At 40.6% G+C, this 137,894-nt stretch overlaps 2 protein-coding genes across 5 annotated transcripts; both read left to right on the top strand.

Annotated features, from left to right (window-relative positions):
- The first annotated feature begins 24,672 nt into the window (after positions 1–24,672).
- Positions 24,673–43,383, top strand: ZNF367 (zinc finger protein 367). Its single transcript, XM_049894905.1, has 5 exons — positions 24,673–25,514; positions 34,334–34,484; positions 37,115–37,234; positions 38,141–38,279; positions 40,909–43,383. Exons 1-5 carry the CDS (start codon positions 25,119–25,121, stop codon positions 41,132–41,134), a joined length of 1,032 nt encoding a protein of 343 aa, XP_049750862.1. The 5' UTR covers positions 24,673–25,118; the 3' UTR covers positions 41,135–43,383.
- A 5,612-nt stretch (positions 43,384–48,995) lies between these two features.
- SLC35D2 (solute carrier family 35 member D2) lies at positions 48,996–131,592 on the top strand. 4 transcript variants are annotated; one of them, XM_049894909.1, is made up of 13 exons: positions 49,138–49,227; positions 53,922–54,112; positions 76,522–76,555; positions 82,301–82,387; positions 90,719–90,786; positions 101,179–101,250; positions 102,371–102,439; positions 107,013–107,115; positions 108,826–108,918; positions 113,794–113,861; positions 127,553–127,631; positions 129,685–129,767; positions 130,842–131,591. In XM_049894909.1, the coding sequence occupies exons 2-13, from the start codon at positions 54,096–54,098 to the stop codon at positions 130,942–130,944; spliced, it is 876 nt and encodes a 291-aa protein (XP_049750866.1). In that variant the 5' UTR covers positions 49,138–49,227; positions 53,922–54,095; the 3' UTR covers positions 130,945–131,591. The 4 variants fall into 4 exon arrangements, with proteins under 4 accessions (XP_049750863.1, XP_049750864.1, XP_049750866.1 ...); XM_049894910.1 differs by lacking the exon at positions 53,922–54,112 and adding an exon at positions 56,747–56,908 and having other exon boundaries at positions 49,158–49,227; XM_049894906.1 differs by lacking the exon at positions 53,922–54,112 and having other exon boundaries at positions 48,996–49,227; positions 130,842–131,592.
- Positions 131,593–137,894: the final 6,302 nt, after the last annotated feature.

Here is a 137,894-nt window from a genome sequence, read left to right as displayed (position 1 = left end):
AGGTCCAGCAGCTAACTCCTGAATAAAATATACAGACACACAATCAGGATCGTCACACCTAACTCCCAAGGACAAATATCAATTCTCTGAAGCTGTGCAGTAAACTCATGAGGGAGAAGAGAAGCATTTATGTGCTGATTCATAATTTACAAGTCACTTTTTTAAAAATAATTTTTATTGTGCTTTAAGTGAAAGTTTACAAATCAAGTCAGCCTGTCACATATAAGTTTATATATACCTTATTACATACTCCCACTTATTCTCCCCCTAATGAGTCAGTCTGCTCCCTTCTTCCAGTCTCTCCTTTCATGACCTTTTTGCCAGTTTCTAACCCTCTCTACCCACCTATCTCCCCTCCAGATAGGAGATGCCAACACAGTCTCAAGTGACCACCTGATACAAGTAGCTCACTCTTTATCAGCATCTCTCTCCAACCCATTGTCCAGTCCTTTCCATGTCTGATGAGTTGTCTTTGAGAATGTTTCCTGTCCTGGGCCAACAGAAGGTCTGGGGGCCATGACCACCAGGATTCCTCTAGTCTCAGTCAGACCATTAAGTATGGTCTTTTTGAGACTTTGGGGTCTGCATCCCACTCTTCTCCTGCTCCCTCAGGGGTTCTCTGTTGTGCTCCCTGTCAGGGCAGTCATCGGTTGTGGCCAGGCACCATCTAGTTCTTTTGGTCTCAGGATGATGTAAGTCTCTGGTTCATGTGGACCTTTCTGTCTCTTGGGCTCATAGTTATCGTGTGACCTTGGTGTTCTTCATTCTCCTTTGATCCAGGTGGGTTGAGACCAATTGATGCATCTTAGATGGCTGCTTGTTAGCATTTAAGACCCCAGACGCCACATTTCAAAGTGGGATGCAGAATGTTTTCATAATAGAAATATTTTGCCAATTGAGTTAGAAGTCCCCTTAAGCCATAGTCCTCAAACCCCCGCCCTTTCTCCGCTGACCTTTGAAGCATTCAGTTTATCCCGGAAACTTCTTTGCTTTTGGTCCAGTCCAGTTGATCTGACCTTCCCTGTATTGAGTATTGTCCTTCCTTTCACCTAAAGTAGTTCTTATCTACTGACTAATTAGTAAATAACCCTCTCCCCCCGATAACCACAAAAGAATGTGTTCTTCTCAGTTTATACTATTTCTCAAGATCTTATAATAGTGGTCTTATACAATATTTGTCCTTTTGCATCTGACTAATTTCACTCAGCATAATGCCTTCCAGGTTCCTCCATGTTATGAAATGTTTCACAGATTCATCACTGTTCTTTATCGATGAGTAGTATTCCATCATGTGAATATACCATAATTTATTTAACCGTTCATCCATCGATGGACACCTTGGTTGCTTCCAGCTTTTTGCTATTGTAAACAGAGCTGCAATAAACATGGGTGTGCATATATCTGTTCGTGTAAAGGCTCTTATTTCTGTAGGGTATATTCCGAGGAGTGGGATTTCTGGGTTGTATGGTAGTTCTATTTCTAACTCTTTAAGATAACGCCAGATAGATTTCCAAAGTGGTTGTACCATTTTACATTCCCACCAGCAGCGTATAAGAGTTCCAATCTCTCCGCAGCCTCTCCAACATTTATTATTTTGTGTTTTTTGGATTCATGCCAGCCTTGTTGGAGTGAGATGGAACCTCATCGTAGTTTTAATTTGCATTTCTCTAATGGCTAATGATCGAGAGCATTTTCTCATGTATCTGTTAGCTGCCTGAATATCTTCTTTAGTGAAGTGTGTGTTCATATCCCTTGCCCATTTTTTGATTGGGTTGTTTGTCTTTTTGTGGTTGAGTTTTAACAGAATCATATAGATTTTAGAGGTCAGGCACTGGTCAGAGATGTCATAGCTGAAAATTTTTTCCCAATCTGTAGGTGGTCTTTTTACTCTTTTGGTGAAGTCCTTAGATGAGCATAGGTGTTTGATTTTTAGGGGCTCCCAGTTATCTGGTTTTTCTTCGTCATTTTGGTAATGTTTTGTATTCTGTTTATGCCTTGTATTAGGGCTCCTAAGGTTGTCCCTATTTTTTCTTCCATGATCTTTATCGTTTTAGTCTTTATGTTTAGGTCTTTGATCCACTTGGAGTTAGTTTTTGTGCATGGTGTGAGGTATGGGTCCTGTTTCATTTTTTTTGCAAATGGATATCCAGTTATGCCAGCACCATTTGTTAAGTAGACTATCTTTTCCCCAATTAACTGACACTGGTCCTTTGTCAAATATCAGCTGCTCATGTGTGGATGGATTTATATCTGGGTTCTCAATTCTGTTCCATTGGTCTATGTGTCTGTTGTTGTACCAGTACCAGGCTGTTTTGACTACTGTGGCTGTATAATAGGTTCTGAAATCAGGTAGAGTGAGGCCTCCCACTTTCTTCTTCTTTTTCAGTAATGCTTTACTTATGCGGGGCTTCTTTCCCTTCCATATGAAGTTGGTGATTTGTTTCTTCATCACATTAAAAAATGCCATTGGAATTTGGATCGGAAAGGCATTGTATGTATAGATGGCTTTTGGTAGAACAGACATTTTTACTATGTTAAGTCTTCCTATCCATGAGCAAGGTATGTTTTTCCACTTATGTAGGTCCTTTTTAGTTGCTTGCACTAGTACTTTGTAGTTTTCTTTGTATAGGTCTTTTACATCTTTGGTAAGATTTATTCCTAAGTATTTTATCTTCTTGGGGGCTACTGTGAATGGTAAAAGGATGAGGGCAGGGTTTAACTGATATCAGGTCACAAGGTAGTCTCTAGCCCTCCACCCACCTGTAGCCACACCTTTTGAAGTTCAAATTTAGTAATCCTGGCTTGACAACTTTGGATGCAAGGATTAATTTTGGTCAGGAATTTCATTACAGTGACTACTTGATTTCACGGTAGAAAATCTTAAAATCAAAATAAGATGTCTGTTAGTAATTTTCTCTTTGATTTGACATTTAATAATTTATATGCTTACAAATAGAGGATGAAATCACCATTTCCCCATCTCCCTAGACATTGTAGGACCTTGGCCAATAATTTAATCAAGAATTTACAAGCACTGATTTCATAGCCTCAGCTAGGTCTAATGTAGCTAAGGAAGCAGCCAGTAAAAGGTAGAGTTTGTGGGCTAGTAATAGGATTTCTTTGTTTTCATAGAAGACCTAAGAGGTCATAGTCTGCAAGCAGTGATGGAGAAGGGAGGATGAGAGAAAGGAACAAATTCTGCTTATATTCTAAGGTGCCTTAAAAATGTACTAGACAGATTCCATTGATCAAGAAGTGACTCATATTGATTTGGTGATTTCCTCTTTGATGTTCTTTTTGTTGATGTAGAGGAATCCAAGTGGTTTTTGTATGTGACTCTGCCAAACTCTTCTATTAGTTTCAGTAGTCTTCTGGAGGATTCCTTAGGGTTTTCTGTGTATAAGATCATGTCATCTGCAAATAGAGATCATTTTACTTCCTCTTTGCCAATCCAGATGTTCTTTATTTCTTTGTCTAGCCTCATTGCTCTGGCTAGGACCTCTAGCACAATGATGAATAAGAGCGGTGATAAAGGGCTTCCTTTTCTGGTTCCTGTTCTCAAGGGAAATGCTTTCAGGCTCTTTCCATTTAGGGTGATGTTGGCTGTTGGCTTTGTATAAAAAAAAAATGCCATTTATTATGTTGAGGAATTTTCCTTCAATTCCTATTTTGGTGAGAGTTTTTATCATGAATGGATGTTGAACTTTGTCAAATGCCTTTTCTGCATCAACTGATAAGATCATGTGGTTTTTGTCTTTTGTTTTATTTATACGGTGGATTACATTAATGGTTTTTCTAATATTAAACCAGCCTTGCATACCTGGTATAAATCCCACTTGGTCATGGTGGATTATTTTTTTGATATGTTGTTGAATTCTATTGGCTAGATTTTGTTGAGGATTTTTGCATCTATGTTCATGAAGGATATAGGTCTGTAATTTTCTTTTTTTGTGGTGTCTTTACCTGGTTTTGGTATCAGGGATATGCTGGCTTCATAGAATGAGTTGGGTAGTATTCCGTCATTTTGTATGCTTTGAAATACCTTTAGTAGTAGTGGTGTTAACTCTTCTCTGAAAGTTTGGCAGAACTCTGCAGTGAAGCTGTCTGGGCCAGGGCTTTTTTTTGGTTCGGAGTTTTTTGATTACCTTTTCAATCTCTTTTTGTTATGGGTCTATTTAGTTGTTCTACTTCTGATTGTGTTAGTTTAGGCAGGTAGTGTTTTTCTAGGAATTCATCCATTTCTTCTAGGTTTGCAAATTTGTTAGAGTACAATTTTTCGTAATAATCTGATATGTTTCTTTTAATTTCAGTTGGGTCCATTGTTGCGTGGATCATCTCGTTTCTTATTCGGGTTATTTGTTTCCTTTCCTGTATTTCTTTAGTCAGTCTGGCCAATGGTTTATCAATTTTGTTAATTTTTTCAAAGAACCAGCTTTTGGCTTTGTTAATTCTCTCAATTGTTTTTCTGTTCTCTAATTCATTTAGTTCAGCTCTAATTTTTATTATTTGTTTTCTTCGGGTGCCTGATGGATTCTTTTGTTGCTCAGTTTCTATTTGTTCAAGTTGTAGGGACAGTTCTCTGATTTTGGCTCTTTCTTCTTTATGTATGTGTGCATTTATCGATATAAATTGACCTCTGAGCACTGCTTTTGCTGTGTCCCAGAGGTTTTGATAGAAAGTATTTTCATTCTCGTTGCATTCTATGAATTTCTTTTTTCCCTCCTTAATGTCTTCTATAACCCAGTCTTTTTTCAGCAGGGTATTGTTCAGTTTCCAAGTATTTGATTTCTTTTCCCTAATTTTTCTGTTGTTGATTTCCACTTTTATGGCCTTGTGGTCTGGGAAGATGCTTTGTAATATTTCAATGTTTTGGATTCTGCAAAGGTTTGTTTTATGACCTAATATGTGGTCTATTCTAGAGAATGTTGCATGTGCGCTAGAAAAAAAAGTATACTTTGTAGCTGTTGGGTGGAGTGTTCTGTATAAGTCTATGAGGTCAAGTTGGTTGATCGTAGCAATTAGGTCTTCCGTGTCTCTATTGAGCTACTTGCTGGAAGTCCTGTCCTTCTCTGAAAGTGGTGTGTTGAAGTCTCCTACTATACTTGTGGAGATGTCTATGTCACTTTTCAGTTCTGTTAAAGTTTGTTTTATGTATCTTGCAGCCTTGTCATTGGGTGCATAAATATTTAATATGGTTATATCTTCCTGGTCAATTGTCCCTTTAATCATTATGTAGTGTCCTTCTTTATCCTTTGTGGTGGATTTAACTTTAAAGTCTATTTTGTCAGAAATTAATATTGCTACTCCTGCTCTTTTTTGCTTGTTGTTTGCTTGATATGTTTTTTTTCCATCCTTTGAGTTTTAGTTTGTTTGTGTCTTTAAGTCTAAGGTGTGTCTCTTGTAGGCAGCATATAGACGGATCGTGTTTCTGTATCCAGTCTGAGGCTCTGTTTTTTTATTGGTGCATTTAGTCCATTTACATTCAGCATAATTATAGATAAGTATGTGTTTAGTGCTGTCATTTTGATGCCTTTTTATGTGTGTTGTTGACAATTTCATTTTTCCCCTTACTTTTTTGTGCTGAGACATTTTTCTTTGTAAATTGTGTGTTCCTCATTTTCATAGTATTTGACTTTATGTTTGGTGAGTCATTATGTTTTTCTTGGTTTTTATTTTGAGTTGTGGTGTTGTTATACCTCTTTGCGGTTACCTTAATATTTACACCTATTTTTCTAAGTAAAAACCTAACTTGTATTGTCCTATATCGTCTTGTTTCCCTCTCCATGTGGCAGTTCTATGCCTCCTGTATTTAGTCCCTCTTTTTTATTATTGTGATCTTTTACATATTGACATCAATGATTCCCTGTTTTGAGCATTTTTTTTTCTTTTTAAAATTAATCTTAATTTGTTTTTGTGATTTCCTTATTTGAGTTGATATCAGGATGTTCTGTTCTGTGACCTTGTGTTGTGCTGGTATCTGATATTATTGATTTTCTGACCAATTTCCTTTAGTATTTCTTGTAGCTTTGGTTTGGTTTTTGCAAATTCTCTAAGCTTGTGTTTATCTGTAAATGTTTTAATTTCACCTTCATATTTGAGAGTGAGTTTTGCTGGATATATGATCCTTGGCTGGCAGTTTTTCTCCTTCACTGCTCTATATATGTCATCCCATTGCCTTCTTGACTGTATGGTTTCTGCTGAGTAGTCTGAACTTATTCTTATTGATTCTCCTTTGTAGGAGACCTTTCTTTTATCCCTGGCTGCTTTTAAAATTTTCTCTTTATCTTTGGTTTTGGCAAGTTTGATGATAACATGTCTTGGTGATTTTCTTTTTGGATCAATCTTATATGGGGTTCGATGAGTATCTTGGATAGATACCTTTTCTTCTTTCATGATGTCAGGGAAGTTTTCTGCCAACAGATCTTCAACTATTCACTCTGTATTTTCTGTTATCCCTCCCTCTTCTGGGACTCCAATCACATGCAAGTTATTCTTCTTGATAGAGTCCCACATGATTCTTAGGGTTTCTTCATTTTTTTTAATTGTTTTATCTGATTTTTTTCAGCTATATTGGTGTCAACTCCCTTGTCCTCCAGGTCCCCCACTCTGCATTCCAATTGCTCGATTCTGCTCCTCTGACTTCCTATTGAGTTGTCTAATTCTGTAATTTTACTGTTAATTTTTTGGATTTCTGATTGCTGTCTCTCTATGGATTCTTGCAGCTTATTAATTTTTCCACTGTGTTTTTGAATAATCTTTTTGATTTCTTCAACTACTTTATCAGTGTGTTCTTTGACTTTTTCTGTAGATTGCCTTATTTCACTTATGAGGTCATCCCTGATGTCTTGAAGGATTCTGCAAATTAGTTTTTTATATTCTGCATCTGGCAATTCCAGGATTGTATCTTCATTTGGGAAAGATTTTGATTCTTTAGTTTGCGGAGTTGTAGAAGCAATCATGGTCTGCTTCTTTATGTGGTTTGATATCGACTGCTGTCTCTGAGCCATCTATAAGATATTGTAGTGATTTATTTTATATTTGCTCACTGAGTCTTATCTTGTTTTGTTTTCTTTCAATATATGTAGATGGGCTACTAGATTGCTCTATCTTGATTGTTGTAGCCCTTGAATCACTTATGTCCTATTACCAGCTGGTTTGGGCTGTTACCAGATATATAAGCCTAAGAGTCTGTTCACTATTCTTGAGTAGAATCTGATTTGGGGTCATCAAGTGTGTGGTGTAGACTGTCACCTATCCACCTACAGGAGTAGTGGTGATAGTTGTGTGCACCAGATTCTAGTAGCAGCAGGGGGTCACATTCCAGGGGGGTCAGGATGCTGACAGGCTTCCCCCAAGTGCCAGTGAGGTAGGTGTGTCTCTATTCCTAAAGCCCATTGGTTGGTGGGGTCTGCAGCTGTACTTTAGGCACGCAATGCAAGTACCTCTACAGATTGCTAGGTGTCACCATCCTTAGACTCTTAGGACAGGAGGCTAGGTGGTCTAGGGGTAAATGGTAAAAGGGTGAGGGCAGGGTCCAATCAATCATGTTAAGATTAGCCAATGATTGATCTTCTATTCTCCTTCCTTGTGTCTTTATAAACTTCATTGTAACCAGCAAACTTTGAGCCATTTGCTTTTTCAGGGATCAAAATTATCCCCCTGGTGCTGCAGTGGTTAAGAGCTTGGCTGCTAACCAAAAGGTCAGCAGTTCGAATCCACCAGCTGCTCCTTGGAAACCCTATGGGACAGTTCTACTCTGTCATATAGGGTCACTATGAGTTGGGATCAACTTGATGGCAATGGGTTTGGTTTTTTGGCTTTTATATGCATACAGAATGTTTCAGTCCTATTTATTAAGCAATCCACAGATATGGTTACCAATTGCCAGCAAGTTGATTTTGACTCATGGAGACCTTGTGTGTGTCTGAGTGGGACCAAGCTCTATAGAGTTTTCAATGACTGATTTTTTTTGTAAGTAGATCTGCAGGTCTTTCTTCCGAAGGGCATCCATGTGGACTCAAACCTCCAATCTTTTGGTTTGCAGCTAAGTTCATTGACTGCATCACCCAGGGTCTCTGGTTGAATGACAAATTCCAAATATCACAACAAAGCCCATTTATAAAACAATGCTAATTTCATTTGCTAACCATGGTAAGAAGAACCATGAGAGAACCTCGGAGCTTTGGTATTATCTTCAAGAGGAGAAGACAAAGTCAGAATTTATTAAGAATTAGAAGTTTGATTTAAGGTGGGTCTTTCAATGTGGAACTTGATTAGGATTGGGCAACAGTTTAGGAATGGTGGGAACACAAAGATTTTGAGACAGGGATTCAAAGAATCTTAGGGATACAAAATGTCTGTTGATGTCTGCCTTTGAAGAGTTGGTGGGTCTTTTAGGAAGTTCCTGTAATGAACAATTAAGTCTTTGTCTGGAAAAGAAACTCCAGGAAAAGTAAAGCCATGCTAATGAAGACAGTAGAATAGCAAAATCATGTTAATGTAGAAAATAAGCTCTGTGTGTGTGTGTGTGTGTGTGTGTGTGTGTGTGTGTGTGTCTGTAGGGGGTAAAACAGTTTCAGTTCTTAGTGTCCAGGCTGGGGTGTGTGTGTGTGGCTTCAGTTCTTAGACCCTTTTCAATCTTTCCAGGTGAATTAGATGAAGTAATTTTAGCTGCTATAACGGATAAATCCCCAAATGTATGATGGCACCAATGAAAGAAGTCTATTTTTCACTCAAGTGAAGTCCAAAAGAAGTGTTACTGGTTAATGGGTAATGACCCAGAAGAAAGACCCGGGCTCCTTAGAGACTGAGCCCACTATTTCTTAACACAGTTGACCTCAAATTTGAGCATGCCTCAGAATCACCTCGAAGACTTACTGAGGCACAGATTGTTGGGTCCCACACCCAGGTTTCTGATTCTGTAGGTCTGGGGTGGGGTCTCATAATTTCCATTTCTATCAAGTTCCCAGGAGTCCCTGGGTGCTCAGCTGGTAGTCAAAAGTTGATGGTTCAAGTCCACCCAGAGGCACTTCAAAAGAAAGGCCTCCTAAGGGGGCAGAGTAGTCATACACTTCCTGTGGCCCTTCTCACAACAAAGACCTGAAAAAACAAGTGAATTGATTATGTATATGACAGCCTAGGGACTTGGAACATCAAAGGCAAATTTAAGAAACTGGAGTGAGTGGCAGGGGGAGGGAGAGATGGTGTAGAAGCAGCGAGGAGTTGCTGGACTTGAGTTGGTGGGAACCGGCACCACTCATCCCCAACCCCCTGATGTGACTGTGGTGGGGCTGGTGGTAGTGTTTGGGATGCAGTTACTTCAGTGAAAGAAGGCAAGTGAAGTGGTGCAGCCCTGACCCCCTTGTGTGTCCATGACAGGGATGGCAGTAGGATTTGGATGTGATGACTTCAGCGAAAGAAGGTGAGTGAAGTGGTGCAGCCCTGATCCTCTGGCACGACTGTGATGGGGTTGAGCCGGGGCAGAGAATCTACACATGCCTCCAGAATCAGTGAAAAAACAGCACTCTCGGCACGAGATAAGTGATTTCGTCTAATTTACCATGCAGATCTAATAGCTCCTTCTTTTGTAAGAATGCTCTCCCATCTATCTTATCCCTCCTCCCTCTGCCCTGAGCCAGCTTCAGTGACAGTCGATTTCCCTGGGTCTGAGATAGGTCCTGCTGTGCTCCCTGAACCATTCTCCAGGCCTTGGAGAAGGAACAAATTAACAAACTGGGGAAAAATAATCTGCTGGATCCCTTAATCTGGGAATTTAGAGAAAAGTGGCTCCTGTCCAGGCACAAGTGGTCCACAGAATATGAATGTCTTTCACCCGTGCATGGATCCAGGTGGCCCCATTTTAGCAGTTATGATCTTGTTACATTGCAAGGGCTTATGTGCCTAAGATCTGACTTTAACTGTTTTAGCTTTGCAGTGGAGAGGTGGGTTTTTGATGTTTGATACTGCTCTGCCTATTAAACAGGGTCCTCACCTACCCACATCAGGGGCCTGAGGACTGGTGGCTCCACCCATGCCACCTAGCCATCCATGGCAGGGGCCCAAGGATAAGTGGTACCTCCCAGTCCTTACAGTTAAAAGCCTTGGGTGCCTATGGTATAGCTACAGATCCCACCCACCTGTGTACTCCAGAGAACAGGGATGCACCTTCCTCACAGACACGTGGGGGAAGGTTGTCAGCTCCCTGCCTTGCTCAGAGTGTGGCCCTCTGCTGCAGCCAGAAACCTGTGCATACATCAATTGCCACTGCTCCTCTAAGATCATAGGTGAGAGCCTGCACCACACACTAGGTGACTGACTACCTGGACACCTGAGCTGAATCTATACAAGAATAATGAATGGACTCCTAAGCTCAGATACCTGATAACAACTCTAGCCATCTGGTGACAGGACATTAGTGCTTCAAAGGCTCCAGTGATCAAGTTAGCTCACTTGAGTAGCCTATTTGGGTATATCAAAACAAAACAAGAAGCTAGGGCACAGCAAGAAAACATAAAAGAAATTAATACAATAACTTATAGATGGCTTGGAGACAACTTATAGATTGCTTGGAGACAACAGTCAATATCAAATGACATAAAGAAGTGGACCATAATTGTTTCAACAAACTCTCAAAAGAAAGAATCAAGGAATCTTCTGGATGAAAACAAATTTCTGGAATTACCAATGTAGAATACAAAAGACTAATATACAGGGGGGCGGGGCCAAGACGGCTAACTAACCAGAAGCTTCAGCTGATCCCTCTCACAACAAAGACCCAAAAAAACAAGTCAATGATTATATATATGACAAGCTAGAAACCCTGAACATTAAAGGCCAAATTAAGGAATTAGTATGAGTGAGGGGGGAGGGAGAGACAGTGCAGAAGCGGCGATGAGCTGCTGAGCCTGTGCACTGCCTCAGTTCCAATTACTTGGTGCCATTCTTTTCCGTGACTGTGGTGGAGCTGATGGTAGTTCCCTGAGACATGACAGCTTCAGTGAAAGAAGGCAAGCAGAGTGGTGCACCCCTAACCCTGTGGTGTGTCTACAACCAGGCTGGCTGTGGCATTTAGGAAGCAGCCGCTTCAGCAAAAGAAGGCAACTGAAGTGCCAGCACCACGACCACCTGGTGTGATGGCTGCAGGACTGGTGGTGGAGTTTAGGACACAGCTGCTTCAGCGAAAGAAGGCAAATATGAGTGGGACGAAGCCCTGTCCCCCTGGGGCAATCTCGGTGGAAACCCAGCAAGCACACACAGACTACACATGCCTCTGGAATCTGAGATAAAACAATGCTGTCGACACAAGATAAGTGATTTTCCCTAATAACTCCTTCTTTTGAAAGAACTCGCTCCTATCTATCTGATCCCTCCCCATTCTGCCCCAGCCATCTTCATTAACAGTTGATTTCCCTGGGCCTGAGATAGAACCTGCCACACTCCACGAGCCATTTTCCTGACCTGGGAAAAGGAACAAATTAACAAACAGGGGTAAAAATACTCTGCAGTCTTCCCTAATCTGGAAACTCAGAGATGAAGCCACTCCCGTCCAGGAATAAGTGATCCACAGATTTTGTCTCTCACACCTACATAGATCCAGGTGGCTATTATATTGCAGGGGCAAATCTGTTTGAGGTCTGACTGTAACTGTTTCAGCTGTGCAGTGGATAGGCAGGTTTTGGAGTTCTGATACAGCTCGGCCTATAAACAGGGCCTACACCTACCTGCAGCAGGGGCCTGAGGACTGGAGGCTCTATCCACACCACCTAGCTACTCATGAAACAATAGTGGTGCCTACCAGTTATTACAGGTATAAACGTTGGTTGCCCAAGGTACAGCTGCAGAGCCTACCCACAAGAGTGCTCTAAAGAACAGAGATGCTCCTTCCTCACTGACACTTGGGGAAGGCTGCCAGCCCCCTGCCTTCCTCAGAGAGTGACCCCCTGCTGCTACCAGAAACCAGTGCATACACCCATCACCACTGCTCCTCTAAGATAGTAGGTGAGAGCCTACACCACACACTAGGTGACTGACTATCACGACACCTGAGCTGAATCAATACAAGAATAGTCAATGGACTCCTAGGCTTATATACCAAGTAACAGCTGTAGCCATCTGGTAATAGGATATTAGTTCTTCAAAGGCTCCAATAACCAAGTTAGCTCACTCTGGTAGCCTATTTGGCTGTATTGAAACAAAACAAAGCAAGAAACTGGGACACAGTGAGCAAACATAAAATAATACAATAACTTATAGATGGCTTGGAGGCAACAGTTGATACCAAATCACAAAAAGAAGCAGACCGTGACTGCTTCAACAAACTCCCAAAACTGAGAATCAAGGACCCTCCTGGATGAAGATGTATTTCTGGAATTACCAGATGTTGAATACAAAAAGATTAATATAAAGAACTCTTCAACACATCAGGAATGATATCAGGAATGACATCAGGAACAAGATCAGGCAATATACAGAAAAAGCCAAGTAATACACAGATAAAGCAGTTGAAGAAATTAAAAAGATTACTCAAGAACATAAAGAAAAATTTAATAAACTGCAAGAACCCATAGAGAGACAGCATTCAGAAATTCAGAAGATTAACAATAAAACTACAGAATTAGACAACTCAATAGAAAGTCAGGGGAGCAGAAATGAGGAACTGGAATGCAGAATTTGTAAGACTGGAGATAAATCACTTGGCACCAATATATTTGAAGAAAAATCAGGTAAAAGAATTAAAAAAAAAATGAAGAAACACTAAGAATCAAGTGGGACTCTACCAAGAATAATAACTTGGGAGTGACTGGAATACCAGAACAAGAAGGGATAACAGAAAATACAGAGAGAATTGTTGAGGATTTGTTGGCAGAAAACTTCCCTGATATCATGAAAGATGAAAGGATATCTATCTGAGATGCTCATCAAACTACATACAAGGTAGATCCCAAAAGAAAGTCACCAAGACATCATCAAACTTGCCAAAACCGGAGATAAAGATAAAATTTTAAGAACAGCCAGAGATAAGCAAAAAGTCATCTACAAAGGAGAATCAATAAAAAAAAGTTTGGACTACTAGGCAGAAAATATGCAGGCAAGAAAGCAATGGGATGATGTATATAAAGCATTGAAGAAGAAAAATTACCACCCAAGAATCATATATCCAGCAAAACTGTCTCTCAAATATGAAGGAGAAATTAAGGCATTTACCGATAAACAGAAACTTAGGGAATTTGCAAAAACCAAGCCAAAACTACAAGAAATACTAAAGGGAATTCTCTGGACAGAAAATCAATGATATCAGATATGAACCCATCACTAGAATACAGAACAGAGCATCCAGATATCAACTCAGATATGGAAATCATAAAAATAAATGAAGATTAAAAGATGTTCAAAACAGGGAATAATGATGTCATAATGCAAAAGATTTTTTAATGTAAAAGATGGCAATAATCAATAAAGAGGGACTAAATAAAGTAGGCATACATCTTCCATATGGAGAAGAAATCAATGCGATATAAGAAGATACAAGGTAGGTTTATACTTAGAAAAATAGGGGTAAATATCAAGGTAACCACAAAGAAGGCTAACAATCCTACACTTCAAAATAACAAACAAGATAAACATAAAGACTCCGCAAAAACAAATTCAACCACAAGGAAAAAGAGGAACACACAATTTCAAAGAAAACTCCTCAGCACAAAAAAGTAAGTGGAAAAATGAAACTGTCAACAACACACATAAAAAGGCATCAAAATGACAGCACTGAACTCATACGTATTTATAATCATGCTGAATGTAAATGGGCTAAATGCACCAATAAAGAGACAAAGAGTTGCAGAATGGATAAAAAAAAAAAAAACTATGATCTGGCTATATGCTGCCTAAAGAGAGGCACATTAGACTTAAAGACACAAACAAACTAAAATTCGAAGGATGGAAAAAAATATATCAAGTAAACAACAATCAAAAAAGAGCAGGAGTGGCTATACTAATTTCTGACAAAATAGACTTCAAACATAAATCTACCACAAAGGATAAGGAAGGACACTATACAATGATTTAAAAAAAAATGATTAAAGAGGCAATAAACTAGCAGGATATTGCCATATTAAATATTTATGCACTCAATGACAGGGCTTCAAGATACGTAAAATGAGCTCTAACAGCACTGAAAAGTGAGATAAACAGCTCCACAATAATAGTAGGAGACTTTAACACAACACTTTCAGTGAAGGACAGGACATCCAGAAAAAAGGTCAATAAAGACCCGGAAGAGCTAAATGCCAAAATTAACCAACTTGACCTCATAGACATATACAGAACACTCCACCCAACAGCAGCCGAGTATACTTTCTTTTCCAATGCACATGGAACATTCTCTAGAATAACAGAATCCAAAACATTGAAATATTACAAAGCATCTTCTCTGACCATAATGCCATAAAAGTAGAAGCCAACAACAGAAAAAGCAGGGAAAAGAAATCAAACACTGGAAACTGAACAATACCCTGCTCAAAAAAGACTGGGTTATAGAAGACCTCAAGGATGGAATAAAGAAATTCATAGAATCCAATGAGAATGAAAATACTTCCTATCAGAACCTTTGGGACACAGAAAAAGCAGTGCTCAGAGATCAACTTATATCAGTAAATGCACACATACAAAAACAAGAAAGGGCTAAAGTCAAAGAATTATCCCATAACTTGAACAAATAGAAAGAGAGCAGAAAAGAAATGTTCAGGCACCAGAAGAAAGCAAATAATAAAAATTAGAGCAGAATTAAATGAAATAAAAAACATAAAAAAAAAAATTGATAGAGTTAACAAGACCAAAAGCTGGTTCTTTGAAAAGATTAACAAAATTGGTAAGCCATTGGTCAAACTGACAAAAGAAAAACAGGAGAGGAAGCAAATAACACGAATAAGAAACGAGATGGGTGATATTACAACAGACCCAACTGGAATTAAAAGAATCATAAGAGAGTACTATGAAAAATTGTACTCTAAAAAATTTGAAAACCTAGAGGAAATGGACAAATTTCTAGAAACACACTGCCTACCTAAACTAACACAGAGACAGAACAACTAAATAAACCTATAACAAAAGAAGAAATAGGAAAAGTAATTTAAAAAAAAAAAAAAAAAAAACTCCCAAAAAGGAAAGGCCCTGACAGCTTCGCTGGAGAATTCTGCCAAATTTTCAGAGAAGAGTTAACACCACTACTACTAAAGTATTTCAGAGCATAAAAAGGATGGAATACTTCCAAACTCATTCTATGAAGCCAGCATAACCTTAATACCAAAACCAGGTAAAGACTCCACAAAAAAAGAAAACTACAGGCCAATATCCCTCATGAATTTAGACGCAAAATTCTCAACAAAATTCTAGCCAATAGAATTCAACAACATATCAAAAAAACAATTCACCATGATCAAGTGGGATTTTTACCAGGTATGCAGGGATAGTTCAACATTAGAAAAACAATCAGTGTAATCCATCACACAAATAAAACAAAAGACAAGAACCACATGATCTAATCAATTGTTACAGAAAAGCCTTTTGACAAAGTCCAACACCCATTCATGATAAAAACTCTCAGCAAAACAGGAATAGAAGGAAAATTCCTTAACATTATAAAGGGCATTTATACAAAGCCAAAATCCAACATCGTCCTAAATGGAGAGAGATTGAAACCATTCCCATTGAGAACAGGAACCAGACCACTTTTATTCAACATTGTGCTGGAGGTCCCAGCCAGAGCTATAAGGCTAGATAAAGAAATAAAGGGCATCCAAATTGGCCAAGGAAGAAGTAAAAGTATCTCTATTTGCAGATGACATGATCTTATACACAGAAAAACCTAAAGCATTCACAAGAAAACTACTGAAACTAATAGAAGAGTTCAGCAGAATATCAAGACAAAGATAAACATACAAAAATCAGTTGGATTCCTCTACATCAACAAAGACAGCGATGAAAGGAAATCACCAAATCAATGCCATTTACAATAGCTCCTAAGAAGATAAAGTACTTAGGAATAAATCTAACCAGAGATGTAAAAGACCTACACACACACACGAAAAAAACTGTAAGACACTACCGCAAGAAACCAAAAGAAACCTTTATAAGGGGAAAAACATACCTTGCTCGTGGATAGGAAGACTCAACATTGTAAAAATATCTATTCTGCCCAGTGTGATCTATAGATACAATGCAATCCTGATCCAAATACTGGTGACATTTTTAATGAGATGGAGAAACAAATCACCAACTTCATATGGAAGGGAAAGAGACCCCGGAGAAGTAAAGCATTACTGAAAAAGAAGAACAAAGTGGGAGGCCTCACACTACCTGATTTTAGAACATGTTATACCGCCACAGTAGCCAAAACAGCCTGGTTCTGGTACTACAACAGATACATAGACCAAAGGAACAGAATTGAGAATCCAGATGTAAAAAAAGAAGAACAAAGTGGGAGGCCTCACACTACCTGATTTTAGAACATGTTATACCGCCACAGTAGCCAAAACAGCCTGGTTCTGGTACTAAAACAGATACATAGACCAAAGGAACAGAATTGAGAATCCAGACGTAAATCTATCCACATATGAGCAACTGATATTTGACAAAGGCCCAAAGTCTGTTAAATGGGGAAAAGACAGTCTTTTTAACAAACGGTGCTGGCATAACTGGATATCCATCTGCAAAAAAAAATGAAACAAAATCCATACCTCACACCATGCACAAAAACCAACTCAAAATGGATCAAAGACCTAAATATATAATCCAAAATGATAAAGTTCATGGAAGAAAAAATAGGGACAACGTTAGGAGCCCTAATACATGCCATAAACAGTATACAAAACATTATAAAAAATGTAGAAGAAACACTAGATAACTGGGAGCTCCTAAAAGTCAAACACTTATGCTCATCCAAAGACTTTGCCAAAAGAGTAAAAAGATTACCTACAGACTGGGAAAAAGTTTTTAGGTATGACGTCTCCAATCAGTGGCTGATCTCTAAAATCTACGTGTTACTGCAAAAACTCAACAACAAAAAGACAAATAATCTAATTAAGAAATGGGCAAAGGATATGAACAGACACTTCACTAAAGATGACATTCTGGTAGCTAACAGATACATGAGGGAATGCTCACAATTATTAGCCCTTAGAGAAATGCAAATCAAAACTACAATGAGATTCCATCTCACTCCAACAAGGCTGGCATTAATCCAAAAAACACAAAAAAATTAATGTTGGAGAGGTTGTGGAGAGACTGGAACACTTATACACTACTGGTGGGAATGTAAAATGGTACAACCACTTTGGAAATCATTTTGGCGCTTCCTTAAAAAGCTAGAAATAGAGCTACCATATGATCCAGCAGTCCCTCTCCTTGGAATAGATCCTAGAGAAGTAAGAGCCTTTACACAAACAGATACATGCACACCCATGTTCATTGCAGCACTGTTTACAATAGCAAAAAGATGCAAGCAACCAAGGTGCCCATCAATGGACGGAAGGATAAATAAATTATAGTATATTCACACAATGGAATACTACGCATCAATAAAGAACAACGATGACTCTGTAAAACATTTCATAACATGGAGGAACCTGGAAGGCGTTACGCTGAGTGAAATTAGTCAGCTGCAAAACGACAAATATTGTATGAGACCACTACTATAAGAACTCAAAAAATAGTTAAAGCAGAGAAGAAAATATTCTTTGATGGTTGCCAGAGGAGGTAGGGAGAGGTGGATCAGGAGAGGTCAGCACAACTGGACTATACCAAAAGCAAAGAAGTCTCCTGAATAAACAGAATGCTTTGAAGGCCAGAGTAGCAGGGGCGGGAGATTGGGGACCAAGGTTTCAGGGGACATCTAGGTCAATTGGCATAATAAAAACTATTAAAAAAAATTCTGCATTCCATTTGGAGAGTGGCATCTGGGGTCTTAAATGCTAGCGAGCGGCCATCTAAGATGCGACAATTGGACACAGCCCATCTGGAGCAAAGGAGAATGAAGATCACCAAAAACACAAGGTAAGTATGAGCCCAAGAGTCAGAATGGGCCACATAAATCAAAGACTACATTAGCCTGAGACCAGAAGAACTAAATGGTGCCCAGCTACAACTGATGACTGCCATGACAGGGAGCACAACTGTGAATCCCTGAAGCAGCAGGAGAGCAGTGGGATGTAGACCCCAAATTCTCATAAAGAGACCAGACTTAATGGTCTGACTGAGACCAGAGGAACCCTGTAGGTCATGGTCCCCGGACCTTCTGCTAGCCAAAGACAGGAACCATTGTCGAAGCCAACTCTTCAGACAGGGACTGGCCTGGACTATAAGACAGAAAATGATACTGGTGAGGAGTGGGCTTCTTGGATCAAGTAGACACATGAGACTATCTGGCTAGCTCCTGTCTGGAGGGGAGATGTGAAGGCCAAGGAGGACAGAAGCTGGGTGAATGGACAGAGAAACACAGGGTGGAGAGAAGGCATGTGGTGTCTCACTAGGGGGAGTGCAACTAGGAGTATATAGCAAGGTGTATATAAGGTTTTGTATGATGGACTGACTTGATTTGTAAACTTTCACTTAAAGCAGAATAAAAACTATATATATACAGAACTCTTCAAGAGATCAGGCAAAATGTAGAACAAGCCAAGGACTGCACAGATAAAGCAGTTGAGGAAATTAAGAAGAGTATTCAAGAGCATAATGAAAAATTTAATAGGCTGTAAGAATCCACAGAGAGACAGCAATCAGAAATTCAGAAGATTAACAATAAAATTTCAGAATCAGACAACTCAGTAGAAACTTGGCAGAGCAGAATTGAGGAAATGGAAGTCAGAATTCTTGAGACTGGTGATAAAACTCTTGGCAAGAATCTATTTGAAGAAAAATCAGATAAAAGAATTAAAAAAAAAATGAAGAAACCCTAAGGATCATATGGGACTCTATGCAGAGAAATAACCTATGAGTGATTGGAGTATCAGAACAGGGAGGGAAAACAGAAAATAGAGAGAGAGTTGTTGAAGATTTGTTGGCAGAAAACTTCCCTGATATCGTGAAAGATGAGACTATATCTATCCAAGATGCTCATTGAACCTCATACAAGGTAGATCCCAAAAGAAGTCACCAAGACATATTATAATCAAACTTGCCAAAACCAAGAGAAAATTTTGAGAGGCTAAGGATAAACAAAAAGTCACCTACGAAGGAGAGTCAATAAGAATAGGCTCTGACTACTCAGCCAAAACCATGCAGGCAAGAAGGCAATGTGGTGACATATACAAAGCCTTGAAGGAAAAAAATTGCCAGCCAGGAATAATATTCAGCGAAACCGTCTCTCAAATATGAAGGTGAAATTAGGACATTTCCAGATAAACAGAAGTTTAGGGAATTTGTGAAAACCAAACCAAAACTCCTGGAAATACTAAAGGGAGTTCTCTGGTTAGAAAATTGATAACATCAGATAACAACCCAAAACTAGAATACAGGACAGAGAAACCAGGTATCAACCCTGACAGGGAAATCACAAAAAATAAATCAAGATGAAAAAAAAAGCTCAAAGCAGGGAAACAGTGATGTCATTATGTAGAAGATGACAACATTAACTCAATAAAGGGGGACTAAATAAAGTAGTCAGAAACCCTGGTGGTGTAGTGGTTAAGAGCTACAGCTGCTAACCAAAACTTTGGCAGTTCAAATCTACCAAGTGCTCCTTGGAAACTTTATGGAGTAGTTCTACTCTGTCCTATAGGGTCACTATGAGTTGGAATTGACTTGATCGCAATGGGTTTGGTTTTTTGGTTTTAAATAAAATAGTCATAGGCCTTTCATATGGAGTGGAAGTCAAGGTGATATAGGGAGGTAAGAGTTTTGTTTAAACTTAGAAAAATAGGCATAAATAATAAGGTAACCACAAAGGAGACTAACAATCGTACACATCAAAAGAAAGGCCTTGTGATCTACTTTAAAAAAAAACCACCCATTTAAAACCCTAGGAAGCACAGTTCTACTCTGACACCCCTGCGGTCACCTGAGTTGGAATCCACCCACTGGCAACTGGTTTTGTTTGGTTTGTATCAAGTTCCCAGGTGATGCTGTTGATGCTATTCCCTGATAATCTTTAAGAGCCAGGGCCCTAAGGCCAAGGCTTCATCTTTTGGATGTTCAGTATCTGAGAGGGTGATGGGGAGTGAGGAAGGAGATAGGCCACCTGTTTTTTAATCTCTTGGGCCTGAAAGTGCCACATATCACTTCACAAATTTCATTGACAATAATTTGTCACATGGTTCTACCTAGATACATCGAGGGTTAAGAAATGCATTCCCGGGACAGAAAAGGACCCCTTTTAGAAAATGAACTTTTAATGAACAGCTGCTCACCTCTCCTAATTTCACTGTATTTCTGCTAGCTCTTTGTACATTTGAAACTAGCTAGAGACTAAGGTTGTTAAAATAAGGAGGCAGATTGCAGGTGTAAAGTTTTGACTGTAACACAAAAAGTGCAGAGATTCAGGCTTTGACTTATGTAAATAAACTTGATATCTTAACTGCTTTCAGGGAATTCACCCCGTGAATGCCTGGACTTAACTCACTTCCTCTTAGCTAGATGGGCAATGTTTACATTCAAAAGGCTTCAGATTTACAGCTAATTATATCTTCACTCTTTCCTAACTACATGTTCAACTTTGCATATCAAGGACTCCAATTAGGTTTGCCTAAGCCTGCAATCCATCCCCCATGTCTCACTTTAGAAATATTAGTTAAATTGTATCAGGAATAAAAGATTTGTTAGGCAGAAATTCATGTTAAGAAAGTTTGTTGTTTGACAGCCCGTTGTAAATTTCTTCCTTCCCCTGCACCCTCTTTTTTATGAAACTATTTGCCTTTGTTTACTCTGCCTCTTAACTATGCCACTGTTCTCACTGCAAGGCAGAACACATGTGGCAGTCTGTTTGAATGCCATGTTTCCCCATTTCACAAAAGGAAATTATTCCTTCAATAAAATTTTGTTTTAATTTCTAAAGGAGCGTTGGTCTAGTGTTTACACTAGGACATGAGAAAAAATACTTACAGCATGTAATCCACATTCTTGGTTTATTGTTAAGTGGAAAATACACAGCTTACAAAAAAGGATGTACTTTTTTGTATTCTCAGTACTGTCCATAACTTGTCTTCCCTTTTCCTGAGAATTGTCCTTCAGATCACAAAGACCCCAGCCCACGTTTTGTACTAGTGGATTGTGTTCCTGATTGGACAAAGAGTGGACCCAAGCTGGACCAATAAAATTTTGTCTCTTAGAAGTTTGAAATTGAGATTTGGAGGTGCTGGCTCGTGTCTGCTGATGACTCCAACACAGCATTAATAACTCAGGAACTGAGTCTATGATTGGGTACATCTTTAGTCATTTGCATGGAGAAGCAAAGAAGTGTTTCTACAGAGAGAAAAGAATGAAGCACATCTATATAGACAGAGGAGTCCTGGGCGGTGCAAACGGTTAATGTGCTCAGCTGCTAACCGAAAGAGCGGAGGTGCGAGTTCACCCAGAGGCACCTTGGAAAACCTGGTGATCTACTTCTGAAAAAGCAGCCACTAAAAACCATGTGGAGCACAATTCTACTGTGATGCACATGGGGTCTCTATGAGTGGGAATTGGCTCCATGGGAACTGTATTTATAGAGAGGTCAGAAATCCTGTGTCCCCAGAGGCTTCCGGTTGACCAGTTTCAGGTTCTAATGATGATGTTGGGGTCCATGAGATATCTCTGATTCCTTCTACTAATTCTACCTTTGTTGTCTAACCTGATCTGACTGGCCTACTCTTACTTGCAACCCAAGTTAGATCTCCTATTTGAAACCAAAAGAGCTAATTCTAAGAAAAGTAGCAACACCATCGTTGCCGATGATAACCAAGTATCATTATGAGGTACCTGGGCATTTGTGGCAGTAGATATGGAAAACTGATTGCCAAAGTGTTTCCTGATTCTCTTGAATTGATGAAACTGTCATGGGCAAGGTCCGTGGAATATATTTTGAGGAAAGCTTTTTTGGATGAAAAACGTGTCTGGTCTGTGCAGATATTTTCCTGTGGTCCATTAGTCCTCTGAACTAATCTTTCCCTTGTATCTTCAGTTTTTTTCATTGTTTCTTGCTCCCTAAGTAAAAGGTACTTTAAAAAGACAGCTTGGAGTATATATCTTTATCAGAAGGAGCATATATTTTTAAAAGGTGGGAAGACTACTATAATAATATAGTAAATATCCTGAAATAGGTTATAGTATGTTCTTTAGAGTTGGTATACACTGTGGGCTGTTGGCAGTATCTGGGGCAGAACAGAGAGACCAGGAATACGATCCACACACTTCAGGCAGCTTCCTAGTTGCATTAAAAATGAACCAAACAAGCAAAGATCTTGCGTGACCCCACTCTGCTCCTGGAATCACCCTCTGCCCACTTCACACATTCCTGGCATGTCTTTCACTCTCCTGTGGCAGAGAGCAAGTGATGTTGCCAGGTTACTGTTGATGAAGAGGCATTTTTAGAAGCAGGAGTCAGTGTCCTGTGCTGTGGATGATTCATCTTGCACTCTGGGCATGTTGTGAATGTTAAACAGTATCTGTTGGTTGGTGCTTAATCTGCTGGATCTTGCTCAACCCCTAATTTGGGTGTTCAGGATAGATATATTACTTTTTTCCATCTCACTGTCTTTTAACTATAAAATAGATGCATTACATTTCCCTTCCAACTGGCTCAGAGGTATATTGTAAAATCATTTCATATTGAATTGTAAAAACAAAATGTTTCATGTATTAAGTGAAATGAGAGCTGAACTTTGAACTTTTCAGATGGACTATATTAAAACATCAAGTTGGATATGCCGCTAAAACTTAACAAATTTGGAAAATGACAAGTGGGAAATGAGAAATGTGGGCAACAGGAGTGGTCCATTTTTCAGCCTCTTCCTGCTTTTTCTCAGCAGACTTGCAAAAGTGTAATCCAGAGATAATTTTCAGGGCCATCTTTCCAAAAGCCATTATTTGTTGCTATTTATCGAGTTATATGACCTTGGTCAGGCCTCGCATTTACTCATTTGCAAAATGGGGAGTAATAATATCTACCTCACAAAATCATTAACAGGAGCGGAATGTGAGTGAAGCATCCAGCTGGCTTACATATGCTATTATCATAGTAGGACCCCAGGAAATGGTAGCTATAGATACTGTTTGTGAGTATGTATTTACTTATTTAAAAGATACAATCACTTGGTCTAAAGTTTAAAAGGTACACATATGTTGTATTTTTTGAAATCTTCTGACTTCTGTTCCACAGCCACATAATCACCCTCCTTGAAGTCAACTTATGTATTAGTAACCTATGTATTGATTTCTTACGTATCTTGCCAGAGGTTTTTTGCATATTTAAAAGCAAAAATGCATATTCATATTCTTTCCCTGCCTTTTTTTTTTTTTTTTTTTTTTTTACCGTGAATGGAATCATACTGTTCTGAGTTTTGCTTTTTTTTTTTTCACTTAAAATATATCTTGGTGATTGTTCTTTATCACTACGTACATCGAGTTTCCTTTTTTTTTTTTAAACAATTGTGGCTTTATGTCTGTGTGTTATGCAGGTGTTTCTAATTTAATTTTCAATTTCAATCTTAACTGCTGGATATTTATTCATCCAATAAAAATACATTGAGCGTCCACTATGAGGCAACTTAGGCCCTGGGAATACAACAAAGAACAGAACAGACAGTCCTTTCACGTTCTATGAATGTTAGGCTGGACATTCTATTTTGCTTCGTCCTCAGCTGTGTGCTTTCCGGGGTCTCGTGGAGGCCCTGGCTGGGCTGCCGGTCACGCTCGACTCGCCGGATGCTCCCAGCCCCCTGGTACGAAGAGGGCCGGCTCACGGAGGCTGGAACGGCTCCTCGGCGTCCTGACACCGGGATGAAGGGGCCGACCCAGGACAGCTGGGGCCGGTCCGGAGAGGAGGCGCCGCTCGCGGACTCGGAACAGCCAGGGGCGGGGGTAAATGCGGTCTTACAGGCGACGTTGGGGGATCGGTTCGGCTTGTGAGAGCGGGGACGCGCCTGCGTTCGTGTCCCCTCCGCACAGCGAGCAGCACGCGGAGACTTCGGAGATCACTTTTTTTAGCTGCCCCACTTCACAAAGAAGGGGAAACCGATGCCCAGGTTGGCGATGGCCAGGACTATGCCGCGGGGCCCACCACCTCAGCCCTTTAAACTCTCAGCGCGCGGGAACCGCAGACCAACAGCCATAGGCGGGCGGGGCCAGCGGGGCGGGGCCGAGCGGGGCGCGCGCCACAGCAGACCAACGACAGCCCCTCCTGCCCCGCCCCCTCACCGAAGACTCTCCAGTCAGCACGCCTCTTAGGCTAGCCCCCGCCCCCGCGCCTCTCAGACCCCGAACAAATAGAGCAGAGGGTGGGCGGGGCCTCTGGCGGGTGTGTCTGGGTGAATGCCTACGTCGCGCGCTCGCCTAAAGTTTCGAACGCAGTTGGCCCTCGAGGCAGAAAAAAATATAAGAGCGGCAACCAATAGTATGGCAGAAGGGACCCGCGCGCAGGCCCGACTCCGCCCCGCTGCGCTAGAAAGAAATCCAGGCCCGGCCATTGGCTCGCGCGACTTGTCAGTCGTCGCTGCGGCCAGCAGGCAGGGGCCTCGCGGTGATTGGTTCCGCCCAGGCGCGAAATGTAACGCGGGAAAAGCAGGAGCAGGGACCGCGGCGGCAGGTTGTTATTTTCTGGGGTTCGGCGCAGAGCCTCCTGTTTTCCCGTCACCGCAAGGGCCAGGCCGCCGGCTGTTTCCCGCCGCTGCAGCCTGCGTTAGGGAGTACAAAGAGCGGAGGGCGGGCTTGACCGGGGGTTGGGGTCCGGCCCTGCCCGCTCGGTGCCGGCTGAGCCGCTCCGCTGAACTCCTTTGGTGGCCGCTGCGCAGGATTCCGGGAAACGCCCGCCAGCCATGAGCCGGCGGGACTGAAAGCCGGCGACTCAAGCGTAGCGCGGGCGAAAGGAGCAAGGGGCCAGACTCGGACTCGGGGAGTGCGGCCCCGGGGCCGCCGGAGCTGCGGATCAGGGCGGGGCGATGATCCGGGGCGTGGAGTCGGCGATGGCGGACAACCCGCCGCAGCCGCCGCCCGTCGTCTTCTGCCACGACTCCCCGAAGCGGGTCCTTGTGTCAGTCATCAGGACGACCCCGATCAAGCCCTCGTGCGGCAGCGGAGGGGAGCCGGAGCCGCCGCCGCCGCTCATCCCCACTAGCCCTGGCTTCAGCGACTTCATGGTGTACCCGTGGCGCTGGGGCGAGAATGCGCACAACGTGACGCTCAGCCCCGGGGCTTCGGGGAGCGCCGCCTCGGCCACCTCGCCGGCCGCCGCTGCCGAGCACCCCGGAGTTCGGGGCCGGGGCGCGCCCCCGCCCGCCGCCTCGGGGGGTGAGGATGAGGAGGAAGCGAGCAGCCCTGACAGCAACCACCTCAAGGTGAGTGGCGCGGGCGGGGCGGGGCGCAGCGCAGCGCGGGGCAGCCGAGGGCCCGTTAACGGCGCGGCCCGGGAGCCGGCAGCGCCTCGGACGCGGCGGGCGGGCGGGGCGGGGCCAAGTTTAAAACGCGAGGTAGCTCTGGCCGCTGGAGGGGGCGGTGGCGACTGACAGGGCGCTGACGTCACTGCCGCGCGCCAAAAAACGGGGCCCCCGCGTGGGGAGGGCGGGGCGGTGGTCACGTGGCTCGGCCGCAGGGCAGGGGTAGAGACCCGAGACGTCTGCCCAGCAGGTGCAGCGGGTGGGAGCGCAGCCTGGGGAGGGTGAGGAGACCGGGTCAGTGGTCGCAGCAAGCCGCTCTGCCGACCGCTGGGTCCTCTCCGATCAGAGAAGGAGGGAAGGGGCTGCGGGCCTTGAGCCTGTTCACTAGATGCGGGAAGGGGAGGGTGGTGCCCAGTTTTTGCCCCATCACAGCAGATTCCTGCCGGCCCTGCCAGAAGATACTCTGCAGAGAGAGTCTAGGAGCAAGAAGGGACTTCGGGAATCTTCCCCAACGCAAGTTCGACCCTCTCCACCTCTCGTTCATCATCACCATACTACTTGCTCGGTGCTGAGAGCACACAATGGAACGAACGGGGCGGTTTTGCCAGTAACCTTCAATTGCTCCCAGTCTCAGACTGTTTAGACCTGGGAAGATGTGATGACCTGGTTCAAACCTATGTTTTACAGATCAGGTAGCTGAGGCATAGAGGGATTAGTGAAGGGACCCCCCCCCCCGCCCAAGATCACATAGCTAGGTAGTGAGAGAACTGCAACTGTCGTCGGAGTATTTGTGGCTTCTAGTCCTGCTCTAAGGAGCCTTGGTGGCGCAAAGGTTAAGCGTACTGCTCCTAACTAGCGGTTTTGCAGGAAAAAGACCTGGCAGATCTCTCCATGCTCCCGTAAAGATTACAGCCAACATAACCCTATGGGGCAGTCCTGCTCTGTCACACAGGGTCGCTATGAGTCCAGTCGACCGAACAACACCTAACAACAGTTCCGCAGTATGTGTTCTGGTGGCCTCTCTGCTGACTTACACTTAGTGCTATTGACTCTAGGCTCCAGGAGGGCCGGGACCATCTATTTGGTAGTAGACTATTCGATTTTAATACCTTATACTTTGTAAATGCAAGGTGCTCGATAACGTTTGTGAAATGAATGAATGGTGCTAATATAAGGTTAGTATCCAGATTCCATTTGTTAAGCGGGCAGATTGGCAGTTTACTGAACATATATAAATCAACTAGTGGTAAGCACATTTATATTGGCAAATATAAATTGGAAACAAGTTTAGGTCATCATTTTACTTGTAGCAAAGACGTTGAAACTTGTTTGGACTCTGAGGAAGTTGATACACTTTGTTACTAATGACATTGTTACTAAAGAACTAAGTTGGAAAACTATGACACCCTTCAACTCTTGAAAGAGCATCTCAGTAAAAACTAAAAGAACAAGCAGTAGAAGTGTTTGTTTTTTTTTTAATTAAAAAAATTTTTTTAATTGTGTTTTAAGAGAAAGTTTACAATTCAACTCAGTTTCTCATACAAAAATTTATACACACATTTTTATGTGACCCTAGTTGCTCTCCCTGCAATGTGACAGCACACTCCTCCTCTCCACCCTGTATTTCCCTTGTCCATTCAGCCAGCTCCTGTCTCCATCTGCCTTCTCATCTTGCCTCTGGACAGGAGCTGCCCATTTAGTCTCATGTATCAACTTGAGCCAAGAAGCACACTCTTAATGAGTATGATTTCATGTCCTATAGTCCAGACTAATCTTTGTCTGAAGAGTTGACTTTGGGAATGTTTTTAGTTCTGGGTTAACAGACAGTCCAGGGGCCATGTCTTCTGGGATCCCTCCAGTCTCAATCAGACTATCAAGTCTAGTCTTTTTACTAGAATTTGAGTTCTGCACCCCACTTTTCTCCTGCTCCATCAAGGACTCTCTGTTGTGTTCCCTGTCAGAGTGGTCATTGGTTGTAGCTGGCCACCATCTAGTTCTTCCAGTCTCAGGCTGATGGAGTCTCTGGTTTATGTAGCCCTTTCTGTCTCTTGGGCTCGTATTTTCCTTATGTCTTTGGTCTTCTTCATTCTCCTTTGCTCCAGGTGGGTTGAGACCAACTGAAGCATATTAGATGGCCACTTGCTAGCTTTTAAGACCCCAGACACCACTTATCAAAGTGGGATGCAGAACACTTTCTTAAACTTTATTATGCCGGATAACGTAGATATTCCCTGAAACCATGGTCTCCAGACCCCCACCCCTGCAACTTTGTCCGTTGGAGTGTTTGGTTGTGTTCAGGAAAATTCTTAGCTTTTGGTTTAGTCCAGTTGTGCTGAGTTACCCTGTATTGCGGGTTGTCCTTCCCTTCACCTAAAATAATTCTTGTCTACTATCTAGTTAGTGAATACCCCTCTCCTTCCCTGCCCACCCTTGTAACCATCAAAGAATGTCTTCTTCTGTGTTTGAAACTCTTTTTGAGTTGGTCACGGTAGAAGTATTTGTAAGGGTACTGAGTAAGCTAGTGAAGAGAACAATTGCTGTTAGCTGGATCTAGGGTATCCCCTGTCAAGACAGATAGGTATCCTAGGTATTTTTCTGTGTAAACATCCTTATCAGTTTTAGCCCTTTTACGTATATGTACACACACATTAGATTATATTATATAGGTGAGCATATATGCGCAAGTACTTATAGAAGATTTTGCATTTATGATTTGATTCTTAATTATAACTTCATATAATTTTGGGTTGTCTGAGAAGATTAATCTTAGCATGTTGTTGTTAGGTGCTGTTGAGTTGATTTTGACTCATAGTGACCCTGTGTGACAGAGTAGAGTTGCTCCATGGGGTTTTCTGGGCTGTAATCTTTATGGGAGCAGATCGGCAGGTCTTCTGCAGAGTGGCTGGGTGGATTGAAACAGCCAGGTGAAATCTGTAGGTAGGTTCTTTTTGACCTAAAACATACTTGTCTTCACACAAATCTTTTACAGAAGTTGCTAGCACAGTGCACGGGTTTGAATTTTATTATCACTTTCCACCTCTTTTCAGAAGTAAAATCTAACTGAAGTTACGAAGAACATGTGAACGTGAAAAGGCCGTTTTATATTTCTTTTTCTCCTCCCCACACAGTCGTTCATGTTGTAGGTGTTCCGTAAATTTGATGAGTTGATTTTAATTTTTTCTTTTATCGAAAAAGCAATCCAAATAACAGCTTCAAAAATTCATTCATTTTGTTTCTCCACCTTTAAGGGGAAAGGTAAGGAAGCTACCTAGTTTGATTTATGGTCAGTACACTGGATTAAAGGTAGAGACTCCCAGGCCCTTTTACTTTGCTTTGTTTCTCTGAAGCACTTGTAGCTTTTTACCTCCACATGCATCGTGGATGAATCATGGTCACTGAGTCTGATTACTTTTTGGGAAGATAGGAGACAAGTTTATAATACTGCCAGTGCCGGTGACATCTTCTCATTCTCTCAATATGTTTCCTCCAGTGGCCGGTTAGGGGCACTAACAGCTGTGGTTTGGAGAACATTTGTGTTCATTTACTATCTGTTCGTTGCCACTGCTCCCAGGGGGGGTGTTAACATCTGTGCTCTGCATACCAGTGTCAGCTTTCTCTTGCTCTCATGTCTGTTCCAACCCAACGCTGCCTCCCCTGCCAGTGGGGAGAATATCTGTCGTTTACCAGCTGATTTTGGCCCCTCATCACAAGACTATTGGGGTGTACTTACATGCTAATAAATACTTCACTTAGGTTTAGGTTTTTTTTCCGGGGGAGAAGGGAAGTTCTAGCTTTGTTCTGTCATAGGATTTTCCAGGCCTCCCCACCTTGAGCCCTTGTGCTCTCTCCTCTCTGACTGCTGTCCTAAGGTGACTTCTCCACTGTAGGCCCATGTGATCTGGCAGCTCTCTGCATAGCCTCACATACCACTCACCCTTCACGACCGGCCGGCTACATATCCCGGTTCCCCCTTCTAGTGGCTGAACACTTCAAACATAGTAACTTTTGCTCACCACCATGCTAACATAGTAACCGCCACTTATTGCCTGGCACCTAGTAATGTTGGCAGTACAGTGGCAGGCTCTTTGGTGAGTGTTTTGAATTCTTTAATTTAATCCTTGTTTACCTGATGAGGAAGGAGGAATAAAAGAGGCCCCAGGGCTAAGTTTAGTTAAGATTATATGGTAAATGGTAAAAGTGATTACAACCTTCCAGCATCCTTGCTTTTAATCCATACACCATCTTCTGTATATACCACGTGTGAATTGACTTTAGGGGTTTGTTGTTGTTTTTTAACATGAAGCTGATATAAGCAGACTTAGGAAATACACACCGTTAGTACCCTACCTTATGTATCAGCTGAGATGCCTTATAAGAGCACACGTAGTACAATAGATAAATCAAAATAAGGCTTGGAAAGTTGTGAAGATAGGTCTAGTTTGGGGAGTGGGGTTAGGAAGCAGATATTCAACCCACAGGAAATTTGGATCTCAAGCAGAATAAATGTGTAAAGGGAAGATAGATGATCAATGGTCTTTTCCCATTTTCGTGTCAAGGTACACACACCTTCTTCTGAGACCTATTTTTCTTTTCATTCAAGGTTGTATTTGTGCATTTTCTTTGAATTTTATTTGTATAAAAATGTGTCAAGGACGTTTAGGTTTTTTAGTCATCAAATGAATACCCAGTTACTATAACTTTTTCTAAAGCATAGGTAAATGTGTACATGATTTTAAGCAGCTTGAGAAATGAGCCAAATTTTATTGAAGAACTTTTTTAGTTATTCACATTGTGAACTCAAAATACTTATCGTGAAATATTTAAGAAAACACTTTCAAAATCACTAATTACGTTCTGGAGGTACCGAGGCTGTGTTCTCAAGACTACACTAACTCAAGCATGGAGAACTTTTTGGCAAACTGAATAACTTTGCTTCTTACTTTATAGCAGTTGACACATGATAGCAATAAGATATTTTAGAATGTCTTGTTAATATCGCTTTTTCTTGTGAATCCTCAAGCAGTCTTGACGAGATTTGTCCCTTAGGCTCAGATGTACTTGTTTGGTGATGAGCTAACACTCTGTAACAGTCATAATGTACCTACAGCCATGGTGTTCTTTGTTTTTGTTAAGGCCAAAAGGAAAAGGATACTCTTTAACACTGCTTATTTTTATATGTATTGTTAAAAGATGTTTTTTATTCTTTATTCATTTATTCCTCCAGGGCATTAGATGATTACTTGCCTTGTCTTGTTTTCTCAGTCAAAAGAATGCGCTTTGTGAGGCCTTACCTATATATGGCCAGGATGTTGTATTTTGTTTATTTTTCAGCCCTCCATTTCTTATTTAGAAAATGTAAATATGTTGCTTGAGCTGAAATGAGGTCTTAGAGTTGCTGAGAGGCAGCCAAATGACTGACTTTTTATGTCTCCCTCACCATTAGACATACTTGTTAATATTTTTGTTTACCAGAAGCAGAGAGAAAATCTCAGTGGCTTATAACATCATTGCACAAGTTGTATGTCCTGGGAGGGTTGGCTGCAGGTGCGCTCTTTATCCTTTTCCTTATAGGACCCAGGCTGAAGGAGCATTCCTTACCTGGACATGTGGGTCCCAAGGCAGGGAGAAAAGAGAGAAGAGGAACCATGTGATGGCTTCAAAGCTTTTGCTCAGAAGTTGCACACATCACTTCTATTCACATTTATTGGCCAAAGCAAGTCATGTTGCCAAGTCAGCCTCATTGTGACACACACAGAGAGACGAATAATGAAAATTTTTTTTTAAGTTGTGCTTTAAGTGAAAGTTTACAGTTCATTTTCTCATGCAAAAATTTATACACACATTATTTTGTGACCCTAGTTAATCTTCCTATATTGTAACAGCACATTCATTTTCACCCTGGATTTCCCTTGTCCGTTCAACCAGCTCCCACCCTTTTCTGCCTTCTCATCTCACCTCCGGACAGGAGCTGCCCATTTAGTCTCATGTATCTACTAGAACTAAGACGCACACTCTTCACCCGTATCATTTTATGTCTTGTAGTCCAGTCTAATCTTTGTCTGAAGAGTTGGCTTTGGGAATGGTTTTAGTTTTGGGCTAACAGAGTCCGGGGGCCATGTCTTCCGGGAGAGGGACATGAATATTTTCATAATAATAAAATCTGCCACAGTGCCTTCTCACATGCTTAATAAAAAAAATTAACAATATTTGCAAGATGTAAGAATTTACTATGAACATAAAATTACTGTTTTAGTCATTAATATCTTAAGGTTTTCCTGTTTAATACATGACTGATACCTAAAGACTAAATGAAAATAAGAACTTCATTACATTTTTAAAACTTTCTATAGGCCTTTAGGATAAAATTAGTAAATAAGTTTACATCTAATTTGGCTTCACAGTACAAGATTGACGTCAGGTCATTAACTTGCATTAGAAAGAGATTTCAATATCTATGACTTTTAGAAACATGATTTATCCTGTAAGAAAACTCAGCTCGTAGGGATTAAGATTTTCCTTCAAAGTGATAATGTAAAGGGAATTTTGCTGTAGCTTATTATGACCCTTAAAGCTTTCAGGTGAATGTTTTTAAGTCTTTGGAAGGATTTCAGCTTTCAGAAGGATTTAGGTCTTTGTATTGAAATTGAGGATGTGGCCCCAACCTCTTTCACCTAGGCATTGATCCTGCCTTCTGAACCGAGGAAGTGGCTGCCCCATTTTCCCCAGATCCATGGTGGCAGTCTTGCTGACTTCTGAAAAGCTCCCAGGATCATTGTTTCCTTTTCTTGAAGGATAACAGATGTTTGCAGCCAAGTAGTTTCATCAGTTTCCTGCCCGTAGAATTCACTGGACAGCTTTCCTCCATTTTGTCCTGTCTCTGTCCCCTTTAGTCTATGCTGCAGTGTTTCTGCTGCGATGATTGACTGGATCCATAGTCCACCTTCCTGATCTCTTTAGCAAATGATTGTCTAGCCACATCCTTGTTGTTCTTCCCAGAGCATGTTTTCTCAGTTTTTACAGCATGGATAGGCTGAGCTTTCTCCAAATCTTTAAGCTCTGGCTCCTTTTTGCTTAATAATTCGCTCCTGAATTTATCTCTTTCCTCTTATTATAAGCAGCAAGGAGAAACCAGACTGTCTCTTCAAGATTTTACTTAGAAATTAACTTAGCTAAATATCCAAGTACATCACTTATAAGTTCTACTTTCCACAAACTACACGAACATAATTCAGCCAAGCTCTTCCCTGCGTTATAACAAGGATCACCTTCCCTCCACTGTGTAATAACATGTGTATCATTTCCTTTTAAGGCCTCCCCAGAAGCACATTTAACACTCACATTTCTGGCAACAGCCTATTCATGAGGATGGAAGCTTTCCCTACAGCTTTTCTTCTTTCTGAGCCTCACCAGAATCACCTTTAATGTCCATAGTTCTGCCAACAGTCTTTGCAAGGCAATCTAGGCTTTTACTGTCATGCACCTGAAAACTCTTCCAGCCTCTACCTATTACCTAATTCCAAAGTCATTTCCATATTTTTAAGTATGTTACAAGAGCATCTCACTTCCTGGAACAAACTCTGTCTTAGCTTGCTAGGGCTGTCGTAATACAAAGAAGGTGGCTTTAAAGAACAGAAACTTATTGTCTCACAGTTCTGGAGGGTAGGAGTGTGAATTCAGGGTGTCAGCAAGGCCACGTCTCTGTGTCTGCCCTAGGGGAAGGCCCTTCCTTGTCTCTTCAAGTTTCTGGTAGCCCCAGGCATTTCTTGGCATTCGTTGGCTTTTAGATTTATCTTCACATGGCATCTGTTTTCCCCTGGTGTCACTCTGTTTCTGACCTCACCTTTTGTAAGTCACCACTTACATAGAACCAGGACACATCCTACTCTGACATGACCTTGTTAACTGACAACATCTTCAGAGAAAGACCTTATTTCCAAACAATGTCACATTGGCTGGTATGGCTTAGCCAGGCCGTATACCACTCCGCCTTAGGCTTTACTTCTTTCTTGTGCTGAGTGTAAAGATCAGCCCAAAGTGAACACTTAGGGTCTTAGGTATTTTCTGAATGTGCTTTCCACCCTGGGCATCATGTGTGTGGCTTTCTAAATCCTGGGGTATATGTGGGCACTTGTCAGTGCCTGAATTTCTCAGAGAAATTCTCCCTCCAGCTTTTCTTCCCAGGCTTTCAGCGTGCCTTATGTTTGCCTCAAATCTTTGGCTCCAGGTGGAAGCAAATTGTTCATTAGCCTTAAGAAGTTTTCAAGGAATGCATGTGTGTAGGTACTTTTTCACCGTGGGTGAGTTCCAAGTTAAGGGAAAACAAAGACAAGTGCCTTGTGTTAGTCCTTCTCGCAGTCCTAAGACAGGCCAAAACAGACAAACACAATTTTTTCAGAATAAGGTCTGCTCTGCTCCCTTTGCATCCAGGGACCAGGGTCTCTCACTGGGTCCATGGGCTGCTGTCTTCAAGACTGCTGGAATGGGGAGTGGGACAGGGAAGTGAAAATGCTGCAAAGCTTTCCTAACTGGATTTCAGTTGCCTTTTTCTTGTTTCAGTGTTCAGCTGGTTGCTGTAAATGTTTGACTATTTTCCAGAGTTCTGACAAAGTTGATTCTGAGTTTTTGCGCAATTTTTCAGTGGTTTTGTGGAAGGATGGGCCCTTGGAGCTACCTACTCTGCCATTTTTGCTGAGGTCACTCAAGAAAGATTAAAAAAAAATTTTTCTTTCTAATGATATCTTGCTTTAATGACTTTTAATGTTTGTAAAAATTGTTAACAGGATGGAATCCGACGTGGGAGACCCAGAGCAGATACTGTCCGGGATTTAATAAATGAAGGAGAGCATTCTTCCAGCAGAATTCGTTGTAACATCTGTAATAGGGTCTTTCCACGGGAGAAATCACTCCAGGCCCACAAAAGGACTCATACAGGTAAGTTGAACAAATTTTAGAGAAGGCCAGAAGCAACATTTTACTAAGAGCTGATTTGATGTTTGGGCCTGTAAATTTTTTAGTTGCTGTACATTTCCTTTACCACCATTGGTTGTGAAGCTTTAAAAAGCAGGCACTGTGAAGCAGTTTCTTTTTTGGGGATAGGAGTTCTGAACATTGATACCATGGGACTTCTGAAGTTAACGTGGTAATTAATGGGTATGTCACAGCCATGGAGCCCTGGTGATGTAGTGGTTAAGCATTTGGCTGCTAACCAAAAGGTTGGCAGTTCGAATCCACCACCCACTCCTTGGAAACCCTATGGGGCAGTCCTCTGTCCTTTAGGATTGTTATGAGTCAGAATCGACTTGAGGGCAGTGGGTTTGGTTTTTGTGGGTATTTTTTGGTTCCACCCATGCTATTGCTAAATTTAGTTCCATCCTTCTACTTCCTGAATTTTGTTTGATATGCTTTTAATGTTATGTAATTGTTAAAGCTCATTTGTAGGTCAAATACTAAAACAGTAATTGTTAAGTTTTTAATAGAATGTCTAGAGTCTTCAGTGTATCATCCAAGTGTTTGACCTAGTCATCAAATTTATGGTGAGCTATGATTTTTCAGAATTAAATGTATTGTAGGCATTTATGCCAAGGTTATCATATACCTTGTATATAGAAATCATACTGGCATTTTAAGTACCATATAGAGAGCCAAAAAATAAGTTACAGAGGGCCATCGTTCTCTTCATAGAGAAAGTTGGTCCCAGAAGAAGGAACCTATGGCTCATCGAGTCATTTCCAGGTGAGGGAACAGAGGCCCCAAAAAACCTATTACCACTGTCTTATACCTACTCCTACCCTCAGCCTAGAGCTATGCTGGTAGCTGGTATATGGGCAGTTCCTGGGTTATGAACGTCCAACGTAAAAGTACAACCCGTAATTCAGAACCAACCCCGTAAAGCCTATAATATTAAAAATTCACGGTACCTACAATGGTTCGTAAAAACAAAGGGGTGCTACTTTGCGATGCACATCAAAACGTTTTTATTATCGCTGTTAAAGATGTCTTAGTGTATCTGGAAAAGTTTGTTGAGTGGTTTTTATACATAGAAAGGTGCACTGTACACGACAGGCTAAGGCACACATTTGACTAACTGACCTTAGATACGAACCTGTCCCTAACTGTTCTAACATACGTACAAATTCAACTTAAAGACAGACTTAGGAACTGATCTTGTTTGTAATCCAGGGGTTGCCTATAGTAGCCACTAGTACAAACTGAGATGGGCTGTAAATATACTTAGTATAAAAAAAATAAAAGAGTAAACAATCTCAGTAATTTTTAATTTTGATTACATGTTGAAATGATAATATTTTAGATACAGTAAGTTAAATAGAATATATTAAAATTAATTTTTTTTTTTTAACATGGGTACTATAAGGAGGCTTGTATTTCTAGTGGACAGTACTGGTCTAGAAGTTGGGCTTGAAAATCAGTCCCCTATTTTTTTCCATTATCGTCATGGTCATCACTGGTTTTTTCTGTTCCTTTCGGGGTTTTGAAAAGATATTCTGATGATATGGTAGAATATAGTTTTCTTAGCGGAATCCCTGAAAATCGGCAGTTTTAGTTTTGAATCATTATACGCTTAGGTGGCTACAGGTTTTGACTTTAGGTACTATTTAGTAAAACTATTACTTAATGAAATATCCAGTTTTGAGAATTTTTATATATTTTTCAGCCTAACTACTTTGATGTGCCCCAAATAACTGGTACACAGGCCATAGAACACTTGTTGCCAGCATAGATAAGACTGTATGGCATAATGAAAAGAGCCCCAAATCCCAGTCCTGGATCTAAAGTTTACCCACTGTGTGACCTTCAGCAGTGTCACCCAATAGTACTTCCAGGCCTCAGCCTCTACGCTCTGTACCAGGGAATTGAGTGTAATAGGATTTGGGCTGGCTTAGGGGATCGATGGGGGAGTCCTGGTGGCGCAGTGGTTAAGAGCTCGGCTGCTAACTAAAAGGTCAGCAGCTGGAATCCACCAGCCGCTCCTTGGAAGCCCTGTGGGCAGTTGTACTCTGTCCTATAGGGTCGCTGTGAGTCGAAATTGATTTCACGACAGTGGGTCAGGGGATCGATTGGTGTGACAAAAGCAGAGTTCTGTGCCAGCTCCTCCCGAAGCACCCTGCAGAGGGAGAGACCAGAGGCCAGCTGGGAGCCTGTAAGAGGGTGCATTTCAGGTGGGGGGCTGCCAGTCTTCACCAGGGGCGTTGGCAGTAGGAAAGCAGGGGTGGGAGACATTTCAAAGAGTCAGCAAGAGCTAGTGATTTGGATTATGGGGGATAAAAAAACGGGACAAACCCAAGAGAATAACTTTAAGAATTTGATCCTGAAATAAAAGCTCCAGGCCTGAAGCAAATAGCCTTGGGCTTCTAAGCTGAGAGCTGTCTGACATCATCCAAACGCTCTTGTTAGCATTTCACCTCCCGGTTCTGCAGAGGCCGTGACGGGTGTTTCATTGTTGTATGGGTCATGACCTATATAAAGATTGGTTGTCTTTTTCTCCCCCCTTCCTCTTTTCACCTTATTCTCTCAGAAATAATATACAACATCTATCTACACAGGTGAGAGACCATATATGTGTGACTACCCAGACTGTGGAAAAGCCTTTGTTCAAAGCGGGCAGCTCAAAACACATCAGCGTCTTCACACCGGAGAGAAACCTTTCGTTTGTTCAGAAAATGGTATGGTGTTTGAAGTTAAGTTTATGGAATAACTGGTTGTGAATTAAAAGTTAAAATACCTTTGCTTGTATTTTTAGGGGGAGGGGTTTTCAGTTTCATAAAACATACAAGCTTTCTTCCTTGTTAATTATAACCTATGTTGACCGACTTTTAAATACAGTATTAAGATGAAAGTCTTAAAGGGCAAATAAGAATACTATATTCAGCTGTAGGCAACAGAAAAAGTCTGCAAAAGTAATACAGCCATTAGGGCAGGCTTTTACTTTGGTTTTAAACATTTTGACTCTTAAATTGAAGTAAGCACGTTACTGTCTAAATTTTCAGTAAAGAGTGGGGAAAATTTTAAGATCCTCCCACTGTTGCTGCTAATATTTTCTTACCTGTTGTTTTTCTTATGAACATTTTTACATAGTTATATTTGAAATTAAGTACAGTTGTATCCAGTTGCTCTGTCGTTTTCTTGATTATTGTTTAAAATTTATCAGAAATGCCCATGAACTATTCCATCTAGTGATTTTGCTTAAGTGTGTACACAACGATTGCCTCAGTGCTGGATGCAGGATATTTAATTTGTTCATCTTTTGGGATATTTCCTTGTGATGGATTCCAATAAAAGAATTACTGGGTCAGAGATCTTGAACCTTTTTATGATTCTTGTTACACTTCCCAGAGGTGTTAGACACGTTTACATTGCCATGACCAAGTCAGGAAAGACCCGTCTCACCGTCCCCGCATTAGCATTAGTGATAATACTGTTTTTAAGGGTTTCTTCCCCTTCAAATTGTAGAATGCCAAACCTCACTGTCTTAATTTACTTTTCTTAGATACCAGAGAAACCAAGCATTTTTCCATGTCTGTTTGTTGGATGTCCAGATTCTGATAAGTGTTTCCCTCTGTGTTTTGAAGGCTGCCTGAGCAGATTCACCCATGCGAACCGCCACTGTCCGAAGCACCCCTACGCCAGGCTGAAGCGAGAGGAGCTCACAGACACACTCAGTAAGCACCAGGCTGCGGACAACAAGGCTGCTGCGGAGTGGTTGGCAAAGTAAGGCACCCTGCGTTTAGGCCCCTGGGAAAGCCTGTGGTGAGGGCTTGGTCTTACAGTAGGGACATACCCATTTCTCTCATTTGAAAGAAGTTGCCTTAATCTGCATTTTATAAAATAATTTGAAATGGCGCTTTATCTTAAACCACAGGATTGTTAGGAGTGGTGTCAGGACCTGTGTGATAGAAGACAACCATCTGAGAATACCTAGTATGAGTTCCTAGACCGGAATTTATTTTAAAAGACTGCATTTTCCCCTTATATCGATATGTACCTTTTTTGTAACATTATTTTTAAAGAACGCTTTATGTATAGTGTGTTTCATTTGTCATTACTGCAACCTCTTCATTTTCTTTATGTTAGATTAGATGCGTGCTGATTATAACAGAGCTAGAGATTAGACATTCTTCTGAAGTAAAGCTCCCAAAAGCACCAATTTAATTTTTTTAATGTGCAACAAGTAGGCCAGTGCCAAAAAATATCTTCTACAGATTTTTTTTTAAGGATTCACTGCTGTGTATATAAGCCAACAATGTCTGGTCATGCCACTCCTAGCTTCATTGGCTTCCTCTGCACTTGGGATAAAGTCTCAAATCTCTAACTGTGCTGCAGTAGCTCCGCCCACCTCTGGGAACACCACCGCCTCCAGCCACACTGGGCTTCTCACTGGTTTCAACACCCTGTCACTGCAGCACCAGGGCATTCGTGCATACTGCCCCCTGCCTGCAATGCTTCGGTTCCCTTCGTTTAGCCACTCTTTGCTCACCCTTCAGGTCTCCCTGAGGCTGAACATCACTTCAGGAAGGCCTTCCCTGACCTGCTTTCCACCCCCAAAAACAAAGGTTAGACCCACTTAATAGATGAGTTTATAACACGCTGTGTTTTCCCTTTTGGAACATCCACCACACACTTTTGTTCGGTGTCTCTCTGCCCTGCTCGAACATATGCTCCACGAGGGCAGGTGTTCTATTTGGCCTGTTTTCTGCTGTGTCCTCAGGGCCTAGCACAGATTACGGCCTTGATAAATACTTGAATGAGTAAACTTATTTGGATAAAATACATAATAACCAGATAATGGAATCTGAACTATGACTTGATTATTTAGGCCAGGGACAATTTAAGCTACAGAAGTTCTCCACTTGGATGGAATGTTCCATGGGCATATTAAACTAAATATCTCCATCACTGCTGACCCTGCTAAACTTACCTTTTGCCATTCTCCTTTTCTAGTTGTCCTTTAAGGCATACTGAATGATTTGCATTTCTTTGTTTATGCTTCAATGGGTATTTCCAAATTTTCCAGTCTGAGTATTTTGGATTTCCCGAAATCTGGAGGTTGTATCATCATTTTTTATGTGTAATTTTCTAATAGCCTGATTGAAGTATAATGGACATACAATAAATTGCACATATTTAAAGTATACAATTTGATACATTTGACGTATGTATACATCTGTGAAACCATCACCACAGTCAAGATAGTAAACACGTCCATCACTTCTGAAAGCTGTCTCACGCTGCCTTGTAATCCATCCCTCCAACCCCTTCCAGCCTTCTCCCCCAGCAACCACTGATCTGCTTTCTGTCTCTAAAAATGGGTTTGCATTTTCCAGAGTTCTATACAGAGTCAGACAGTATGTACTCGTATTTGGCTTTTTTCACTCAGTTATTTTGAGATTCATTTGTACTGTGGAATGTATCAACAGTTGAGTAGTATTCCACGATATACCTCGTCTTGTTTACTCATTCACCTGTTGACGGGCAGTTGTTGTTTTGGGCTATTAAAAATGAAACTACTGTGTATGAGACTTAGTGTGGACTTTTTTTTAAATGTAATGATACTTACGCCACTTAAATTGACATTTCATTAGTTACCAAAGGAAACCCTGGTGGCATAGTGGTTAAGAGCTGTGGCTGCTAACCAAAAGGTTGGCAGTTCGAATCCACCAGCCACTCCTTGGAAACCTTATGGGGCAGCTGTACTCTGTCCTTTAGGTTTGCTGTGAGTCAGAATTGACTCGACGGCAATGGGTTTGGTTTTTGGTTTTTCAGTGACCAAAAGGGTTGAACACTTGGATTTTCTCCTGAATCATGGCTGTGTAATGGTGGTGTTCTTATATTTTTGAATAAACTTTGTGTTGCAGACGGTAATAACCTTTGTCATAGTTTGCGGGTTTAAATTTTTACATAGTTAACTCTTTTCTTTCTTTTAATGCTTTAGTCCTCAGTCGTTTGAAAGTCATCATCTCTCTGTTGATAAGATAAATAGGTTTCTAATTACTATTTTTTCCTACTCTTTCCATGTTTTACTCTAGTCCGTTTCATATCTTGTCTTCAAGGCCACTATAGTTGAGTGGCCAAAGCACGCGGTTAGAGAATCGAGTGTGAGACCCAGAACTGTCAGGTTTTGATGATGGGAACCAGAGCAAGTCCCTTCCCTTCTTGGAACTTCAGTTTTTTTTCTTTCTGGAATTGGGAAGTGCGTGTGATATATGTGAAATCACTTTGTAACTTTATAAACTAAGACATAAAATAATACTGTGATGTAGAGGTTTTTCTTTTTTTGAGATAAGTAAACATTGGTGAATTTATGTTTACCGTATGGCTAACGCGTACGCATTTCGTATAGGTATTGGGAGACGAGAGAGCAGAGGACCCCCACCTTGAAAGGCAAGCTCGCTCAGAAGGCTGACCAGGAGCAGCAGGACCCTCTGGAGTATCTTCAGTCTGACGAGGATGATGACGAGGAGAAGAGCGGGGCCCAGCGCCGGCTGCAGGAGCAGCGGGAGCGCCTGCACGGAGCCCTGGCCCTCATCGAGCTCGCCAACCTGACAGGGGCGCCCCTTCGCCAGTAGCCACAACACTGACTCTTCACTGTACAAAAGTACTGCCCGTCGTACTTAAAAAGTAGATCTTTGGGCATAAGCTAAGCACCTTATTTGCTTGTCATAGGCTGCTATTCTGTAGAAATTGATGAAGAATGTCATTGCCCCAGAATATGGGGTGAGAGAGAATTGCACTTTTTTTTTATATGGTAATGGATTTGATGTAAAGTTTAAAATATTTTGTAAATATGGGACTGCACAGTACAGGGTAGAAGACGATATATTGTGGGAAGCTAGATTTTGCAAGTTTAATGCATTCATTGGAAGCAGTTCTCACAGAAAGCACTTTCCGAGTAAGACACTTGTGTGAAAAAAACAGGATGGTACACATAGCCAAAGAACGTGAAATAGATTATTTATAAGATCATTTTTAGCAATGTATAATAGTATGTTTAACAATACTGTAAACACTGAAGCAAACAAGAAAGTATATGTGTGTAAGAGATATATTTTTAAATTGCAAAATAGTGTGCCCAGTGAGGCTAGAAAATGGAAGCTGACTATTTTGGAAGAAGTTCTAAGATGCTATGGACTTGGGAGAAAATAGATATTTGAGGATCTTGGTCGAAGATGCACAGTAGCTCAGAATTTTTAAAATTGGAATAAAATCAGTCTTATTCTATCTGTTTGGGGCTTTACAACTCACCGTGATGTTTAGGTTTGAAAAGCACTTGTCATCCCTAGCATGTTAACTTGGGAACTTTTGCACATTTCGTATTTCTGATTTGCTGAAATTGAGTGATTAATCTTGCAAAGTCTAGGTAACATGGGATTTGGTAATTTTTAAAAATATGTATTATGGGCCCTGTAATGAGATTTGGCACTTGGATTTTTATTATGAAATGGGACGTCTACAGGGTTGTTTTGTATTGAACTGTTTTTAGATCTTTTGTTAGCAAACACTAAATTGTAATTGTACTGCTTGTTTAGAATTATTAGCAAGTGGAAGCCTCCGTATTTATATTTTCAGTGCGGAAAGCCACCTTCTTGCTTACTTCAGAATAACATGCCAAGCTATTTTGTGTTCACTAAATTTAGCTGTCAGTTAAACACTGCAGAAAATATTAGCTACTCAAATAAGTAGGCTTCTGGATGAGTGTTAACTGCAAGTGTGTTAACTCGTGTGGTGGTTTTAAACCATTTTCCCAAATAGATGAAGTTATTAAACATCACCTTTTATGTATGTACTGAAGCATGGGCAGAAAAATCCAGAGCTGAGCAGCCCGCCTCCTTCATGTAGGTATAAGCCTCCATCAGTTTAGCTTTTGTTTTAGGCAGAAACTAAATACCATGCATAGCATGGTAATTTATAGATTGCTTAATCGGAATAAACCTCAAAATAGTAGAGGGAAATATGGGGCCTTCAGTGCCTTGTTTTCCTTTTTGAATTGAAGTGTTATCTTACAGATGTAGCTTAAACATTATCTAGAATGTAGGCTTCTTTATTCAAAAATCCTAACGTGTTGCAGTACATAGATAGTTTAAACATGTAGCCATGGGGAAGGGGAGGTATGTAAATGTCTTGAAAAGAAAAGTAGTGGAAGTGTGAAAGAAACTACAGCAACAAATAATGTGTATGATGAGGACATACTTTAAAAATGTAATTCCTCTGTACAATAAATTACAAATCTTGAGGGATTTTTTTTTTTTTTTTGGTAATAAGAGAATTTATATTTGTAATGGTCGAAGAATTTCGTTTGTCATCTGGTATATAGAAATTTACCTTGGAGCACTTAAAAGCATGGTAAGAGAGACTGTAACATCTGAGTGTCTGTTTAGGCTTCAACATTTCTTCTAGGATTTTCCCTCTCAAATATGATTTAGATGAATCTAAAAAAAGAGAAAAGCAACACTTATCAGCCTTAGGAGATGTAAAATTTGATAAATTTACTTAAAGAAGGAAGGGCAGTAAGAATTTGAAAAAATACAAATAACTTACCAGTTCATAGGTAATAAAACTTAAGGCCTTCAAAAGTCAGGAGTTTGTTTGTTTGTTCGTTTCTCCAGTCAGCTTTTGGCCAGCCGTAATAGTTAGATTTGCAAACATATTTTATTTGTGTAATTGGAACAGTTTAAGAAATTATCACAACGATTCACTAAGGAAACATTTAAAATGTTCTTTTGATATAAGCTATATACTTGGACAAAATATATTGGCATCCAAAATTTGAGGTGTGTTAAGACTGCTTTTTGTTTTAGAAATGTGGTTTACATTCAGATTTTTGAAGTGTTTTATGCTTCATATGGCTAAGTTGTAGTTTGGCAGAGTTAACAGCATTAAGAATAAACATGCTGTAATTTTAAGAGATGCTTTGAATAAAAGTTTATTTTAATTTAAAGTTTAAAGCGCATAGTCATTCTTGAACCTTTTATAGTTTGTTTTTCTTATCAAAAATATAATAATCATGGTACAAGAAAAAATTAAGAAATAGAAAAGCCACCTACAGCTCTATATTTTTTCATCGTTATTGTTTTGGTGCATTTTATATTTCCTTCCAGTCTTACCCCGACATCTTTTTTGCATCATCACAGCCATAGTGTGAAATGCTTTTTTCTTGCTTTAAAATTATGTCTTTTAGGATTATAGATATTTATTTAACGTCCCTGTGTGGTTCATTATTACAGTGTGTGGATAAGTATTAAACCATTAGCTCTATCAGGCCTTAAATTAAGGTAACAAAGAACTGGGATTTCATTTCATTTATATACAGGGTGTGTTGAACCTTGGGGTCACCTTCCCAAGAATCCACTCAGAACCTTCTCCAAGTCAAGCCAAGTGGCTTCCCCCCCGCCCCCAAATCAGTTATTCTCTTTATTTGTGGTAAAATATATATAAAATTTGCCACTTTAACCATTTTTAAGTGTACAATTCAGTGACATTCTATTTACAATGTTGTGCAACCATGACCACTATTTGTTTCCAAAACTTTTTCATCACCCTAAGCAGAAACTCTGTACCTATTAAGCATTAACTCCCTGTTCCTCCCTTCCCCCAACCCATGGTAACCATTAACCCACTTTCTGTTTCTATGCTTTTGCCTGTTCTAGGTATTTTTTCAGTTATTCTTGGTAGATCTTTAGTAGTGTACTTGCAACGGCAAGGTTCAGCCTGTTGAGACTATGTGAAAGAATTCACAAGCAGCTAACTGGTGTAAGTTGTAATTAAATAAGGTCCAGGCAGTACATATAAGAGCAAATTAAATGCTAATGTGACTAAGACCATCATTAAAAGTGTCTTCAGAATACTGTTTTGCAGTCAAAATGTATTGAGACTCACTAGAAACTTAATTCATCTTTTTGAGAAAATTAGCCAAAATTATTTAAAAGTTCAAATTTTTCTTTTGATTTGTTCAAATATTATCATTCAAATATTTAAATGGCTTCATTACCTATTTAAAACAGGGTCTTGTTTGTTTTCTTTCTTGTTTTGGGTAATTTGAGCTCTTCTGTCTTGCGTTTTCAGTGCTAGCTGTTTTTCAAAAGTTCTGCTTTAGTTCTAGTCAGGGTTAAAATTTTTTCTCAGTGTTTAGTCTCTAACTTGCTCAGTCCCTACAACAGGAAAACAATTGTCTCAGGCATTGATGCAGTGTGGCTCAAACTTCTATTTAACTTGAAATTTTTAGCTTTTCTAAAAAGCTAAAAATTTCAGTTTTTTTTTTTCTTTTTTAAAGTTAATTATTTGGAATGAAAATGTGGGACAATTACATGAAGAGATGCTAGAGCAAGATGACTCTGGTGAGAATAGGCAGTTCTGGGAGGCTCCCCTTCAATTCACATCGACTACAAAGACGGATGTCTAATTGCTATCCAGGCCTCATAGGAATCGGCCCTCAGGTGAGGGGGAACCTACCGTAAAGCACCCAAAGGAAAGAAAAGCCCTGAGACTTTACAGCTGTCTTAAGGCCAGCCATTCCACTCCTAGGTATTTCCCCAAGAGAAGCGAATACACATGTCCACACAAAGACTTGTACACAAATGCTTACAGCAGTGTTTTTCATAATAGCCCCAAACTGGAAACAGCATGTCCATCAACTGGTAAATGGATAAACAAATTGTAATACTACTCACGGATTAAGAGGAACAAACTACTGGAACTCAAAATGACTCGGGTGAATCTCAATACACTGAGAGGAAGGAGCCTTAAAAGAGTACATATTCATTTATATGAATTGCTAACGAAGAATCTCACATGAAATTCTAGAAATCTAACCACCATGGGTCCGTCAGTTTGTCCTACAGTGCTGGCTTACTTGTTGCTGTGATGCTAGAAGCTGTGCCAGCGGTATTTCAAATACCAGCAGGGTCACCCATGGTGGACAGGTTTCAGTGGAGCTTCCAGACTAAGACAGACAAGGAAGAAGGACCTGGTGGTTTAATTCTGAAAAAAAAAAAAAAAAAAAATGGCCAGTGAAAACCTTAAGAATAGCAGTGGAACATTGTCTGGTGTAGTGTTGGAAGATGAGCCCCCCAGGTTGGAAGGCACTCAAAAGACAATGGAGAAAAGCTGCCTCCTCAAAGTAGAGTCGACCTTAATGACGTGGGTGGAATCAAGCTTTTGGGACTTTGATTTGCTGAGGTGGCATGACTCAAAATGGAAGAAACAACTGTAAACATCCATTAATAACCTGAGCATGGAATGTGCAAAGTATGAATCTAGGAAAATTGGAAGTTGTCAAAAATGAAGTGCAACACATAAAGATCGATACCGTAGGCATCAGTGAGCTGAAAGGGACTGGTATGGGCCATTTTGAATCAGACAATCATATGGTCTACTACGCCAGGAATGATAAATTGAAGAGGAATGGTGTCACATTCATCGTCAAAACATTTCAAGGTTTATCCTGAAATACAACTCTGTCAGTAATAGGATAATATCCATACACCTACAAGGAAGACCAGTTAATATGACTATTATTCAAATTTGTGCACCAACTGCTAAGGCCAAAGATGAAGTAACTGAAGATTTTTACCAACTTCTGCAGTCTAAAATTGATCAAACACGCAATCGAGATGCATTGATAATTACTGGTGATTGGAATGCAGAAAAAAATTGGAAATGAAGAAGGATTGGTAGTTGGAAAATATGGCCTTGGCAGTAGAAAAAACACTGGAGATCGCATTATAGAATTGTGCAAGACCAATGACATTCATTGCAAATACTTTTTTTCAACAACATAAATGGTGACCAAACAAGTGGACCTCGCCGGATGGAAAACAAAGGAATCAAATCAACTACGTCTATGGAAAGAGACAATAGAAAACTCAATATCATCAGTCAGAAGAAGGCCAGGTGCAGACTTTGGAACAAACCCTCAACTGCACATATATGAGTTGAAGTTGAAGAAAATTAAAACAAGTCCATGAGAGCCAAAATACCACCTGAACTTGGAGACCATCTCAAGAATAGATTTAACACTTTAACCAATAACCGCGGAAGCCCAGACAAGTTGTGGGATGATACCAAGGATATAGTACATGAAGTAAGCAAAAGGTCGTTAAAAAGAAAGAAAAGACCAAAATGGATGTCAGAAGAGACTCTGAAACTTGCTCTTGAACATACAGTAGCTAAAGCGAAAGGAAGAAATGATGAAATAAAAGAGCTGAACGGAAGATTTCAAAGGGCAGCTCAAGAAGACAAAGTAAAGTGCAATGACATGTGCAAAGACCTGGAGTTAGAAAACCAAAAGGGAAGAACATGCTCAGCATTTCCCAAGCTGAAAGAATTGAAGAAAAAATTCAAGCCTGGGGCTGCAATTTTGCAGGATTCTACGGACAAAATTTTGAACTACACGGGAAGCATCAAAAGAAGATGGAAAGAATACACAGTCACTGTACTCAAAGAATTGGTCAACGTTCAACCATTTCAGGAGGTAGCATATGATCAAGAACAGATGGTACTGAAGAAAGAAGTCCAAGCTGCACTCAAGGCATTGGCAAAAAACAAGGCTGTAGGAATTGACGGAATACCAATTGAGATGTTTCAACAAATTGATGCAGCACTGGAGGCGCTCACCTGTCTATGCCAAGAAATTTGGGAGACAGCTACCTGGCCAACCTACTGGAGGAGGTCCGTACTTGTGGCCATTCCAAGAGAACGCAGAAATTATTGAACAATATCATTAATATCACACACAATAAAATTTTGCTGAAGAGAATTCAAAAATGGCTGCAGCAGTACATCAACAGGGAGCAGCCAGAAATTCAAGCAGGACGCAGAACAAGGGATAACACTGCTGAAGTCACATGGATCCTGGCTGAAAGCAGAGAATACCAGAAAGATGTTTACCTGTGTTTTATGGACTATGCAAAGGCATTTGACTGTGTGGATCATAACAAATTATGGATAACATGGTGAAGAAAGCGAATTCCAGAACACTTAGTTGCACTCATGTGGAACCTGTAATAGACCGAGAGACAGTCATTTGAACAGAGCAAGGGAATACTGTATAGTTTAAAATCAGGAAAGATGTTTTTCAGGGTTCCATCCTTTCACTATACTTATTCAATTTGTATGCTAAACAAATAATCTGAGAAACTGGACTATGTGAAGAAAAACAAGACGCCAGGATTAGAGAAAGACTCATTAACAACCTGCCATATGCAGACGACATAACCTTGCTTGCTGAAACCAAAGAGGTCTTGAAGCATTTACTGATGAAGATCAAAGACTATATAGCCTTCAGCATGGATTACACCTCAACATAAAGAAAACAAAAATCCTCGTAACTGGACCAATAAACAACATCATTTTAAATTTAGTTTTACTTGGATCCACAATCAACACCCATGGAAGAAGCAGTCAAAAAAAAAATCAAATGATTTATTGCATTGGGCAAATCTGCCGCAAAAGACCTCTTTAAAATGTTGAAAAGCAAAGATGTCACTTTAAAGACTAAGGTGCACCCGACCCAAGCCATTGCCTCCTATGCAGGCTAAAGCTGGTCAATGAATAAGGAAGACCCAAGAAGAACCGGCACATTTGAATTATGGCGTTGGCAAAGACTGTTGAATATACCATGGAATGCCAGAAGAACCAACAAATCCGTCTTGGAGGAAGCACAGTTAGAATGCTCCTTAGAAGTGAGGATGAGGAGACTTCCTCTCACATACTCTGGGCATGTTATCAGGACAGATCAGTCCCTGGAGAACGACCTCATGCTTGGTAGAGGGTCAGTGAAAAAGAGGAAGATCCTCGTCCAGACAGATTGACACCGTGGCTGCCAACAATGGGCTCAAGCATAACAACGATTTTGAGGATAGTGCAGGACAGGGCAGTGTTTCGTTTTGTTGTACATAGGGTTGCTACGAGTTGGAACCAACTTAAGGGCACTTAAGAACAACAACCTATGCTAACAGAAATCAGAATGAGATGAGAGTATTGACGTCAAAGGGACACAGGGCAGTTTTGGGGCTGATGAAAATGTCCCATGCTTTGACTGAGGTGGTTACACAGTGTATACATTTGTCAAAATCTGGACGCATAAAACTTGCATTTTATTGTATGTAAATTATACCTTAAAACAAAACAAAAAATATTATGGGGGGGAGGAGCAGAAAGTAGGGCTTTTTTTTTTTTTAATTCTTCCAAACCCTTTTCTTCTCTCCGTTTAGACTAGAGTCAGAAAAAAAAAAGAGGTGCTTAAATCCATGTAAATTTGAGGATAAACTCCGGGAACACAGGATCCGGGCAGTTTCTATCGCTCTCCGGAGCCGACCGTTTTGGGGTGCTCGCAGGGGGCGGGCTGGATCTGGGGTTCGCGCTGTGGCTCTTCCTGTTTCTGCCGCGCCCTCTTCCCCGGCTGGCCGGCCGGGGGCGGAGACGGAACTGGGGCCCGGGCCGGAGCCGGGCCAGTTTGCGGCGCAACCGGCGGCGGCGGGTCCGCGCACCGCCCCCGGGACATGACGGCGGGCGGCCAGGCCGAGGGCGCGGGAGCGGGCGCGGACCCGAACCCCATCTCCTCGCCGCTGCCCTCCCGGCTGGCCAAGCTGCTGTCGGCGCTCTTCTACGGGACCTGCTCCTTCCTCATCGTGCTGGTCAACAAGGCGCTGCTGACCTCGTACGGGTGAGGCGGGTCGAGGGGACCGGGCGGGGGTGTCTGCGCCGAGCGTCCGGCTGCGCGCGGCCACCTGTCCCGGGACCTCCCGACCTGTAGGCGCCGCGCTCCCAGGCCCGGGCTGGCCAGGAGCGGTGGAGGCGCCCCAGGGCTGGCGGAGCGCGGGTTGCCCTTGCCCTCTGTGCGTTTCGGCCGCGCCCAAGTCAGATGGCGTGTGGGGACAGAGAGTGAGGAGGTCTACACTGCAAGCTTCGGTGCCAGCGTGCCTGGCTGCGTGCTCTGCACATTTACCACGTCCTCAGAAAGGGTCGGAGCCTTCACAGCTTTCTCAAAGTAGAATCTCACTCAAAAAAGTAGTCCACCCCTTGGTGACCATGGACACTCACTCCGGCAGAATACCTTGCAGGGGCTGCCTGGGGAGCTACACCCAAATGCTTTAAAGTACACGGGTGAGCTAAAAGTGTGTTGTAAAAAGGAATAATTCTTTATACAACTGTGGATGTTCAACACTCAGATTAGTTTTAAATTAGTACTGGTTACAAAGACTGTTGGTACCATTCATTCTCTAGTTACCTGCGTATTCACGGATAACAGAAGTTCATATGATGTTCTTGTTTGCATTAGTGTGAAGTAAACCATCAAATTTGTGGTTTTTGAAGCTATTTCTAAGAACTAGAAAATCCTGTTGAATGCTGCTAGATTGTAGCAACGTGGAAAGAGCTGGGCGTTTAGACCCAGCCCCACATTTAGTAGCTGTGAGGCCTTGGGGCCAGTCCTATAGCCAGCAATTTCTCATATACAAAAGCTGGATAATAACGACTGTGTTAATTATCCAGTTGCCTTGAAGTTGATCCTGACTCATGGCAACCCCCCCGTGTGTCAGAGCAGAAAGGTGTTCCATAGAGTTTTCAGTCACTGATTTTTCAGTAGATCTCCAGGTACCTCCAGGTGGACTCGAACCTCTAACCTTCTAGTTAGCAGCAGACAGTTTGCATCACCCAGGGACTCCACTGTGTTAATTACCTGTGTTAATTTCATGCCAGTCAATGAGCTATCCTAAGTGAGGGCTCTTTGTAAACTATACTGTGCCACGAGAATGTAAAACCAGAATTTTAGAGTCCAAAGAGGCCTCAGAGACCATCATAAGCCTTCTTATTTTATACTTGAGAAAACTGAGACCCACAGGAATGCGACTGGCTATATATCCACTGTCTACACAGATATTTACTGAGCACCTACTATGTGCCAAGCCCATTCCAGGCACCAGAGACCCTGCTTTAGAGATTTCATTTCAGTAGTGGACACAGAAAATGAACAAATGGGTTCATGAATCAGCAAGGTAATTTCAGATATGATATGAGAGTGCCTGGGGGTGGAATGGGAGTTTGTTTAGACTGAGCGATCAGTGCTAGAGCGTTCCAGGCAGAAGGGAGAAGCCACTGCAGACGGGCTGCAGTGAGTCTGGCCGGCTGGAGAAGCAAGAGAGAAAGTCAGTGTGGCTGGAACTGAATGAGCAAGATTGAGAAGGGGAGGTGACGAGGACAGGGAGGTAGGCAGGGATCTGATCCTTCAGTCGTTCAACAATATTTATTAAGCACCTGTTATGTGTCAGGCACTGTTCTAGGAATTGGGACACAGACATGAAGAAAATAGATCAAAATTCATACCCTCATGGGAGCTTACATCCTACTAGGCCAATAAATAAACTAGTAAAATTTTTGTTATCTCAGATGGCAGCTAAATGCTCTGGAGAAAAAATTAAGGCAAGAATGGGAGCCAGTGGTGTGAGAGTGGAAATGTCTGCAGGCTTAGGTAGCGAGATTGGGTCTTGTCAAGGAGGCGACACATGAGCGAAGACATGAATGAGCAGGCTGTGCAGGAGATGAGGGAAGAACATTCCAGGTACAGAAGAGTAAAGAGTTCGAGTGGGATAGTACTTGATGGAGTCTGAGATCAATAGGTTGCCAGTTTGTGTCAGGTCTTGAGGGCCACTGTGAGGGCCCTGGTATCTGCTGAGGGAGATGGGAGCCACTGGAAGGTTTCAAGCAAAACAGTGACATAATTTAATTGCTTGTGTTGAGTGTAGATGTTGAGGTCCCTGCGTGGCGCAAATGGTTTTCTCTCGGCTACTAACCTAGAGGTTGGCGAGTTGAACCCACACAGCGGCATTGCAGAAGAAAGGCCTGGCAATCTGCTTCTGTAAAGATTACAGCCAAGAAAACGCTATGAAGCAGTTCTATTTGGTGACACGTGGAGTCGCCATGAGTCAGAATTGACTTGATGGCAACGGATTTTTTTTTTTTTTTTGCTTTGAGGGTGGAAACAGGGAGACTATGATAAATAAATACTGTAGTTTTAATTTTAGGCTAAATGCAGTTGAAAGTGCCTTGGGAGGTTTTAAGCATGGGGAATCACATGACATAGTTTATGTGATTAAAAAGATTGCTTTGGCTGTTTGGCGGATGGAGAGCTGATTGCATTAGGAGCAGGGTGAGAAGCAAGGCAACTATTGCAGTTTTCCAGGTAAGAGACGACTGGCTTGGACTTGGGCAGGAAGGTGGCAGGGAATATGGAGAGAGTGGGGAGACTTGGGATTTTTTTTGTGAGCCTATGGTTGCTTATATTGTTTAAAAGGAATTTAAAAGCATAGCTGTGTACGTGCTGGTGGCCATAGGAAACATACACCCTGCCTCAAAGAAATCAGAGTGAACATATACCTAAACCTGGAGGAAGAAAGAAGACTTTAAAAGCTTCAAAAAAAAAAAACAAAAAACAAGGGCATCTTGTTAATGGGCTTGGGAATGTCCAGTAGTTAAACGAAGGTTGAAGATGAGTCTCCCCTTTCTGCACTTGAGTGAATAGTCTGCTGACTGGCCATGGTGGTCGATGCCTCCAGAAACATGTGTCTTCCTGCAGTAAACACTGGTTAAGTGCTTAGTAGACAAAAGGCAACGTCTAGCCAGGAAGAATTACTATGTGAGACATCTCACACTTTAGCCTTTCCATCTTTAAAATTTTGAGCTCCATGATTAAAGGAGGCAATCCTCCAAACCTTTCTGAGGCAAAAACCCTTATAACCCTTAGAAGTAAACATTTCACGTTTCCGTAATGTAATATGCAGTTGGAGAACTCTGATCAAATAACATTGTCCGTTCTCTATGTTTGAAGATCCAAAAGCTTTAGAAGCACATTTTTGAGGGGAGGAGGGCTGGGTTGATTTGGTTACAACAATAAACCACAGAAATCGGATCCAAGCGTTAGTGTTGAGGACAGAAGGTTTCTTGTAGGATAGAAGGAAGGACCTTTAAATAATTACCTAATCCACGGGGTCATGGGAATGTAGCCCAGGGGGTGTTTTTTCTCTTTCATTTTGAGCAGTTTCTGGCTGGGGTACAAAACTGATGGATGGTCTTAGTTATTGTTAGTTTTAGTTCATTATAATGTTAGATTGGTCCCTGAGTGGTGCGAACAGTTCATGCACTTGACTATTAACTGAAAGGTTAGAGGTTTAAGCCCACCCAGAGATGCCTTGGATGAAAGACCTGGTGATCTGCTTCTGAAAAATCAGCCATTTGAAGACCTTATAGAGACGTACATGGGTTTGCCATGAGTTGGAGTCAGTGCTAGGCTTATCTGGTTGGATGGAGAGGCCTTTGAAGGGTGTTAACTGTCAGTCCCTGCTGGGTGGGGTGAGAGGAAAAATGAGCTCATCTAAGAATTTGTGGTTGGTTGGCAACACTAGTGGTTCTTTCAGTTGTATAGGTTGTAAGTCATCTGGAGTCTTTTTGTTTTTTTTTTTGCATTGTACTACTACATGGCATGAAGGAATTTACTAATGATAAAACCAAAAACCAAACCGTTTGCTGTTGAATCAGTCCCAACTCATGGCAGCCCCATGTGTTACAGAGTAGAACTGCTCTATAGGGTTTTCTTATGGAGGCGGATTGCCAGGCCTTTCTTCTGCAGTGCGCCTGGGTGGTTTCGAATTATCAACTTTTTTTTTTATGTTAGTAGACAAGTGCAAACCGTTTACACCACCCAGAGACCTTTACTAATGATATGTCATGAAAACAACGAACTTAGTTGTTTCCAGTTCTACAAATACTTGCTCAGCACATGCTGTGTGTGTTTACTTCTTTGTGGGTCCTAGGGCCTTGAAATCATTTTAAAGTGGTGGTTCCAAACCTGCCAGGTAATCCGAATCACTTGGAAAGGTTTTTATAAAAACTACTTAGTCAAAGCCTCCAGTAGTGGGAATTGTAAGACGTATTAGACAACAAGAACAACTCCTATTTTTGTCTTAAGGAGCCCTGGTGGCTCAATGGTTGAGTGCTCAGCTGCTAACTGAAAGGTTAGTGTTTGGATCCCACCCAGCGGCTCTGCAGGAGAAAGACCTGGCAAATCTGTTTCCAGAAAAATCACAGCCTAGAAAATGCTCTGGGGCAGTTCTATACTACCTGGTATTTTCTTCTGTCATATGAGGTTGCTATGAGTCAGAATCGACTTGATGGCCCCAACAACAATATTGTCCTCTTACTTTAATGAAAACCTGGCTTGTTCTGGAAAATGCTGCTCCCCGCATCCCACGTCAGATGGAGCTGAGTCTTATTCTGCTAGTCTGGACCAGGAGGTGGAGTTGGGTCCTCTTAGCTAACCCCGCTTGAGCTCTACTGAGCCTTGAATTTCGCACTTCCTTTCCTCAGCTTGGAGTCCCTGGTGGTGCAAACAGTTAACGTGCTTGACTGCTAGCTGAAAGCTTGGAGGCTCAAGTCTACCTAGAGGTGCCTCAGAAGAAAGGCCTGGTCATCTACTTCCAAAACATCAGCCGTTGAAAACTCCATGGAGCACAGTTCTACTCTGACACGAATGGGGTCACCATGAACCAGAGTCAACTGTACGGCAACTGGTTTGGTTTTGGCTTTCCTCAGGGCACTGGCCTGAGCACTTGCTGATTTCTTTATTGAAGAGTCTCTCCACCCTGACTTGCATCTGCCTTCTGGGTGACTTCACTGTCCCCATGCCTGAACCATGTACACCCTGGCCTCTTCTCTGACCTCATCTCCAGTGAACTCTTCTTCACCCCAGGTCCCACGTCCTGTGGTTGCTCCCAGGACTCTGTCATCACGAGTCTCCACACAGGACATCTACTCTGACCACTGCCTCCCCTCCTCCTAGCTCATTTTTTTGTCACATCCACTCCTCCCAGTCCAGCTGAGAGTTGCTCTCGAATGTACATGTGACCCCTTTCCGCCTCTCAGCTTGGCCCAGCCTTATTAGCATCACCTCAGCCTGTGGTGAGCCCTACTACCACTTCCTTCCTTCAGACATGAGCAGCTCTGAATGTTCTGAGAGAAAAACCACATCTGGACTGGCTGGCTGGACTTTAAATTTAGGATCACAATCTTCAACAGGTATACTCTCCTACCTGGTATTTTCTTCTAGAGGCATGTTTTTCTTGTCTCAGAGACGACTGTTGCACACTTTCTTCTTCATCCCAAAACCTCCCACTCCCCTTCCCCCACTTTCCTTCTCAACTGATTCTTTATTGAGAAAATTGTTATTGTTAGTTGCCATCCAGTCAGCTCCGACTCAGGTTGACCTTATGTGTAACAGGGTGAAATGTTGCCTGGTCCTGTGCCTTCATCATGATCCTTGCTATGTTTCGGTCTGTTGTCAATCCATCTCACTGAGGGTTTCCCTTGTTTTCCCTGCCTGATGTCTTTTTCTAGCAACTAGTCTTTCCTGATAATGTGTCTGAAGTAAGTGAGCCCAGCTATCACCATCCTTGCTTCTCAGGGGGCATTCTGGTTGACCTTCTAAGACTCATTTGTTCGTTTTCTGGCAGTCCACAGTAAATTCAACATTCTTTGCCAACACCACAATTTGAATGCATCAATTCTGTCTTCCTTTTTCCTTGTCCAGCTTTCGAATACATATGAGATGTTGGGTCGGGGCATCTTAGTCATCAAAGTGACATCATTGTTCTTTAAAACTGTAAAGAGATCTTTTGCAGCAGATTTGCCCAATGCAATATATTTTTTGATTTCTTGACTGCTGCTTCCATGAACATTGATTGCTGTAGAAACCATCAAATGATCCCACCCCCCCATCTCCCTCTTGCTGGAATGAAATGAGTATTTTTGCCCCTGTGGACTGTCAAGTGCTCCACTTGTGTCTGGGGCACATTCCTCTCAGTTCCCTCCATTCTGCCTCAGTGACCTCTCTTTCTCCTGGGTCATACCTATCACCTTGAAACATGCTTGAATTTCTCAAACACAAAAACCCTTTTAAAATCCCACATGTACCCCAGTTCTTTGTTCCTTTGAGAGTCAGACTCTTAAAAGAGTGTGTACAAGTATGTCTTCATGTCCTTATATTCACTTGGACAGGAATTCAGTTTAAAAACATGAGGCTATTTAAACAATGAAAGATACAAAGAAAAAATAATACCAATACACATTTTCACCATCCAGAATCAATACCTTGCTTTTATCTTTTTTTTTTTTTTTAAGAAAAACCATTCTTTTGAGATCATTATAAAATATTCAAACAATAGACAAATACTAGGATAAAATTTTTTAAAGTACTGTAATTAGGATTAGTTAATGCTTTCGGACATCCTTTTAGGTAGATGAATGGACGGATACATAGACATAGAGCAACAAACCAGCTGCTGTCGAGTTGATTCTGACTCATGGCAACCCATGTGTATCAGCATAGAACTGTGCTCCATAAGGTTTTCATAGGCTGATTTTTCAGAAGTAGATGACCAGGCTTTTCTTCTTAGGCTCCTCCGGGTGGACTTGAACTTCCAACCTTTCAGTTAGCAGTCAAACCCAATAATTCTCTGTACCATCTATGGATTTTAGGTGCAGAGATAGATGGAGACATAAAGGTATAGATTGAATTTCTTATTTATTTATTTATATAATTAATTTTATTTTTGTTGTTGAGAATAACGCAGCAAAACATAACACCAATTCAACAGTTTCTATATGTACAACTCAATGACGTTGATTACATTCTTTGAGTTGTACAACCATCCTCATCCTTCTTTTCTGAGTTGTTCCTCCCCGATTGACATAAGCTTCCTATCAAATATTTTGAGTTGCTGTTGTCAGTTTGATCCTATATAGATAGTTCTTAAGAGGGCATAATGCTCAAGGCAGACATACTTTACTAGTTAAGCTAAACTATTGCTTGATTTTAAGAAGACTTCAGGAGATATTTTTGCTTTAAAGTTTAAAGATTTCTCAGGGCAATACAGTAGTTTCAGGGGTTCATCCAGCTTCCACGGATCCAGAAAATCTGGATTCCGTGAAAGTTTGAAATTCTGTTTTACATTTTCCCCCCTTTGATCGGGATTTTTCTATAGAGTCTTTGATCAAAATGTTCAAGAAAGGTAGCCAGGTGCCATCTGGTTCTTCTGGACTCATGGCAAAGGAGGTGGTTGTTCATGGAGAAAATTAGCCACACATTTTATTTCCTCCTCCTATTCCTGACTCTTCTTCTTCCTCTGTTGCTTCAGGTGAATAGAGACCAATTGTTGTGCCTTGGATGTCTGCTTGCAAGCTTTTAAGACTCCAGGCACTACTCAACGAGCTAGGAGACAGAGCAGAAGCACGGAACACATTATTAGGCCAATTAACTGGAATGTCCATGAAACCTCCAAACCAAGGAACCAAATCACGTGAGGTGTTTGGTTGTACATAAGCAGCCTCAGCAGCTGTTCTTTTTATTTTTGTCATTGTTGTAAATTTATCTATTACACAAGTTTTACTAATTCAACTTTTTACAGGTATACGACTTATTGGCAGCAATTATATTGATTGGCTGTGCAACCCTACCCTTAATTATGGTTTTTTCCATCACCATAAACTGAAACTCAGTACTCCATAAGCAATAACCTCCCCTCTTTCTCCCTCCCTTCCACCCTTATAGCCACTATAAACTTTGGTCTCTATACATTTGCCTGTTCTAGTCTTTTTATGTAAGCGAGGTCATACAATATTTGTCCTTTTGTGATTGGCTTATTTCACTCAGCATAATGTCTTCAAGTTCCATCCATATTGTTGCACGTATCAGGACTTCATTTCTCCTACTGGCTGAGTAGTATGATTGTGAATTACTTTTTATAAATACAGATCAGTACCGTAGATGCTATTTACTCATTTATTTATAAATCCTTTTATTCAATAATAATAATAAAAAAGAGTTGGAAGAAGGAGGCTTTTATTTAACCATTTAAAATTTTTTTGAGGATCACCGAAGTTCCTTCCGCAACTTTTTATCATGAAAAGTTTCAAGCACAGAGATCAATGGAAAGAATAATAAACACTCATATACATACCATAGAATACACTTGTTAACATTTTGCTATATTTGCTTTTTTTTTTGAACCACTGATAGTAAGTTGCAAACATCATGATACTGCACTCTGTAATACTTCAACATGCCTCTCCTCAAATATGGACATTCTCCTATGTGGCACTATTGTTGCTCTTAAAAACTTAATGTAGCTTTCTAAAATAATTTAATAATGAATCCCTCATTATTCCAATTGTCACCAAGATGTTTTTATGGTTTTTTAACATTTTTAATCAGGAATTAATCAAGCTTCATGCAATGCATATAGTGATGTCTTTTTAGTTTACTTTCATCTAGACTAGTCCCTCTGTTCCATCCCCTATCTTCCATAGTGACTTTTTGAAAAGCCCGGGCCAGCTGTTTTGTAAAGTGTCCAACATTATGGATTTTTCTGATTTATTCTTTGTAGTCTTGCCTAACTTATTTTTTCTCTCTCCTAACTGAAAGTTAAGTTTTAAGGCTTGATTACATCCAGATTAAACATTTCTTTTTTTAGTTTTTTTATTGTGCTTTAAGTGAAAGTTTACAGTTCAGGTTAGTTTCTCATACAAAACTTTATATTCACATTGTTATGTGACCCTAGTTGCTTTCCTTATAATATAACAGCAGATTCCTCCTTCCTACCCTGTGTTTCCTGTGTTCATTCAACCAGCTCCTGTCCCCAGATTAAACATTTTTGGCATTTCATAGCTCACCCTGTGAACTTTATATTGCATCATACCAGGGGCTGTCCCACCATTAGCCCTACTGGCTGAGTAGGAAGGTCTTTTTAAGGTGGGGATAGCAAGTTGCATGTACATATAAAGTTTAATTTTAACTGAACTGAATGGAAGAAAGAGGAATTGGAGTTCAAATGAAAGAATTGTTGACTTTCATGTATATATTTCTCCACTACAAGAGTTAATACTTCTTAAAGATACCTCTAAGATTCAGAAGTCATGAAAAACATTGAGAGTAGAAATTATTATGTTTATTTTTAAAATCCATTTTTGATAGTATGTATGACCTCCCTTTAGAAGCAAGGATGACTAGACTGCGTCTTACATACTTTGGACATGTTGTCAGGAGGAATCAGTCCCTGGAGAAGGACATCATACTTGGCAGAGTACAGGGTCAGCAGAAAAAAGGAAGACCCTCAATGAGGTGGATTGACACAGTGGCTGCAACAATGAGCTCAAGCATAACAACGATTGTAAGGATGGCTCAGGACTGGGCAGTGTTTCGTTCTGTTGTGCGTAGGGTCGCTATGAGTCGGAACCGACTCGATGGCACCTAACAACAAATGACCTCCCTGCCGTCAAAGATGAGGACGCTTGTAAAATGCTCCTCATTTTCTTTCCCGACATGTCTTATTCTATAACACACATCTGTTGTTGTTGTGAGCTGCCATCAACTTAGTCCCTGACTCATGGTGACCCCACAGACAACGGAATGAAATGCCCCCTGGTGCTGTGCCATCCCTATGATCGGTTGGGGATTGGATTATTGTGATCCATAGGATTTACACTGGCTGATTTTCTGAAGGAGATCGCCAAGCCTTTCTTCCTGGTCCATCTTAGTCTGGAAACTCCACTGAAAACTGTTCAACATCATAGCAACATGCAGGCCTCCACTGACAGACTGGTGGTGGCTACTGCGCATGAGGTGCGTTGTCTGGGACTCAAACCTGGGTCTCCTGCACGGAAGACAAGAATTCTACCCCTGAACCACCAACGCCCCCATAACATAGCATACTGTTGTGTAGTCATAATCCCATAGTTGATACAGTGATCTAAATGGATACAGTGATCGGCAACAGCCCTTTTACCACAAATTCTCCATTCCCGAGTTTATTATTTTGATTTACCTACCATTATGGATTGAAGTGTGTCCCCCCAAAATATGTATTGTAAATACTAACCTCCATGCCTGTGGTTGTAATCACATTTGGGGATGGGTTGTCTTTGTTCTGTTAATGCAACACCATTAGTGTAGGGTGTGCCTTAATCTCTCTTGAGATTAAACAAGAAATGGAGAGCAGGAGAGATGGGGAGGATTGATGCCAAGTCACATGGAGATCTCCAAGGAACCAGGAAACAAGCTGAACCTTCCCCCAGAGCCCACAGAGAGAGAAAGCCTTCCCTTAAAGCCGGCAAGTGGACTTCTAGCCTCTGAGACTGAGAAAATGAGTTTCTGCTTGTTGAAGTCGTCCTCTTGTGCTGTTTCGGTTATAGCAGAAACTAGATAACTGAGACACCTCCTAATTGGTGGCATTCCATTGTCAGGTAGTTTCTTTTTTTACAGAGAAGTCATGGCTGCTATATTAATTTTGTGGAGATTCTTTAACAGATATTTCTCTAATATGGTGTGTGTTTACATCCGAAGATGCAGCGTTTGCTTTTCCCCATCTGGGAGAAACTGATTTGTATTTTACCTTTGACAGTATTTTCCTCTCTCTCCACTGAGTTCACACCAGGCCCAGCAATCAGCCCTGTACGGTGTTGTTTGTTTCTCTCCCATGTCTTAATCTTTTGCAGCCTGATAACTTTAGTGTGTCTTTTTCTGCTGCAGTCGCTGTGATTAACTCAAGTTGGAAAATCAGTTTTCAACAGCGTCTATTTAGTTCCTTGTTGTTTCTAAAAGTATATATTCCGTTGGCGGTGATGTTTCATTTTGTTTTCTTCCTTAACTGGTTTTCATCCCATTTTTCTTTCATTGTCTCAACGTTGAACTCTTGTTCTGCTGATATCTTACTCTTGTTAAAGTGTTCTGCAGGTTTGAACAGTTGTGAAGAGGTTCTTTTCTTCCATGTGTTATATTTTTTCCTAGGCTGGGTTTTTTGTCTTCAGCAAGGTGTTGTTATTGTTGTCATTTATTGTTTCTTTACACTGTTGTCTTGTTTTGCTTGAAGTTGCAGGTTGTATTCTCTGGGAAGCAGACTCGGAAACGAGATTCGTGTGTAGGAAATGTACTGGGATGTGCTCTTGGGATCAACTCTTGTGGGGGAATGAGGGAAGCAGGATTTGGCAGAGGGAGAAGTTGGGCTGTGATGCAGTCACAACGAAGGCCTGAGCCCAGGGGCTCTGGAGCTGGGATGGCTCTACAGAGTTGTCCTGAATTGAGGACAGGGGCCCTGGCCTTTGTAACCCTGTGTGGACCAGCCATTGGGATGCGGCTGTTCTCAGGGAGGGGGTGTGATACTGGAGAGACAGTTTTCTTCAGCTGAGGATGCCGTTAGCAGCTGGGGAACGAGTGCTTTCAGAAGGGGCCATCTGGGAGACATAACCTAGCATCTACTGGACTTAATTTTATTCTTGTGGTGGGACTGCCCAGAGGCTTATTCTATTTGTTCTGACAGGGTAAACCAAAAACCAAACCCAGTGCCATCGAGTTGATTCCGACTCATAGCGACCCTATAGGACAGGGTAGAACTGCCCCCTAGAGTTTCCTAGGAGCACCTGGTGGATTCGAACTGCCAACCCTTTGGTTAGCAGCCGTAGCACTTAACCATTACGCCACCAGGGTTTCCTCTGATGGGGTAGGTTGGTGCTTTCTTCTCTTCTTACCCTATCTGAGATAGGTGTGTTTTCCCCTCTGATTTACAAATTGAGCCCTGAGTATTTTGTGAGATTTCTACTTTTTGGGCGATGGATGAGCTGGTTGAGGTGATGTGCTGCCTTGCTAAATATGTGTGAGATAGGGATCGGGATTCTATATCCAAATTACCCAGCAACATTTGTTGAAATACCACCTTTTCTTCACCGCTCTGCAGAGCCTGTTTTGTCATAATCAGTGTTCTATGTAGGTGAGTATCTGTCCCAATTTTCTATTGTTTCTTTGTCCTGTTGGACTGTCCCTGGGCAAATATCACACTGTCTCATTTATTCAAAATGAATTCTGATACCCAGTAAAGTCATTTCTCCAACTTTGTCTTCAAGATTGTCCTGGCTAATTTTTGCTCTTTGCTTTTCCATTTAATATGAGAATCAACTTGTCAGTTTACACAAAATACCTGCCGGTGTTTTTATTGAGACTGTATGACTCTATGACTCTAGGTCATATTTGGGGTGATGACCTCAGTACAATATCGAGTTACCAATCCATGACCTCTTTGCACTTACAATTAACTTGACAAGATGGGACCTTAGAGCCCTCTCTCCCTGCTTCCAGTTGAAATAGTTAACACATCTCAATGTAAATTAAAACAGGGCCTTCAAGGCAAAGATGTCACCTTGAGGATCGTGCGCCTGACCCAAACCATGGTATTTTCAATCACCTCATATGCATGCGAAAGCTGGACAATGAGTAAGGAAGACTGAAGAAGAACCGAGGCCTTTGAATTATGGTGTTGGTGAATAATTTTGAATATACCATGGACTGCCAGAAGAATGAACAAATCTATCTTGAAAGAAGTATAGCCAGACTGCTCCTTAGAAGCAAGGATGGTGAGACTTTGCCTCACATACTTTGGACATGTTATCAGGAGGGACTTATCCCTGGAGAAGGACATCATGCTTGGTAAATTAGAGGGTCAGTGAAAAAGAGGACGACCTTCAACAAGATGAATTGACACAGTGGCTACAACAGTGGACTCAAACATAGTAAGGATTGTGAGAATGGCTCAGGACTGGGCAGTGTTTCATTCTGTTGTACGTGGGGTCACTATGAGTCGGAACTGACATGACGTCACCCAACAACAGCAACAACACTAGGAATCTGTTTAGAGAAGGGGTGATTATCCCTACTGTTTCTCCGTCTAACAGCCCAGTTTTTTTTTTAATATTATTTTTTTTTTACTGTGCTTTAGGTTAAAGTTTACAGCTCAGGTTAGTTTCTCATACAAAAATTTATTCACACATTGTTATGTGACCGTAGTTACTCACCGTATAATGTGACAGCACACTTCTCCTTTTCACCCTGGATTTCCCATGTCCATTCAAGCAGCTCCTGTCCCTTTTTGCCTACTCATTTCACCTCAGGACAGGAGCTGCCCATTTAGTCTTCTGTATCTACTTAAACTAAGAAGCACACTCTTCACAAGTATCATTTTACGTCCAGTCTAATTCTTTGTCTGAAAAGTTAGCTTTGGGAATGGTTTTAGTTCTGGGTTAACAAAGAGTCTGGGGACCATGTCTTCTGGGGTTCCTCCAGTCTCATTCAGACCACTAAGTCTGGTCTTTTTACTAGAATTTGAGTTCTGCACCTACTTTTCTCTTGCTCCATCAGGGGCTCTCTGTTGTGTTCCCTGTCATTGGTGGTAGCCGGGTACCATCTAGTTCTTCTGGTCTCAGGCGGATGGAGTCTTTGGTTTATGTGGCCCATTTCTGTCTCTTGGGCTCATATTGTCCTTGTATCTTTTGTGTTCTTCGTTCTCTTTGCTTCAGGTGGATTGGGACCAATTGATGCATCTTAGATGGCTTTTTTAGATGGCTGCTTGCTAGCTTTTAAGACCCCAGATACCACTCATCAAAGTGGAATGCAGAACATTTTCTTAATAAACTTTGTTATGCCAATTGACCTAGATGTCCCCTGAAACCATGGTCCCCAGACCCTCATCCTTGCTACACTGTCTTTCGAAGTGTTTGGTTGTATTTAGGAATCTTCTTAGATTTTAGCTTAGTCCAGTTGTGCTGACTTCTCCTGTATTGTGTGTTGTCCTTCCTTTCACCTAAGATAATTCTTGTTTACTGCTTATTTAGTGAATTCCACTCTCCCTCTCTCCCTACCCTCAAAACCATCAAAGAATGTTTTCTTCTGTGTTTAAACCTTTTCTTGAGTTTTTATGATAGTGGTCTCATACAATATTTGTCCTTTTGTAACCGACTAATTTCACTCAACATAATGCCTTCCACATTCATCCATATTATGAGATGTTTTGCAGATTCATTGTTGTTCTTTATCATTGCATAGTATTCCATGTTGTGAATATACCATAATTTGTTTATCCATTCATCCGTCAATGGGCACTTTGGTTGTTTCCATCTTTTTGCTATTGTGAACAGTGCCGCAGTGAACATGGGTGTGCATGTATCTATTCGTGTGAGGGCTCTTATTTCTCTAGAATATATTCCAAGGAGTGGGATTGCTGGATCTTATGGTACTTCTAGCTTTTTAAGGAAGCACCAAATCGATTTCCAAAGTGGTTGTGCCATTTTACATTCCCACCAGCAGCATATAAGTATTCCAGTCTCTTTGCAACCTTTCCAACATTTATTATTTTGTGTTTTTTGGATTAATGTTAGCCTTGTTAGGGTGAGGTGGTATTTCCTTGTAGTTTTGATTTGCATTTCTCCAATGGCTAATGATTGTGAGCATTTCCTTATGTTGCTGTTAGCCACCTGTGTGTCTTCTTTGGTGAAGTGTTTGTTCATATTCTTTGCCCATTTTTTAATTCGGTTATTTTTATTTTTGTGGTTGAAGTTTTGCAGCATCTTGTAGATTATAGAGATTAGACCCTGTTTGGATATGTTGTAGCCAAAAATTTTTTTTCCCAGTCTTTTTACTATTTTGGTGAATTCTTTTGATGAGCATAAATGTTTGATTTTTAGGAGCTCCTGGTTATCTAGTTTCTCTTCTGGTGTTTGTGCATTGTTAGTTATGTTTTGTATTCTGTTTATGCCATGTATTAGGGCCCTAGCATTGTCCCTATTTTTTCTTCCATGACATTTATCATTTTAGATTTTATATTTAGGTCTTTGATCCATTTGAGTTACTTTTTTGTGCATGGTGTAAGGTATGGGTCTCATTTCATTTTTTTGCAGATGAATATCCAGTTATGCCAGCACTATTTATTAAATAGACTGTCTTTTCTCCATTTAAGGGCCTTTGGGCCTTTGTCAAATATCAACTGCTCATAGGTGGATGAATTTATGTCTGGATTCTCAGTTCTGTTCTATTGGTTTATGTATCTGTTGTTGTACCAGTACTAGGCTGTTTTGACTACTGTGGCGGTATAATAAATTCTAAAATCAGGTACTGTAAGGCCTCCCACTTTGTTCTTCATTTCTGGGCCTCTTCCCTTTCCATATGAAGTTGGTGATTTGTTTCTCCATCACATTAAAAAATGTTGTTGGAATTTGGATCGGGATTGCATTTTATCTGTAGATTGCTTTTGATAGAATTGACATTTTCACAATGCTAAGTCTTCCTATCCATGAGCAAGGTATGTTTTTCCAGTTGCGTAGGTCTCTTTTGGTTTCTTGCAGTAGTGTCTTGTAGTTTTCTTTGTATAGGTCTTTTACATCTCTGGTTAGATTTATTCGTAAGTATTTTATCTTCTTGGGGCTACTGTAAATGGTATTGATGTGGTGATTTCCTCTTCGATGTTCTTTTTGTTGGTGTAGAGGAATGCAACTGATTTTTGTATGTTTATCGTGTATGCCGATACTCTGCTGAACTCTTCTATTAGTTTCAGTAGTTTTCTTGAGGGTTTTCTGTGTATAAGATCATGTCATCAAATAGAGATACTTTTACTTCTTCCTTATTAATTTGGATGCCCTTTATTTCTTTTTCTAGCCTAATTGCTCTGGCTAGGATCCCCAGCACAATGTTGAATAAGAGTGGTGATAAAGGGAATCCTTGTCTGGTTCTGGATCTCATGGGGAATGCTTTCAGACTCTCTCCATTTAGGATGATGCCGGCTATTGGCTTTGTATAAATGCCCTTATTATGTTGAGAAATTTCCCTTTTATTCCTATTTTGCTGAGCGTTTTTATCATGAATGGGTGTTGGAGTTTGTCAAATGCCTTTTCTGCATCAATTAATAAGATCATGTGGTTCTTGTCTTTAGTTTTATTTATGTGATGGATTACATTGATTGTTTTTCTAATGTTGAACCACCCTTGCGTACTTGGTATGAATCCCAGTTGGTAATGGAGAATTAGATTTTTAATATGCTGTTGATTTCTATTGGCTAGAATTTTGTTGAGGATTTTTGCATCTATGTTCATGAGGGATATTGGTCTGTGATTTTGTTTTTTTGTAGTGTCTTTACCTGGTTTTGATATCAGGGTTATGTTGGCTTCATAGAATGAGTTTGGGAGTATTTCATCCTTTTCTGTGCTCTGAAATAACCTTAGTAATAGTGGTGTTAACTGTTCTCTGAAAGTTTAGTAGAATTCTCCAGTGAAACCATCAGGGCCAGGGCTTTTTTTTTGTTGAGAGTTTTAAAATTACCTTTGCAATCTCTTCTTTTGTTATAGGTTGATTTAGCTGCTCTACCTCTGTTTCCGTTAGGTAGGTAGTGTGTTTTTAGAAATCTATTTCCTGTAGGTTTTCAAATTTGTTGGAGTGCAGTTTTTCATAGTATTCTGTTATGATTATTTTAATTTTCATTTGGGTCTGTTGTGATATTGCCCATCTCATTCCTTATTCAGGTTATTTGCTTCCTCTCGAGTTTGTCTTTTGTCAGTTTGTCTAACGGTTTATCAATTTTGTTGATCTTTTCCAGGAACTCGCTTTGGTCTTATAAACTCTTTCAATTGTTTTTCTATTCTCTATTTCACTTAATTCTGCTCTGATTTTTGTTATTTCCTTTCTTCTGGTGCCCTAGGGCTTTTTTGTTGTTGTTGTTGTTGCTTTCTTTCTATTTATTTGAGTTGTAAGGTTAATGTTTTGATTTTGGCCCTTCCTTCTTTTTGGATGTGTGCGTTTATTACCATAAATTGACCTCTGAGCACTGCTTTTGCTGTGTCCCAAAGGTTCTGATAGGGTGTGTTTTCATTTTCATTTGATTCTGTGAATTTCTTTATTCTGTCCTTAATTTCTTCTATAACCCAATAGTTTTTGAGCAAGGTGTTGTTCAGTTTCCATGTATTTGAGATTTATCCTTGCTTTTTCTCTTATCGATTTCAAATTTTATGGCTTTGTGGTCAGAGAAGAAGCTTTGTAATATTTCGATGTTTTAGATTCTGTTAAGGCTTGCTTTGTGGCCTAATATGTGGTCTATTCTGGAGAATGTTCCTTGTGCATTGGAAAAGAAAGTATACTTGGCTGCTGTTGGGTGGAGTGTCCTGTATATGTCTATGAGGTTAAGTTGGTTGATTGTGGCATTTAGATCTTCCGTGTCTTCTTTGAGTTTCTGGATGTTCTGTCCTTCACTGGAAGTGGCGTGTTGAAGTCTCCTACTATTATTGTGGAGCCGTCTCTCTCTCTTTTCAATGCTGTTAGAATTTGTTTTACGTATTTTGGAGTCCTGTCATTGGGTGCGTAAATATTATTATGGTTATGTCCTCCTGGTGTATCGACCCTTTAATCATTATGTAGTGTCCTTCCTTATCCTTTGTGGTGGGTTTTACTTTAAAGTCTATTTTGTCAGAGATTAATATTGCCACTCCTTCTCTTTTTTCTATTGTTGTTTGCTTGATATATATTTTTTCTATCTTTTGAATTTTAGTTTGTGTCTTTAAGTCTAAGGTGTGTCTCTTTTAGACAGCATATAGAAGGATCATGTTTTTTAATCCATTCTGCCACTCTCTGTCTATTGGTACATTTAGCCCGTTTACATTTGGCATAATTATTGATAAGTATGCTTAGTGCTGTTATTTTGATGTCTTTCTTGTGTGTTGTTGACAGTTTCTTTTTTCCGCTTAATTTTCTGTGCTGAGTTGTTCTTTATGTATTTTTCATTGTTGTTAATTTTGTATTTGGTGAGTCTTTATGTTTTTCTTGTTTTTTATTTTGATGTGTGGGATTTTTAGTTTCCTTTGTGGTTATGTTAATATTTACCCCTATTTTTCTAAGTTTAAACCAATCTTTTATTTCTTTATATTGCCTTGACTTCCTTTCCATGTGAAAGATCTATGACTCCATTTTTTAGTCCCTCTTTTTTGTTTTAATATTGTCATCTTTCACATATTGACATCTCTGTTTGCCTATTTTCAGTGTTTTAGCTTTGATTTATTTTTGTGACTTCCCTATCTGAGTTGATATCTGGTTGCTCTGTTCTTGTCTTGGGTTGTTATCTGATGTTATTGATTTTCTAACTGGAGAACTCCCTTTAGTATTTCTTATAATTTTGGCTTGGCTTTTACAAATTTCCGTAACTTCTGTTTATCTGGAAATGCCCTAATTTCACCATCATATTTGAGAAACAGTTTTGTTGGATATAGAATTTTTGGCTGGCAGTTTTTTTTTTTTTTTCCCTTTAAGGTTCTATACATGTCATCCCATTGCCTTCTTGCTCGCATATTTTCTGCTGAGTAGTCAGAGCTTAGTCTTATTGACTCATGTTTTAGGTGACTTTTCATTTATCCCTACTCTTAAAATTCTCTCTTCATCTTTGTTTTTGGCAGGTTTGATTACAATATGTCTTGGTGACTTTCTTTTGGGACCTACCTTGTGTGGGGTTCGATGAGCTTCTTGGATAGGTATCTTCTCATCGTTCACAACATCAGGAAAGTTTTTTGCCAATGAATCTTCAACAATTCTCTCTGCATTCTCTGTTATCCCCTGCCCCCGCCCCCATTCTGGTACTCCAATCACTTGTAGATTATTCCTCTTGATAGAGTCCCATGTAATTCTTAGGATTTCTTCATTTAAAAAAAAAAATTTTTATCTGTTTTTCCTCAAATAAGTTGGTGTCAAGTGCCTTATCTTCAGTCTCACTAATTCTGACTTCTGTTGCCTCATTTTTGCTCTTAGGACTTTCTGTTGAGTTGTCTAACTCTGAAATTTTATTGTTAATCTTTTGGATTTCTGTTTTCTCTCTCTATGGATTCTTGCAGTCTGTTAAATTTGTCATTATGCTCTTGTATAACCTTCTAAAATTCCTCTGTTGCGTTGTGTATATGTTCCTTGACTTGTCCTGTTTTGCCTGATCTTCTTCCTGATCTCTTGACGAGTTCTGTATATTAGTCTTTTGAATTCTATCACTGGTAATTCCAAGAATTATCTTCCTTTGGAAGGTTTCTTGAGTCTTTATTTTTTGGCTTCCTGAAGCCATCATCGTCTGCCTCTTTATGTGATTTGATATTGACTGCTGTCTCCAAGCCATCAGTAAGTTATTATATTTATTTATTTTATGTTTGCTTACTGTGTCCTATCTTCTTGTTTTGTTTTGATATGCCCAAATATGCTGGATGTGAGAGCTAGTTTGATCACTGATGTCTTTGAAGCTTTCACATCCTAGTGGCTAGAGCTGTTACTAGGCATGCGAGCCCAGGAGTCCATTTACTTTTCTTGTGTGGATTCAGCTCAGGTGTCCAGGTTGTTGGTCAGTGAGTGTGTCGTGCAGGCTCTCACCTACAGTCCTAGACTTGCAGGGCTACGTAGGGGTGATTGGAGTAAGCACAGGCATCTGGCTGCATTGCGCTGATCAAGGCAGAAGGTTGACTGCTGCCCCTGAAGTGTCAGGGTAAAAGGCGTGTCCCCATTCCCTAGAGTGTATAGGTAGGTGGGTTTTGCAGCCAGACTATGGGTACCCAATGCTGTTGGCTCTTGTCATCACTTATTCTTCGACACCTGTCCCGGGTGGCTCGGTGAAGTGGGTGGAGCCACCAGTTCTCAGGCTTCTGATGTGGATGTGGATAGGTGAGGACCCTGCTTAATGGGCAGGATGGTGTCAAATGTCATGAATCTGCCACTCCCCTTTACAGCAGATGCAAATGAAAATAGGCTTCATGTATATACCTTGTTTTACTGTGCTAATGAGGGCCTATGCTGTTGAAATTGGCCCACACAGGTTTGTGCAGGTGTGAAAGGCATTCAAAGTCAATGGACCCCTTACGCCTGTGCCTAAACAAAGGGGCTGTGCCTGTCCTGAGTTCCTGGCTTAGAGGTGCCAGCAGATTATTTTATTTCCCTGGCTGTTAATTTGTTACCTCTCCAAAGCCAAGGGAATGGCTTAGGGTGTGCGACAGTTCCTACTTCCAGCCCAGGGAGCGCAGCAATCACTGAAGTCAGACTGGGACCTGGAGCAGAGCAGAGAGGGGACAGGTAAATGGGAGAGAGGCACTTCCGGAAAAAAATTTTTTTTTTTGATCTGTGCAGTAGGTTAGACGCTTGTACTTATCTTTTGCCTATTGAGTGCTGTTTCTCTCTGGTTCTGGAGGCTTGAGCAGACTCCCCATGCTTGGTCTCTCCTGGTGTGGAAAACACATCCCGAGCACCACTGCTTGCCTCACTATGCATGCCAGCTGATCCAGCCTGCAGCATGTTGGTGCCAGCCAGATCAGGTCTGGCAACTAACTCCTGGCTGCTTCTGAACCATCTCTCCCTCCCTCTGCCACTTAGTCCATTTCTTCAACTTTGTCTTTAATGTTCAGGGCTCCTAGATTGTCATTTATAATTGACTTACTTGTTTTTGGGGGTCTTTGTTGTAAAAGGGCCCACAGGTAGCATCTGACTACTCTGCCATCTTGGCCCCCCCTTCCAGTTTCGATTTTTAAACGTGGGAAGAATAAATGACACCTCATGATGGATTATTGCAACCTTAATGCTATAGCCCCACCCATTAAGGCCCCCATACTCAATATTATTAAAATTGCTCACTCTGTCCAATCAGCAGCTGATAAATACTTTGCAGTCATAGATTTGGCTCACATGTTCTTTTTAGTGTTTTTTCAACACCTTTTCAGCTTCAGTTTGCCTTCACCTTCAAAGGGAAACAACATATCTTGACCTGACTACTCATGGGATATCTCATCAGCCTTCCCATCCTGCACAGTCTTTGATGGCAATATTTTAACCACATCCAACTTTCCCCAGTAGCACAGATATGACATTACATTGATGACACCCTCCTTTGAGGAGATTTATTTGATGTACTCATTTAGGACATACTAATACTCACAAAGGGGCTCACAAAAAGGAGATGGGCCATTTCCCCACACATAGTAAAAGGCTCCACCATCTTGATTAAGTTCTGAAAATTATTTAGTAAGCAGGGCAGCTCCAGTCCTGACACTGTCAAGAAACAGCTACTGACCCTTTGTGCATCCACAGTGTTTAAATAAGTCTGACATCGTTTAGAGCCATTTGTATCTTCTATGGAGAAATATCATTTCAAACCCTTTCTCACTTTTTTGATGTGTGCATCTATTGCTATAAATTGACCTCTGAGCACTGCCTTTGCTGTGTTCCAGAGGTTTTGGGATGATGTGTTTTCATTCTCGTTTGATTCTAGAAAATTTTTTATTCCATCTTTGATTTCTTCTATCACCCAGTGGTTTTTAAACAAGATGTTATTCAGTTTCCATGTATTTGATTTTTTTTCCCTTGCTCTTCCTGTTATTAATTTCTACTTTGATGGTATTGTGATCAAACAAGATGCTTTGTATTATCTCAGTGTTTTGGATTTTGTTGAGGGTTGCTTTGTGGCCTAAGATGTGGTCTATTCTGGGAGAATATTCCATGTGTGTTGGAATAGAATGTGTACTTTGCTGCTCTTGGATGGAGTGTTCTGTATATGTCTATGAGGTCAAGTTTGTTGATTGTGACTTTTAGAGCTTTTGTGTCTTTGTTAAGTTTCTCTCTAGGTGTTCAGTCCTTTACTAAGAGTGGTATGTTGAAGTTTCCTGCTGCTTTTGTGGAACTGTCAATTTCTCTTTTCAGTGCTGTTAGAGTTTGTTTTATGTGTTTTGAAACCCTGTCATTGGGTGTGTAGATATTTATTATGTTTATGTCCTCATGGTGGATTGTCTCTTTTATCATTATATAATGTCCTTCCTTGTCTTTTGTGGTGAATATGGTTTTAAAGTCTATTTTATCTGAGACTCATATTGCCACTCCTACTCTTTTTTGGTTGCTGTTTGCTTGATACATTTTTTTCCATCCTTTGATTTTTAATAAATTTACGTCTTTGTTTATAAGGCATGTCTCTTGTAGACAGCATGTTGATGTGTCCTTTTTTTTTTTTAATCTGTCCTGTCACTTTATTTGTGCATTTAAGCCATTTATGTTTAGTGTGGTTATTGATAGGTACGAGTTTATTACTTTCATTTTGTAGTGCTTTTTTTGTGGTGCTGATGTTTTCTTTGTTCTTACTCTCCTGTGCTGAATCCCTTTTGTTTGTGTATTTTTAAAAATTTCTTTCGTTTTTGTAGATTTTGTGTTTATAGAAACTTTATGTTTTTTCTTTATTTTGATGAGTAGGTTTGTTAACTTTCTTTGTGGTTACCTTGAAATTTACCCCATCTTCCTAAGTTTAAACCAGTCTTTTATTACTTGATAACGCCTTGACTTCCTCTCCATTAGAAAGTTCTATACCTACATCGTTTATTCCCCTTTTTAGTGTTCTGATGTTTTTGTCATTTACAGATTGACCTCTCTGGTTCTCTGTTGTAAATTTTTTAGTTTTGTTTTATCCTTGAGAGTTCATTATCTAGCTTGATATCTGGCTGATGCTGTCTTATGTGCTAGATTCAGGTTGTTGCCTGATGTTGTTGGTTCTCTAACTGAAGGACTCCCTTTAATAACTCTTGTAAGTTTGGTTTGGTTTTTATGTATTCCCTTAATTTCTGTTTATCTGAATATATCCTAATTTTGTTGTCATATTTGAGTGAGAGTTTTGCAGGATATATTATTCTTGGTTGGCAGATTTTTTCTTTCAAGATTTTATATGTCATCCATTGCCTTCTGGCCTGCATAGTTTCTGCTGAGTAATCACAGCTTAGTCTTCTTGTTCTCCCTTGTATGTGACTTTTCGTTTTTCTCCAGCTGCTCTCAGGATTCTTTCTTTGTCCTTGGTTTTAGTGATTGTGATTATGACATGTCTTGGTGTTTTTCTTTGGGGGTGTCTATCCTTTATGGAGTTCGTTCAGCTTCTTGGGTGATTGGATTTTTGTCTTTCATGATATTAGGAAAGTTTTCTGTCAGCAAACGTTCAATGATCATCTTTGTGTTTTCTGTTTCATCCCCTTTTTCTGTAACTCTGATCACATGCAAATTTTTGCATTTGATTGTCTCCCACATTGTTCTCAGGGTTTTTTCATTCTTTTCTCCAATTTTTCTTCAAACAAAGTAGTATCTAAGGATTTGTCTTCAATTTTGGTGATCCTTTCTGTCATTGCTTCATATTTGCCCCTAAAATCTTCTATTGCACTGTCCATTTCTGAAATCTTGTTTTTATCTTTTGGATTTCTAATTGCTGTTTTTGTATGATTTATAGTTGTTTATTTATTTTGACATTTTGTTCCTCTATTAATTTCCTGAATTATTCCATTGTTTTGTCTACCTATTCCATAATCTTGTCTGCATTTTCCGTGATTTTGTCTATTTTTTCCTTATTTTTTTCTGTGTTTTCCTTCATCTGTTGGAGAACCCTGAATATTAGAGTTTTGAATTCCCTATAAGGTAGTTCCAGTTCCTTTTCTTCTAGCAGGAGGTCATCTGGTGTTTTATTTTGATCACTTTCTGGAGCCATCCTCTCCTATTTTTTTTTTTTTATTGTATGTTTTGATGTTGTCTGCTTTGTCTGGGACATTCAGGAATTTTTTTCTTTATTGATTGTAGATTTGATTGTTTTGTCCTGCATTTTAAAAAATTTGGTTACATATGGGCAGGCGGGCTGGGTGTGTTTTGTTGCTTGCTTGCCTGTGGGCACGATACTTCTTGCCACCTTGTCCAGCAGGGCAGGGCTAGTGGGGGTGGAGGGGTGAGGATGGATTGTGGCATGAACTGCGGGTGACAGGGCCGGGCTAAGAAGCAGTACTGGGCGGGATTTGGTCGACCACATCAGTACCACTTGGGGGTGGGGCACTTGGTGCATGGTGCAGATAGGCAGGAGGCAAAGGAGAGGATGTGATGTGCAGTGCTAAGTGGATGAATGAAAGAAGGGAAAGAAGAGAAACAAATGCAAAATAAAAAAACAAAAAATGAAGTAAAAAGAAAAAAGTATAAAATGGTTGCGTGATAGGATTCAGCAGGTGGGAGTGGCGCATATCTGGTGAGGCTGTATGGCGGTGGCTCTCTAGCTGAGCAGTGTGGCTTGGCCTGTCAAGAAGGGGTGCAGGCGGTGCATGGGTCTAGGTGGCTGGGAGAAAGGAAAGGAAAGGGGGGGAAGTGAGAGAAGAAACCAACAATAAAACAAATTAAAAATAAATAAAAACAACAATAACAAAATATGGTAGTGTGGGAGCCGGCTGTTCAGAGTGGTGCAGAACTGGGGTGGTGACGAGCTGATGTCTCTCTTGGCAGGTGGCATGGCACAGCCCATCAGGAATGGGTGGAGGCAGTGCAGGGCCTAGATGGGAGGGAGAAGGAAAAGGAGAAGGGGAAAGAGAAAGAAAAATAAAACATATGGTGCTGAGGGAGCTGACCTGTGGGGACAGTGCAGACCCGGGGAGGTCATGTGTCAGAGGCTCTCCAGCTGAACAATACAGCACAGCCCATCAAGAAGTTGGGGTGGCCCATGGGGCTGGGTGGGTGGGAGAAAGGAAAGGAAGGAAGGGAGAGAGAGAGAGAAGAAATAATTACAAAAACAAGAAAAAAAACTCCAAACAATAAATAAATAAATAAAATAGTGCTGAGGGAGCTGGTTGGTGATGGCAGCACAGAACTGGGGAGACCGTGTGCAGTGTGATTCTCCAAATGAGCGGTGCAGCGTGGCCCACCCCCCGAAGAGGCGGGTCTGTACACAGGTCTGGGTGGGTGGGAGAAAGGAAGGGAAAGAAAGAAGAGAGAGAGGGAGAGAAAAGAAACAGAAAAAAAGAAGAAAAAGAAAAGAACAAAGCAAACAAACCAATAAATCACAGCCAGTCAAGAAGGGGAGGGGATGGCATACAGGGCTAGCTGGGTGTGAGAAAGGAAAGGAAGGAAGGAAGGGAGAGAAAAGCAACAAAAAAAGCCCCAAACAAACAAACAGAAATACAAACCCAAAACAAAACAAAAACAAATGGCACTGAAGGTGCTGGCATTGGGAGTGGGGCAGGCCCTGGTGGCAGTGAGCTGGTGTCTCTCAGGCTGAGCACCTGGGCCTGTTGGAAAGTGGCAAAGGCCATGTAGAGGGAAGAAGGGATGGTGGGTTGGAAAGCATGTATCCCTGATTGCCGAGTGCTCTGTCTCCTGTTGGGAGCTCCATGAAGCTGCCTTCCCATATTCTCTTTCTGCGTTCTTTGGTGGCTGTAGTCCAAGATGGCAAATCCGACCACCTTAGCTGGTAGGGAGCCTCCACTCCGTAGCTCTCATTCTCTGTTCTCTGTTCCTTATTCAGTTTGGTGTTTGATTGAGTTCTTTATTCCTTCATTTGGTGCTTAAGATTCCAGGATTGACGTTTGTATCTGTCTCACTTAGTTTTTCCGGTCTTTGCTGCAGAGGGACGGCATGGTGCTTCTGTCTATAGTGCCATGTTCAAGCTTCCAATCTCCCTATTTCATTTTTTAGTTGGGTTATTTGTCTTTTCTTTACTGAGTTATAAGGGTTCTTTTTATATTCTGGATACAATACCCTTTCAGATAGATACATGATTTTGAAAATTTTTCTCCTAGTTGAGGGTTGTCTTTTCACTTTCTTGATGGTGTGCTTTGAAGCACAAAGTTTTAAATTTTGATGAAATCCAGTTTATTTATTCTTTTGGCAGTTTTGGTGTTATATCTAAGAAGGCTTTGTTTAACCCAGTGTCACAAAGATTTATTCTATTTAGGTCCATAATCCATTTTGAGTTAATTTTTGTGTGTCGTGTAAGAAATAGATTGGATACCCACTTTTATCATTCTGAAGCACATTGGCATTTTGACTGAAAGTTCCCTTTTCAAGGTGATGGCATTAAATTTTTTTTTTTCTAGAGTGGCAGTTAAATGAAAAGGAGTGTTTGGAAAACACCCTCAGCTACAAGCAACAGAAATCAGGACTCACAATGTGTAGTGAGTTCAAGGGAATTCAGGGCTGATCAAGTAAACAGATATGACTATGAAGTAGTGTTGCGTACCAAACTACTTATTGAGGGTGAACACACTGACAGTCCCACGCAGGGTGTGCTCCCCCACAGCAGGAGGTATTCCAGAAGCAAGCAGGTGTAAGGAGCCACCAGAAGGGGAAGAGTATGAAAAACCCCAGGGAAGAGAAGGGATGAGGGGAAGCTAAAGTGCACCTTACATGATATCCTCCTGTAACAAGGTGGGGCGTCTCTGGGTCAGGGAATTCTCAAGACAGCAGCTCCTTAGGGCCCTTAAAACAACAGGGTTGTATCTAGCTAGCAGAGGTTGGGTGCAGTTTCTCGAGTTATATAAAGTGGGTAGTCTCTCGGTGGCTGAAAATCTGCTTATTTGGGCTATTTTAAAAACAGTTGGATGTGTACCAATTTAAGTTTGGCACCAGTAGGTTTTTTGGGGGCTAATGAGCTTCAGCTTGCTATCTTTGCCTCATAAAACAGTGCCTAAAACACATGAGGTTTATTTTTTATCCTATGACAAAAAGCTTGCAGAGAGGTGTTTTAGCTGCCGACTAACATTGTACAGAAATCTTGCTTTGTTTACTATTGCTCTTTCTTGTGCTTCTTGCCTCATGGAAGCAAGATGGCTTCAGCAGGCAACTCCAGGCACCACGGCTGTGCTCAAGCCACGAGAAAGAGGAAAGTTTTGTCTCCACACCTGCCCCTTTTATCTGAAAGCTGTATATCTATCCTGAACCCCCTCTCCACCTGTAGACATTTCCTTTTGTTTCACGGGTTTGAGCTGGGTCACATGAGCACCTCATAGCTGCAAGGGAGGCTGGGAAGGAAGATATTTGGTTTTCTCCCTCTCTAGAGAGAGGCAGCAAGAGAGAAAGGGGCGGGAAATGGCTTTTTGGCAGCATACCCACAGTCTACCTAACTGGGAAATAGAAACCAAGTTTAGCAATGATAATTTTACAAGATAAAGAAATGAACAAATGAAAAATGAAGAAATTTGATGTTAAATTTTCATTGCCTAAGATTGAAAAAAGGTCTAAGACCTTTCAATAACCCATTCCCCTATGTATTATAGACTGTCTTCAAATTTTTATAAGTTGCTAAAATTATTTGTTTTTCTATGTTCTTTGTAGTTTCCCATCACCAATTGTTCTTGGACTTGGACAGGTAAGTGAAAAATATAAATTCACCTCCTAGTTAGTTAATGGTTAGTGTAGATGATGAAATTTTAAGTGCTTTTGTTTCAGACTATGGTTTACAAATTTATCCACATGGCAGAGGACCTGAGGATCATGGTACTCTGGAACAACGTAAAATAGTGACACATTTTATTTCATCCTACAATTTGTGAACAATTATATTTGTGTCTTAGTTTCCTCATCTGCTGTAACAGAAATACTACAAGTGGGTGGCTTTAAAGAACAAAAATTTATTTTCTGACAGTTCTGGAGGCTAAAAGTCCCAATCAGGGTCTTGGCTGTTTTGATTCCTTCCTTGTCGACCATAGGTGTTCTTTGGTCCCTTAACAGTCCTCACATGTCATTTGTTTTCCCCAGTATGTGCTGGCTTCTGTGTCTAATCTGCTCTTTTTTATAACTCAGAAGTGATTAGGTTTAGGACACACCCCACATTGATATGGTCTCAATAACATAATAAAGAGAACCTGTCCTAGACTGGATTCTCTAGAGAAGCAAAACCAGTAAAGCATATAAATATATAGAGAGAGATTTATATCAAGGAGACAGCTCACACAATTGTAGAAGTTGGAAAGTCCCAAGTCCTTGGATCAGGATAGAGGCCTTTCCCAATTCACAGAACCGCAGAAGCTGGTAAACCCAAGATCAGCAGGTCGAAGAGCAGGGCTCCCACTCACAGGCTGTGAAGGTTGAGGAAACTCCCAGGTCGGCAGGCAAGACCACAAGGTTTCTCCTGATTCACGTAGCTGCAGGGGCTGGTGAACCCAAGATCGGCAGGTCAGGGAGCAGGACTCTTGCTCACAGGCTGTGAAGATCAACGAATCCCAAGGTGGACTGGTAAGCTGCTAGCTTAAGTCCCAAGAACTGGAGGTCAGACAAGAGACAACCGCTGGACCCAGAACAAGCCAAGAACCTTGGCAAGGCAAGCAGGAAGGAAGTAGGCGGGGGAGGGTGGAGAGATGAAGGCTGAGGGGGCGGTGAGCTGCCACAGGCCTCACCCCCGCCGGTACCACTAAGCAGATTTCATCACATATCAGATTTCAACAGGGAAGTGATCGCAACATTATACAACTGCCAAAACACTGAGAATCATGGCCCAGCCAAGTTGACACACAGTCTTAACCATCACAGAACCCTATTTCCAAACCTGATAACATCCACAGCAAAAAACGGTTAGGATTCCAACAAAAATTTTGAGGGGCACAAATAATTCAATAAGAATAAAGGGAACTGCTTATTTTAAACTTAACTTCTTTAATTGGATTTAGAGGGCCGTGGTGGCTCAGTATTAGAATTCTTGCCTTTGATGTGGAACATCTGGGTTCAGTTCTCAGCCAATGCACCTCATGCAAAACCACCGCCTGTCTGTCAGTGGGGGCTTGTGTGTTGCTGTGATGCTGAATAGGTTTCACTGGAGCTTCCAGACTAAGACAGACTAGGAAGAAAGGCCTGGCTATCTACTTCAGAAAGTCAGCCAATGAAAACCCTATGGGTCACAATGGCCCGATCCCATGGTGCATAGTGTTGCCATGAGTCAGGGGCCAACTGCATGGCAGCTAACAGCAACAATTGGATTTAATTGCTCTAAAGCAAGAGGATACAAGCCTCAAAGTCACCAAGACCTGGAGGGTAACAAATGAATGGATTGTGGGGGCAGGGTGGGACAGGGCAGAATACTTGCTCCACTCAAAGGGTGTGCTTGCCATTGTTGTAGTTTCAGCCATTGTTGCCTGATTGGAAGAGGGATGGGAGGATGAGGTGGAGACCCACTATACCCTTACTATCAGAACTCCTCATTTTTTTCTAGACAAGGAGGACATCTGAAATTTTACGTCAAATCACTCAATTCGTAAATGCTGGCAACCAATTCACATTTTTACAAAACGTTTTATGGGCCAAACAAAACACTTTTGCAGTTGCCTCCTGCAGTTTGTGATTTTTGCTCTCAAGCACAAGAGTGAGCTTGGATACTCTTTCAAACCAAGCCCATCTGACTGTTTCTGAAATTTCCCGTTAATACTAACTTGTGACTTGTGTATTCATTTGGTCATGTGTTGCTGGTTTACAGCAGATAAGCAGTAACAGATGCCAGGGAGTTTGTTTTATCTTTGCTTAACTTTGTGGGAGGAAAAGCTTAAAATTAAGAACACTTTATCAGTTCACTACATTTTTAGTTGTGCACTTGGAAAAGGCTGTCATAGATATGCTTTTTTTAGCTACAGGGTGCATGGTTTGAGAATGCTGGTTTTCAGGGATAATAAGAAGGGGGAATCTTATTACACGATGGGTTGAACATGTCACTGGAGAGGATTTGTGTGATAGTTTAAGAATCTGATTTTACATTGTCATTGTAAGAAAGTCTGCTAAGTATATTGATCTTTCAGTCATGTCATATTATGGGAATTATATACAAATAGTAAAATTAGGCATCTTGGACCTCAGAGGTCATGGCCCCTGGATTCTCTGTTAGCCCAAAACTAAAACCGTTCTCCAAGCCAACTCTTCAGACAAAGATTAGACTGGACTATAAGACAGAAAATGATACTGGCAAGGAATGTGCTTCTTAGCTCAAGTAGACACACGAGACTAAGTGGGCAGCTTCTGTCTGGAGGCGAGATGAGAAGGCAGAGGGAGACGGGAGCTGGTTGAAGGGACACAGGAAACACAGGGTGGAGAGGAGGAGTGTGCTGTTGCATTATAGGGAGAGCGATTAGGGTCACATAACAATGTGTGTATAAATTTTTGTATGAGAAACTGACTTGAATTGTAAACTTTCACTTAAAGCATAATAAAAAAAATGAGGCATCTTGGTAAAAAAATTATGATTTAATGTGAAAAATTAATATACTCTGTAGGTTTTTATACAGGAAATCTGTCTTAATCATCTAGTGCTGCCATAACAGAAATACCGCAAGTGGATGACTTTAACAAAGAGAAATTTATTTTCTCACAGTCTAGTAGGTTACAAGTCCAAATTCAGGGCGTCGGCTCCAGGGGGAGGCTTTCTCTCTCTCTCTCTCTCACTCTCTCTCTCAGTTCTAGAGGAAGGTCCTTGTCCTCAATCTTCTCCGGGTCAAGGAGCTTCTCAGATGCAGGGACCCCGTGTCCAAAGGATAGGCTCTGCTCCTGGTGCTGCTTTCTTGGTGGTATGAGGTCCCCAACCCTCTGCTTGTTTCCCTTTTCTTTATCTCTTGAGAGGTAAAAGGTGGTGCGGGCCCCACCCCAGGGAAACTCTCTTCACCTTGGATCAGGGAGGCGACCTGAGTAAGGGTGGTGTTACAATCCCACCCTAATCCTCTCAACATAAAATTACAATCACAAAATGGAGGACAACCACACAATACTTGGAATCATAGCCTAACCAAGTTAATACACACATTTTTGGGGGGACATAATTCAATCCATGACAGAATCTGAGTGTTAAATTTTAATTTTTATTTAGCCACAGTAAGATCTCCCCATTATTGTATTGAATTTAGCCCTCTGGATCTAATACAAGGGACCCTGGTGGCGTAATAGTTAAGAGCTTGTCTGCTAACCAAAAGGTCCGCAATTCGTATCCACCAGGCGCTCCTTGGAAACCCCATGGGGCAGCTCCACTCTGTCCTGTAGGACTGCGCTGAGTCAGAATCGACTCGATGACAAGGGGTTTGTTTTTTTGGTTTATCTAACACAAACTGCTGCCTTTTCTGTGGCCTTTGCCTATTGAACTCAGCCGTAAGATCAGAGTTCAGACTTAGTTCTTCTTATTCTTTTCATCACTGGTCATGAAAACAGAACCTGGGAACAGTGAGCAGGACTTAGTTGCCTGGAAGAAGTATTTTCAACTTACTTAAAAACACACCATTATTCTGGTTAAATGTTTTGCTGCTAAGTAACTTTTTGCAACATCATTTTAGGAAGAAAAAAATCATTGCAAAGAAATGGTCCCCTTAAGGTCCTTAAGGTCAAAAAAAAAAAAAAACAAAACCATTACATATTACTATTATGTTTCAATGTAAAAATATACAGAAGAAGTGTTTTAAAAGATCACGGTGAGGGTGTGATAATGTACCCTTGGTAATCGGCAAGGAAAATAAATTCACTTCAATCCACTGGTTTGCGCTCAGTTAAAGTAAAGCCTTTCTGATTGATAATTTCCCTGAGGTGGGGGGAAGAGGCCGTTAGACCCAATTTTAAAAGTCTGAATTGTAGAATATTTTAAATAAGCATGAATATAGTTCTTTAAGTATGTATTTGTAAAGTAAGGTATAAATACAAACTACAGTTTTAATTCAGGATGGGCCAGAGTTAATGTCTTAAGCATTGGGCTTGTAAACTCGTTAGGAGCAAAGCTTATGATTATAATCATGTTGAGAGAATCCTTAAATTTTTCTGTCCTAATATGGTGAAAATTGAGCAAGTTCTAAAATTTGCATTAAAAAAGTTTGCATAGGAAGAGGGTATTTTAAGCTTGTTTATTTTATAATAATACAGAATGTTTCTAACATATGATTTACTCCAGATAAATGGGATTTGAATGAGACATTTTTGCAGTACTGACTGAAGAGAAAACTAAATTCCTTTTTGAAATTTCTTCTCATAATTTGTCTTCTGTATTATGGAAATATTGGACTTTAAAAAAAAGTTGTGTTTACTGGAAGGACGCAGAAGAAATGAACGTGAGGAGGTAGAAGTGGAGCAAGCAAGGACAGGTGTGGGCATGAGACTTCTTAATTCATAGTGTGAATACATTGCTCCAGTTTTTGAACTATGTAAATGTATTATCTGTTCAAAGCAAAAAAAATGCAATATAAAGAGAAAAAGTATTAATATAAAAATAAATATAAAAATATAAAGAGAAAAAATGAAATTCAAACTGAGAAAAATATTTGCAACAGATGTCACATCTAAGGGATAAATTCTAAAGCCATTTATAAATATATGTGTGTGTATATATGTGTGTGTATATATATATATATATATATATATATATATATATATATATATATGGAAACCCTGGAGGAGTAGTGGTTAAGCGCTATGGCTACTAACCAAAAGGTCGGCAGTTCGAATCCACGAGGTGCTCCTTGGAAACCCTATGGGGTAGTTCTGCTCTGTCCTACAGGGTCGCTATGAGTCGGGATCGACTCGATGGCAATAGGTTTGGTTTTGTATATATATATAAACTTTGATAACTTAGTAAGAAAAGGCTTATTTTTCCTTAGAAAGAGATGGGTGAAGAAAATGAACAAGTAGTTTATAAAACAGAAATTAAAAAATTACGTTTATGTCTGGAGTTTCATTTTTTATTGTTGTCTCTACCCCACCCCCACTTTGTGGGGGGAAGTTTCCTGATGAGAAGTGAGACCATGTGCTCAGTATGTGGGAAGGAGGCCCAGGAGCAATGGGTGGCCTCATCAGCTGTGGTCACTCAGGTCATTCTGGGACACAATGTGCTTTCTCTGTCTGTCACTGTACCCTGAACCCCTGGATATAATGTGTCTGTGTGAGTCTATTTGAGGACGTACTTTCATTTATAAGTTCTGATGGAGTTCATACAGTGGCAAGAAAACAATTTTAATGCTCCAAGAAATAGTTATTTCTGGAAGCTGGAAAATGAATTTTTGATTTGTTATATTTATTTTTGATGACCGTTTACTTCTGATACTGTCTTTTCATCTCAAGCAATCTTTCCAGATATTTTGCTGAAGTTTCTCTCTCCCTCTTTCTTTAGATGGCAGCCACCGTAATGATACTGTATGTGTCCAAGCTAAATAAAATAATTCACTTTCCTGATTTTGACAAGAAAATTCCCGTAAAGGTATGTGATGAAAAGTATATATAACTATGATGGAAGATGTGAAAATAATATGGAATTACAAATTGGTTCAGGGTAAAGTGTATACATACTGTCCTTTCTTGCACTGATATTGCTGTTCAGTGCTGTTGAGTCAGTTCTGACTCATGGTGACCCCGAGTACAACAGAACTTGGGGTTGCTATGCAAAAAGGAATATATAAAAGGAATAAAACTCTATTCTTTATATAAAGAATACAAAAGGAATCAAACTCTATTCTTTCGTATCTTGCTTCTTTCACTTAATATGCTGATAGGATTCATCCATGTCGTTGTGTGTTGTTGTTGTTGTTGTTGTTAGGTGCCATCAAGTCAGCTCCAACTCATAGCGGCCCTATATACAACAGAATGAAACATTGCCCGATCCTGTGCCATCCTCACAATTGTTGCTATGTTTGAGCCTACTGTTGCAGCCACTGTGTCAATCCATCTCGTTGAGGGTCTTCCTTTTTTCACTGACCCTCTACTTTACCAAGCATGATGTCTTTCTTCAGGGAACTGGTCCCTCCTGAAAACATGTCCAAAGTATGTGACTTGAAGTCTTGCCATCCTTGCTTCTAAGGAACATTCTACTGTACTTCTTCCAAGACAGATTTGTTCATTCTCCTGGCAGTCCATGGTATATTCAATATTCTTCGCCAACACCACAATTCAAAGGCGTCAATTCTTCTTCGGTCTTCCTTATTCATTGTCCAGCTTTCACATGCATATGAGGCAGTTGAAAATACCATGGCCTAGGTCAGTTACTATAGGGTCGCTATGAGTCAGAATTGACTCGATGGCAATGGGTTAATGGGTAGGTCAGTTGCACCTTAGCGTTCAAGGTGACACCTTTGCTTTAATTGTTGTGTATAGCTGTATTCTTTTCTTTTCATTGTATGAATATACCAAAGTTTATCTGCTCTATGGTTGATAATAATTTGAGCTGTTTCCAGTTTGGGGCAGGAAGAAAAAAAAGTACTACTTTGAACAGACTTTCAATTTGATCCTGGTGCATAAATACACAACTTTCACACCTTTGTTTTGGAAAGGTACTTTTGTTGGATGTAGCTGGCACAAATTGCTTGCACTTGATTACTAACCTAAGGATGCTGGCTGTAGAAACGATGTAGTGGAGGTGAAGGCGTCTGACTTCATGCAGGGGAGAGAGAATCACCATCAGCATCAACAGCCCAAGGCTGATTGCTATGAGGTGGAGGTCAGACATACCTGCACCCTTCGATCTTTTTACCAATTCTGACCCCAGCTGTTCCTCCCATGGCACTCTCTACTTCTCTGCTGGGTTCGATAATTCCTTGCAATGGCCACTCAGACTCATGAACCGTACTTACAGTTATGGAGTTTATTAGGGAAGTAAAAGGTTACAATTCATGATATAGTTCTTTGATGGGGACAGACTCTTCTTAGCTTTGCCTGCAGGTAGGCCTTTCTCTCTGGCCCTTGGCCTCTCAGCCCCTTGGGGCTCTTGGGCCAGCCCAGCCTCTGCCCTGCTCAGGCAAGTGTTACAAAGCTCTTTAGTGCCACTTATAAGTGCACAGAGGCACCCCACTGCACCAGTAAGTCTCAGCCCAAAGGTGCTCCACTCTCTAGCTACGTGGGTTGGCAAGGCTAGCTCCACTAACTGTCTGAAGACACCCCACTCTGCCAGAAAGTTTCATGCCCAAAAACACTCAGCTCTCTTGCTCCTGGGACAGGGAAGCCCAATGCACTGTCTCCTGCTGGTCTTCTGGTTATACTGCTGCTGGTTCTCAGCCACACTTGCCACCACTTCTCACTGTCTTGCGCCATCTCTAGTGTTACAGTTCTCTGACGCCTGGATCCAGGGAATTTTCAGCACAGGGACCCCGGGTCCAAAGGATTACCCCTGCTCCCAGCTCTTCTTTCTTGGTGGTAGTGGGGAATCCTCCTTCTCCTGTGGGATTAGATCTCTTTTAAGCCTAGTCAGATGGCAAAACTGACCAATCCCCTTGTCAGGATTCCATACACCTTATTTGCATGGTCCCACCCACACAGGGGTTCCATGTACCTTACTTGCATTATTAGCAAGCTGTCTGTGTTAGGCTGGGTTCTGTAGAGAAGCAAAACCAGTAAAGCGTGTAAATATATATGTAAATATATGTTGTTGTTGTTAGGTGCTGTCAAGTCAGTTCTGACTCATAGTGACCCTTTGTGCAACAGAATGACACACTGCCTGGTCCTGTGCCATCCTGACAACAATTGTTATGGCTGATCTCATTGTTGCAGCCATTGTGTCAACCCTCTTGTTATGTATTGAATTTTGTCATCCCAAAAACGTGTGTATCAGCTTGGTTAGGCAATGGTTCCAAGTATTGTGCAGTTGTCCTCCATTTTGTGATTGTAATTTTATGTTGAGAGGATTAGAGTGGGATTGTAACACCACCTTTACTCAGGTCACCTCCCTGATCCAATGTAAAGGGAGTTCCCCTGGGTTGTGGCCTGCACCACCTTTTATCTCCTAAGAGATAAAAGGAAAGAGAAGCAAGCAGAGAGTTGGGGACCTCATACCACCAAGAAAACAGCACCAGGAGCAGAGCACATCCTTTGGACCTGTGGTCCCTGTGCCTGTGAAGCTCTTCGACCAGGGGAAGATTGAAGACAAGGAATCTTCCTTCAGAGCTGACAGAGACAGAAAGCTGTCCCCTGGAGCTGACAGCCTGATTTTAGACTTTTAGCCTACTTTACTGTGAGAAAATAAACTTCTCTTTGTTAAAGCCATCCACTTGTGGTATTTCTGTTATAGCAGCACTAGACAACTAAGACACATCTCATTGAGGATCTTCCTCTTTCTCACTGACCCTCTACCAAGCATGATGTCCTTCTCCAGGGACTAATCCCTCCTGATAACATGTTCAAAGCATATGAGATGTAGTCTCACCATCCTTGCTTTTAAGGAGCATTCTGGTTGTACTTTTTCCAAGACAGATTTGTTGGTTCTTCTGGAATTCTATGGTATATTCAATATTCTTTGCCAAAACCACAATTCAAAGACTTCTATTCCTTGGTCTTATTCATCGTCAGGTTTCTCATATGTATTTGAGGTGATTGACAACACCATGGCTTTGGTTAGACACACCTTAGTCTTCAAGGTGACGTCTTTGTTTTTTTTAAATATTTTAAAGAGGTCTTTTGCAGCAGGTTTTCCCGGTGCAATGCATCTTTTGATTTCTTGGACTGCTGCTTCCGTGAGTTGATTGTGGATCCAAGTAAAATGAAATCCTTGACAACTTGAATCATTTCTCAATTTAGCATTACTTTGCATATTGGTCCAGTTGTGAGGATTTTTGTTTTGTTTATGTTGAGGTGTAATCCATGCTGAAGGCTGTGGTCTTTGATCTTCATCATTAAGTGCTTCAAGTCCTCTTCACTTTCAGCAAGCAAGGTTGTGTCATCTGGATAATGCAGGCTAATGAGTCTTCCTCCAATCCTGGTGCCCTGTTCTTCATATAGTCCAGCTTCTCAGATTATTTGCTCAGCATACAGATTGAATAGGTATGGTGAAAGGATACAACCTTGACACTCATCCTTCCTGATTTTAAACCACGCAGTATCCCGTTGTTCTGTTCGAATGACTGCCTCTTGATTTATATACAGCTTCCTCATAACTACAATTATGTGTTCTGGAATTCCCATTCTTCGCAATGTTATCCATAATTTGTTACGATCCACACAGTCAAATGCCTTTGCATAGTCAATAAAACATTTTTTTAAACATCTTTCTGGTATTCTCTGCTTTCAGCCAGGATCCATCTGACATCAGCTATGGTATCCCTGGCTCCATGTCCTCTCCTGAATCTGGCTTGAATTTCTGGCAGTTCTGTTGATATACCACTGCAGCCACTTTTGAATGATCTTCAGCAAAATTTTACTTGCATGCGATATTAATGATACTGTTAGATAATTTCTGCATTCGGTTGGATCACCTTTCTTGGGAATAGGCATAAATATAAGTCTCTTCTAGTTCGTTGGCCAGGTAGCTGCCTTCCAAATTTCTTGGCATAGACGAGTGAGTACTTCCAGTACTGCATCAGTTTGTTGAAACATCTCGATTGGTATTCCGTCAATTCCTGAAGCCTTGTTTTCTGATAATGCCTTCAGTGCACCTTGGACTTCTTCCTTCAGTACTATCGGTTCCTGATCATATGCTACCTCCTAAAATGGTTGAACGTTGACCAATTTTTTTTGGTATAGTGACTCTGTGTATTTCTTTTGTCTTCTTTTGATGCTTCCTGCGTTACTGAATATTTTTCCCGTAGAATCCTTCAGTATTGCAACTTGAAGCTTGAATTTTTTAAGTTCTTTCATCTTGAGAAATGCTGAGCATGTTCTTTCCTTTTGGTTTTCTATCTCCAGGTCTTTGCATATGTAATCGTAATACTTTACTTTGTCTTCTTGAGCCAGCCTTTGAAGTCTTCTGTTCAGCTCTTTTCTGTCGTCTCTTTCCACAGATGTAGTCGGTTTGATTCCTGTGTATTCCATCTGGTGAGGTCCACTCCAGATGCGGTGTTTCTCCCCTCAGCTGCGGCATAACATCTCTTACTTTCCTTTCAGCCATTACAGACAACAACCAAAATAACCATCTAAGAATCAAAAGTTTCACTTTCCACACCTGTTCAGTCTTTCTCTTATAAAGCCCCACACTTCCATGAGTCTGGAGCCATTGCAATGAATCCCACTTCTGATACCAACTGTAAAAATGGCATAGTGAAGGCATCCGACCTCCTCTAACTTCACATGGGGGAGAGAGAATCACCATCAACATCGACAGCCAAAGGCTGATTGCTGTGAGGTGGAGGTCAGACATACCTCCATCCTCCAACCTTTTTACCAGTTCTGACACCAGCCATCCCTCCCATGGCACTCTCTACTTCTCTGCTGGATTTGATGATTTATTGCAGTGGCTGCACCGAATTCACAAACCATACTTACACTTTTGGGATTTATTAGGGAAGTAACAGGTTACAATTCAGGATACAATTTTTTGATCAGGGCAGTCTCTTCTCAGCTGTGCCCAGATGCAGACCTCTCTCTGGCCCTGGGCCCCTTGGCTATTGGCCTCTCAGCCCCCCAGCCATCAACCCCTTGGCCCCTCAGCCCCTCGGGCCTCTTGGTCTCACCCAGCCTCTGCACTGCTTGGGCAAATGTTACAAAGCTCTTTAGCTCCACCGTAAGTGCCCAGAGGCAGCCCACTCCACCAATAAGCCTCAGCCCAAAGGCACCCAGATCTCTAGCTCCATGGGTCAGCAAGCCTAGCTCCACTGACAAGTGCTCAGAGGCAACCCACTCCACTAGCAAGCCTCCTGCCCAAAGGTGTTCAGCTCTCTTGCTCTGTGAGTCAGTGAGCCTAGCTCTGCCAAGTGCTCAGAGATATTTCACTCTGCCAGCAAACCTCCTACCCAAAGGTGCTCACCTTTTCCCTTCAAGGACCAGGAAGCCCACCGCACCATCTCCTGCCAGTCTCCTGGTTATGCTCCTGCAGGTTCTCTGCTGTGCTTGCCACCACTTCTTGTCATCTTGCGCTGTCTCTGGTGTTACAGCTCTCTGTCTCCTGGGTCTAGGAGGTTCTCAGTGTAGGGACCACAGGTCCAAAGGGTGGGCTTTGCACCCACCTCTTCTTTCTTGGAGGTAATGGATTTCCCCCTTTTGCTCTGGGATTGGCTTTCCTTTAAATCTAGCAGGATGGCAAAGCTGACCAATCCCCTAGTTAGGGTTTCATACACCTTATTTACATAGTCCTACCCCCACAGGAGTTCCATGCACCTTATTTGCATTATTAGCAAGCTGTCCAATCCTCTTGGTGGGCATGAGCACCTTATTTGCATAATCTCAATCATAGTGTGGGAATCACAAAGACTATGGCTAGAAGGCCCATATTAAGTAATTCACTGCACTGCATTGGTTCGAGCCCACCCAGCGAGAGAAAAGTTCTGGCAATCTGCTGCCGTTAAGATTACAGCCAAAAAAACTGTATGTAGCAGTTCTTCTCTGTAACACATGGGATCGCCGTGAGTCGGAATTGACTTGACAGCAACTAACAACAACAAAATTTCAATTTGGCAGTTGTTTTCTTTCAGAATTTTTGAAGATACACTTCTGTTGACTTCTGGCTTCCATTGTTTTTCTCTGATTTTATGTTTCCCTTTAAATTTTGGTCTATGAATTCATGACCATCTTTCCAGTTCTTTTTTTTTTTTTAATGAGAACACTTTGTATGTGTATGTGTTCTGATAAAAGTTTATTTACAAGAACAGATTATGGGCTGGATTGGCCGACCACCTCTCTTTCCCCAGGTATTTGCATGATCCATTCATCTTATGAACTTTCATCTTATGAAAGTTTTAAGTTAATTTATCTAGCATTTTGAATTTTTTTTAGAAGGAAGATTACCTCAAATAATCTAGCCCACTGTTACTAGAAATTAGAAGTCAATGCTGTTGAATTATATATTGAAATGGGGCAACTGATTGTTTTCCTGCCTAGGACCTCTGAAGTTGTTAATATCACCAACTGTGTTATTATTCAGTCATTTGTAAGTTGTTTACCAGAATGTTAACTAATAAAGAGGAATATCCTGGATCTATTATAGTTTCTCCCTTATGTGTTCTTTCTTGAGCAAATCTCCTGTACTAAAAATTCTTTAACATTTCTCTGTAGATGACAGTATTTCAAAATGCTTCAAAATTCATCTTATCTGAGTTGTATGCTTAATGTCTTTTTTAAAAAATATTTTATTGTGTTTTTGGTGAAAGTTTACACAGCAAATGAGGTTTCCATTTGACAATTTCTACACAAATTGCTCAGTGACATTAGTTATATTTATCAGATTTTGTCAACGTTCTCTTGAATTGCATTCTGGTTGTTTCATTTCTAGCATTCTGATTTCCCTACCCCCATATCTTCTCGTCTTTGCTTTAGAGTAATTTCTGACTTTTTGGTCTCATATAGATGGTTTTTTAATGGAACCCTGTATTCATGGATGTTATCCTTTATCTTGTGTGCCAATCTGTTATTTTGCTAAAAGGTGATCTCAGGGAATAGTTTTGGTTCAAGGTTTAAAGAGTATCTCAACTGGTCCAGTAAGTCTGGACTTTTTAAGAATTTAAGTTCTGTTCCGTGTTTTTCTCTCATTCCGTCAGGGTCCATCTACTGTGGCTCTGATCAGAACCGCCAGTAGTGGTAGCCAGGCACCATCTAGTTCTGGTCTCAGGGTAGATAAGGCCATGGCTCAAGTAGGCTGTCAGCCCTGTAAACTAGTTTCTTCTCTGAGACTTTGGTTTCCTTCTTTCTCTTTCGCTCCTAGTGAGTAGAGACCAATAGTTATATCTTAGATGGCTGCTTGCAAGCTTTTAAAACCCCAGACTCTACTTACCTCACTAGGATGTAGAAGATGAACTTCGTGATGCCAGCTGTCTGAGTTGTCCTGAGACTAAGGTTTGCTGAATGTCTTTTTAGTGGAAAAAGAAATGTTGAATCAACCTTAACAGATATGGACTATTATAAGTGTTAAAAAGTTCTGAGTTATTGTGTGGCCGTATGAAAAGATTTTTTTTTTTTCTTATGAAAGAGTAGGCCTTACATTTTATCTGTTTCTTCAATATATTCTGAACAGTGTCTCTCTGAAAATCAGAAAATAATTCAGGAGCTCAGGGTTCAGTAAACTGAATTTAAGTGCTACTGGTTCATTGTTTGACCTTGTTAGATATTTAATCATTCCAGGCCCTTAAGACAAATTAAGTAACTCCAAAGTAATGTGGCTAGTATACATAAGCTTTTTGAAAGGATCACCAACCTTGTGACATTCCAATAAAAGACACAACCTTTGCCTTTGCCCAGAAAATATATATATGTACAGATAAGGAAACTTTGCACACTATTTCGTGGGCACCCTGAAGGTTGCATACAGACTGTACACCCCCATTTCACCTCGTCAAACCAGCCAGAGCCTGCACTTCAGAGAGATTCTTGTCCATATCTTTCCTTTATAGAAATATTCTACCAAGGGGAAAAGGGTAAGATTTCCATTTCTATCCAGTTCCCTGCTCCGGCCCCATCCCTCCCCACCATGATTTTGGATACCACTGCCCACTATTTTGACCCCAAGGAAAAACTCATGGATTTGTGTGGATTCTGGAAAATTCAAAGTCACTGGAGTCAATGGAGCTCAAGTCATTTGCCTACAGATTGGGAGGGAGGGGGAGGTGAACGCTATCATTTTTATATGTGAAGGAAAATACATTATTAGAATTCTAACCAGATGTTCTTTCTTTTTTCCTTGAAGCTGTTTCCTTTGCCTCTCCTCTACGTTGGAAACCACATAACTGGATTATCGAGCACAAGTAAATTAAGGTAGAGTACAGAATAATGATTGATAGGAGGTTCTTATTTATTTGCTTCTAATGGTACAAATTATTATTTGCTCAGCATACGGATTGAAAAGATGTGGTGAAATGATACGACTCTGACAAACACCTTTCCTGACTTTAAACCATGCAGTATCCCCTTGCTCTGTTCAAATGACTGCCTCTTGATCCATGTACAGGTTCCTAATGAGCACATTAAGTGTTCTGGAATTTCCGTTCTTCACAATGTTATCCATAATTTGTTATGATCCACACAGTCGAATGCCTTTGCATAGTCAATAAAACACAGGTAAACATCTTTCTGGTATTCTCTGCTTTCAGCCAAGATCCATCTGACATCAGCATTGATATCCCTGGCTCCACGTCCTCTTCTGAATCCAGCTTGAATTTCTGACAGTTCCCTGTAGATGTATTGCTGCAACTGCTTTTGAATGATCTTCAGCAAAATTTTACTTGTGTGTGATATTGATATTCTTTGATAATTTCCACATTAGGTTGGATCACCTTTCTTGGGAATAGGTGTAAATGTGGATCTCTTCCAGGCTGTTGACTGGGTAGCTGTCTTCCAAATTTCCTGGCATAGATGAGTGAGTGCTTCTGTTGCTGCATCGGTTTGTTAGACATCTCAACTGGTATTCCGTCAATTCCTGGAGCCTTGTTTTACAGCAATGCCTTCAGTGCAGCTTGGACTTCTTCCTTCACTACCATCGGTTCTCGATCATATGTTACCTCCTGAAATGTTTGAACATTGACCAATTCTTTTTGGTATAGTGACTCTGTGTATTTCTTTCATCTTTTGATGCTTCCTGTGTCATTTAATATTTTACCTGTAGAATCCTTTAGTATTACAACTTGAGGCTTGAATTTTTCCTTAAATTTTTTTCAGCTTGAGAAATGCCAAGCATGTTCTTCCCTTTTGGTTTTCTATCTCCAGGTCTTTTTACTTTACTTTGTCTTCTTGAGCCACCCTTTGAAATCTTCTATTCAGCTCTTTTACTTCGTCATTTCTTCCTTTCGCTTTAGCTACCCATGGTTCAAGAGCAAGTTTTGGAGTCTCTTCTGACATCCATTTTGGTCTTTTCTTTCTCTCCTGTCTTTTTAATGACCTCTTGCTGTCTGTCTTCACGTATGACGTCCTTGATGTCATTCCACAGCTCGTCTGGTCTTCAGTCTTTAGCGTTCAATGTGTCAAATCTCTTCTTGAGATGGTCTCTAAATTCAGGTGGGATATACTGAAGGTTGTCCTTTGGCTCTCGTGGACTTGTTCTAATTTTCTTCAGCTTCAGTTTGGACTTGCATAAGAGGAATTGGTGGTCTGTTCCACAAATGACTCCTAGCCTCATTCTAACTGATGGTATTGAGCTTTTCCATCGTTTCCTTCAGAAGCAGTTGATTTGATTCCTGTGTATTCTACTTGGTGAGGTCCAACATAAACTATGTTGGTGAAACAGGGTATTTGTAATGAAGAAGTCATTGATCTTGCAAAATTCTATCATGTGACCTCTGGTATCATTTCTATCACCAAAGCCATATTTTCCAACTGCCAATCCTTCTTCTTTGTTTCCAACTTTTGCATTCCAATCATCAGTAAGTATCAATGCATCCTGATTACATGTTTGATCAAATTTCAGAGTGCAGAAACTGGTAAAAATCTTCAATTTCTTCATCTTCGGCCTTAGTGGTTGCTGCGTAAATTTGAATAATAGTCGTATTAACTGGTCTTCCTTGTAGGCGTATGGATATTATCCTATCACTGACAGCATTGTATTTCAGGATAGATCTTGAAATATTCTTTGTGATGATGAATGCAATGCCTTTCCTCTTCAAGTTATCATTCGTGGCATAGTAGACTATATGATTGTCCAATTCAAAATGGCCAATACCAGTCCATTTCTGCTCATTAATGCCTAGGGTATTGATGTTTATGTGTTCCATTTCATTTTTGACAATTTCCAATTTTCCTATTTCATTAAGGATTGCAAAATGGTGACTTTCTAGTTATAGCACTCCTGCATTTATTGTCTGAAATTCTTCAATAATGATAAACTTTCACTAATTCACACAGGAAAGGCAGGATAAATGCGTTATTTATAAATGGTCAGGGTGATAAATGAATGTCCTGTTCCCTTCAGTAGTGACCAGGGAGGGTTGTTTTTTGCTTTTTTACTATCATTATGAATTTATGGGTTTTTGCTTACTTGGTAAGTTTAAATTCATTATAGAAATAATTTTTTTAAATTGTGGGGAAATATGTATATAACAAAACATTTGCCATTTCATCATTTTTTATGTGTACAGTTCAGTGACATTAATTATACTCATGTGCAACTATCACCACTATTTGTTTCCAGATTTTTCCATCACCCTTTAAGAAACCCAGTGCCCCCTAAGCAATAACTTCCCTCTTTCCCCCTCCCTCTTGCCTCTGGAAACCACTAATAAACTTTAGTCTCTATGTATTTGCCTATTCTAGATATTTCATATAAGTGGAATCGTATAGTAATTGTCCTTTTTTGACTGACTTCTTTCACTCAGCATAATGTACAAATAATTCTTTGGATGCTCAAATTGTTCCATATCAGGCCAGTGGAACCCTTCAAGTTGGCTCCTATGTCTTATGGACCTAGTAGTCTTTGATTACTTCTATGCTTTCTGGCATAAAATGTCTCAGGCTTATATTTTTCCTGCCATTTTTTCAAGGATCCTTGGTTATTTTTAATGTTAAATGATATTTAGAGACCACAATCTGGATGCCGGATGTATTTTGAAGGAAGGGCCTATACAATATCCTGAGGAATAAGATGTGGGGAGAGAAAGAAAGAGACAAAAGGACCTCATAGTTTTTAGCCTGATAAAGTGGAAGAATGTGGTTGCCATTTATTGAGGTAAGGAAGAATGTGGGTGAAGAAGTTTGGGATTATAAGTCAGGGGTTCAATTTTGGACATGTTGAATTTGAAATGTGTATTAAACTGAATATCCAGGTGGAATGTTGAATAAGCAGTTAGATATTATAGTCTGGAGTTCAGGGCGAGGCCATGGATAGGGATATATGTTGGGAGCCAGTAGCACAGAGATGGAAAGATTAAAGCTATGAGACTGAATGAGAGTATACAGAAAAGAAGAGAGATATAAGGATTGAGCCTCAGCTACTCAGATGTTAGGAGGACTGGGAGAAGAAGAGGAGACAGCAGTTGAGAACAAGGAGGAACCAGTGAGAAAGAAGGAAAACCAAGTAAATATGATGTCCCAGAAGCGAGGGAAGAGGGAGTGATCATCTAGGTCATCAAATGTTTCTGAGAGGTCAAGTAATATGGGAACTGAGAACAGTCTATTGGGTTTAGCAACATGGAGATCATTGGTGACCTTAACGAGAGCAGTTTCAGTGGTGTGATGTGGGGTGAAAAGCCTGTTTAGGGCAGAAACTTAAGAGGGAATGGGAGGAGAAGAATTGGAGAGTTGAATCCTGGCAGCATTGAAGACCCGCCTAAAGTTTGTGGTCATGATGCCCTCAAGGAATTAAAATATAGTAGGTGATATATATATATTTTTTTAGGTGATAAAGAGGAGCCTCTGGATAGAACAAGTGGTTAAGGGCTGGACTACTAACTGAAAGGTTTGGAGTTCAAATCCACCCGGCACCTCCAAATTAAGGCATAGTGATTTGCTTCTGAAAGATCATAGCTTTGAAAACCCTATGCAGCAGTGCTACTCTGAAAACATGGGGTCTTCATGAGTTTCAATCAACAGGATAGTAACTAACAGCAACAGCTGATGGCAGACATATGGACAAATAGTGCCATAACAGATTACCTAGCCATCAGGGAATTCAGAATCAGATAGAGTGAGAGCCTGAAGGAGTCACGGATACAGAGGAGAGTGAGAAGCTTGCAGGAAAGCCTCCATCAGGGATGTTGTAACTGAGCTGAGTCTTCTTTTAAAAATTTTACTCATTTTGTTGTTGTTGTTAAGAATATACACAGCAAAACAATACACCATTTCAACAGTTTCTACATGTACAATTCAGAGACACTGATTACATTCTTTGAGTTGTATAAACATTCTCATCTTTTCTGAGTTGTTCCTTCCCCATTAACATAAACTCAATGCCCCTAAGTTTCATATCTAATCTTTCCAGTTGCAGTTGTCAACTTGATCCCATATAGATAGCTTTTAACAGAGCACAGTGCTCTTTACTAGTTGAGCTAAATGATTGTTTGGTTTTCAGAAGACTTCAGGGATATTTTTGGTTTAAGGTTTAAAGATTTCTCAGAGCAATAGTTCCGGGGGTTCATCCAGCCTCCATGGCTCTAGAAAATCTAGATTCCATGAGAGTTTGAAAGCCTGTTCTACGTTTCCCCCCTTTTGATCAGGATTCTTCTATAGAGTCTTTGATCAAAATGTTCAGTAATGGTAGCTGGACACCATCCAGTTCTTCTGGTCTCTTGGTAAAGGAGGCAGTTGTTCATGGAGGCAATTAGCCACACATTTCATATCCTTCTCCTATTGCTGACACTCCTTCTTCCTCTGTTGCTCCAGGTGAATAGAGACCAATCGTTGTGCCTCGGAAGGCTACTTGCAAGCTTCAAGACCCCAGGCACTACACAACAAAGTGGGAGGTAGAACAGAAGCACTAAACTCAGTATTAGGCCAACTAACTGTAATGTCCAATGAAACCTCCACACCAAGGAACCAAATTCCAGGAGATGTTTGGTTGTACATAAGGAGCCTCGCCAGTTACTCTTTTTTTTTGTGGTTGTTGTAAATGTATCTATTACACAACTTTTGCGAATTCAACTTTTTACAGGTGTACAACTCATTGACAGCACTTACAATAATTGGCTCTGCAGCCCTACCCTTAATGGGATTTTTCCATCACCTTAAACCTAAATTCAGTACTCCATAAGCAATAATCCCCTTTCCCCCTCACTCCTGCCCCTGCTAACCACTAATAAACTTTGGTCTCTATACATTTGCCTTTCTTGTCATTTCATATAAGTGAGGTCATACAATATTTGTCCTTTTGTGACTGGCTTATTTCACTCAGCATAATATCTTTCAGCTCCGTCCACATAGTAACATGTATAAAGATTTCATTGTTCTTACTTGCTGAATAGTATTCCATTATATATGTGTATCACATTCATCTGTTGATGGGCATTTAGGTTGTTTCCACCTAAATGCCCATCAATAGATGGATTTCATAGTGCTGCAATGAACATTGGTGTACAAATCCGTGTTTTCAAGTCTTTTGGGTATATACCTAGGAGTGGAATTTGCTGGTCATATGGTAGTTCTATTTTTAGTTTTTTTGAGGACCTGCCACACTGTTTTTCACAATGGCTGTATCATTTTGTATTCCCACCAGCAATGGATAAATTTTCCAATTTCTCCACATCCTCACCAACATTTGTTCTTTTTTTTTTTTTATCTTAGCCATCCTCCAAAAAAAAAAAGAAAACGAAACCCATTAATATTGAGTCGATTCTGATTCCTAGCCACCCTGTGTAACAGAATAGAACTGCCCCACAGGGTTTTTCTTGGCTGTAATCGTTACAGGAGCACATAGCCAGGTCTTTCTCCTACAGAACCACTGGGTGGGTTTGAACAGCCAGCGTTTTGGTTAGCAGCCAAGCACTGAACTGTTTGGAACACAAGGAGTCTTTTTTTTTTCCTCTTTCTTCTTTCTCTCTCTCTCTTTTTTTTTTTAATTGTGCGTTAGGTGAAAGTTTACAGCTCAAGTTAATTTCTCATACAAAAATTTATACACATATTGTTATGTGTTATTAGTTGTAATCTCTATAATGTGACAGCACACTCCCCCTTTCCATCTGGGGTTTCTTGTGTTCATGCCATCAGTTCCTGTCCCTTCCTGCCTTCTCATCCTGCCTCCCGATAGGAGCCACCCATTTGGTCTCGTATCTGCTTGAATTAAGAAGCACACTCTTCACACGTATTATTTTATGTTTTACAGTCCAGTCTAATCTTTGTCCGAAGAGTGGGCTTCAGTAATGGTTTTAGTTCATTGTTAACATAGCGTCCCTGGTGTCTCACCAGAGCTCTTAGCCATCCTAGTGGGAGTGAAAGGGTGTCTCATTGTGGTTTTGATTTGCATCTCTCTGATGGCTAATGACCCTGAGCATCTTTTCATGTGTTTGATGGCCATTTGAATGCACTCTTCGGTGAAATGTCTATTCAAGTCCTTCGCCCATTTTGTGATTGAGTTATTTGTCTTTTTGTTGTTGTCAAAGTTCTATATATATATTTTGGTTATTAGATTCTTTTCAGACATATGGTTTCCGAAGATATTCCCCAGCTGGTAGCTTGTCTTTTCACTTTTTTGGTAAAGTCTTTTGAAGAGCAAAAGTTTTAACTTTTATGAGATCCCATTTATTTTGTCTTTTGCTGTTTGTGCTTTCGTTAGTGTATTAAATAATCCATTGTTAAAAGCTAGGCTCAACAGCGTCGGCCTACATTTTCTTCTAAGAATTTTATGGTTTTAGTTTGCATGCTTGGGTCCTTAATCTGTTTTGGATTTGCTTTTGTGTATGGTGTGAGGTACGGATTCTGTTTCATTTTTCTGCATGTAGAAATCCAGTTTTCCCGGCACCATTTACTGAAGAGATTTTCTGTCTCCATCGAATGCACTTAGCACCTTTGTCAAAAATGAGTTAACCGTAGATGCTTGGGTTTATTTCTGGACTTTCAATTCTATTCCATTGCTCTAGTTGTTGTTGTAGAAAAACAACTTTCACTAAAGCCTTCTGCAACAAAGAGATTTTTATTGTGTCATATCAGAAAACAAAGATGAAAAATTGGCTGCAAGCACTCAGGCTAAAACAGATCAAAATTAAAAAAATACAACCTATAAGTGCTTTTTATACAATTTTCACAGGTGCTAATTCATTATGAGTGAATTACTTACAAACTATGATTGGTTAAAGACAAAGAGCTAAGATCATGACTGGGTGACCTTTTCTTGTTTCTCTTTTCTAACAATTTGGTCTCTTGGCTCAGGAGTCCTGGGTCTGTCATATAACGGTTGTTTTTTATTTGTTATCTGGGCTATGTATATGGGTAGTTCTTTAACTCGCTTCCTGGGATAAATTGTTATTTAGTTTTTGGTACACACATCCACTGTCAATTGAACCAGTTAGAGCACGCTGTCCCACCCCTTTGATGTAGTTTCCTATAGCCTTAAAGCTTTTCTGATTCTGACAAACAAATTGGCCTTTTGTGGTTGGGTTGACCTTTTATCAGTGTCTATTGTTTTTTTTTTTTTTTATTGTTATACCAGCACCAACCTGTTTTGATTACTGTAGCAGTATAATATGTTTTAAAATCAAGATGTGTGATTCCTCCTACTTTGTTCCTGCCTTTCAACATCGCTTTAGCTGTTTGGGGCCTCTTGCCATTCCCTATAAAGCTGAGGATTGGTTTCTTCATTTCTGTAAAGAAAACTGTTAGAGTTTTCACTTTCTTGATGGTGTCCTTTGAGGGGCAAAAGTTTTCAGTTTTTCTGAAGTCCAATTTATCTATTTTTTCTTTTGTTGTTTGTGCTTTTAGTATTCTACCTAAGAAGGCTCCGCCTAACCCGAAATCATGAAGATTAGCTCCTATACTTTCTTCCATTTTTGCTTTACATTTAGGTCTTTGATCCATTTTAAGTTAACTTTTTGCATATGGTATGAAGTAGGCATCCAGATTTACTTTTTGCATGTGGATATCCAATTTTTCCAACACAGTTTGTTAAAAGACTATTCTTTCCCCATAACATTGTCTTGGCACCGTTGTCAAAAATCAGTTGACCATGATTGTAAGGATTTATTTCTGGATTCCCAATTTTATTCCGTTGATTATATGTCAATTTTTATGCTAGGACTAGATAGTCTTGATTACTCTAGGTTCGTAGTAAGATCTGAAATCAGAAAGTGTTAATATTTTTCAAGGATCCCTTGTGCTTCCATATGAATTTTAGCGTCAGGTTGTTAATTTTTGCAAAAAAAAAAAAAAAAAAAAAAACTAGCTAAAATTTTGATGTGCTCAATCTGTAAACCTAATGGATGAGTATTTCCATCTTAACAACATAAGTCTTCTGATCCATGAACATGGGATGCCTTTCCATTTATTAGGTCTTTTAAAAACTTTTTAACAATGTTTTGTAGTTTTTGGTGTACGAGTCTTACACTTCTTTTGTTAAATTTATTCCTAAGTATTTTTGTTAGTACTATAAATGGAATTGTTTCATTAATTTCATTTACAAATTATCCATTGCTAGTGTTTAGAAGTACAATTTATTTTTTTATATTGATTTTGTATCCCATAACTTTGTTGGTCTCATTTATTACTTCTAATAATTTTTTTTTTTGTGTGGATTCCTTAGAATTTTCTATATGTACCTTGTTATCTGCAAATAGAGGTTATTTTTTCCTCTCCAAATTGGATGCTTTTTTCCCCCCGGCCTAATTGCCCTGGCTAGAATGTTGGATAGACATAGTGAGAGTGCACATTCTTATTTAGTTCTTGATCTTAGGGAGGAGAGCATTCAGTTTTTCAAAGTGTATCTTACCTGGCTTTAAAAGGTGGCATCTAAAAAATACCTTGGAAATTTAATTAAAAATATTAAAACTTTTTTTGCGTACTTTGAAAAAGGAGGTTTGGATCAGTCTCATAAGACATCTTTAATTGTGGATATAAAGTTCTTAAAAATTCTTCACAGATGCTCGCTGGTTGTAGTGTTATTGATAATAGATAATGTGGTCAGGAAGGGCAGGGCTCTGTCCCTCCTGGGCTGCTGTTCTGACTTTCCTTTCCTAGTTCATCACCTTCTCATGGTCTCATCTGGAAGCAGAAGGAGACAGGCTGTTCAATCCCTGAAGTCCATTGGCCATGCACTGAGCTGAGTCTTGGAGTCTGTGGGTTTTGAGAGTGGGTGAAAGGTTCTTAAGTATTTTATTTTTAAAAAGACAGTGTGCCTCATTATGTAAGGTCTGGGGGAAAATCCATAATTTTATCCCCTAATAAACCCATTGTCACTGAGTCGATTTTGACTCATAGTGACCCTGTCGGACAGAGTTGAACTGCCCCATAGGATTTCCTAGGAACAGCTGGTGGATTGGAACTGCCTGGTGGTTGGCAGCCACCAGGGCTCCTTATCCCCTAATACACTATTTTAAATATTCATTTCAGTCTTTTTCCATGTAGAGAATGTATTTTTTTATTGTCATACACTCTACATAGTTTTGTATCTTCTTGTTCTATTTAATATTTGTTTCCCAGAAATGGTAAACTCTTTATATTACAGAGCTATATGTATAATGTTCCCTCAAGTGGATGTGTCATAATTTATTTAACCATTGTCTTGTCTGACATTTTGGCTGTTTTGATGTTTTTTTCCAAAGATACTACTGCTGTGACCATTTTTGTGCACATGGTCTTTTCCTTCTTTTGGGTTGTTACCTTAGGATAAATTTCCTAACAAGGAATAATTAGGTCTAAGATTAAGAAAAGAAAACAAATGTGTTGCCGTTGAGTTGATATGGACTCATAGTGACCCTATAAGACAGAGTAGAACTGCTCCATAGGGTTTACAAAGAGCAGCTGGTGAATTCAAACTGCTGACCTTGTGGTTAACAACCAAGTTTTTAACCCCTGGGCCAGCAGGGCTCCAGGCCCAAGATTAGGACCGTTTAATGACTGTTGATATATAGTCTCAACTTGATTTGCCAAAGGGTGGATTGCTTCACATTGCCACAAACTATGTCCATGTGGGTGCCCTGGTGACACAGTGGTTAAGAGCTTGGCTGTTAACCAAAAGGTCGGCAGTTCGAATCCACCAGCTGCTCTTTAGAAACCATATGTGGCAGTCCATCTGTACCAATTTTAGCACAATCTTTGTAGTTTATTTCTTTAAACTCTTATAGACAGTGGAAATCAGATAAAAGCTTGAATTTATGCTATATATGGAGTTAAAATTATCAATAAGATTTATACATACATGTTGTTTTTGTTGTTGTTATGTGCCATCAAGTTGGTTCCAACTCATAGTGACCCTATGTACAACAGAATGCCCTGCGCCATCCTCATAACTGTTGCTATCTCCCCTTTTAACCACTTTCCAATGTTAGGGAAGAAATTCCAAACAGAACCCCAAAGTAATACAATGTTTTAAATTGCTAATAAGTGAAAGTGGCATAAGATTATTAAATCTGCATTTCTTTCATTATTTAATATGGTTAATTAATGGTCTATGTCAGAATCAATGTTAATTCTTTATATTTAATTTGGAAAATTAATAGGCATAATTAAAAGTGTACAACATGTTAAAAAAAAAAAAAAATGCTTGTTGTCTGATGTTGCACTTGGATCTTTCCCTGACAGCCTGCCGATGTTTACGGTGCTCCGCAAGTTTACCATCCCTCTGACTTTGCTCCTGGAAACCATCATACTTGGGTGATTGTTTTGCTTTTCCTTGATTTTTCCAGTGCTCCCTTCTCCTGGCATTATTTTTACTCAAGGAATTCTTGCCATCTAGTCAGCTTTCCAAAGAGTTGATTTAAATCACTATTGCAATAACTTCGGGGCACACGGTTTATTCACTTTAACATAGTTGTCTGTCCAGGTGATTGCCTAAGAATTAAAAAAAATTATTTTTGCCTTCTCTTTAAGTTTTTAAAAAGCGTTATTTCTTATTACAAACATGCTTTGTATTTATTATAGAAAAAGTATAAAATTCAGATAACAAATTCGGAAAATAAAAACTACTGACTTTTATTGGGAACGAAAAACCCTATTAAACGTTTTTGGCTACTTATTGATTTCCCTGACTGTTCTGCCTAAAAATTTGATGAGTGGTTTTTCTTAATTTTAATATTACTTTAAACAAATAGTTAGACAAAATAAATTACAAAAAAAATAAAGAAAGAAAAAAAAAAAAGCCCAAGCCAAAAACAAATGAGAATCTGTTTTCTGAGCCAGATGGTATATACACTGATTTTGGAAAACAGAGAGAGCAACTGTCCATGTATATATGTAGGAGTGCAGGAAATCAGAAATTGATTCTCATGCCTTGATTATAGTGTGAATCAGAGTAAATTAATTTTGGTAATTTTGGTATAATAACTTCTCATTAGAGTACTCAGGCTGACATCCAGAAAGGTGATTCTTGATTTTGTGGTAAAGAAATATTTAGCAGCAATGAAATTTTGATAATGGCTCAATGTTTTAAGCTCTGACATTGAATTTTATCTTTTATTTTTGGATGATCGATACAAGTACAGGTCAACTAGACCGACCAGTAGGAGCGCATCTGTGTTTTGTTCCGGCGTCTTTCTAGTGAGAACAGAGAAATCAGTTCATGATGAAATTAAGAAAACTGCTTAAGGAAAAAAGTAAATTTAGTTTGATTCCTAGTCTACTTAGAAACACTTTTAGTGCTTTCTCTATATAAAGCATTGTCCCTTAGATTTTGGCTTTAAAAGTGTTGACTGTCTATTTTTGGTTTGTGTTTTGAATGTAATTCTTACTTTTGATGTCCTCTCCTCCCCCTTTCCTTTCTTTTTTTTTTAAACAGGAAGCAGTATTCATTGAGCATCACTGTCAGCGTCTTCTCCATCATTCTTGGTGCTTTTATAGCAGCTGGGTAAGACCGCGGACTGTTTCTGCTCAATGACTTCTTTGTGTCTTTGACAATAGGCTCGGCCCCATCCTCCGTTTTTCCATTTTCCATCTGGCTGCAATTGAATTGAGCAGCCAAGAGACAAATCTGTTGAAGTCAGTGGAATCCCCCATGTGCTCCTGGGAAAGTTAAACTGGGTTCCAAGTTGGCCAAGACATTTCTGACAATGTATAGAGCATTAAACCCAAACTAAAAGTTGCTGTCGGGTTGACTCTGACTTGTGGCGACCTCGTGTGCGCCCGAGTAGAACTGAGCTCCACAGGGTTCTCAGTGGCTGATTTTTCAGAAGTAGATCGTCAGACCTTTCTTCAGAGGTGCCTCTGGGTGGACGTGAACCAGCAACCTTTGGGTTAGCAGCTGAGTGTGTTAGCTGTCTGCACCACCCAGGGACTCCAAAGAGACCATTATGAGATACTAAAAGAGCTTTTCTTCATAAAAGGGAGAGAACTGCTTACTTTTATTACTGAATGTTTGTCTTCAATTTAAAAATAAGAATTTTAACTTGAAAACCCTAAGGATCACAATGGCTTGATTCACAACTGATCATGGGGATGGCATAGGCCTGGGCATGGAGTCGCCATGAGTTGGGAGCTGACTCGATGGCAGATAACATCAACAACAGCGATAATATCTAATGAGCTGAGAGGGTAAATAGTATTTCCAGAAGCATCTAACTCACTGCAGATCCAGCTTGGAATAGTGATTCTCAGCCTTTCCCTTCCTCCAGCACTCAGAGAACGGATAACATTCCTGGGGTGGTCTTCACAGTTCTTAGCAGCTGGCCAGCTGTGACCTTTCCTTCTTTCCTCTCCCTCAAACTCCATCAAAATACAGTAGTTGAAGAACAGCCTTGGTCAGATGAGCCAGTTTATGCTGTGGTAAGAAAAAACCCCCACATCCCGTTGGTTTGACATACCAGATTTATTCTGCACACGCTAAGCAGGCAAACCTACATGGCTAATGTTTGAGGGAGGGTTGTGCTCATGGCAGTTACTTGGAGACCAGGCTGATGGAGTGTGGCACCCCACCGGACCAGTGGAAGGAGTGGCTCTGAGGGGCACAGGTCAGATTCTGAAAGAGAGAGGCGGGAAAAGCCAGGTTGATCGGCTCTAGACTTATTAGGGAACTTAGAGAAGCCAGTGCCAAGATGCCAGCGAAGGGCAGAGCCAAGTCACCTGGGTAGAAGTCTGCACACAGTGGTAAGGGGTGGATGTTTATATACCCAGTGCTTATGTGCAAGAATATGTACAAGGGAGTCAGGAAAAAACATGTCTAATCTATGATGGGAAACCCTGGTAGCATAGTGGTTAAGAGTTTGGCTGCTAACCAAAAGGTCGGCAGTTCGAATCCACCAGACATTCCTTGGAAGCCCTGTGGGGCTGTTCTGCTCTGTCCTACAGGGTCGGTCTGAGATGGAATCCACTTGACAGCAATGGGTTAATCTGTGATGGGTGAAAAACTCTAAGTTTTTGTACTAGTTAGTGGGTTTCAGTTGATGCTGTCTGAAGCCAGGTGTTGGGTGTGTTTTTCTCTTGGATCAAGTTACTTGCTCAGTAAGGTACTCTGGTTCTCTCCCAGAATTCTTTGCAGGCAGAATCCATCTTGTATTGTTCAGGGCCCTCTCGTGGAGTCTCTACCTCAAAAGGGGCTTCCTCAGTCATCCAGGCAGGAAAGGGAATCTGGGGAATTGTATTCGGGTTCCTAAAGCTTCATTTTATTCACCAAAGCCAGTCACACAGCCATTCCTAGCTTTCAAAGGTGCGGAAAAGTATAGTCCAACCATTCCGCCGGAAAAGATTGAAAGTCTGTGAACAGCTTAATGACAACCATGAGGAGTCACCATGAATCTGCTCTTATTTATAAAACAGATTCTCAAACACCTGTGCTTTTACTACTGCCCTAGACAAATTAAAGGTAAGATCTCTGACAGCTGACCAAGGGTTCAGGGAGTAGGAACACCCCTTTGGGAACCCCTGGCCCCTAGAGTGGGAAAGCTGAGAACGCTGGGAATGGGAAGCAGGGGCTGCTCACTGAGGAAGTGAGCAGCCCCTGCTTCCCATTCCTCTGGAAGCCTGGTTGCCTGCCTTCTTTCCTTCCTTTCTTCCTCCCTCTCTCTCTCCCTTCAAATATATATAAAACAAAACATTTACCATTTAGGTATTTTGGGCTTGTACAGTTCAGTGGCATTAATTACATTCGTCATGTTGTGCAACATTGCCACTCTCCTTTTCCAGTTTTCTCATCACTGTTAACAGAAGCTCAGTGCCCCCTAGGTGGTGACTCTCCCTTCCCCTCTCCCTTCTGCCCTTGGTAACCACTAATCATCTTCGGACTCTATACATTTGCCAATTCTATATATTTCATATAAATGGGATCATGCAATATTTGTCCTTTTGTGTCTGACTTCACTCAGCAGGATGTTTTCAAGGTTCATCCCGTTGTGGCATGGATCAGGACCTCATTTCTCTTTATGACTGAATAACAATTCTTTATATGGAAATACGGGGCCCTGGTGGCACAGTGGTCAAGAGCCACAGCTGCTAACCAAAAGGTTGGCAGTTGGAATCCACCAGGCACCCCTTGGAAACCCTGTGGGGCAGTTCTACTCTGTCTTATAGGGTCACTATGAGTCAAAATTGACTAGATTGCAATGAGTTTTTTTTTTTTGTTTGTTTATATGGCAATACAGCATTTTGCTTATCCATTTATCTGTTAATTTCCACCTTTTGACCTTTTCTACACATTCCACTTAGCCGTTTCAGGGAATGGTAAAATCTTCTTAACACTGAATTAAACGTGGATTGGCAAGCGATTTGAGAAAACCATTTTTTTTTTTGTGATTGAGTCAAAGAATTTTGATTTATAATGAATCTAAAATTAATTTATATTCTCACAAATATATTTGAAGGTAATGATACTGGTGAAAACATTAGGCAAAATCTGATTCACTTTGAGTTCAGATTTTGTAATTTTTGTGTCTGTGCTCCCAACCGAGAAAAGTTCTCCTCAAAAGTAGCAGAGAAAGAAAAGAATTTTATTAGTAAGCATTGAACCAGAATGCGATGCGGCAGAGGCAACTTGCTAAAGATATTGCAAAGACAGAAATCATACTGCTCTGTATAGCTAAGTGGATACAACACACATTTATGTTTTCAAGGTCAAATTGCTAGCTTTCTCATATCTTTATGCCTGGAGGTAGGCTTTGCAGTTTGGAGTCAGGTGACAGCTGAAGTTAAGCCCGTCTTCTCCTAGGAACCCAGGAGACAGGGCTGTATCTTCCAACATGATACGTTTCAAAGACAGGGCTCCCAGGTCCTTGGGGGAACTTCCTGAGCTCTGAGAGTGGCAAGAGGCTTATTTAGCATTTGACCTTGTTGTCATTGTTGTTAGCTGCTGTAAAGCCACCTGGACTCATGGTGACCCCATGCACAATGGAACAAAACACTGCCTAGTCCTCCGCCATCCCCGTGACCTACCAATTGCATATCAGACCATTGTCATCCGTAGGGTTTCCATTGATTTTCTGAAGTAGATAGCCAGGCCTTTCTTCCTAGTCTGTCCTAGTCTGAAAGCTCCGTTGAAACCTGTTCAGCATCATAGCAACACACAAGCTTCCACTGACAGATGGGTGGTAGCTGCTCATGCGACGCATTGGCCTGGAATCGAACCTGGGTCTCCTGCATGGAAGGCAAGAGTTCTACCACCGTTTGATCTCACACTGTATCTATATACCTATTTCTTTTTTGTTGTTCGGAAGTAATCTTATTTGAATATGTGTTTTTGAATTGTGACATGGGTTTAGTACCATCTGCAAGAATCGAGTGCAGGTGGGTGAATCACATGGATTGCTCAGCTGTTGTTCTCTCCCCTCCCTCTGCCGTGTCCCCCAAACATTTTTATACTGATGTTATTTATTTAAAATGGAAACTGAAGAGAAGACATCTTCAGAGAAAGGAGGCTTTAAGGAGTTGCCCAGAAGAAGAAATAAATGCCCGTCTTACCTTTTTGATGGACGGGGCTGCATGGTGTGACTCTTTGGGCACCAGATGGAAGTGTTGCTTTCTCATTAGACCCGTCTCCCCCAGCCACAGGCCAGCTGCCCACTCTCACAGCTGTCCCCACATTGGCTGTCCCCTGGGGATGGCCCTGTTTACTACCACGAGCACAGACACTGGGCAGGTTGGATGAATCACTCCCCTTAGAAAAGTCAGTGTTCACCAATTATGACGGCGATTTATCAGTTAGCAAAAGAAGGGGCTTTGCAGTTAGAGGAAGATGGTTCATGTCCCTCTGGGTTTCGGCCATTCATGAGTAAGTTGAAGCCACTTGATCCATCTGGTTTTGTTTTGTCTGGCGGCAAAGCAGAGGAATTAACCATTCCACACTAAAGAGAGTAGGGCCAAGTAGGAAATTGTGTCATAGAAAAGGTAGTTGCTGGCCTCACAAATGGCTTTGATTAGGGAAAAGTAAACCAGGCAGACTTTGAGGGCAGGTAGTTTCTAAATAACCATCCCTCCTTTTGTGTTCTTCCTGCCAGTTCTGACCTTGCTTTTAACTTGGAAGGCTATATTTTTGTGTTCCTGAATGATATCTTCACAGCTGCAAATGGAGTTTATACCAAACAGAAAATGGACCCAAAGGTACCAGACCTGCCCTCTATGGCTTTTACCCTTATAATCTGGCCTCTGAAATTACATGAGAAAAGAAAACAAACTTGTAAAGTTGGCATGCAATTTAAATTACATGACAGGATCTATAGTTTACTGATTTTTAAAAATTACTTTGTCATTGTCAGTTCTTGTTACTCCTAATCTTGCAAAGTTTTGGGGTGAAATTAGATTACGAGGGCAAGGGTACTACTATTTTAGATAGAAAGTCAGAATATATAAGAAGGGTATTCTTTCTTTTGAAGGACAGTAACTTTTTTATTGCAACTGTCACCGCTATTTATTTCCAAAACTTTGCCATCACTCCAAACAGAAACGCTGTACCCATGAAGCAAAACCTCTTCATTCTCTGCTCTCTCCAGCCCCTCATAACCACTAACCACGTTGCTATCCAGTCAATTCTGACTCGTACCGACCCTGTAGGACAGAGCAAAGCTGCCCCATAGGGTTTCCAAGGTTGTAATCTTTATGGAAGCAGTCTGCCACATCTTTCTCCCAAGGGGCAGCTGGTAGGTTCAAATCACTGACCTTTCGGTTAGCAGTCGAGTGTTTAACCACTGCGCCACCAGGGCTCCTGTAACCACTGGCAGTAAATATGCTTAAAATTGAAAGTTTTTTTTTTTTTTTTACTGTAATCTTCAGTGACGAAGGGGCAGTCAGTGGTAGTGGTATTCTGAGAGCAATTCTAATTTGAGAGGCTAGAGACCTGGGTTACAGGCACGACTTTTGCCACTTACTGGCTGTCATGACTTTGGACCTTCACATCTCTAACACTCCATTTCCTCATCTTTGGAATGAGATTGTTGGAATGGATGATTTGAAAGGTCGTGCCCAGAAATAACCTTCTAGGCTTTGCCTGAAATTGCTGCCTCTCCTCATCACGAGTGCCTGGTGGGCGGTCAGCTTTCCTTCCCCCAAAAACACCCGTTGCCATGAGTCGATTCTGACTCATAGCCAGGACCTGGATTCTGTGGGGCTGTCTTCTGTCTAGAGGCCCCCAGACCTCACCCCACCCAGCTGTTACCAGAAGCCCAGGAGGATGAGCCGGACGTATGTTTCTTTGTTCCAGGGTTTTCTTTGTGTCCCGTGAGGGCTGTTTCTCTGCTCTGTTTTTATCTGCGTGGCCATTGCTTTGTCAGGATGGCCCTGTTACCAAGCCAGGTTTGCTCCCTTTTGACAATCACAATATGTCACCCTTTATTGAAAAGGGTGGAGAAGGGGTGTCGCCACTTTAATAAAAAGTCAATACAGGCAAGATTGGAAGATGAGATAGCTGGTGTTTTAAGCCTGCTACTCTTTAATGGAAACAACGGCTATTTTTAAGGAGTTCTGTTGATATTAACATTTTTAATGCCCTTATCTTGTTCCAGACATTCCATCTGGAATAACACAGCCTTTTAAAAACACAAGATGTTAGGGATGCCTGGAACCCCGGAGGCCATCCGTCTCCATCCATCTTTTCTGTAATTTTTGTGGTAAATGAAGGTTTATTCTGAAATTATAGTATGCTTGAAATGAAGCATTTTATGTCAGAGATTTCCCCCAAATATCCCAATACAGCAGTGTCTCAGTGACCAGGATGCGTATTCTAACGGTGCATAAATACGTAGCTGTGTAAATGGCCCCAGGAAATCTGATGCTTCATAGTTGTAAAACTGACTGGGGGCTTTCTTTTCTTTCCAGGAGCTGGGGAAATACGGTGTGCTTTTCTACAATGCCTGCTTTATGATTATCCCAACACTTGTTATTAGTGTCTCCACTGGGGACTTTCAACAGGTGAGCTGATGACAGTCTTCACGTTCTTACTGAGCAGTCTATTTAAATTTTAATATTTCACCTTTGGTCCTCACTGAAATAAAATGTGTAGAGGTAACTAGGGTTACTTGGAGGTTTCATGAAAGCAAAATGTTTGCTATCCCTCATAACACCTTGGGCAGGATCTCTTTGTGGTCAGGAGTCTCTAGCCACATGCGAGTTAGCTGGAAGTAGTGATAAGAACTCTGGACTTCAAATTTTTTGGAAAACAATAATAACAATCTGAGTCTGAGTCCTAGCATCCGCCTTTGCTGAGGTGATGACCCTGTGAAAGCCTCTTAGCCTAGAAAGAAATTTTGATAGTTTTTAACTGGATTTTTTATTCATTTGTCTGTCCGTCCATCCGTCCACCTATCCTCCCACCTGTGCGTTCCCTTTTATTATGGACATTTTGAAATATACACAAAGTAGAAAGAATAACTCCCATGCACCCATTACCCAGATTCAATGCTTAAGAAATTTCACCATTCTTGTTTCATCTATCCTCGTCGACCCCACTTTTTTTGGGTGGGGGGGCTTGATGTATTTTAATGCAAATCCCAGACTTCATGTCATTTTGCCTCCAAATACTCCAGGATTTACGTTTGAATTTTGCGAAGGTATTTTCAGTACTTGCTCTGTTTACCTTATCTACTCTTTGCTTGTGAGAGACAGGTAAAATAAAAAAAAATTTTTTTTTTTAATAATAAAATACTAGGCTCAGCTGGGGGGACTGGAGACCTAATCGCATACAAAGTGTGAATAATTCACCCCATTGACTTCAGCAATGGCCACCTTCAGTGTGCTGGGCCCTGCCAAGCTGGTTTCTTCAGGATGTTGCCAGCTATACCACTTCTAAGAATTTTGCCTGTGTCTAAGGGAGATATTTGAGTTCGTATGAGAAACTGGGCATGAGAGGCAAAATCCTGGCTCAGCAGACTAACGCGGGGCTGGCCAGGTGCTGACCCTTTTGCAGCTGGACGGGGTGGAGGGTCGTCAGGGGTCCTGTGCAGCCTCCGTTTACCTAAAGACGTTATGGTATTTCAGTGTTTAACAAACAGTGTGGCTGTGTTGGTTCACAGTGGTTGAAAGTTGGTCCAGTCTGTCACCCTTTCAGGGGACTGAATGAATTCGGAAGGCTGCAGTGCCTGCAAACTAGTGGGACCGACCTGAGTGGACCTAGTTGTTGGGGCTCTTGATTCTTTCCCAAAGCTACACCTTCTGTTTTATACAGTCCTGGACAGAGAATGAAAGAACAGCAGAAGGGCTTAGCAGCCACATCCCCAGGAGGGATCAAATAGCCATTGATTGGTGTGTATTTTTGTCCAAAACAACCAAGAAACACCAGTTGTGGTGAAGAGTTTCCTGATTGGGGTTAATTACGTTTGGATACTGGCGGTGTGTGACCCTGGACCTTTGCTACTGGAAGACAGAGCAAGCACCCGAAAGACACCTCTCTAGAAATAATGAGCGGCCAAGATATTTAAAAATGTTTGTTTTTATTTCCATCAACCTCAGTCGATTTTAAACCAATTTGGTGTCAGCAACATTACACAAAACAAAATGAACTCATAATGAAGTGGTCCTAGTGGCTTGTCTCATTTCATTATCACAGAAATGAGGTTTTTTTTTTTTTTTAATTATTGGGGTTTATCTGTTCTGAAATTCTGGTGCTTTATAGCTGCTTCAAATACATATTTATTCCTAGAAATAGAAATATAGAAACTCCTAGAACGCTCATTGGAGCAAAAGCATGTTTTGCCATAGGAACAGTGTTGCCCATGGTATAGTGACCAGGAACCGAACTTTAGTGCTTTCTGAGTCACACAGACTAGTTGTATCATGTTAATAATTTATAACACTGTTTCAGTAGGCATACAGCAGGTTCTCAGATCCAAATCATTGGCTTATGAACTTTTATAGCATGGTGCCTTCAGGAGTCGCCACCTGCCTGTAATAAATTATCATGGAGAATTATACTGTCTCATGTGAGAATAATAAAAGTAATAGCTAATATTTATTGAGAACTTGGAGCCCTGGTGGCACAGTGGTTAAAAGCTTGGCTGGTAACCAAAAGGTCGGCAGTTCAAATCTACCAGGCACTCCTTGGAAACCCTATGGGGGAGTTCTACGCTGTCCGGTAGGGTCAGTATGAGTTGAAATTGACTGGACGGCAAGGGGTTTGGCTTTGGTTATTGAGAACTTACTGTGTCGGCATCGTTTGAAGCAATGTTCACGCACTATCTCATTGCATTCTCACAGAGGCCCTAGAGGAGAAAGGATTATTTGTATCCCTATTTCACAAAAACAGAATCTAGGGCATAGTATTTAAATAACTTTCCAAGGATGGTAGTTGAGTGTATTTTGATTTAAACTATTGTATGACAAAGAGATGCCAAAAGACATGGGACAAACACTTACTGTAATAAGTAAGAAAAAGGCAAACATAGTGTAGAAAAAATGGACAGCTGCTAACCAAAAAGTTGACAGTTTGGATCCACCAGGTGTTCCTTGGAAACCCTGTGGGGCAGTTCTACTTTGTCTTACAGGGTCAGTATGAGTCAGAATCAACTCGAAGACAGCGGTCTTCACTGCGAACAGTGATCTACTCTGTGTTCATTGGAATCAGGGTGAACTCCTTCCAAATGATCTCTTTTAGCCATGGCTGAATCCGTTTTAGATCGTGACCCAAATACAATAACGAAGCAATTTATAGAATTAGGTATGCTAAATGCAATATAAAATTGCATTTGATATTCCAGGTTTGGTTTGATTGATGAATTGGAGCAAAATGTTAACTTCTTTTGTAGCTGGAAGGAGTAATTTGATGAGTCATTTTTCCTGGGTGACTGAGATTAGCAGAGATGGGGAGGATCAGAGATTGTGGTGAAACTTGTGTGCTTGACTCACTGCGTCAGGAACTCATTTTTGGACCTTGGACTGTACACAGTCAATATATCTCTTAGCAGGACCTTGGTTCTGTCTCTGATCTACAAAGTCGGTGATGACAGCTCCTCTTGTTAACAAATTAGGCCCTAGGAAAATACTGAGTGGGTGGACTTTCTTTAGTCATTTGAATCAGGGCAGTAAGTTCAAAGAAGCTTAGTGTATTACAGTTGTTGAATAGGGATAAATAATGGGAGTTGTTTTTTTTTTTTTTTTTACTGATTTAAAAAACCGTAAGTGCATTGTGTGCTCCTAAAATGACAAAGAGTCACACTTCAACAAACTTAGACTGGAAAAGTAAGTCTGAAGTAATAAGTACTTTACGGGTATTCATCTTTAATTATTTTCCAAGTTTTCAAATAAATATGCTACATTATTATTTTTTTTTAATGCTACCAGTACTGCCTCAGTTATTAAAGAGACAAAATAAAACTAAAGTCCACCAAAAATTAGATCAGTGAAGAATTCAAATGTTTTTATGAATATGACTGAATAGCTTTCAACGGTTTATGTGATGTCAACAATATATAGTTTTTATTTAGCGTGCATAAATATTTCCAGCTCTTTGAGCCTGTAAATGTTCTTCTGCCCTTGGTTTGATGTTTAGACTTATGTTTTTCTCTTACTGGCAATTTTATTTTAATTTCAGACTCTGACCTTGGGTGTTTTATGTAGTTTTTGTTTAGTTTTGGTTTGGTCTCTGTCTTAGCATGAACTTTCTGGCTTTAATTATCTTAGGTATTTTCTGTCTACTTGATGGGCTTGGGGCTTGCTATAAGACAAATTTATATATATTTTTTAATTTCACAAGTATTTTCTTAAAAAATGCTTAATGATAGAAACTTTCAAACACATTCAGAAGGAAAGAGAATAGTATAACTCCCCCCCCACCATGTACCCATCAATCAGTTTTTATAGTTATCAAGTGTTAAAGTGTATCTTTTTGTTAAGAGATGTAGGCAAAGTATTACAATGACAGTAACATGATAAGGGTACACTAATTGGAGAAGAGAAGTCCATTTTAATTTAACAAATCTGAAATATAAACTCAGAAATATATAAAAATATATAGATAGTTTTAAATACATAGAATTACTGAGTCTTGGCTAACAAAGTATTTACCAGACAGCGAAGGAGACTTACAGAGAATTTATATTTAATCACATTATTCAGTACGTACTTATGTATAGTCTTGAGTCACTTTCAAATCATGTTTTGGGTACAGACAAGGGACAAGTCATGAATAAAATACTCCTTTCTTTATTGTTACCTGTCATTTCAAAAAGGTTAATTTCCTTTTCTCTCTTGGGGTTTACGTTCCTGGAGAGCAGAAACTGAGTCTTATATTTCTCTGCCCACCATCTCCTCCACTCCAATTATTTGATTGCTTTGTAGATAGTAAGTAAAAGTTTGTTTCTTCCTGATACTTCCTAAGCGATGACAAGTTCTTGAAAACAATTCGTGGACTTAAGGTCTTCTTAAAGTCTTGCCAACACTACTAATTTGGTAATAAACTTTCTTCTAAGATTATTTATGAAGAGTAAACTCAATCTTGATTTTGTGACTACAGATCAGTAAAGATTCAACAACAGCCTCGACAATAATAGCTGTTATTTTGTACTTGCTACCTACAAGGTTCTAAACAATATCATTTAATCTTCCTGCCAATCTTTTGAGGAACTTTTTTGTAAAACTTGTAAAATATAACCGAGGTTCAGGGAAGAAAAGTGATTTGCCCATGGTCACACAACTGGTATTAATTAGGATTTTTAAAATTATATTTTCTGGTTGGGAAGATGGTTCCTGTAATCAAGGGCACAATTTGGTAAAACCTGTGGACTTAGAGTGCATTATTATTAATTCAACCATATTATTAATCTAATCTTTAGTTTTCTTTCTTTTTAATAATAGGCTACTGAATTCAACCAGTGGAAGAATGTTCTATTTATCATACAGTTTCTTCTTTCCTGCTTTTTGGGGTAAGACACCATAGATAAGTAGAAGCTTTGGTCTGTGGTATCTCTTAACAAGTCAAAGAAAAGTATATGTTCTGTCTACTCTGTAAAAATCTCTTCATCTGTGCTTTCCCAATTTTCTCTAGAAAGTTCCCTTGTAGCAGAGGAGTTGGCTTGGCCCCCAGAACACCTGGGAGGCCAGCCTGAAAGATGGGGAGCAAGCCGTGTTATCCATTTTATCTTTGAAATTCATACTCATGTTACGTTCTACTCCATTATGAGGTATTGCCTATTGATTTCTGGAAGTTAGTCTGAAATGAAGTCAGTGGACATATCAAGCTGAGTATTGTGTTTTTGTCTCTGTTCCAGTGCCCTAATTTTTCAAGCTCTCCACCTCATATAAACATAGGATACAAGTGACAACCATTTTCTGTAGTGGTATATGCTATATTCAGAAAAATCTCTGAGGAGAGATATCCAGCCTACTGTAATATCCAATAATTTTAGGCTTTTGTTCTTGGAGATTTCTTTAGGTATATCTTCCTGTTGACAGGCCATGTAGCTTGTTTTTTTTTTTTTATCTCCTAAAAATGTGAAAATTCATTTTCATTCATAGATAATAGATGCAACAAGTAAATAATCCAAAAGGTGCAAAAGAATACACAGGAACTTAAGCCACCCTCCCTTCCCTGCCCTCTGGCACTGCATAGGCAACCAGTGTTGGAAGTTTCTGGAGTATTCTTTCTGAGCTGGGCGCTATACCTACCCAGTCACCTGTGTCTTATGCCAGGCTGAAACTTAGAATTACTGTCTCAGAGAATTATTTACCAAAGGATTTTTTTCTGTGAAGAAAGATAATTGCCCTTATTTTTTTAACCACTAATACTACAATTTTTATAATGTGTAAATGAACTAAGAATTTTAGTCAGTTCTCAAACTTTATTTTAATTGCTCGATGTAGTAACATACAGTAAAAACATCTGTGTATATCTTCCAGTTCACTAATTCTCTCTTTAGCTGTTTCTGACTTAATATTTAACCTGTTGTTGAAGTTTTTAATTTCAGTAATTCTGTATTTTATTTGTAAAAGTTCCATTGTTTTTTTAAACATATCTGCTTACTCCTAGCATTTTCTCATAAGTGATATTTGTGACTGTACCTTATTTCTTTAAATCTTACACACATAAACCAAAATGAAACCCATTGCCGTCAAATTGATTTGGATACATAGTGACCCTATAGAATAGAGTGGAACTGCCTTGTAGGGTTTCCAATGAGTGGCTGCTGGATTTGAGCTGACGACCTTTTGCTTAGCAGCTGAGCTCTTAACCAGTGGGCCACCAGAGCTCCGTTACACACATAGTTATCCCATTTTCTATATCTGACAATTCTAATATATGCAGTTCTTCAGAAACTGTGTAGTTTGTTGTTTTGACCTACTGACATAGTGGTTCACTTTCTTGTGTGTTTGGTAACCTTTGACTCTGAGCACATTGTTTGATCTTAATTAGTCACGTGGGCTGAAATTGGGAATGTGAGAAACTTTCTTGTGGGGAGAACTTTTTTGTGTTTCTGTTGATAGCCAGGGGTAGCCACAGATTTCTTTGAGAGTCTGGGCTTAGTGTCTTACTTCCCATGTGGAATTTGTGTCAAGGCTCAGTTTCTAGATATTGTGATTCTGCAATGGCCCCCTCCTATAGTCCTGTTTTGACTATCTACTGTCTGATCCTTGCCTGGGCCTAGTTCCAGAGCTCTCTGGACCCAATTCTGCCCTTCTTAAAGGGGGATTTTTTGGGATTTCCAATGCCTCTTTCAAGACCAACAGTGTCACAAATAGTTACCCTTTCCTGGCACTCGTTCTTGAGTGGGAGGACCCCTCAGAGTACTTAGTCGTTGTTGGAAGCATACATCTCGTCAAATATTTGTAGTTTGACCAATTGTTGACTGAGAACATTTAACCTTGAAAAAATCTACTTAGTCATATTTTTTAGCCATCCTTTGTCAAAACACCTTTTATCCTTCTCTATAATTAGAAAAAAAAAATTCAACCCATAGCACACAAGCTCAGACTACCATCTTTCGTTGGCTAAGCCCGTAACTGCCTATGAACAGGAGAACAAAGGTTCACCATCTTTTCTCATTCCATTATAAACGTGATGAGATGCTGTCTTTTATTTTCATTCTTTAAAAGCGTGCACTCTATTATTTACCCATTCCATGAAGGAAATAAAGAGGTAAACCCTCGGAAGTCAGCTTTCCTTGATGAATGATGTGGAGGGAAGAGCCTGGATGTGAGTTGTTACTCCCTGGGGTTTGACCCCATCTGTGTACAACTCCATTCATTTTTTTTTTTCATTAAATAATGTGCTTTTTCTTAAATAAATACTCTCTTGACAAAATTTCTTAATACATTATTTTATCAGTAGTCACTTTGCAAAAGAAATTGTCATGATTATAAATAAATTGGTAAAAATGGTGAAATCATTAATGTTCCTAGTTTTGCCCAACTTAAGGAAGAATACTAGGTAGATCAGTTTTTTAAATGAGTCCTATGAGGACACTGCAATGATGGTGGCTTTCCAGTCGATAAGTGCCTGAACTCTGGAATCAGCTAGCCTGGGTTTGAATCCTGGCTTTGCCACTTATTAGCTCTGGGTTCTTGCCCAAGTTGCTTGACCTCTCTGACCCTCAATTTCCTTATCTTTAAAATGGGGGCAATAAACTAAAGTGCCTGCTGTCTAGAGTAGGGCTGTGTGGATTGATTGAGTTAATAGTGAAGAGCACTTAGGACAGTGCTAGACACACAGGAAATCCTCATGAAGTATCAGCTATTATTATTATTGTTAGTTCTATCTCTTGAGGTCAGCGTTTTCAGCTTGGTTGTGCTCTTTCCACCACATGTAGATTCAGCTTTACCTACAGCCCACAGTTTTAGCAGTTTTTCTTCTAACTTTACCTTAAATGGTAAACTTTGAATTCTGAAACTGCTCTGGAAGGAAACTTCTAATTTTGCCTGGTGGATTTTTCAGAATCCTACTTTCTTTGCAGTTTCTCACTCAAAAGACACTAAAATTGGGTCATTTACATCTCCACAGTGATTGAAGCCACTGCCAGCTTCTGGGCATATCCTTGTTTTTCATAATGACTGGTACCGGCCTAGGGTTAACCTGTCAGGTGCTCGTGGGGCATCTTAAGGCTAACCACACACATCCTGACCCTCAACTACAGAGGACTTGAACCCTTAGCCTCTTACTTGAAACTTGGTTTCAAGTTTGCACTTCAAACTTCCTTTTTTTTCCTCCAATCACCAAACTCCATCTCAAGATGTAAGTATACTTTAAAAAGTTATAGCACTTTAAAAAAGTATGCAAGCAATGCCAGTATTGGTGAAAGGACAGACTTTTAATTTCTTTTGCGTTGCGGGGAAGGATTCAGCTTCAGGAAATGGTACTGTATGTCATCAGGAGCTTGCATTGTAAATAAAGCATTTGTTGGAGTAAAATTGTGTCAGGAAGGTAAACGGCATTGTGGGAGCTAAGATAATTTAGTTCAAAGGTAAAATATAGGCTGGAATTAAACTTGACAAACTGGAGTTTTAGAAAGCTAACTCTACAGGTCTTTTTAATCTTGCTGAGAAATTACAGGTTTCTGTTCCTCATACCAGTGGGCTGATGCCAACTCCCCAGGCCCCTGGCATGCTGATCTGAATCTGTTTCTGCTCCAGCAGTAGGCCCTTTGGTCCCACTGGAGCAGTAATGTATTCCTGTCTCAGTCATCTAGAGCTGCTGTAACAGAAATACCCCAAGTAGATGGCTTTAACAAAGAGAAATTTATTCCCTCACAGTTTAGGAGGCTAGAAGTCTGAATTCAGGGTGCCAGCTCCAAGGAAGGCTTTCTCTCTCTATCGACTCTGGAGGAAGGTCCTTGTCAGCAATCTTCCCCTGGTCTAGGAGCTTTTCAGCACAGGAGCCCTGGGTGCAAAGGACATGCTGTGCTCTTGGTTCTTCTTTCTTGGTGGTAGGAGGTCCCTCTTCTCTCTGCTTGCTTCTCTCTTTAATATCTCAAAAAAGATTGACTCAAAATACAACCTAATCCTGTAGATTGTGTCCTGCCACATGAACATAACTGCTTCTTATCTTGCCTCATTAACATCATAGAGGTTAGGATTTACAACACAAAGCTAATTATGTCAGATCACAAAATGGAGGACAACCACACAATACTGGGAATCATGGTGTAGCCAAGTTAACATACATTTTTGGGGGACGCAATTTAATTCATAACAATTCCTTGATAAAAACCCAAAGTGCCAAATTTTCCCTACTTGTGGCATAACAAGTGTGTTAGTCTTTGAACCATTACTGATAATACCAAAGATGTAGTGTACAAGAAAAAACAATTTTCCTGTGTTGTGGATTGAATTGTGTCCCTTCAAAAGTTATGCTGAAGTCCTAACCCCACACCTGTAAGTATGATCCTGTTTGGAAATAGAAGTTTTCTTTTGTTATGTAAATGATGTCATACCGAAGTAGGGTGGGACCTAAACCTAATCCCTTCCGAGTGGTGTCTTATAGAAAGAGCAGAATAGACACAGAGACATACGGCTGAAGCATCTACAGGCCAAGGATCCCAGCAGCTACTAGGAGTTGAAAGAGAGAAGTGCTGATGCCCTGAATTAGAATTTCCATCCTCCTGACCTGTGAGAAAATAAATTCCTGTTCTTTAAAGCTACTCATTTGTGCTATTTTGTCATGTTGGCCGGGGGAACTGAGACATGCTGTTTGCTTGGGCACATAAGTGGCAGAACCTTTAAAGAGTTCTGTCTTCTCCCAACACGCCAAATCTTAGAGTGAAACTAGTGCTCCAGAAGGGTGGAGTGTGTTTATCCCGTGACTTCCTGTGTCCCTGGCACACCACTGGGCCCTGGGGGATAGGAGTTAATTCTTACCAGAGACGGGGAGAACGAGATTACCTGAAATTCTTTGAAATCTGGAATTATAGTGCTCGAGTATTGTATTCATTTCCCAGGGCTGCCATAACAACGTTCTACAAACCGAGTGACTTAAAACAACAGAAATTTATTTTCTTACAATTCGGCTAGAATTCAAGGCATCAGCAAGGCTGTGTTCTCTCTGAAAGCTCTAGGAGAAGATGCTTCCTTGTCTCTACCTTTCTTTTCTCTTGCAAGCTTCTAGCGGTTTCTGGAGATCCTTGGCATTCACTGGCTTGTAGCTGCTTCACTCCAATATCTGCCTCTGGCTTCAAATGGCTGTCTTCTTGCTGTGTCTCTTCTCCTTTTTTGTAAGGATACCACTCATGTAGGATTAGGCCTCACTCTATGCCAGTGTGACCTGTGTTGATAACATCTGCAAAGACCCTCTTTCCAAACAAGGTCATGTTCACAGGCACTGGGGGTTACGATATCAACATATCTTTTTAGGGGACACAATTCAACCTATAACAGGTGCCACGGTGGTCAGTGGAAGGAGTGGAAAAGTGGTGCTTTGTTATTTGAATATTTCTGTTGAATTTCTAACATGCTGCTACATGGAGTGACAGTCAGCAACACATTGCAAACTAGATCACTTGAGTTTTGTTTGTGGCTACCACGAGCGTGCCTTGTAAAGTTGGGTAAGTTCGTTATTTCTGTGCCATTTTTAGAAACAGGAAGAAACCTTTGAGCAGGGGTTCTGGTCCAGGAGTTTCCACCTGGGCATCTCTACTCCAGGGGGAGCCTATAAGCCAAATATGTACCAGACATCTGTTGTCTGAATACATGTGTAACAAATATGTGTGCTATTATCTTTCTGATATATATAGATGATATTAGGATTTAAAAAATGCAGACTGGCAAAAAGCTACTAAGAATTCAGCAATGCTTTTAAATAATTATGCCTTTTATTGATCCGCTGACACTAAAATGGAAACTTGTCATGTTGAGGTTGACATTTTAGGTGTTGAAAATGGTGGTGTTTCCTTCTTACTGTTATTTTAACTCAGAGCCTCAGCCTTAGCTACAGCACTGTATAGGCACCTATTTGTATACAGAAATAGATTACCAGCACCAGTTGTGTTCAAGTGGACTCTGACTCATGGCAACCGTTGCATTCAGGGTAGAACTGTGTTCCACAGGGTTTTCAATGGCTGTGCTCTTTTGGAAGTAGATTGCCAGGCCTTTCTTCTGAGGTGCCTCTGGGTGGACTTGAACCATCAACCTCTTGGTTAGTAGCCCAACACTTAACCATTAGTGCCACTCAGGGACTCCAGAAACAGATTATATCTCTCTTTTTTAATTTTTTTAAACATCCGGTACTTTAATCCGGAAACCCTGGTGGTGTAGTGGTTATGTGCTAGGGCTGCTAACCAAAGGGTCGGCAGTTCGAATCGGCCAGGCGCCCCTTGGAAACTCTAAGGGGCAGTTCTACTCTGTCCTGTAGAGTCGCTATGAGTCGGAGTCGACTCCAGGGCAGTGGGGTTTTTTTGGGTACTTTGAATCTCTACTTCAGTGAAAATGAGGGAAACCCTCCATGAGATGGATTGACACAATAGTTGCAACAATGGGCTCAAAAGCACCAACAATTGTGAAGATGGTGCCAGACCAGGCAATGTTTTGTCCTATTGTACTTGAGGTTCACCATCAGTCGGAGCTATCTCAAGGGCAACTTTGTGCCTAGTGGTTTTGTATTCACCTCTTAAAAAAAAAAAAAAAAAAGTTTTTTTTTTTCTTAGTGGTTATACTAAGAAGTGCAGCCTTTCTATTTAGACTGTTAACTAAAGAGGACTGAACGCCAACTCAGACTCTCTCCAGAACGTTAGAGAGGGAGACTCCTCCCCTTGCTTAGCCCAGCTGGTGAGTGCGTGTCCTAGTCGCCCACACTCATTGTGGATGCCTACTGGGATCCTGGGTGCACGATGGCTACCAATTCTGAATGCAGGCCAAGGTGGCTTTATCAAAATGTAGCTTGGTGAAAATGTTGCATGGTTAGAAACTTGGAGTGCAATTTTTCAGCAAAAGTAAAAGTAAAGAATATCCACACCTGCCTTTGGTTTCAGCTGCACTCATGCTTAGGAAGCCTGCAGGAAGCTTTTGTGTGTCCTTAAGTTGGGTTGGGGCCCCTCTTGTACCCCCCTGTGCTGAATGTCTCTATTATTTTGTTGGCCTCTGCACTCTTCCAGGGCATTTGCTGTGAATTATTTACCTTTCACCAAGGCCCAGCAGAATACACACTCAGGAACATTCAGTTGAATTTTTTAATCTTTTCATTTTATGTGTAAATAGGATTATTTATATACACTTCTTGGAACTTTTAATTAATGTTGAATTTATTAAAAGTGTAAGTATTAAAAAAAAAAACTTAGACTTTCTTAAGCCTTTTTACTCTATTTCGGAGCCCTGGTGGCAAAGTGGCTAAGAGCTTGGCTGCTAGCCAAAAGGTCGGCAGTTCGAATTCACCTGCCCCTCCTTGGAAACCCTATGGGGCAGTTCTACTCTGTCCTATAGGGTCCATATGAGTCGGAATTGACTCAACGGAGACAAGTTGGGTTTGTTTGTTTTTGTTTCTCTATAAATTTAGTAATTTTTGTTTAAAACTAACAGCAAAGTAGAGGGTCAGCAAAAAAGAGGAAGACCTTCAAGGAGATGGATTGACAAGGATTGTGAGGGTGGCGCAGGACTGGGCAGTGTTTCTTTCTGTCATATGTAGGGTCACTATGATTTGGAACCAAGTGGAAGGCACCTAACAACAACAAGAGCGTTTACTGTCACTAGTTGATTAGCAGTGCATTAACTTAAGTTTAACGGGTTGGAATCTAAATAATTAGTCCCACTCAGCTAACAACAACCATAGACTTAGTGAATTAAAAAAAATTTTTTTAACATTTTAAACTGCATTTACAAATGTAACCTACCTAATTTTCCTTCTTCAGTGCTAATGAGGCAGACTAGCAAAACTAACAGGCAGATTGCTTTAACAACTCTTTCAAATCTAAGAAATCAAACTTGGAAATGTGATAAATGCTGTTCTTTTAAACTTTTAAATCCTGTGTACAGACTTACTCAGACCTGATTACTCATTTTAAATTGAAATTGCGTGTCTACCGCATATTGCACATTTCAGATTAAAACCACAAAAGCTAAAATATTAAGTTCTCTAATTTGTCAAATTGTTTTTAATGACTTTTATAACAAATATACACTTGATTTGGAAGATTACAAAACTGAAGTTTGTAATTAGGTTTATTGCTCGACTTAAAGTAAAAGTTTGATGTGCTTTATCTCTGATTTCTTTTTTTCTCTACCACTCCTGGTAATAAATATACCCAACTATGGAAGACAGTAGACCGTGTGATTGTCTCATTCAAAATGGCCAGTTATCAGAGCATTTCGGTGCACTAATCCCTAGGATATCAACCTTCAAGCATTCCATTTCATTTTTGATGACTTCCAGTTTTCCTTGATTCATACTTCATACATTCCACGTTCCAACTAATGGATGTTTGCAGCTGTTTCCTCTCATTTTGAGTTGTGCAGCATTGGGAAATAAAGGTCTCAAAAGCTTTACTCCATCCGCATCATTAAGGCAGATTCTACTTTGAGGAGGCAGTTCTACCCCAGGTATTTTGAGTGCCTTCCAACCTGAGGGGCTCATCTTCTGGCACTATATCATACAGTGTTCCACTGCTGTCTATAAGGTTTTCATTGGTCAATTTTTTTAGAAGTAGATCCCCTGGCCCTTCTTCACAGTCTGTCTTAGTCTGGAAGCTCAGACCCTGTTGGGTGACGCTATTGTTATTTGAAACACTGGTGGCATAGCTTCCAGCATCACAGCAACACACAAGCCACCACCATACGACAAACTGACAGACAAGTGGTCTGTCATATGGTCTACTTTGCTGGGAATGACAAATTGAAGAGGAATGGTGTCACATTTATTGTCAAAAAGAACATTTCAAGGTCCATCCTGAAATACAATGCTGTCAGTGATATGATAATACCCATATGTCTACAAGGAAGACCAGTTAATAAACTATTATTCAAATTTATGCACCAACCATTAATGCCAAAGATGAAGAAATTGAAGATTTTTACCAACTTCTGCAGCCTGAAATTGATTAAACATGCAGTCATGATGCATTGATAATTACCGGTGATTGGAATCTGAAAGTTGAAAACAAAGAAGAAAGATCAGTAGTTGGAAAATATGGCCTTGGTGATAGAAACAACACAGGAGATTGCATAACAGAATTTTGCAAGACCAACGACCTATTCTTTGGAAATACATTTTTCAACAGCATAAACGGCAACTATACATGTGGACCTAACTGAATGGAATACACAGGAACCAAATCGACTACATCTGTGGAAAGAGATGACAGAAAAGCTCAATATCATCAGTCTGAACAAGGCCAGGGGCCAACTGAGGAACAGATGATCAATTGCTCATATGCAAGTTCAAGTTGAAGCTGAAGAAAATTAAAACCAGTCCATGAGAGCCAAAGTATGACCTTAGTGTATCCCATCTGAATTTAGAGACCATCTCAGGAATAGATTTGACACATTGAAACTAATGCCCAAAGACCAGAGGAGTTGTGGAATGACATCAAGGACATTGTACAGGAAGAAAGTAAAAGGTCAGAAAAGAAAAACAACAACAACAACAACAAAAAACCCCCAAAAACCCAAAGTAGTTGGCAAAAGAGACTCTGAAACTTACTCTTGAATGTAAAGTAGCTAAAGTGAAAGGAAGAAATGAGGAAGTAAAAGATCTGAACGGAAGATTTCAGAGGGCAGCTTGAGAAGACAAAGTAAGGTATTATAATGAAACATGCAAAGACCTGGAGTTAGAAAACTAAAAGAGAACAACAGGCTTGGCACTTCTCAAGCTGAAAGAACTGAAAAAAAAAACTCAAGCTTCGAGTTGCAATATTGAAGGTTTATATGGGCAAAAATTAATGATTCAGGAAGCATCAAAAGAAGATGGAAGGAATACACAAAGCCACTGTACCAAAAAGAATTTGTAGATGTTCAACCATTTCAGGAGGTAGCATATTATCAAGAACTGATGGCACTGAAGGAAGAGGTCCAAGCTACACTGAAGGCATTGGTGTAAAACAAGGCTTCAGGAATTGACAGAATACCAATTGAGATGTTTCTACAAACTGATGCAATGCTGGAAGCACTCACTTGTTGATGTCAAGAAATTTGGAAGACAACTATCTGACTAACCTATAGGAAGACATCCATATATGTGCCTTTTCCAAAGAAAGAGGATCCAACAGAATGTGGAAATTATCAAACAATATCATTAATATCACATGCAAGTAAAATTACAATGAAGATAACTCAAAAACAGTTGCAATAGTACATCGACAGGGAACTGCCAGAAATTCAACTGGATTCAGAAGAGGGATATCATTGCTGATGTCACATGGATCTTGGCTGAAAGCAAAGAGTAGCAGGAAAATGTTTACCTGTGTTTTATTGACTATGCAAAGGCATTAGACTGTGTGGATCATAACAAATTATGGATAACACTGCAAAGAATGAGAATTCCAGAACACTTAATTGTGCTCATGCAGAACCTGTATGTAGACCAAGAGACAGAACAAGGGGATACTGCATGGTTTAAAATCAGGAAAGGTGTGTGTCAGGGTTGTATGGTTTCACCATATTTATTCAGTCTGTATGCTGAGCAAATAATCCAAGAAGAACTCGGCATCAGGCTTGGAGGAAGACTCATTAACAACCTGCATTTATGCAGATGACACAACCTCGTTGCAGAATGTGAAGAGAACTTGAAGCACTTAGTGATAAAGATCAAAGACTATAACCTTCAGTATGGATTACACCTCAACATAAAGAAAACAAAAATCCTCACAACTGGACCAATAAGCAACATAATGATAAACAGAGAAAACCTTGAAGTTGTCAAGGATATCATTTTACTTGGTGTCTTATCTAGTGCTGCTATAACAGTCATACCACAAGTAGATGGCTTTAACAAAGAGAAATTTATTTCTTCACAGTAAAGTAGGCTAAAAGTCCAAACTTGGGGCACTGGCTCCAAGGGAAGGCTTTCTCTCTCTGTTGGCCTTTTCTTCAATCTTCCCCCAGACTAGGAGCTTCTCTGTACAGGGCTCCTGGGTCCAAAGGATGTGCCCTGCTCCTATCACTGCTTTCTTGGTGGTATGGGGTCCCCCTGTCTCTCTGCTTGCTTCTTTCTTTTATATCTGCAGAGATTATTTCAAGACACAATCCAATCTTGTAGATTGAGTCCTGCCTCACTAACACAACGTCTACCCATCTTCCCTCGTTAACATCATAGAGGTACGATTTACAGCTTATAGGAAAATCACCCAATACCCGGAATCATGGCCTGGCCAGATTGATACACACATTTTTGGGGGGACATAATTCAATCCAAGACACTTGGATGTATAATCAATGCCTATGGAAGCAGCAGTCAAGAAATCAAATGACGTATTGCATTGGGCAAATCTGCTGCAAAAAACAAAGATGTCATCTTGAAAACTAAGGTGTGCCTGACCCAAGTCATGGTGTTTTCAGTCACCTCATATGCATACAAATATTGGACAAGGAAGACTGAAGAATTAATGCCTTTGAATTATGGTATTGATGAAGAATATTGAATATACCATGGACTACCAGAAGAAGGAAGAAATCTGTATTCGAAGAAGTACAGCAGAATGCTCCCTAGAAGCAAGGATGATGAGACTCCGTCTCACATACTTTGGACATATTATGAGGAGGGACCAACCCCTGGAGAAGGACAGCATGCTTGGTAAAGTACAGGGTGAGGGCAAAAAAGGAAAACCCGTAACAAAGTGGATTGACACAGTGGCTTGCAACAATGGGCTCAAACATAACGATTGTGAGGGTGGCACAGGACTGGGCAGTGTTTCGTTCTATTGTACACAGGATTGCTATGAGTTGGAACTGACTCGGTGGCACTTAACAACAACAGCATGGAAGACAGAGAAATCTTTAAAATCCAGCACATCGTAAACTCTGAGTATCTTTCGAGTTTAATTCTCCAGCAAAGTGTTGAATGTAATCCCTTTCAACATTTCATCTCCTGATTTGGGTGGGTGGAGTTTTGCACCCCACTTGAGTTGCACTTATCTTTGTTCACTACTTTTCTGAGTTAACAAATTTCTTTATCTCTGATAGAATTCTACAGTCTTTTCCTGTATGTTTGTATTTTCTTGTCTGGTGTTTGGCCACAACTCTGAATTTAGTAAAAGTCATTTTATTGACAAGTAGGTGTCAATACTTACGGGTAAGTGTTGAAGGATCCCTGAATGCTTGGATTCGCTTTGGTAATAGGGTGTTATAGACAGGAGTGTTGACATGGGGATTCCATTAATGTCAGTTTCCTTTTTCCAAAGCCAGCAATCCATCAGCAAATTCCCTTTTTAATGCCATTGGTTCTCAGTGCTGGCTGTACATCAGAATCACCTGTGGAGCTTTTGAAACCCACCCTACCTGGGCCCTACCTCAAACTAATTGAATGAGAATCTCTGCCAGGCATCATTATTGTACTTTTGGTGTTGGTGTTGCAGTAAAAATGTATATAACGAAACATTTGCTATATTAGCAATTTTTGCATGTACAATTCAGTGTTGTGGTTTTCTTAATTTGTTTTTTATTGTGGTAAAATAACAAAACATTTGCCATTTCAACCATTTTTTTGTGCACAATTCAGTGACCTTAGTTACATTCGCCATGTTGTGCAAACATCCATCATTGTGTTTTAAAAAAGCAGAGCAGGTGATTCTGTTGCATGGAGAAGATTTAAAACCACGCTTGTAACAGAGCTGTTAAACTAAAGGATTTTAGGTTGTTTAAAAAATCTCCTTCTCCTTACCTCCTTTTCATGGAAACACTGCTGGGAATTGAACAGACAACATGAGCACACCTAAGGGGAAGGTGTGGCTAATCCATGTTGGACCATTATCCTGGAATAAATCAGAGTTAATAAGGAAATGATTTAAAATGTGGGTCAGAAAAACCTTTCTGATATGTGTTTCTTTTATTCATTTATTTTATTCTGCTAAATATACGTGTAACAAAACATTAATTACCTTTGCCATTTCAACAGTCGTCACATGTGCAGTTCAGTGACATTAATCATGTTCATCACCCTTACCTGTTACCAAATTTTTCCATTCCCTGTAATGGAAGTTCAGTGTCCCCTAAGCACTGAGTTTTCCTTTACCGCTTTCTCTTGCTTGCCCCTGGTAACCACTAACAAACTCTGGTCTTTACACACTTGCCTATTCTACCAAAAGGTTAGTAGCTAGAGCCCACCAGGTGCTCCTTGGAAACCCTATGGGGCAGTTCTACTCTGTCCTGTATGGTTGCTATGAGTTGGAAAAGACCTGACAGCAATGGGATATTTTGGGTTTATGTAAGCAGGATCATACAATATTTGCCTTTTGTGTCTCACTTCACTCCGCATAGTGTTCTCAAGGTTTGTCCACATTGTAGTGTGCATCAGGAATCCTTTCTCTTTACAGCAGAGTAATACTCCATTGTATGTGTACACTACATTTTGTTTATCCATTCATGTAATATGTGTTCCTTTTTTTATTTTTTAAGCACGTGTACATGGTCACTTGTGGGCTCTTACTCACCTATTAGTCTTGCCAAGCATAGGAAGGTACACACTGAAGGGCTTGTTTCCTTGCTTCAGGTTTCTGTTGATGTACTCCACAGTTTTGTGCAGCTATTACAACTCGGCTCTGACGACGGCGGTGGTAGGAGCCATCAAGGTACGTGGAGGGAAGCCTCGGAGAGAATAGCTGAATTGGGGGAATTGACTGGATCAGTATTTGTGATAGAAGCTGAGTTTTAGTGTTGTTGTTCTTGTCAGTGGTGTAGCAAGTATGGAGGCTTGTGACATTTCCAGCTGGGCCAGGCGACCCCCTGTCCCTTCTAATCAGTAAAACAGAGGGAAAATTTGCCAATTTAAAAAGGGGAGACAAAACTATAATTTTAAATTTGGGGTGAGTAGAAGGGGATGGTGTGGGACAATGAAGTGAAAGGTTGAAAAAAAAGAAATCCAGATTTCTGTGATCACCAAGATACCTTTTGATCTAACAATTTGGTTTCCTGGGAGAACCTGTCCAGTAAGAAAGGGAACCCTTGTGAAGAGCTGTTTTCAATCTAGGTACAATCTATTGTTATTCTCGGTAGTTATGGCCTATAAGGTTGCTGTGAACGCTGAATCAGAGATTACTAAAGCGTTGCTCTTATGCAGATGCAGGGAGGACTCTGTTCCCATGAGTCTCTTGTCACAACATTCAATCAAACAATCAATGCATAACCTTGTTTTATGAGTGTTTCTGGTTAAAGACACCTTATTTAATATATGTTGTTGATTCATTAACATTGAACTCATGGCCAACAGCATCGTAACCCATGTCTGAATGAAGCTTATCTAACACATGCGTTTTCTCTGTAAGGCATGTCAGACTTCTCGTGCTTAGGAACACTAGATAACATTTCAGCACTACGCTTGGGGGCCGTTTTAAACAGTGAAATCGCTAACAAAAAGCGCAGAAATGCAACAAATGTGGCACTGTCTATTTAGCAAAAAGGACATTTGCTTACGGTGTAAGAGCTGACACAAGAAAGCAGAGCCGTTGCCTTGTTCAGCCTCAGCTGGGAACGTGTGTGTCGACTCGAATTTTTCGCTCTTCTGTACATGTTTGGGAATGACCACAGAAGTGCCACAAATATTGATGTTGGGATTATAAATAAATTTTATAACCAAATTTTTTAACCAAATTTGCACATGTGGACTCTGGATAATGAGAATTGACTGTATATACCCAATTATGAGGTAAATTTGTGTGTATGTCGTGTGTGTGTATTTGAACGAATTATATTTGAATACACATATATATACATACACATACATGTATACACACATATAAATGAGTAGGGGATGGAGTTGCTCCCAATTCTATTATACAGTTACTTTGTTTTTCTATTCGTGTGAACTCTTAGAGTGAATGAGAAAAGCTACCTGCTTCAACAGTAGACCTGTCTGTTGGCTGTCCAGAGGCCTGCCAGAATACCTTGGGACAGAGTATCGCTTGGAATTATTAGATGTCTCAGTGGTTCAGTGACAGAATTCTCACCTTCCATGTGGGAGACCCTGGTTTGAATCCCAGTCAGTACACTTCATGCAGCTACCACCTGTTTGTCAGCACAGGCTTGCATGTTGCTATGATGCTGAACAGGTTTCAGAGGAGCTTTCAGACTAGGATGGACTAGGAAGAAAGACCTGGAGATCTACTTCCAAAAATCAGCTAATGAAAACCCTGTGCCACACAATGGTTCGATCTGAAACTGATCGTGGGGGTGCCACAGGACTGGGCAGCATTTTATTCCATTACGCATAGGGTCGCCATGAGTTGGGGGCTGACTCAGTGGCAGCGAAGAGCAAAAATAATAACCATCTGTTCAAGTTCAGGATCAATTTGATTAAAATTCACTATTCAGTGACAGTAAAGTGGTGGGACCTTGCAAGCTGATTACAACACAACTCTTACATCGTCTTTCTATCTGCTAACCTGAAAGGAGGGAAATGAATAACGCACTCTTATTATTGTTTATTTCATTTCTTTATAAACTTTCTTTGTAAACCCATACAGGATGGCTTTTCATTCACTCATCAAACATTTCATGAAAATATACTAAGTCCAAGTCTCTATGCAAAGTAGCCAAAATGTTTCTTTTCAGATTTCTCTACATATATGTATTTTTCCCCCAAATCCTTTGCTTGTAAAGTGATGAATCCTCTATCTTTTTCTGCAGAATGTGTCCGTTGCCTACATTGGGATGTTAGTTGGTGGAGACTACATTTTCTCTGTGTTAAACTTTGTAGGGTTAAATATTTGGTAAGTGGGATTTTTAAATGAACTTAGTAAAATAAGAATTCCAAACAGTCTGATTAATATGTAATAAAAAAGGAGCAAAGAGAAATATTGCATTTTAAGCCAGTAGGTGTTTTGACATTGAGATTTGTAAAAAAAATTTTACCCAAATCACTGAGTTTGTCTATTTTTTTATGATATACTCCCTCATGTGGGTCGTGAGGACGTGTGAAATGCAAGTTCAAGGGGCTGGAATCTGAATTTAATTCATGAATCACCCTAAATTATTTGCTTTTCCCCTGTGAAATGGGTCTTATTAAACTTGTGCCATATGCCAAGGATCCTGGGAGGATTAACTAAGATGCTTTTGAAAAGCATTCTGGGATCCCAGACATGGGACCCAGTTTTGTAGGGTGATGTCATATAGTTCATGCAGTAAAAACCAAGTGCTTATTTTCTTTCCAAGGTTCTATTTTAGACCTGATCCACTCTTTTTCTGTCCCAAAGATCTGTAAATAAGTAAGGAAATTCTCATAAAACAAACCACAAACTGGAGGAGAAAAAGCAAAAAAGAAAAAAACAAGCCTGTTGCTGTCAATTCGATTCCTTCTCTTGGCAACCCCATACGTTACAGAGCAGAAGTGTTCCATTAGGCTTTCTTGCCTGTAATCTTTACAGACCACCAGGCCTTTCTTCTGCTGTACTGCCAACCTTTTGGTTAGTAGTTGAATGCAAACTGTTTGTGTCATGGACTTAGCAGGGGTCTGATTAATTCCTTCCAAATTAAGCTGACAGAGTTTTTAAAGAAGGAGTTCCCAGGGTGGTGCCAACAGTTACTAACTGAAATTTTGGTGGTTTGAATCCACCCAGAGGTGCCTTGGAAGAAAGGCCTGGCAATCTACTTCTGAAAAATCAACCATTGAAAATTCTATGGAGCAAATTCTACTCCGACACACATGGGGTCGCCATGAGTTGGAATTGACCCCATAGCAACTGGTTTGGTTTTGGTTTTATTTTTAAGAATGGCAGGGACTGCTGGTGGTATCACCTATGAAATTCCCAGAGTTATGTAATTTTACTCCTTTTCTCTTCTTTCAGCATGGCAGGAGGTCTGAGATACTCCTTCTTAACACTTCGCAGCCAGTCGAAACTAAAACAGCCTGTGGACGAAGAAAGCATTCCTCTGGATTTGAAGAGCTAGGATCTGTGGCTTGCAGACGGGGGGTCAGGGAGACTTTCCCAGATGTTCGAATGTGAAGCTGGACTTTTCGGAGGGGGGGACATACATCCCCCCTGGTTAAAGTACAGATATAAACGTCTACAAAATGCAGAGAGAATCTACCTCACACGCCACTGTACGATGAATCATCATTGGTCCTGAGCATTGTATCTGTGCAAAGCCTTAGTGAACATTTTCAGTGTAAGCCATTGGTGAAAGGGATTTTTTTTTTCCCAAACAGAGATTTGTGGATTTCTAGACCAGTTGTTTTCTTTGTCACATGAGACATGCAAAGCTCTGTCTGAAGTGCATAATCTACACATCTGGGCCTCCCCGCCGTCAGCCGCTTTGTGCTTTCTGAGGTGGCAAAGGATCCATGCTGTGATGGTGATTATTTTCTTATCAGCGACTTTGCCTAAGTTCAAAGGTCCCAGACAAAGCAACGTGCCAATGGGAAAAAAAAATCTTTTTTTTTTTAGTTTAAAGAGATATGTCTTTATTTTAATAGAATTAGCAAATTAACTACCTGTAAAGTTATTTGCTAGCTTTGATTTACTCTTATATGTTTGTATCTTTTCTTAATCATCAAAGTAAAATAAAAAATAATTTATATGGCTACATCATGTTGTTGTTAGCTGCCACTGAGTCAGCACTTGACTCATGGGATCAGGCTGCTGTGATCCATAAGGTTTTCATTGACTAACTTTCGAAAGTAAACTGCCAGGCCTTTCTTCCTAGCCTGGGCGCCTCGCTGATGTTTGTTCCGCATCACAGGAGCGTGCACGCCTCCCTGACAGCGGGGCAGTGACTGTGCACGAGGTGCACTGACTGGGAATCGAGCCTGGGTCTCCTGCATGGGAAGTGAGAATTCTACCACCGCTGCCCCCGTGGATACATCATACTGTGATATGCTTGTAGACAGGTAGAAAATAGGAAGTCAGTTATTTACAATGTGGAAAAATGCTCTGCCTTGAAGGGACATTCCCAGAAAAACATTAGGTACTCCTTTTGACTCATGTTGGAAGACCTTGGGAAATCTGCAAATAACTCAGCGCAGAGCCAAAATAAAAAACAAATGAAATCCATCCACCTATGGCCAGCTGATCTTTCACAAAGGACCAAAGTCCATTAAATGGGGAAAAGACAGTCTTTTTTTTTTTTTTTTGGAATATTTCTTTTTTTATTGTGCTTTAGATGAAGGCTCACAGAACAAACTAGTTTCTCATTAAGTAGCTAGTACATATATTGTCTTATGACATTAGTTCACAACCCCCCAACATGTCAACACACTCCTTCTCAACCTTGGGTTCCCTATTACGAGCTTTCCTGTCCCCTCCTGCCTTCTAGTCCTTGCCCCGGGACTGGTGTGCCCCTTTAGTCTCATTTTGTTTTACGGGCCTGTCCAATCTTTGGCTGAAGGGTGAACCTCAGGAGTGACTTCATTACTGAGCTGAAAGGGTGTCCGGGGGCCATACTCTTAGGGTTTCTCCAGTCTCTGTCAGGCCAGCAAGTCTGGTCTGGAAGAGACAGTCTTTTTAACAGATGGTGCTGGCAAAGCTGGTTGTCCATCTGTAAAAAAATGGAACAGAACTTATATGTCACACCGTACACAAAAACTAACTCACAATGGGTCAAAGATCTAAATATAAAACCTAAAATGATAAAGACCATGGAAGAAAAAATAAGGATGATACTAGGGCCCTAATATATGGCATTAATAGAATACCAAAGATAACTAAATACGCACACACAGCAGAAGATGAACTAGATAAATGGGACCTCATAAAAATTAAACATTTATGCTCATCAAAAGACTTCAGCAAAAGAATAAAAAGAGAACCTACAGACTGAGAAAAAAAATTTGGGTACTACATATCAGTCAAGGATTTAATCTCTAAAATCTATATAATACTTCGACACCTCAACAACAAAAAGACAGTCCAGTTAAAAAATGCACAAACTATATCAACAGACAGTTCACCAAAGAAGACATGCAGGCAGCTAACAGACACATGAGGAAATGCTCATGATCACTAGCCATTAGAGAAATGCATATCAAAACTACTATGAGATACCATCTTACTCCAACATTACTGGCATGAATTTAAAAAAAAACAAAAAAACAAAATAACAAATGTTGGAGAGATTGTGGGGGAGATTGCAACTCTTATGCAGTGTTGGCAGGGATATAAAATGGTACAACCACTAGGGAAAATGATATGGTGCCTCCTTAAACTAGAAATAGAAATACCACATGATCCAGCAATTCCACTCTTAGGAATTTATCCTAAAGAAATAAGAGCCATCCCATGAGTAGGCATATGCACACCCATGTTCACTGCAGCATTATTCACAATAGCAAAAAGACAGAAACAACCTAAGCGCCCATCAACAGGTGAATGGATAAACAAATTATGGTACATACACACAATGGAATACTGTGCAACAACAAAGAACAATAATGAATTCGTGAAACATCTTGCCACATGGATGAATCTGGAAGGCATTATGCTGAGTGAAATAAATTACCAAAGGACAAATATTGTATGAGACCACTATTATAAAAACCCAAGAAAAGGTTTACACACAGAAAAAAAAAATCTTTAATGGTTATGAGGGAGGGTAGTGGTGGGAAGGGGAAAACACTAACTAGATAGTAGACAAGTGTTAACTTTAGAGAAGGGAAGGACAACACACAATATGGAGAAGTAAGCACAATTTGACCAAGACAAAGTCATAGAAGCTTCCTAGACACATCCAAACATCTTGAGGGAACGAATCACTGGGGCTGAGGGCCAGGGACCATGGTCTCAGGGAACATCTAGGTCAATTGGCATAACATAGTTCGTAAAGAAAATGGTATACGTCCTACTTTGTTGAGTAGCCTCTGGGGTCTTAGAAGTTTGTGAGCGGTGATCTAAGATATACCTCTTGATTCCCTCCCAGCCAGAGCAAAGGAGACCCTGCTAACTCAGAACTGAAGCCATTCCAGAAGTCCACTTTTCACCCGAAAATTAGACAGCATATAAAACAAACAATAACACATGAGAAGTGTGCTTCTTAGTTCAATCTAGTATATGAGACTGTATTGGCAACACCTCCCCCAAAACAAAGAGGAGAAGGCAGGAAGGGACAGAAAAACTGGAAGAATGGACATGGGGACCTGGGGTCGAAAGGGAAATGGGGAGAATGCTGACGCATTGCAGGGATTGCAACCAATGTCACAAAACAATTTGTGTATGAATTTTTTAATGACAAACTAATATGTGCTGTAAATTTTCACCTAAAATGCAATAAAATTAAAAAACCAACCACACACACAAACACAAAATGAAAGAGCCCAAAACAATAATAACAAAAACAAAACTTTGAGGATCTGTCTTGTGTCTTAGTCATTTAGTGCTGCTATAACTGCAACTCCACAAGTGGATGGCTCTAACAAAAAGAAATTTATTTCTTCACGGTAAAGTAGGCTAACAGTCCAAATTCAAGGTGTCAGCTCCAGGGGAAGGCTTTCTCTCTCTCTTAGCTCTGGAGGCAGGTCCTTCTTGTCAATCTTTCCCTGGACTAGGAGCTTCTGTGCACAGGAACCCCAGGTTCGAAGGATGCGCTCTGCTTCCGGTGCTTGGTGCTTCTTTCTTGGTGGTATGAGGTCCCCATTCTCTGCTTGCTTCCCTTTCCTTTTATCTTTTGAGAGATAAAAGGTGGGGCAGGCCACACCCCCAGGAAACTCTCTTTACATTGGATCAGGGATGTGACCTGGTAAGGGTGTTACAATCCCACCCTAATCCTCTTTAACATAAAATTACAATCACAAAATGGCAGACAACCACAGAATACTGGGAATCATGGCCTAACCAAGTTGAAACACACATTTTTGGGGGGACATAATTCAATCAATAATTCAGTCCATGACATCCTGTTAATATTTTAAGTAACTAATATTTCTTTCCTCATCTCTCTCTAGGTTCATTGAGAGTACTTTAAAATTCTGGTCAGGTAGGCTTTAACCAATGTACATTTCCCCTTAGGTTTGCCTGGCTTCCCAGACCAAGGGGTGCCTGGGAAGGAACCTTGAGTGGGCAAACGATACCATCAACATCTACATCAAGAAATGGATCGTCGAAATCTGGGTTGTCCAGGGGATAGCGCCCCAGTGTAAGGGTCAGAAAACCGTCCTTCTAGTCATGACTTTGCTGAGACCTTGGCAAGTCAGCCCATTATTTTAATCTGTGTAATTTACGTAAACCTCTAAGTTCCTACCAGCTCTAACTTTCTAAGTTTCTAGAAGCTGAGTCAGATGTGGAACAGAGCAGGAAATGAAGGGATGATTGTGTTGACATATTATTTCAAGGTACTTTTTTTATTGTAAATATTTATGTAACCAAACATTTGCCATTTTTGCATGTACAATTCAGTGACATTAACTATGTTCATCATGTTGTTTAACCACCACCATGGTCTGTTTCCAGATTTTTCCATCCCCCTTAACAGAAGCTTAGTATCCCTTAAGCAGTGAGTCCCCCTCCCTCCTCTGCACCCTCCTACTAGTCCGCCCCTGGTTGTTAGTTGCCGTTGAGTTCATTTTGACTCATGGCAACCCCATGTGTGCAGAGTAGAACTGCTCCACAGGGCTTTCAAGGCTGTGACCTTTTGGAAGCACATCGCTAGGTCTGTCTTCCAAGGTGCTTCTGGGCGTGTTCAAACTACAAACTTTGGGTTAGTAGTTGAGTGCTTAACCATTTGCATCACCCAGGGACTCCTTCCTGCCCTTGGAAGCCACGAATAAACTTTGGTCTCTATAATACACTTGCCTATTTCAGTTTACTTTTAAAAGGCTTCTGGAGTAGTGACTTTGGGGCAGAAGGAGCTCCCGAACTGCTATAACCACCTTCCATTGCATCATCGAAATATTTTCAGAAACCCCAGAGACCAAATATGTTAAGATTGGAAAAATATAAGCATCAACTCCTTATTTACAGTGACAAAATCAAACAAAAAGAAGCCTTCACTTTCTTCCAGAAAAAAAATCTTTTCTGTAATTTTTTATCTCATAATTCTTATAAAAAAAAAATTATAGGAAGGTGATTTTTTGTTTTTCTGAAGTCTTGATATGGTCAATATTTTGTTTTCATAGCCAAGGTGCCTCTACCAGGAGGTTTTTATTTAATTTTTTTTTCTTTTGCGTTCACCTCCAATGCCTTCCTTGGCCATTTCTTAAATGATCCTTTTTACCTGTGGCCACCAAGCATGGAAGGACTGTTTCCTCTGCTTCCTGTGTGAGCAGCAGAGGGCGCCCTAAAAGCAGCTCAGAACCTGTGTAGCCAGATTGAAAGTTGCATTTTTTGCTATGTCTCCTTCCAGTTGATGGAGGCAGAGAACTACAGGTAGTCTCAATTTACAACATATCCCAGTTATGACAGATGATACTTATGACTGTCCATTTTTTTGTACATCTAATTATTAATAATATGTATGACATGCAATATTGCAGCACATATATACATATATATACTGGGCAGTGTTTTGTTCTGTTGTACATAGGGTCACTATGAGTTGGAGCGACTTGATGCACCTAACAACAACAACATACATGTATATAAAACCAAACCCAGTGTTGATTCTGACTCATAGCGACCCTATAGGACAGAGTAGAACTGCCCCATAGAGTTTTCAAGGAGTGCCTGGCAGATTTGAACTGCTGACCCTTTGGTTAGCAGCCGTAGCACTTAACCACTATGCCACCAGAGTTTCCATACATGTATATATATATATTAAAAAAACAAACCAAACTTGTTACCGTTGAGTTGATTCTGACTCATAGTGGCTCTACAGGACAGAGTAGAACTGCCCCATAGGGTTTCCAAGGAGCAGCTGGTGGACTGGAACTGCTGACCTTTTGGTGAGCAGCCAAACTCTTAACCATTGCTCCACTAGGGCTCCTATGTATATGCATATTTACATATATATAAAGAGATTTATCTGAACAAAATGGCTCATGTGGTTGTAGAGGCTGGCAAGTCCCAAATTGTGGGTCAAGTGTCATGCTGGAGGCGTCTCTAGACTCTGCAATTGCAGGGGCAGACAATCCCAAATTGGCAGATTGGACCACAGGCTGCTGACCCACAAGGCTGCAGAAGCTGGCAAATCAGGTCAGTTGATAGTCTGCTGTCTCACAGGGCTGTGAAGCTCAAAAATCCCAGAATTGGAAGGTTAGACAGAAGGTTGCTAGCTCAAGTCCCAAGATCCGGGGGTCAGATGTCAACAAGCCAGATGCAGGGTCCAGAGTAAAAGCCAGCTTTGTCAGAGAGTCCATATGTATCAGATGTAGGTCACGTCCTAAGGAAACTCCCTTTAAATCAGATACTTGAGTAAGGGGAGGCAGGGCGAAGATGGCTGACTAGGTAGAAGCTACCTCGGATCCCTCTTGCAACAAAGACTCAGGAAAGCAAGTGAATCGATCACATACATGACAATCTATGAACCCTGACCATCAAACACAGATCTAAAGCGTTGACCTGAGTGACAGAGACTGAGAACGAACAACCACGGGGAAGCAGCGACTGTTTTCAGAGCCTGGAGCCAGCATCCCAGTCAGGAAACCTTGGCGCTGGGCTCTGGACTGGGCGCAGGGGAGTTGAGCACAGCATCCAGAGACAGTGCAAACATGGGACACAGCCCTAGCCCCCAGAAGTGACCTTGGGGGAAGCTCAGCCAGTGCACGCAGTCAGTGCAATGATGTGGCTGACAGGAGGAGAAGTCACCAGGAGGCAGTGACTGGTTTTGGAACCTGGAGTGTGGCGTCCCAGCCGGGGAACCTTGGCGTTAGGCTTTGGACTGGGAGCGGAGGAACTGACCATGGTTTCTGAGACAGCACAAGCACAGGACACGGGCCTGACCCTCAGGGACAATCTCTACCCAGCCAACGCACA

Source organism: Elephas maximus, chromosome 9 (genome assembly GCF_024166365.1).
Source record: "Elephas maximus indicus isolate mEleMax1 chromosome 9, mEleMax1 primary haplotype, whole genome shotgun sequence".
Lineage (NCBI taxonomy): Eukaryota > Metazoa > Chordata > Mammalia > Proboscidea > Elephantidae > Elephas > Elephas maximus.
The sequence above is the reverse complement of the archived record's forward strand: the minus strand, read 5'-3'. Positions and strand labels throughout refer to the sequence as shown.

Coding starts and splice junctions, on each gene's coding strand:
- SLC35D2 (XM_049894906.1), top strand. CDS start 49,064: ATGACGGCGGGCGGCCAGGCCGAGGGCGCGGGAGCGGGCGCGGACCCG. Junction 90,787..101,178: donor TCGAGCACAAGTAAATTAAG/GTAGAGTACAGA, acceptor TTTCCCTGACAG/CCTGCCGATGTTTACGGTGC. Junction 108,919..113,793: donor CCACTGGGGACTTTCAACAG/GTGAGCTGATGA, acceptor TTTTAATAATAG/GCTACTGAATTCAACCAGTG.
- ZNF367 (XM_049894905.1), top strand. CDS start 25,119: ATGATCCGGGGCGTGGAGTCGGCGATGGCGGACAACCCGCCGCAGCCG. Junction 37,235..38,140: donor TTTCGTTTGTTCAGAAAATG/GTATGGTGTTTG, acceptor TGTGTTTTGAAG/GCTGCCTGAGCAGATTCACC. Junction 38,280..40,908: donor GCTGCGGAGTGGTTGGCAAA/GTAAGGCACCCT, acceptor CATTTCGTATAG/GTATTGGGAGACGAGAGAGC.